This window comes from Triticum aestivum, chromosome 6D, assembly GCF_018294505.1.
Source record: "Triticum aestivum cultivar Chinese Spring chromosome 6D, IWGSC CS RefSeq v2.1, whole genome shotgun sequence".
NCBI lineage: Eukaryota > Viridiplantae > Streptophyta > Magnoliopsida > Poales > Poaceae > Triticum > Triticum aestivum.
The window spans coordinates 381,042,856-381,187,034 of NC_057811.1; positions in this window are offsets into that span (position 1 = coordinate 381,042,856).

Consider the following 144,179-nt stretch of genomic DNA (forward strand, 5'->3'; position numbering starts at 1 on the left):
ACGGCGGGGACGGCGTCGCGGGCGGAGGCGGCGGGGACAGGCGCCGGCGCGGGCGGCGGCGGACGCAGGTGCGGGCGGCGGCGCCGGCGGGAGAGGAGGAGGCGGCGGCGGTCGGCGGCGGAGACGAAGAGGCGGGCGGCGACGGGAGGCGACGAGGCGGCGGAGCGGGCCGGCGGTGGCGCGCGGTGGCTGGGGCCACGTGGCGCGTGGCGATAGGCTCGGGGCGGCGGCGGCGATTCGTCCGGCGCCGGGCGGATGTGTCCGGCGCGCGGAGGTAGGGGAAGACTAGGGTTTGGACCCGGATTTGGACGAGGAGGACATATTTATAGCTAGAGGGAGCTAGGAGACTCCAAATGGAGTGTGGTTTTCGCCCACACGATCGTGATCGAACGACCGAGAGCATGGAGGGGACTTAGATGGGTTATTGGGCTGTTTGGAGGGGTTTTTTGCTGCAACACGCAAAAGGCTTTTGCGGTTGCCCGGTTAACTGTTGGAGCGTCGAACGACCTCCAAATGGAACGAAACTTGACAGGTGGTCTACCGGTGGTATACCAAGGCCACTTGACAAACCTCGGTCCATTCCGAGAATGTTTAACACCCGCTCATGAAAGAGGCAAGAGAGGTGCGCCGGTGCATGTGGGAGTGTCGGAATGCAAAACGGACAACGGGGAAAATGCTCGGATGCATGAGACGAACACGTATGCAAATGAGATGCACATGATGACATGATATGAGATGCATGACATGAACAAAATCAAAACGAGAGACAAAACCCAACCACGGAGGGAATACCATAACACATAGCCAAAAATGGCAAGAGTTGGAGTTACAAATATGGAAAGTTACATCCGGGGTGTTACATGCCACATAGGGAGCCCTCTGAATTGGAGAGGCTGAACACCCCGCACTATGGAAGTTGCCATTACCTTGATTATTGATAATCCGGACTGGGTGAGTGTCCTTACCTTGCCCATTAATTGTTGGACTTCTGCACTATCCTCCTCCTCGAGGCTCCGAGGACGCCAACTGTGGCGTTTCCTCAATGGAGCGCTAGAAAATTCGGGTAGGCCCATTCGGAGTGGGTCGGGGAGAGCGACATCTTCGATATAAAACCACTCTGAGGGCCACTCTTCGGATGCCTTCTTCGGCGTGCCGGATAGGTATCCGGTACCTGCTATGCGCCATATCTCGGCACCACCCACCTTGAATACAGATCCCTTTTGGGTACAAGGGACGAGGCAGAAAAGTTTCCTCCATAGATCAAAGTGGGCCTCGCAGCCCAGGAATAGCTCACAAAGAGCGAAGAAACTCGCGATATACAGGATGGAGGCCGGAGTGAAGTTGTGCAGTTGGAGGCCGTAGTACTCGAGGAGGCCTTGGAGGAAAGGGTGGATTGGAAACCTGACACCTCTTATTAAGAAGGATATGAAGCACTCGCTCCCCCCGGGTCGGATTAGGGAAATTTTCCGCCAGGGCTTCGCCTGTAAAAAAGGTTAATCCTGCCCGGACGGGGACTAGATCCGCGGGGGGAAGGAATCCCTGCGTTTGAAGCTTACTCAGCTAGTCATGGGATACTGAACATTTCTCCCAATCGCCTTTTTCGGAGCCGTGGGGGCGGGAGGAAGAACTGGGAACGCTAGCCATGCTCGAATGGTTTCTCCTAGCAAGATCTAAGGATTTTCCGCCTGGTGTGAGATGGCATCTGAGATCCAATCCACTTAAATATACGCCTTTCTTACATGTCCAGGGTGTTATGTGCAAAAATACTCTGACGCTTTGTGTTCGCTCGACACGTGGAAGCCGAAGAAATGGAGGCGCAGAAGCCAATGGGGACGACATTAAATGGAAAGCTGAATATGACTCTTCGGATCAGACGCTTTGAAGTATTTGGAGGAAGAACCCGCCTTGCAATGCCGAAGACTATCAGCGCGCCAGACACATGGTTATTGAAGTCTGGTTCGGGGGCTACTGAGGGAGTCCTGGATTAAGGGGTCCTCGGGCGTCCGGCCTATGTGACGTGGGCCGGACTGATGGGCCGTGAAGATACAAGACAAAAGATGACATCCCGTGTCCGGATGGGACTCTCCTTTGCGTGGATGGCAAGCTTGGCGTTCGGATATGAAGATTCCTTCCTCTGTAAACCGACTCTTGTAAGTGCATCTAGTGCCACCCCTAGTTGGTTTTGGAGTATTGACGACAAACCTGGTTGAGGGACTAATGTGTTTGTGAGAATTGCAGGATAGCACAGGTAGTAGTCCCTCATTGATTCGTTTTACCTACCGGAGATGACCCCTAAAAATGTGTGAAGACATTGAAGACAATGGTGGTATGTGAAGATATTCACATTGAAGACTATGACATGAGAAGACATCGCATGAAGACTTTGGAGCGCGAAGACATAGTTGTTTCGTAGTTTCATTTTCTTCTTTGTTGAGTCATAGGAACCACCGTACTGTTAAGTGGGGTCCAAGTGAACAAAGTCAGTGACTGAAGTGATGCTCAACCAAATCCTATGTCTTCGAGCGAAGACAATGAGAGCAAATCTTATCTAGAGCTGGATGAGTCAGCTTTACTTGTAGCCCAAGTCAAGCTGCCGCATGTGTTTGAAATCTGACCGTTGGAACACGTGTCAGTTCCTTAGTGACCCAGGGTCATTTCGGACAAATCATGTCGGGTTGCCTAGTGGCTATAAATAGCCCACCCCTACACCATAAATTGGTGGCTGCTCAGAGTTTGTGCACGGCTTTTGTCGTTTGAGAGAAACCCACCTCCGAAGCTTTTGAGAGAGAGAAATCCTTGCGAGGACAAAGCCCAAAAACCCAAAGCCAAAGAGTGTTAGGCATCACTGAAGTCTTTCTGTCCGCGTGACCTGAAGACTTGTTACACTTGAGGACTGTGAATCCTCCAGCCGGTTAGGCATCGCATTCTGAGCATCCAAGAGTCATTGTGGATCGCCGGTGAACAAAGTCTGTGAAGGTTTGGAAGTCTACCTTGAAGACTTACCAGAGTGATTGGGCGAGGACTGGGTGTCCTTAGTTCAAGGGGAATAGGGTGAAGACACGGTCTTCTGAGTTAAATCTCAGCCTCCCTAACGAGACGTACAATTGTCATAGCAACTGGAAATGGTCCAACAAATCCTTGTCCTCATCAAGCGACTGGTTCTATCTTCTCCCTCTCTTTATTTACAGCTTGTCTTCGTGAAGTCATTGCTTGCTTGTGTTACCTGTTTGACTTCACTGTGTGACTTCTATTGTTGTTTGGCTTCACACTATCTTCCATCCTGATCATTACTACCTAGCTGCTATTAGTCTTCGTGCTTTCACTTCATTGAATACTTGACTATGGCCTGCCTAGTGTAGTCTACCTTCTGCTGCATGTTAATAGGTTCATTTCTATCGGTTGTCTTTGAAACTCCCATGTTTTGAAGACTTTTATAAAAATCGCCTATTCACCCCCCCTCTAGTCGATAACTAGCACTTTGAATTGGTATCAGAGCAAGGTACTCCCTTGTTCTGTGTGATTCGGTTTATCCACCTGGAGTTTTAGCTATGTCGACTGCAGGGATAATCAAAGTCTCCGCTGCGTGCCCTATCTTTGATGGAACTGAATATCCCTACTGGAAGAATAAGATGCGCATGCATCTTGAAGCCATTGATGTCGACCTCTGGTATGTCGTCAAGAATGGCATTCCCAAGACTGGTGAAGGTGTCACCCCTGTTGATGTCAAGAAGTTCATTCAACTGGATTCTACTGCCAAGAACATCAGTTGCGGTCATCTGACCAAAGGGCATTATGGCCGTGTGAGTGCTCTGGAAACGTCGAAGCTAGTCTGGGACTGGCTCTCCAAGGTCAACGAAGGCGTCTCAACCCAGAGAGATCAAAGGAACAGTGTTCTTCGCAACCTCTTCAACTGCTTCAAGAGAAACGACAATGAGAATGTCTAGCTCACGTTTGATCGCCTCACTGACATCACAAATGAGCTTCGTGCTCTCGGCGCCACTGAAATCACCAAGCATGAAATCGTCCAGACACTCCTGAGATCACTTGACAGCTCGTTCGACACCCTTGCCCTGATGATACAAGAACGCCCTGACTTCAAGACTCTCGATACGTCTGACATACTTGAGAGGCTCAACACACACAAGTTTCAGCTATCTGAGAAAAGAGATATCTATGGTCCCAACTATGGCCGAACTCGCGCCTTGAAGGCAAAGGCTGTTTCCTCATCTGAAGAAGAATCTGACTACAGTTCTGGTGATCCTGAAGATATTGGAAAGGAGCTTGCTATGCTTGTGAAGAAGTTCCAGAAGTTCACTAGGAAGAAAGGCTTCAGAAAGTCTTCATGATCCAGCTCAAGAAATGATGAAGCTTCCACACATGACCACAAGAAGAGAACATGTCACAAGTGCAAGAAACCTGGACAGTACATCTCTTAGTGTCCCCAGTGGGATAATGAGAAGAAGAAGAAGAGCAAGGAATATGATTCTGATGACAAGAAGAAGAAGAAATCCTCAAAGTCTTCTTCCAAGTCTTCATCCAAGTCTTCATCACATAAGAAGAGCTCATCTGGCAAGGCTCGTGCTTTTGTTGGCAAGGAAATGGATTCAGAGGAGGAGTCTACTTCTGAGGAGGCGGAGGTGGAGTCTGAGGAGGAGTCCGACTCCGGCGTTGCAAGTCTAGCTCTAGCTACAGCCTACGTTGCCAAGTCCATCTTCAACCCTGAAGACAATGGCTCCGTCACCAACGCTGATACTAATGACAAGGACGACTCCGCTCCCACCTACTGCTTCATGGCACGCGGTGCCAAGGTAAACTCACGCGATGCTTACTTTCAAACATCAAGTGAAGATGACTTTGATTGTGAATCCAAATCCAGCTACAAAACACTTGCTAAAATTGCAACTGAACAACAGAAAGCTATGGAACATATTCAAAAACTGCTAGACAAAAGCGATGACCTGTTGGACGCAGAAATGACCCGATCTCAGTCCTTAATTGAAGACATAAAAAATCTTCATGTTAAGTACGAGGAACTTGAAAGTCGTCATGAAACACTCTCAACAACTCATGAAAAGCTTTCCTACGATTATCTTCAAAGGAAGCAAGAACTTGAGAAATTGAGAGCGGCTCATGAAGATCTTGAAAAAGAGAATGAGTCACTTCGCGCTCAATAGATCAGTCCCGCTCAGGAAGGATTTGAACCACCATGTCTAAAATGCCTTGAGCGTGATAACGCTACTTCTGTTGCTGAATGTTCTACTGCTACTGTTGCAATATCTTCAACTGCTGATGTGGTAACTAACCCCTCTGCTAAGGATACCACCACTATTGCTGATGAAAATGCTAGGTTGAAGACATTGCTTGAAACAGGGATGTACAAAAGTCTCAAAGGGAATCAGACACTGTGCGATGTCCTCAAAAAGCAGATTCTGAACCGAACCCTAGGAAAGAGGGTGTTGGGTTCGAGAGGAAAATGAATGTTGATGGTTCTTACTGGAAACCTAAGCAGTACCCCAAAACCAAATGGGTTGCTGCAAAGGAACCTTCAGTGGATCCATCCACCTTATCTGGCTTCACTTGTGCTAACCCCGTTATCATTGATGAATCCTTTGATGCAAACTATAAACTGTTTAAGAATCAGAATGGTGAAGTGTTTGCCAGGTATATTGGTACTAACTGCAGGAATGGGCCACCTATGAAGAAGATCTGGGTACCCAAAAGCTGTCTTGAGAATCTTCCTGTGAATGTCATAATGACAACACAAGGGAAGAAGACAAACCCCAGACCTAAGGCTTCATATGGTCCAAAGGCTTCATACAGACACATGACTCACCTGAGTCACCCTAACGCCAATGTTTTGCAGGGAAATCATACTCAGATGTATGAATATGAGCGTGTTTCCTCAAACCACTATGTTCATAAGACCAAGAACTTTTCTGCTTATTCATATGAGTATTATTCTCCTCCTGCAAGGCTATTTGCTAGGGCTCCAAAGCCGAAGTTCTCAGATGCTGCACTTAGACTCATTGCTTCTAAGCCACCCCTAAAGATGTTGGTGGTTAAGAAGAATTAACTTTCTTTTGCAGGGAAAGGTCTCCAGCCGGAAATCATAGGCGTCCGATGCTATTGCTGGGGACCTAAAACATCTTGTAGGGCGCAAGATAAAATGCCGAAATGGTCTCACTATGTATTTTGTTCCTGAATCACTTGCCAAACATCCTATAAGTCCTAACCTTGATCTGAGCTTTGATAATCCTCTTGTCTGTCAAATGTTTATGCTTCACAATACTCTTGGTGAAGCCTACCCCCCTAACTGTACTGTAGGGTATGACACCAAAGTCTTCAGAATGGATTATGGACAGCGGATGCACTAATCATATGACTGGTGATCGAAGTCTTCTCATGGACTCAACCTTACGTCCATCTGACAAGAGTCACATCACATTTGCTGACACTGGTAAAAGCAAGGTATTGGGTCTAGGTAGAGTTGCAATCTCAAAGGATCAGCACATGGATAAAGTGATGCTTGTTGAATCCCTGGGTTTCAACTTAATGTCTGTCTCAATGCTTTGTGACTTGAACATGATTGTGGTATTTGGAAAATATCGTTGCCTTGTACTAATGGAATCTGACAAGTCTCTAGTCTTTGAATGATATCGGAAAGATGATCTGTATATGGTAGATTTCTCAGCAGGACCATAGATGGCTATATGTCTTCTAGCAAAAGCTTCAGAGTGCTGGCTTTGGCATCGAAGGCTAGGGCATGCTGGCATGAGGAACTTGCACACTCTTGCAAAGAAGAAACACGTCGTAGGCATCGAGGGCGTCAAGTTCAAGAAGGATCATCTATGTGGTGCCTGCGAAGCTGGGAAGATGACTAGGGCCAAGCATCCCTCGAAGACAATCATGACGACATCACAACCCTTCGAGCTGCTACACATGGACTTATTTGGCCCTACTCACTACTCTACTCTTACTACCACTGCTTGCCTCTATGGCTTCGTCATTGTTGATGATTATTCAAGATATACATGGGTGCATATAATTCTCTACAAGACTGAAGTGGAGGATGTCTTCAGACGCTTCGCCAACCGTGCCATGAATAACTATGGCGTCAAGATCAAGCATATCAGAAGTGACGATGGCACAGAGTTCAAGAACACCGGCCTCGACCTTTACTTGGATACATTGGGAATCACTCATGAGTTCTCAGCTCCGTACACACCTCAGCAAAATGGCATCGTAGAGCACAAGAACAGAACACTCATTGAGATGGCTCGGACAATGCTTGATGAATACAAGACTCCAAGAAAGTTCTGGCCTGAAGCCATTGATACTGCATGCCATGTCATCAACCGTGTTTATCTTCACAAGCTTCTGAAGAAGACATCCTATGAACTCCTAACTGGTAAGAAGCCAAATGTCAGTTACTTCAGAGTATTTGGTGCTAGGTGCTGGATCAAGGATCCACATCACTCTTCAAAATTTGCACCAAAAGCACATGAAGGTTTTATGCTTGGTTACGGAAAGGATTCGCACTCCTACAAAGTCTTCAACCTCTTTCACTATAAAGTGGTTGAAACTGTAGATGTGCGGTTTGATGAAACTAACGGCTCGCAAAGAGAGCACCTGCCAAATGTGATAGATGAAGTTCCACCTAGTGAATCCATCAAGCTTATGGGAACTGGAGAAATCATACCGTCTGAAGCTCAGGCTGAAGATGAACTTATCATTTCTGCACCTAATCAACCTGAAGACAATGCTCAGCCTGAAGACAATCCTCCTAATGATGACAATGATCAACAAGAGCAAAATCTTCGTCCAGTTCATCCTCGTGTTGCAAATGAAGTACAGATTGAGAAGATAATTGATAGCATAAATGCACCTGGTCCACTCACTCGTTCAAGAGCAACACAGCTAGCAATTTCTGTGGGCACTTTGCATTTGTCTCAATATCAGAACCCAAGAAAGTTGCAGAAGCCTTCATGGAACCTGAATGGATTCAAGCTATGCAAGAAGAGCTTCAACAGTTCAAGCTGAACAATGTGTGGGAACTAGTCAAGCGTCCCGACCCTCGCAAGCACAACATAATAGGCACCAAATGGATATATCGCAACAAGCAAGATGATCATGGTCAAGTTGTCAGAAACAAGGCTCGTCTCGTTGCCCAAGGATACACTCAAGTTGAAGGTATTGACTTTGATGAAACATTTGCTCCTGTGGCTAGGCTTGAAGCCATTCGCATACTGCTAGTGAAAGTGCGTTATATCGACTAGAGGGGGGGGGGGTGAATACGCGGTTTTTATGAATTCTTCACTGAGGAAATTGCATGTGAGGAAATTCCTTAGTGAAGAACTACTTGCAGCGGAATAAGTACTCAGAAGTAAGCATAACAGAACACAAGCATGGTCATCATAATGAAATGAAGACAAGCACAGAGTACAGAAAGCGTAAACACAGGATAACACAGGATGAAGACAAACAAACTGAAGAAATTGAACTGAGGAAATTGATAAATTCTTCAGTCAAAGTCTTCAAACACATATATGAACAAGTGCACAACACAGTTATGAGGAAATGAAAGGGTTGAGGAAATAGAACCAGTAAGCTTGGTGAAGACAATGATTTGGTAGACCAGTTCCAACTGCTGTCTCAGTTGTACGTCTGGTTGGAGCGGCTAGGTATTTAAACCTGAGGATACACAGTCTCGGACACACAGTCCTCACCGTATTCTCCTTGAGCTAAGATCACATAGACCTCGCCCAATCACTCGTGGTAAGTCTTCAGGTGACTTCCAAACCTTCACAGACTAGGTCACTCGGTGATCCACAATTCCTCTTGGATGCTCTAGACCATGACGCCTAACCGTCTGGAAGAAGCACAGTCTTCAAAGGTAACAAGCGTCGGATCCACGCAGGATCAATCTCTTCAGTGATGCTCAATCACTTTGGGTTTGTAGGTGTTTGGGTTTGGGTTTTCCTCACTCGATGATTTTCGCTCAAAGTCCTCGGAGGATGGGATGCTCTCAAATGACAAGTGTCAGTTTCTCTCGGAGCAGCCAACCAGCTAGTGGTTGTAGGGGGCGGCTATTTATAGCCCAGGGAGCAGCCCGACATGATAAGACATAAATGCCCTTCAATAATATGACCGTTAGGTGGGTAGATATTTTGGGACAGCTGGCGCGTAGCACAGCAACGGTCGGATATTTGAGGCTCAAATTCCTCAGGGCTATCATGTTCCTCACTGTGTAGGCAATCCGCACTGGCGAATTCCTAACTCCTCAGTCAGAACAAATTCCTCAGAGACCAGAAGAACTTCGTCTCTGTCACTGAAGAATATGACTGAACTGTATGAGATTTCCAATGGCTTCACTCGAAGGGATTGGTAGGTGTAGGATTTTGAGTTGAGCATCACATGGAAATTTTTCCTTAGTATTTCCTCGACCCCCTTTAACAGTACGGTGTTTCCTATGACTCAAGAAAGAGAAAATGAAACTACGAAAACAAAAGTCTTCACGCTTCATGTTCCTCGAATGAATACCAAGTCTTCAAGGTCACACCAATTTCTTCACTTTCAAAATCTTCAGAAATCCAAAGTCTTCAGTCGAAGAACTTCATTTTTAGGGGTCGACTTTCTCTGTAAATATCAAACTCCTCATAGACTTATAGACCTGTGTACACTCATAAACACATTAGTCCCTTAACCTATAAGTCTTCAATACACCAAAATCACTAAGGGGCACTAGATGCACTTACAATCTCCCCCTTTTTGGTGATTGATGACAATATAGGTTAAGTTTTCAACGGGGATAAACATATGAAGTGTAAATACTGATATTGAGGAATTTGATTGCAAGATATAGAAGAACTCCCCCTGAAGATGTGCATAGTGAGGAATTTGCTTTTGAAGCAATGCACACTTGAAGAGTAGAATCATGGAGATCTCCCCCTATATCTTGTAATTCATACACGCATTTGACATATAATATGAAGAATTTGAAGATGCATGATGAAATATGGTGACTGATGTAATTTAGCATGCATGCATTAACATTAATGAGGAATAAGCATGCAGAAGAACTCAACAAAAGTATCAGGCCACCATAGAGTTTAAGTTTACAACTCGATCCAGCAAAGTCATCAGAAGAACGAGAGTTGTAACTTAGCAAAAAAAACGCCCATAGAGGCAGACCCGCTTGAAGACTAACTCAAATTTCTCCCCCTTTGTCATCGAATGAGCAAAAGGATCGAAAATGAGGACTATCGCCCCTGAAGAATATCAAGTTGATGAAGGAGCGCCATCATTGTTGGGGTCGGTTGTCGATGTAGGGCCTGCCGCAGTGTCGTCCAAGTCTTCATGCTTGTCGGTTTCGCATGATGAAGAATATGAGCTGGCCACCAAGGAATGAACCTTGAACTTCTTGTATTTCTTCAGTGGAGGAGCAAACCAGTCAAAATCTTCCTTGAGACCCATTTTCTTCAGATCTTCTTCACCATATACATGTGACAGAATAGCCCAGGTGCGACCGAAGACTTCATGGAGGTAGTAATGGTTTTTCTTCACTGCATTATGTGTAGCAGTCATGTTGTGAAGAATAGAACCAAACTGACGCTTAACCCATTTATGGTTTCGATCCACCTTCTGGTCAAGACTAAGGAGCAGCTCACGGTCAGTCATCACACGTGGAGCCGTGGCTTGAGGAGTAGACTTGGGTGCATTGGCAGCAGAATCATGTGTGGCAGAGTCATCATTGGTGGAATATGATGCAGCTTTGCGAAACTGACCATCCAATGGACGAATGCCTTCATCAATAACAGTAGGTTCCTTGCCCTTTTCATCAGCTGAGGAATATGTCCGCTTGAGGACTTCGATTGGGGGCAAGTAGCTGAGGTGATTCTGAAAATCAGCCTTGTAGTTGAGTGAAGACCTTGTTCTGAGGAATCTCATGATCCAAGGAGCATAAGGCTTCAGCTCAAATGGAGAGAGAGCGACATTGGCCAGAGTCCTCATGAAGAAATCATGATAGTTGACAGGGATGCCATGCATGATGTTGAATAGCAGATTCTTCATGATGCCAATGACTTCTTCATCATTCAGGTCGTGGCCTTCGATTGGACTCATAGTCTTCGTGAGAATGCGATAGACTGTTCTTGGCACATAGAGCAATTCCCTCACGAGGAATTTTGTCCTTGGGGCTTGACCAAGTTTCAGAGGCTTCATAAGAACTTGCATATAATGGGAAGTCAGTTCAGGCTCTTGGTACAGGCAACGAGATCCTTCAGGTGGAGGACTGATGGGCAGGGCATGAAGTAATTCAGAGGCCGGTGCCTTATAGTGAGTGTTTTCGGTCATCCAGTCCAAAACCCGGGAGTTCACATCGTCAACATCTCCTGTGATGTGCAGTGTTGCGTAGAATTGAAGAATGAGCTCTTCATTCTAATCAACTATGTCTATGCAAAAGTTGAGGAGGCCTGCGTCATGAAGCACATTGAGGACAGGTGAGAAGCATGACAGTGATTCCATGTCCACACGAGGAATATGCTCATGGTCGAAGACTTTGTCCTTGTTGAAGAGCAGTGAAGAATAGAAGTTGGCCTGGCTGGCGGTCCAGAAGTGCTTCCTTCTAAGACGAGCAGAATCATAGGGATTATAGTCAGTGAAGAACACATGCTCGCCAAATAAGTCATCAGCCTTGAATTTCTGCTTCTTTGAGAATGGATCCTTTGGCTTGGGCTGAGGAGTGTCAGTCAATTGCATTATCACCTCAGGAATCGCAATCTCAGGTTCCACAGGCTGAGGAATTTCAGCTTCTTCTTCAGTGACAGCCTGGGTCTTCAATTCTTCATTGACATTTTCTTCAGCACTAGTGGCTGGAATCTCTTCATGGACAGACGGTGTGGCATGTGGTTCATCATATCCCATTTGTATTTCAGTAGCAACAGGGGACTGAGGAATTTGTTGGAGTGGTGTGAACAGAGGAGAGTTGGGGTGCTGACTTTCCCAAAAGTCATCATTCATCACTGGAGTAGTGCTTCCAATGTCCACATCTTCTTCTTCCATTTCTTCAACGCTAGCCTCTTCAGCAGTGAACTGAGGCATAGGCGAGGAGACAATTGGTGTTGAAGGGATTGCATCCGCTTCAATTTCTTCATCCATCTGCTCTGACAAAGCAGCAGAAGGATTCTCTTCATCAGATTCACTTGGAATCACATAATCTTCATTAAAAGGAACAAGGTCCTTTGATGGCATGGTTGAGATGGGAACAACATCAATTGGATTTGCAAAAGAGCTGGTCAATGGCTTCATCTTCTTCGGGGCTGAATAATCTGATGAAGTTGATGCCTTCCTTTTCTTCACTGCTGCACGCTCTACAGGCTTGGTCTTCTTCACATCTGATGCAGATGGAAGGATCAGAGTTGGGGTAGGCGCAGGAGGAGCAGAGGAATTTGGTTGATTTTCTTCAGGCATAACTAATGCAGTTGCCCTGACTTCTTCATTTTCTTCAGGCGCACCACTAGTGGATGCCCTGGCAATTTCTTCAGCGGCTGGAATGCAGTCATTAGCCCTGGTGCTTTGAGTTTCTTCAGCAGCCTGGATGTCATCAGCGGTGCTGGCATTTTCTTCAGTCGGCTGAGCAGATGCTTCAGCCTGAGGATTTGCTTGTTGCGTTGGAGCTGCAACATTGGACGTGAACTTCTCAGTCAACTTCACAAACCTGACTTTGGCTCCAAGCCAGTTAGCTCTGTATACGTCAATTTCATCACTGAGGTTTTTGATCTCAGATTGAATGTTGACAAGTTCTTCAGTTGTCATTGAGACAACATTTTTCTTCAGGAAGCGCTCCTTCTTGTACTGCGCTTTCTTGATCTGCCCGGCCTTTTCAAATTTCCATTTTTCTTCTTGGATGAAGGCAGTTAGCATATGACTTTGGCCAGGAGTCAGCTTGAAATCAGGCATAGGAGTGTCGGGGTCCTTGTGCCAGAGATCAATGTAATCGAGGATCAACTTGGGATCCAAAAGAAGAGGCACATTTGTGCCCTTGACTCTAGTGGCCCTGACCTGCCTATCTCTGATGGTTTCTGCAAGTTCATCATCATCAGCTTCATCTTCATCAGACGGCACTTGGAAAGCGACCTGCTTCTTGTGAGGACTTGGGCGAGAGCCACGTCCAGCAGTGGCCTTTGTCTTCAGCAGAGAGGGTCCCGTTGAAGAGTTTGGTGCAGCTGAGGAACTAGCAGAAGCTCCTGAGGCAATAGAGATGCCTGTCGTCCTTTGGCACATGGCAAGGTGCACAGGTGCAGAGGATTTGATCGGAGCAGCTGAGGACTTTGGCGGAGGAGCTGAGGACTTTGGAGAGGGAGCAGCATGAGGAGTTGGCCGTGAGGGCTTTGAAGATTCTGGCCGTGAGGGCATTGCTGAGGAACTTGGCCGTGAGGGCATTGAAGATGAATCACTTGGCTTATAAGCAGGCTTCTTTGCCATGGCCTTCTTTGGCTTGCTAGCAGAGGCCTCAGTAGTGGCAGCAGCAGCAGAGTCTTCGTTGAATTTCCTCACTGCTTCTCTTGCTTGTCTGTCCAACATGGCCTGGCGCTTGGCCCATTCATCAGGATAATCCTCACCGCGCTTGAGGCTAGTGGGATCTGCTTCTTGGCCAGGTGCCAATGGGGGTCTTGGGCATGGAGGATTGAGAGCGAATTTCTTCATGTATTTGGGAGTAACATACCTGTACTCCCTCCACTCTCTTGCCCATCTCCTCTCAATTCTTTGAATGCGCACCTTGCGCTGATTTTTGTCCTCCTTGCCAAACTTGGCCTCATCAGGAGTGCAGTAATCCTTGTATATGTCATCAGGGATTTCAAAAGCAGTGTTGACCTCAGGCCTCTTTCCTCCCTTCCGTGGCTTCTTTCCATCAGCCATTTTCTTCAGATGAGGAATTTGAACAATGGAATTCTCTGAAGATGTATGCAACTTTTCTTCGAGGAACGCTGCAAATGAGTTAAGTTGATGAGAACCTAGTGATTCAGCAGCTGACATGAGTACCTGTGAACAGAGTATAGTTGCGAAGAATTTGGAGAGGTCATATGCATTCTCAGAGGTTTCCCAAAAAGAACAAGTTTGAGGAATTTGACCAGATGAGTCTTGAAGAATTTCACTAAGAATTCTTTGTCTTAGGTTCCAGAGTTGTACAGATCAGAAATCCACACAATTGAGGAATCTTGAAGAAAAATATAGATTAGAGAAATGAATCAAGAACAGATGACATGTTAGGTGTTTAGTGTGTGAAGATTTGAAGAAAAAACACCTTTGAAGATTTTGTAGAAATTTGTCGAATCAAAGAGGGTAGTAAAAGTAACTTTTAATTACCCTGGACAAAGAACACGACGAACTGAGAGGTGTAGATGTGAAGTTTGTCAGTTCAGATCTTCCACGCCCTAAATCGGCTGAGGAAGACAACTACGGCGGCGGCGGAGTGAAGAAATCCGCAGCCGGTGCGAGTACGACGGCGACGAGGTCGAGGAAGTGAAGCTCTTCCTCACCGGCGACGATGAAGTAGTGGCGGCGCTAGGGTTTGAGAAGCTCGAGCTGGCGTGAGGTCGAGTGGAGTAAAAGAGAAGTGAGGAAGGGGAGGGGTATTTATAGCCACGGTGAAAAACTGTTCGCCCGAAGAAATTGGACGAACGTGCCCCTGACCCTTCTCATTCGCTTGACATGTGTCACCCACGTACTGAGAAGTGGAGATCGTGTGAGATCGTGGGTGAATAGATAAGTGTTTCATGGGAATGCGGAACGGTTTGAGCGGCAAAGCCGAAAATTTAGATAAGATAAGTTAAAAGTTCCGTTCGCAAATTCTTCAGCTGACAAGGACACAGTGAAGATTTTGAACGAGTTTCAAATAGAACGCACATGAAGAATTTGTGAATAGATTGGGTTGAGTTTAGCATAGAGGGGGAAGGGTCCGATCACATTCACTTAGCAGAAAAAACAACTTGAAGAAATAGCAATAAGTGAATGCTGTAGAGGACATAAACTCATATATATATATAACCAATGAAGAAAAACGACGGAAACAGTGAAGACAATGCAAAGTTGAAGAACATGAACAACTGAGGAATTTCAAAAACTGAGGAAAAACTCAAATTGAAGATTTTCAACTTTTGGTGGTGGCGTGACCCACCGTATAAGAATGATGATTTCAGACACCGCGTACAATTGTCGTAGGGCTCTGAGAATCAAATTCTTCGTTAATTTCTTCACACTTAGAGTGTTAGTCTTCATTGATTGAAGAAAAACTTTTCTTCATGTGTTGCACATCTAAGTCATCAATTTTGCATAAGTGTAAGGATGAGTGTCCTTTTCAAAGAACATTCGAAGATTCTAAGATATTTAGCTCACACCGCAACTTGCTAAATCTCTTCTCATCCAAGGGCTTTGTGAAGATATCGGCTAGCTGTTCTTCAGTCTTCACATGCTCAATAGAAATGTCGCCCTTCAACACATGATCACGAAGAAAATGATGACGAATCTGAATGTGCTTTGTCTTCGAGTGCTGAACTGGGTTGTGAGCAATCTTGATGGCACTCTCATTGTCACAGTAGAGAGGCACATTCTTCACGTTGACGCCGTAGTCCTTGAGAGTTTGCTTCATCCACAGCAATTGAGCACAGCAAGAACCAGCAGCAATGTACTCAGCTTCAGCAGTAGACAGTGATACGCAGTTCTGTTTCTTCGAGGACCAACAGACCAAAGATCGTCCGAGGAAATGACATGTGCCAGATGTTGACTTGCGGTCCACACGATCACCAGCATAGTCAGAGTCTGAATATCCAATGAGATCAAAAGCCGAGCCCTTGGGGTACCATAATCCAAGTGTTGGTGTGTGAGCTAGATATCGAAGAATATGCTTCACAGCCTTATGGTGTGATTCCTTCGGTGTAGCTTGAAATCGGGCACACATGCAAACACTAAGCATAATATCTGGCCTAGATGCACATAAGTACAATAAAGAACCAATCATGGAGCGGTATACCTTTTGATCGAAGTCAATACCATTTTCATCAGTGCATAGATGGCCATTTGTGGGCATTGGAATTTTGACCCCTTTGCAATCTTGCATGCCGAATTTCCTCAGTACATCCTTGAGGTATTTCTCCTGAGATATGAATATGCCATTGCGCTGTTGACGAATTTGAAGACCTAAGAAGAATTTCAATTCTCCCATCATAGACATTTGATATTCTTCACTCATCATATAGGCAAATTCATCACTGTAACGTTGGTCAGTACAGCCAAAGATAATATCATCAACATATATTTGGCACACAAACAATTCACCATCATAAGATTTAGTGAAAAGAGTAGGGTCAAGTGAACCGGGTTTGAAGCCTTTCTTCATGAGGAATTCCTTCAAAGTATCATACCACGCCCGAGGGGCCTGCTTGAGGCCATAGAGGGCCTTATTGAGTCTGAAGACTTTGTCAGGATGCTTTGGATCTTCAAAACCTGGGGGTTGAGCAACATATACTTCTTCCTCAAGCTTACCATTGAGGAATGCACTTTTCACATCCATTTGATATAAAGTGATATCATGATGGTTAGCATAAGCAAGTAATATGCGAATAGCCTCAAGTCTAGCAACAGGTGCAAAAGTTTCATCGAAATCAATTCCTTCAACCTGTGTGTAGCCTTGAGCTACAAGCCGTGCCTTATTCCTCACCACAAGGCCATTTTCATCTTGCTTGTTGCGGTAGATCCACTTTGTGCCAATGATATTGTGCTTGCGAGGATCTGGACGTTTGACCAGTTCCCAGACGTTGTTGAGCTCGAACTGATGTAATTCTTCTTGCATAGCTTGAATCCACTCAGGCTCCAGAAATGCTTCATCTACCTTAGTGGGCTCTGTGATAGAGACAAAAGCAAAGTTCCCACAAAAGTTAGATAAATGTGATGCTCTTGAGCATGTGAGAGGACCTGGTGCTTCAATGTCATCGATGATTTTCTCAATCTGCACTTCGTTTGCAACGCGAGGATGAGCTGGTTGTCGTCGAGGAATTTGATCAGCATTTTCTTCAGACCATTTCTCAGCACCATTTTCTTCAGGTGCATCAGCTCGACGTTCTTCACGTTCTGGAATGAATTCTTCAGCAGATTCTTCGGTAGGAATGACATCCTCAGTAGCCTTGAACTTGATAGTTTCCTCAGGTGCTGGTTCATCTATCACAGAAGGTAGGCGCTTTCTTTGCGAGCCATTAGTTTCATCGAACCGCACATCTACAGTTTCAACAACCTTGTGAAGAACGTTGTTGAAGACTCTGTAGGTGTGCGAGTCCTTTCCGTAACCAAGCATGAAACCTTCATGTGCTTTCGGTGCAACTTTAGAGTTGTGATGAGGATCTCTAATCCAACATTTAGCACCGAATACTTTGAAATAACTCACATTTCTTGTCAGTGAGGAGTTCATATGCAGTCTTCCTGAAGAATTTATGAAGATATACTCTGTTGATGATGTGGCATGCAGTGTCAATTTCCTCAATCCAGAAACAACGAGGCGTCTTGTATTCATCAAGCATAGTGCGAGCCATCTCAGCAAGAGTCCTGTTCTTGCGCTCCACGACGCCATTCTGCTGAGGAGTATAAGGAGCAGATAACTCATGAGTAATACCAAGTTCATCAAGATAGTCATCAAGACCAGAGTTCTTGAACTCAGTTCCATTGTCACTTCTGATGTGCTTGATCTTCACACCAAAGTTGGTTGAAGCCCTCGAGGAAAATCGTTTGAAGACTTCCTGCACTTCATGTTTGTAAGTAACAATGTGTACCCATGTGTAACGAGAGTAATCATCAACAATAACAAAGCCATATTGAGATGCATCATTTGAAACTGCAGAATAATGATTAGGACCAAAAAGATCCATGTGAAGCAATTCAAATGGTCGAGTGGTAGTCATGATAGTCTTCGCTGGATGCTTGGCCTTGGTCATCTTTCCAGCTTCACAGGCTCCGCATAAGTGATCCTTGAGGAATTTGACATTCTCAATGCCAATGACATGCTTCCTCTTCGCAAGCGTATGCAAATTCCTCATGCCTGCATGACCAAGTCGTCGATGCCATAGCTAGCCTTCTGAAGCTTTTGCATGTAGACATACGGCTGGTTGTGGTCCTGTAGAGAAATCAACAATATACAAGTCTCCTCTCCTAAAGCCTTCGAAGACTTTGGAATTGTCAGCTTCCATGATCACAACACAACGATACTTGCCAAAGACAACAACCATATCAAGATCACAAAGCATTGAGACAGACATGAGGTTGTATCCTAAGGACTCGACAAGCATGACTTTGTCCATGTGTCGATCCTTTGAGATCGCAACCTTACCTAGACCCAATACCTGACTTTTGCCTTTGTCAGCGAAGATGATATGCTTCAGATGCGATGGAGATAAGGGAGCATCCATCAATAGATTCTTGTCACCAGTCATGTGATTTGTACATCCACTATCGAGGACCCACTCATTGGCTTTGGGTTGATCATCCTGCAGATGAATTAGTGCAACTTACGAACTCATATACTTCATCAGTGAAGAATATGACATTAATTCATCAGATCAATTTCATCAAGTAATAGAACAGATAAAGCAGTATGAGGACGTGAGAAATGAAAGTTCATTTCTTCATGATTAGCCTGCGTCCTTTCAGGCACTTTCAGGTCTCCAGCAAATTCTTCAGACGTTTAGCACGTCTGGAGACCTGACCCTGCATAAGAGATTAGTTCTTTTTCTTCACCACCCACATCTGAAGGGGTGGCAAAGAGTTCATCACTCTGCGAGCTCCATATGAGAAAGGTGGCATAGAAGCCAATCCATTTCGTTTCACATAAGAGGAGTTAGGGTAAGCATATGAATAAGCAGAGAAATTCTTCGAGGACTTATGAACATAATGGTTAGAAGAGTAATGCTCATATTCATAGCCCTTAGCTCTTCCCTGCGAAACAGAGGTGTTAGCACGATGATAATCATATGAGGACTTTGATCCTTTTGAGGAATTTGATCCACGTGAGGAATTTGGTCCGTATGAGGACTTGGATCCATATGAAGAATTTGGTCCATATGAAGAATTTGATCTGGGGTTCCTATTCTTCACAGGTGGTGTCATGAGGACATTCACCTGAAGACTTTCAAGGCATCTTTTGGGAACCCAGATTTTCTTCATAGGGGAACCGTTCCTGCAGTTAGTGCCAACATATCTAGCAAATACTTCACCATTCTGATTTTTGAACAGTTTATAGTTGGAGTCAAATGACTCATCAGAAGAATGAGGAGATTCACATGTAAAGCCAGATAGATTAGATGGATCTACTGGAGGTCCCTTTGCAGCAACCCATGAGGTTTTGGGGTACTGCTCAGGCTTCCAATATGTACCATCAGCATTGAGTTTCCTCTCAAAGGCAATACCCTCTTTCCTAGGGTTCCTGTTGAGGATCTGCTTTTTAAGCACATCACAAAGAGTCTGATGCCCTTTGAGGCTTTTGTACATGCCTGTCATGTACAATTCCTTCAGCCCTGCATCATCAGTGATACTAGCAATGTCCTCAGATGAGGAATTAGTGATAGCAGAGACAGTTGAAGAATTTGTAGCATTAGAAGCATTTGAACATTCAGGTGAAGAATTAGCAGATTCACGTTCAATGCATTTCAAACATGGAGGAACAAATTCTTCCTGAGAAGCGCTGATTTGTTGAGCAAGTAATGAATCGCGCTCCTTCTGAAGATCTTCATAACTCACTCTTAGCTTTTCAAGATCTTGCTTTCTTTGAAGAAATTCATAAGAAAGCTTCTCATGATCAGATAAGAGAGTGTTATGATGACCTTGAAGGTTGTCAAACCTAGACTGAAGTCTCTGAAGATTTTCAGTCAAGGTTTTAGTGCGATCCATTTCTTCACCCAACATATCATCACTTTTGTCTAGCATGTTTTGAACCTTTTCAAAAGCCTTTTGTTGTTTCACAGCAATCTTAGCAAGTTTAGAGTAGCTGGGCTTGAGGTTTTCATCAGATTCATTCTCACTAGATTCAGAGGAGGTATATTTGAGTACCTTGGCACCCTTTGCCATGAAGCAATAGGTGGGAGCGTACTCATCATTGCCTTCATCAGCCTTGTTGGTGGAGCCATTTTCTTCAGAGTTGAAGATAGACTTGCTGACGAATGCAGTAGCGAGAGCTAGACTCGCCACGCCAGACTCGGACTCCTCAGATGCCTCCTCTTCCTCATGTTCCTCAGATTCAGCCTCAGAGTCCATTTCCTTGCCAATGAATGTCCGAGCCTTCTTGGAGCTACTCTTCTTATGAGATGAAGATTTTGAGGATTTTGAGGATGAAGACTTTGAAGATTTCTTCTTCTTCTTTGCATCATCAGAAATGTAATCCTTGTATTTCTTCTTCTTTGATTCCTTTTCCCACTGAGGAAAATCTTGAATGTAGTGACCAGGTTTCTTGCATTTGTGGCAAAGCCTCTTCTTGTAGTCACTGGATGAGGAATCATTGCTCCTTGAGGATTTTCCAAAGCGACCACGTCTTGAGAACTTCTGAATTTCTTCACGAGCAGTGCTAGCTCCTGGCTCAGTTCTTCAGGATCACCAAGGCTACTACCAGAATCTTCACCTTCAGATTCAGAGACTGCCTTGGCCTTCAGGGCACGTGATCTGCCATAGCTCGAACCATAGAGATCTCTCTTCTCAGCAAGCTGGAACTCATGAGTATTTAGCCTCTCGAGGATATCAGCGGGATCAAGTGACTTGTAATCAGCACGTTCTTGTATCATCAGTGCCAGAGTATCAAATGAGGAATCAAGCGATCTCAGCAATTTCTTCACCACCTCATGGTCGGTGATGTCAGTGGCACCAAGTGCTTGAAGCTCATTTGAGATGTCAGTGAGGCGATCGAAGGTTTGTTGAACATTTTCATTGTCGAGTCTTTTGAAGCGGTTGAAGAGATTGCGAAGAACGTCAACTCGAGAGTCACGCTGTGTTGAGACTCCTTCATTGACTTTGGACAGCCTATCCCAGATAAGCTTGGCAGTTTCCAAAGCACTCACTCTTCCATACTGCCCTTTGCTCAGATGGCCACATATGATGTTCTTCGCTTGAGAATCGAGTTGCTTGAATCTCTTCACATCAGTAGCATTCAGAGAAGGTGTGACTGAGGGAACACCATTTTCCACAACATACCAGAGATCGTTATCAATTGCCTCAAGATGCATTCGCATCTTATTCTTCCAGTAGGGGTAGTCCGTCCCATCGAAGGTAGGACACCCAGCAGAGACCTTGATCATACCTGCGGTCGACATAACTAAAACTCCAGGCGGTTAAACCAAAATCACACAGAACAAGGGAGTACCTTGCTCTGATACCAATTGAAAGTGCGTTATATCGACTAGAGGGGGGTGAATAGGCGATTTTTATGAATTCTTCACTGAGGAATTTGCGGGTGAGGAAATTCCTTAGCGAAGAACTACTTGCAGCGGAATAAGTACTCAGAAGTAAACATAACAGAACACAAGCATGGTCATCATGATGAAATGAAGACAAGCACAGAGTACAGAAAGCGTAAACACAGGATAACACAGGATGAAGACAAACAGACTGAAGAAATTGAACTGAGGAAATTGAGAAAGTCTTCAGTCAAAGTCTTCAAACACAGATATGAACAAGTGCACAACACAGTTATGAGGAAATGAAAGAGTTGAGGAAATAGAACCAGTAAGCTTGGTGAAGACAATGATTTGGTAGACCAGTTCCAACTGCTGTCTCAGTTGTACGTCTGGTTGGAGCGGCTAGGTATTTAAACCTGAGGACACACAGTCCCGGACACACAGTCCTCACCGTATTCTCCTTGAGCTAAGGTCACACAGACCTCGCCCAATCACTCGTGGTAAGTCTTCAGGTGACTTCCAAACCTTCACAGACTCGGTCACTCGGCGATCCACAATTCCTCTTGGATGCTCTAGACCATGACGCCTAACCGTCTGGAAGAAGCACAGTCTTCAAAGGTAACAAGCGTCGGATCCACGCAGGATCAATCTCTTCAGTGATGCTCAATCACTTTGGGTTTGTAGGTGTTTGGGTTTGGGTTTTCCTCACTTGATGATTTTCGCTCAAAGTCCTCGGAGGATGGGATGCTCTCAAATGACAAGTGTCAGTTTCTCTCGGAGCAGCCAACCAGCTAGTGGTTGTAGGGGGCGGCTATTTATAGCCTAGGGAGCAGCCCGACATGATAAGACATAAATGCCCTTCAATGATATGACCGTTAGGTGGGTAGATATTTTGGGACAGCTGGCGCGTAGCACAGCAACGGTCGGAAATTTGAGTATCAAATTCCTCAGGGCTATCATGTTCCTCACTGTGTAGGCAATCCGCACTGGCGAATTCCTAACTCCTCAGTCAGAACAAATTCCTCAGAGACCAGAAGAACTTCGTCTCTGTCACTGAAGAATATGACTGAACTGTATGAGATTTCCAATGGCTTCACTCGAAGGGATTGGTAGGTGTAGGATTTTGAGTTGAGCATCACATGGAAATTTTTCCTTAGTATTTCCTCGACCCCCTTTTACAGTACAGTGTTTCCTATGACTCAATAAAGAGAAAATGAAACTACTAAAACAAAAGTCTTCACGCTTCATGTTCCTCGAATGAATACCAAGTCTTCAAGGTCACACCAATTTCTTCAGTTTCAAAGTCTTCAGAAAGTCTTCAGAAATCCAAAGTCTTCAGTTGAAGAACTTCATTTTTAGGTGTCGACTTTCTCTGTAAATATCAAACTCCTCATAGACTTATAGACCTATGTACACTCATAAACACATTAGTCCCTTAACCTATAAGTCTTCAGTACACCAAAATCACTAAGGGGCACTAGATGCACTTACAGCTAGCCTATGCGAATCATCACAACATCCTTCTGTATCAAATGGATGTGAAGAGTGCGTTTCTCAATGGCAAGATTGAAGAAGAATTGTATGTTGCACAACCTCCTGGCTTTGAAGATCCAAAACATCCTGATATGGTATACAAGCTCAACAAGGCATTGTATGGCCTCAAACAAGCCCCTCGCGCTTGGTATGACACACTCAAAGACTTCCTGAAGAGCAAAGGCTTCAAACCTGGTTCCCTGGATCCCACACTCTTCACGAAGACATATGATGGTGAACTGTTTGTGTGCCAAATATATGTGGATGACGTTATCTTCGGCTGCACTAACCAAAAATACAGTGATGAGTTTGGACACATGATGCAAGAGCAATATCAAATGTCCATGATGGGTGAGCTGAAATTATTCCTTGGTCTTCAAATTCATTAACAAAGCAATGACATCTTCATATCTCAAGAAAAATACCTCAAAGACTGCCTGAAGAAGTTTGGAATGCAAGACTGCAAAGGTTACACGACGCCAATGCCAACTAAAAGTCATCTGGGTCCTGACGACAATGGTAAAGAGTTCGATCAAAAGGTATATCGCTCCATGATTGGTTCTTTACTTTATTTATGTGCATCTAGGCCAGATATAATGCTTAGTGTTTGCATGTGTGCCTGATTCCAAGCGGCAGCAAAGGAATCGCATCACTAAGCTGTGAAGCGAATTCTTCGATATTTGGCCTACACCCCAACACTAGGATTATGGTATCCCAAGGGCTCAGTGTTTATCTGGTTGGATTCTCGGATGCGGATTATGCTTGGTGACAAGGTGGATCGCAAGTCTACATTAGGCACATGTCACTTTCTAGGACGATCACTTGTATGTTGGTCTTCAAAGAAGCAGAACTGTGTATCTCTCTCCACTGCAGAATCTGAATACATTGATGCTGGATCTTGCTGCACTCAGCTTCTATGGATGAAGCAAACACTCAAGGACTATGGCATCCATCTAAAGCAAGTAGCACTCTTCCGCGACAATGAAAGCGCCATCAAGATTGCCAACAACCCAGTTCAGCACTTGAAGACAAAGCACATTGAAATTCGCCATCACTTTCTCAGAGATCATGTTATGAAGGAAGATATTGATATCATTCACGTTAACACAGAAGAGCAATTGCAGATATCTTCACAAAGCCCTTGGATGAGAAAAGGTTTTGCAAGTTGTGGTGTGAGCTAAATATCTTGGAATCCTCGAATGTCCTGTGATCAGGCACACATCCTAACACTTATGCATGTTGATGACTTAGATGTGCAACACACGAAGTAATGTATATCTTCAATCAATGAAGACATACACTCTGAGTGTGAATACATTAATGCGGAATTTGACTTCAGAGTGCCACGATAATTGTGCGCCGTGTCTAGGTCTAATACTTCCTATACGGTGGGTAACGCCACCACCAAAATCTTGTTTGAAGTGTTTCTCCTGGCGTTACATTTGCTAAGTCTTCGCATTTGTTTTATCTTCAACATTGATTTGTCTTCTGATGATTTTCACCGCGTTGATTTAGTCCTACGCATATATATTCATATACTTGTGTTCTGTCCGCTACAACATTCACTTATAGCTATGTCTTCTCGTTTGAACCTTTTGGACTAAGTGAATGTGATAGGACCCTAACCTCTCTATGCTTCTACCTCAAACTCTATCTATCCAAATCATATGCATTCTGTTGAAACTGTCGAATGTCTTCTCTGCGTCCTTGTCAGCAGAAGATACAGAGACAAACATTAAATCTATTTTAAATGCTCAGTCCTAATTGCCTGAAACCCGGAGAAGCCGGAACGACCACCCGACAGTCTAGGCGTGCGTGGGAACATGGAACAACTTCCAATGTGTTGCATGTTCTCCACGTGTCCCTCAGATGTGAACCGCCAGGGGCACCTTTGTAATTGCATTGTTCTGTCCCTCTCCCTATAAACGCACATCACATCGCGGTCAAAATCTTTCTTCCACCTCGACAAACCCTAGCGCCACCGCTAGCTCTCGACGACGCCGGCGACGAAGCGCTTAGCTGCCGCGACCTCACCGACGCCGTCCTCACGCTGGCCGCGGACCTCGTCTTCTCCGTCGCCGCCGTAGGTGTCCTCCGTCGCCAAGTTAGGGCACGGAAGATCGAACTGCTCGGCCTCCTCTTCTACTCCGTCTAGTAGTTCATCGTGTGGTAATTATAACTCTCATTTTACTGTCTTTTTGATCTGATGGATTCATCTTTCCTTACCAAAAGTGGTTTCTGCCTCTACATATCTGGATCTATCCTGTTCTGCATCTCATATTATGCCTAGTATATTCACTTATGCTTCACACGTAGTTAGATTCCTCACTTGTACCTATTCTTGGATTCGTACAAATCTAGAACCAACTCTCAACATATAAGTGAATGTCTTCGCGCTATGAGGTCAATGTCTTCTAAACTGATTTATCTTCAAAATCTTCTGAGAATGCATATGACCTCTTCCCCTTCCCTCGCATCTCTAATGCTGTCACAGGTACATGTCCGTGGGAGAATTCCTTGGTTCTCATAGTCTGCATTCATTTGCAGAATTCTTAGAGCATCACATTAATTCTCCCGAAGCTAGTTCTTGTCTGACCAGCAGACGGAAGACTCTGACAGCGTTGAAGCCATTCAGTCTGAACTATATGGCCACAGAAAAGTCAGCAAGGAAGGGATGCAGACAACGCCGTGGGAATACATCTAAGGATTTGCCTCCAGACCTCTATGAGCTGTACAAGACAGATCCAGAAGAGGATTACAATCAGCGCAAAACATGAATCCAATGGATACGAAGATATTGGGCTGAGCAATGGTTTAGATACAGGTTCGTGACCCAGGAGTATGCTGAGAAGAATGCCATCAAGCGACCCTGGGGAGATATCTTGTACAAAAATCTTCCACCCAGGTCCAGAACTGAAGCCATTGATCAAGGCTTCTATCGTTGCATGGTTCGCGGACCATGGCCAGAAAACGCTGACCCATCTTCTCTGCTATGGTGTCGTGACGACAATCTATTCAAGTGCAACTACAAGTTTGCCAAGGACTCTGCTGCGAAGAACAAGAAGTTGCTGGGATTAGACTCCAACCCCGGTCCCTCTGCTCCTCGTGCCGATGGCACACGCGATGCTGAACCCAATATCGTCGGGCCCTTCTACAACCTCGAAGGTCTCATAACTCACATTATGGTTCAAGGGGCAGAAGTGGAGCACTCTGCTGATGACGCTGACTCTGATGAAGCGCCTGCTCCGCCAAAACCACTGAAGCAGAAGAAACCCAAGGCTTCAAAGCCCTCCTCTGCACCAAGAGCTTCGTGTGCGAAGCCTCTGGCCACTGCTCCTCCTGCACCTAGTGTGCATTCTGAAGATCTCTCTCGTATCTCCAAGACAGAGAATAAGAAGAAGCCCATGCAAAATACTGGTCAAGCACTGATCCCGGCTGCCGTTCTGAGGAATGAGAACGAAGCCATTGATCTGTCTAGTGACGACAATCTTGGCGATGATGCTCTTGAGCTGCTGATAAAGAGCAAGCAAGAGGCGGAAATCTTCAACGATCTTCCCCTCTTCGATGTGGACATCCTGAACAAGTTCATTGATGAATGGTTTGATAGCCCAAACCTCAGCTTTGATGATCTTCAGCTTCCTGTTGGCCTCAGCATTTCATTCCATGGAGCCATTGCTCCTGAGCTGGCTCTAGCTCAAAGGATTGTTGAACTAAAGAACAAAATTGACTATGAAAAGGCTTAGTTCAAGAAGCATATGGCCAAGCTCAGTGTGACTGATGTACAAAACTTCAAGCAAATGATGCATGAGCTGAAGGAGGCGTTTCACAAGAAACGTGATGAAGCTAAAGGTTCACGCGAGCGCATGAAACTCCTTGCTGCCAAATGTGTTCAAGCCTACAATGAAGCTGAGAAGCGCAAGGCACTTGGGCGTCCTGGTATCGACCCCAAGATGGCTACCAAGAAGAAGAAGAAGCCTGCTGTGGACCAAGCTGAAGCATCCAGGCGGGAAGAACCTCGCATTGTCTTCCCCGCCAGTATGACAGGCGTGAAGCCAAAGGTCCCCACAGTGGCTTCAGATCTCAAGAAAACAAGGACATCCGAAGCTGAAGCCAGAAAGCGCAAGTCCAAGAACACCACTGATGAAGCTTCACCAACCAAAAAGAGAAAAACCAAGAAGAAAGATCAGGCTGCTCCCACAGAGCCCCTCGTCGTCGAGCCAATCTCAGTTGCTCGTCCTGCGTCTGCACACCAAGAGCGTCGGTTGATAGTTCATGAGACTGCAACCACAGAGGCTCCTGAAACTGAAGAGATTCCAGCTGTTAACCCCACCGCAGTTGAAGACATTGGTCACCAAGACAATGTAGAAGATGATGAATTCCTTCCTCAGATCGAGCACAACATGGTATCATCGCCTGTTCTCACGAACAACGAGCTCATCAGCATTGGTCGTCCTTTGACGCCAATTGCTCAGGATGATTCATGGGCTGATCACTCACAAGACTCCCCCCATGAAGAAGAAAGACCAACTACTCCCCAACTCAAGTCACCACTCCAGTACTTGAAGATGAAGACTTTGTGGCCCAGACAACTCCATCTCCACAAGCGTCACCAGCGTTTCGCAGGCTTCGTAAAGGACCAAGGCCATGATGTCTACTATGCAACCTTCTTCTTGTAGACGTTGTTGGGCCTCCAAGTGCAGAGGTTTGTAGGACAGTAGCAAATTTCCCTCAAGTGGATGACCTAAGGTTTATCAATCCGTGGGAGGTGTAGGATGAAGATGGTCTCTCTCAAGCAACCCTGCAACCAAATAACAAAGGGTCTCTTGTGTCCCCAACACACCCAATACAATGGTAAATTGTATAGGTGCACTAGTTCGGCGAAGAGATGGTGATACAAGTGCAATATGGATGGTAGATATAGGTTTTTGTAATCTGAAAATATGAAAACAGCAAGGTAACAAGTAATAAAAGTGAGCGTAAACGGTATTGCAATGCTAGGAAACAAGGCCTAGGGTTCATACTTTCACTAGTGCAAGTTCTCTCAACAATAATAACATAATTAGATCATATAACTATCCCTCAACACGCAACAAAGAGTCACTCCAAAGTCACTAATAGCGGAGAACAAACGAAGAGATTATGGTAGGGTAAGAAACCACCTCAAAGTTATTCTTTCCAATCAATCCATTGGGCTATTCCTATAAGTGTCACAAACAGCCCTAGAGTTCGTACTAGAATAACACCTTAAGTGTCGGAGTAAATGGCCACGAGTAGCCTAACCGACTGCCCCTGGCTCTTCCAAAAAATTATCAGGCCTTTGGGCCTTCAAGCGCTCCAAGCATCGGACCATCTTCCCTGGCCGGCTACCTCTGAAGCCGACTCACGGAAGGCGGCCCAGCCTCAGCAACCTCCCCCCGGGAGAACCACGGGGTGGCCGACTCCGGGAAGCCGGCCATAAAGGATACCGACTTCCCCGAAGCCGGCCCTGAAGAACGCCGATTCCAAGAAGCCGGCCAAGACCGCAACCACCAAAGCTACGCCACATAACGGTGACAAGACGGGGTGTGTCCGCAGTGCGGCCCACTACCCCCAAAACCCGAGGCAGGCATGGCCACAGGACGCCGTACGGGACGGCCATCTCTCATCCGGCTCGGCACTGTAGCCATGCTAGCCTCGATGTCACCCACGGCAGACGCCGGTACGTCCCACGGGCGGCGGGCCCCTTCAGCCAGAGAGAGGCGCGGAGGCGGCCCGGCCTCCCCCAGTCGGCCAAGGGCGTAGCCGGCCCCCAGAAGTCGGCTACCCCCTCCCTTGAAGCATGTGCCACATTAAGGAGACAAGACGAGGTAAGGCTACAGTGAGAGCCCTCGAGGCGGCCCCCTGTAGCCACGCTTACCTCAACGAAGCCCTCGTCATCAGGGGCGAGGCTACAGTAAGCAGCCGCCGACAAGATCCTAGGCGGTGGGGTCGGTCTGTCGACCAAGAGGCCGGCAGCCGGCGGGACCCACCAGTCGGTGGGCCCCAACAGCCGGCGGAGAAGCCGGCGAGCGTAGACACTGACGGCTGGGACCAGTGCCCAGCCGGATTACAATTGTACCCCCAGGGGGTAGGCCTATATAAACCCCCCTGGGCACCCATGCAAAGGGTTGGCTTCTGAGCATAGCACACACACCATAGAGAGAGAGAAGCAAGAGCTAGCCTTGTTCTTCTTCTCCCATGATCCTAACAGCTCTAGGAGCGACTGTAGCTACTTTTCCTGATCTAGTGATCATGCGGAGACCCCGCAGAGCAGGACTAGGGGTGTTATCTCCTCGGAGAGCCCCGAACCTGGGTAAGATCCGCCGGCGTGCATGTCTTCGCCTCATCCCGTTTCCAGGCACCAGCGACGTCTTATTGGCACCCACAATGATAAGCCACCCGTTGGCATATGTCGCACCTACCACCCGACATTAAGACACAAATCAACCAAAACCCTAATGTCACCTAGATACTCCAATGTCACCTCAAGTATCCGTGGGTATGATTATATGATATGCATCACACAGTCTCAGATTCATCTATTCAAACCAATACAAAGAACTTCAAAGAGTGCCCTAAAGTTTCTACCGGAGAGTCAAGACGAAAACGTGTGCCAACCCCTATGCATAGGTTCATGGGTGGAACCCGCAAGTTGATCACCAAAACATACATCAAGTGAATCACGTGATATCCCATTGTCACCATAGATACACACGGCAAGACATACATCAAGTATTCTCAAATCATTGAAGACTCAATCCGATAAGATTACTTCAAAGGGAAAACTCAATCCATTACAAGAGAGTAGAGGGGGAGAAACATCATAAGATCCAACTATAATAGCAAAGCTCGCGATAGATCAAGATCTTATCACCTCAAGAACACGAGAGAGAGAGAGATCAAACACATAGCTACTGGTACATACCCTCAGCCCCGAGGGTGAACTACTCCCTCCTCATCATGGAGAGCGCCGGGATGATGAAGATGGCCACCGGTGAGGGTTCCCCCTCCGGCAGGGTGCCGAAACAGGGTCCCGATTGGGTTTTGGTGGCTACAGAGGCTTGCGGCAGCGGAACTCCCGATCTATTCTGTTCCCCGATCGTTTTAGGGTATATGGGTATATATAGGAGGAAGAAATACGTCAGGGGAGCCACGAGGGACCCATGAGGGTGGAGGGCATACCCAGGGGGGTGGGCGCGCCCCCCTGCCTCGTGCCTTCCTCGTTGCTTTCTTGACGTGGACTCCAAGTCTCCCGGGTTGCTTTCCTTCCGAAAATAACTTCTCCAGAAGGTTTCATTCCGTTTCGACTCCGTTTGATATTCCTTTTCTTCAAAACACCGAAACAAGGGAAAAAACAGGAACTAGCACTGGGCTCTGGGTTAATAGGTTAGTCCCAAAAATAATATAAAAGTGCATAGTAAAGCCCAATAAACATCCAAGATGGATAATATAATAGCGTGAATACTTCATAAATTATAGATACGTTGGAGACATATCAGCATCCCCAAGCTTAATTCCTGCTCGTCCTCGAGTAGGTAAATGATAAAAGAAAGAATTTATGAAGTGTGAATGCTAGCAGGTGCACAAGTTTGATGAATGATAATTTCAATCACCTTTTCTAGCATCATTATATGTCATAACAGTAGCTCAACTCATAGAACTTTTCATGATCAAGTAACAAACTATTCACATGGTAAAGTATAGATCATAAACTTTCTTGAAAACTAACAAATAGTTCTCAGTCATCAAACAATTGCAATTCATCTTATTTTCAGGAAGAGTCTATGTCAGAGCTTCGATTCAGCAAACTTCACATACTCAACTATCATTTAGTCTTCCATGATTGCTACCACTCAAAGCATATTTTTAGAACAAATAGCATTCATCGAACACAGAGAAAGATAGGGGCTTAATGTTTCGCCTCCCAACCTTTTACCTCAAGGGTAATGTCAACAGTAATAATTCATGCTCAAATATATTTGAATGGCCATATATGCCTAGATCTTTCCATCACATGATGCTTGCGAACTAAAGAGTAGGTTGGAATAGAAGGAACACTACTGACTCTTGCATAAAAGTAAAAGATAGGCTCTTCACAGAGGGAAGCAGGGATTTGAAGAGGTGCCAGAGCTGGGAGAAAAAACAGAGATGAAAATAATTTTGAGAGGTATGCTTTCATTGTCAACATAACGACAAAGAGTTCCCAATATCTTCCATACTACATACATTATAGGCGGTTCCCAAACAGAAAGGTAAAGATTTTTACTCCCCCTCCACCAACAATCATCAATCCATGGCTTGCCCGAAACAACGGGTGCCTCCAACTAACATCAAACCTGGGGGAGTTTTGTTTGCAATTATTTTTGATTTGATTTCGATCTTTTGATCATTTGACTGGGCATCCCAGTTACCAGCCATTTTCTCGTGAATGATGAGCGGAGTCCACTCATCGTGAGAATAACCCACCTAGCATGGAAGATACTGCTAGCCCCTAGTCGCTACATGAGCGATTCGGTCATACAAAACTGATTATTATCTGAAGGTTTAGAGTTTGGCACATGCAAGTTTACTTGGAACGGCAGGTAAATACCGCATATAGGTAGATATGGTGGACACTCATGGAAGAAACTTGGTTCAAGGAGTTTGGATGCATAAGCAGTATTCCCTCTTAGTACAGATATTTTGGCTAGCAAAGGATTCTAAATAGCAAGCACCACATGTTAGAGGACCCAAAACAATATAACTTATACAAATATACCCAAGCATAACTCATTATGTTGTCTTCCTTGTCCAACTTCAACTAGTTTGCTCAGGTTTGAAAATAATTAATGGGGCTCACAATCATAGAATATGTCCAAGATAGTATATTTATATGTGAAATCTCTCTTCCATCAATATTATTTCATGAATTGTTCAAGTGACCAATACAATGTTTGCTAACCTTCAATAGATTTACCACCTCTACTTCTTATATGTGAAGGTATTACTCCCCATGGGATAAGCATACGAAACATATATAATTTCAGATTTATGACATTCAAATCATTCAACCATTTACTCATAGGATATAAGTGAAGCACACGAGTAAATGACAAACTACTTCCACAAAGATATAAGTGAAGATCAATGAGTAGCTAAATAATTATTTAGCTATTTGAAGACTCTCTCTCATTTAAGAATTTCAGATCTTGGTATTTTATTCAAACAACAAGCAAAACACATGTAACACCCCAAAAAATTAACCATATTTTGTTTATTAAAATTTTGCCAGGAAATTAAATTTTTATTTTCTGGATTTATCTTTTGATTTCAGAACCTCTCTTTTCTTTGATATTGTGAAGTTTTTACCCCAAGTGAAAACCTTCCAAAAATATTATTGGACTTGTATACCCTCTCAAGAAAACATTTCTTTTATCAGTGGGTTTATTTGCGTAATTGTTTTTCCTGAGCTTTATTCTTCTAAAAATGATGTTTCATAAGTTATGGAGCCTCTTTTGCACTGTAACCCTTTCAAATACTTCTTTAAAATTTCAACCAAAATTTGGGGATGTCATGTGATGTTTCCACATCACTTTTATGCAAAAATATCTTTTGGTCATTGGAGATTTTGAGCTCTACACCAAATTTTCAAATCTGGTCCAGTTGGTAATTTTGCAGTACAACCTATTTAAATATTTCTTTAAAAATTCTTCCAAGTGTTTGGAGATGTTAGTAGATGCATATACTTCAAATTTATGCAAAAACCCATGAGTGTTCTTTGAAAAATTTGAGCAAATCATCCTCTTTTGCTCTCTGGTCCAGTTTGGCATTTTCTACTGGAACTCTATTTTTGTTTGCTCTGTTGCCCATGATCCTTTTTCCTGCTTATAGTCCACCCTGGAAAACCCTTAAGTCCAGGAGAGTGGACCCATTGGAGTAATTTTGGTCCATGCAAAGATTGCCTTTAGTTTCTGTCCAGATTTGGTTTTCTCAAAAACTTGCACTAACAAGTTTTTGTTTTTAACAAACTAACCTTGCCACCCTCTTTATCATCCAAAGAGACTAGGACCTAGAGTTTTTGGCCACCCCAAGAATTGCCTAGATGCCCATAGCATTCTGTCGAACACCTTGAGTGCATGAACAGATTTGGCATAGTTTCATATTTGCATTGTGATCTTGATCCCCTGACCAAACCAACATGTCCAGTAAGTCCCTAGATTACTCTAACCTAGACCTGTTAAACCCTAGCTCCACCCAAGCCTCCTGGCATGCCTTGGCATTTTGCCGACGCCTGGTGTGCGTGCTCTGGGCGCGCCCGGAGCGCATGTTTTGCACGCGCGCGTGCAAACCGAGCCGCCGCGTTCGCTCACCCCGCCCCCTGGCCTTTGCTTGCCCGCAGAGCCACGCCCATCCTCATCCACTCGCTAGAACCATCCAAGTCCCCCTGGCACCCTACAGCGCCGCCGTCAGGTCGGCCATGGCAGCGAGTGGGCGGCCGCAGCAGCCTCTGCCATGGACGGCGCCGCCCAAGCCACGCGCGCGCGCCAGCTGCCCTTGGAACAGCTCGAGCTCATCCGCAAGCTCGTCTGCAAGCGCTCGTCGCCGCCACGTCGCCCTGCAACAACAGAACGGCGGTTCGCCATCGAGCTTATCCCCGGCCGCCGCGGAACCGACCTTGGCCGCCTATAAAAGGACCCCCGAGCTCCTCCGAACCCCCAGGCCACCTCAGGCCATCACTCTAGAGCCACCACCGCCAGCCATCGATGGGGGAAGGCCTTCTCCCTCGTCTCCGGCCAATTCGGCCGCCGCCACCCTCCGGCCCCGTTCGTCGCAAGCAGAGCCCCCCCGTCCATCCAGTGCCACCACCCTCTTCCCCTCGAACGTGCGGAGCCGCCCAGCCCCTCAGCCTCGACGGGGAGCCACCGTAGCCCAGGCCCCCAAATCCTCCCGAAGCCACCTCCGCCGCGGAGCTCGCCGCCGGCGACTCCCTTTGCCCCCGCCAGCCGTTCCACCACCGGGAGGACCGCCCTGGACCAGCGGATCCATCCCCGCCCTCGGAACCCCGCGGGAAGCTGCCGTTCGTCGACGGCGATCACCGGAGCCCCGCCTCCGCTCGGGCAGAGGAGAAAGGAGGCGGGCGACTGGTCAAACCTGACCAGTGGGCCCAAGGGACCCACTGTCAGTGACCCAGAGCCGGTCCACGCTGGCATAAGTGAAGGCGTAAAGCACTGAGTATGCTCCCCCCCGAACCGTTTTTTCTATTTCTTTTATTTATCTATTAAAAACAGATTTTGACTAAACTTTGACTGGCTATAACTTTTTAAATATAAGTCCAATTGACTTGATTCTTTTTCTGTTGTTTCTCAAATTCTGTCTAGTTTATTTTCATATTTATTTGAAAATTTTCCAAACAACTTTTTTGTACTGTTTTGAAACTATGTTTTAATTTGAATTTTCTCAAAATAGGATTTTTGAAGAAGGAGCAACTTTCAAAAAAATGCACCCCACTTGCATACTCTTGAAGGCATGCATTCTGAACCCTGGCATAATATTATGTGTGTTGTTTGATACGGTTACAACACCACCTTAACACAAAGTATTCATTATTTTATGTGATGATATGATCATACTCATGAGTGCATAATGAATGTTCCTTGTTGTTGGAATTTGATATGCTTGTGATAGTAATAACCCTTGTATGCCTTTCATGCCTACCGGAAGGAATCCGGGAAAGTCTCTGTCTTGGGTAGACACGAGCTTGTCTCTAGTCTTCGTCGAGACGGTTGTGTCTGGTACGGCATAGTGAGGTATGATGAGTGGTGATTTTGTTTGTTGGTTGAAACATATTTGTTATGCTAACCATGCAGGGAATACTTAAACCTCCTGAGTCGACCATAGATCGAGTCTTGTTCCAGTAACCCCCATACTTGTTTCGTACTACCACTTGTCCCTGCCACAGGTAGGGTACGGTTCAGTAAGTTGTCAACCCCTTCCTAGCACACACCGTACAGAGAGGCCATGGTGGAAGATATCGGAGGCCCCCGGTAGGCATGCCACCTGGTCCGGGGGCATGGGTGTTTTCGGTTGGAGCCGAAGGGGTAGCTCCCCTAGTTTGCGCGCGGTATAAATTTTGTGATCCCATGCTAATCGAGGTTGTAGCCTCCCCACTTAGAGTTTCGCTTAACGGGTGTCGTGGGTGATTCCAGACACCGGTAAGTTAGGCTAGTGTGTGCGGTTAGGTGTGTTTTCAATTAAAAGACCGTAGACGGAATTAGTCCCGATGGACTAAAGAAATCCGTTACTCGTGGGTAAAGAGTACACCCTCTGCAGAGATTATATCTATTCGAATAGCCGTGTCCATGGTTAAGGACTACAGTCTGGGATGGGTCAAGTGTCGGTCTTAGTGTCGGTCTTCGGAGGAAAAACTGGTAAACCAGAACATTGATTATGACCTGTGACATATGAGGATTATGATTATTATTATTGTGGACTAACCATTTACATTATTTGAATTATTGAGTATCGCTGGGACGGTTCTACCTCCTGGATACTCACTGCGATTATTCTCTTATAAGCCCTTTATGTGGTGTCGCTCAGATGCCCGACTGTGGCATGCTTGTTATTTAAATTACTTATATGCCCTTTATGTGGTGTCGCTCAGACGCCCGACTGTGGCATGCTTGTTATTTAAATTACTTATAAGCCCTTTATGTGGTGTCGGTCAGACGCCCGACTGTGGCATGCTTGTTATTTAAATTACTTATAAGCCCTTTATGCGGTGTCGCTCAGACACCCGACTGTGGCACCCTTGTTATTTTAAATTATTTATAAGCCCTTTATGTGGTGTCGCTCAGACGCCCGACTGAGGCATGCTTTATATTATTATCCTTTCGAGGCGTCGCTTCAGACACCCGATCGGTGCATTCTATTTCTGCTCCCTTATTGCATATTCATATGAACAACCTGCTTGCGTGCATCATCGATTTTTATTTCGTGGCTGACGTTGTGATCATAGAATATTTCAGAGCATGATCATCATTTGTTATATTATACCTGTGTTCATAATGTTTGCGAGTACATTCAAAGTACTCACTGGCTTGTCCCTGGCTATTGTCTTGGAGCAGATTTCTTGCGTGGAGAGGAGCGTTGCGACGACAGCCCCGGAACCTACGCAATGATGATAGCAGCCTCGCGAAGATAGGAGTTATCCTGGTCAGCTGTTCCTGTGGGAAATGGAGTCCCATGGCCACTGATGAACCACAAACCGCTTCCGCCAACAACCACTAGAAACCATTTGTTGTGCTCATAGGCCAGAATGGTCTTGTACCACATATTTTGTATTTTGCTAGGAATTTCTGTATCAAGTTGGTGCCTCATCAGCTAACAGTAATCCTGGGGCTGGTGAGCACAAGGACCATTTTTGGGAAATTGATACCCCGAAAATCCGGTCCTGACAACACATATCATGCGGTGAATAAAAATATAGCTCCAAGTAAAGTTACCGATGAACGAAGACGAAAGAGGGGATGCCTTCCGGGGCATCCCCAAGCTTAGGATCTTGGTTATCCTTGAATGTTACCTTGGCGTGCCTTGGGAATCCCCAATCTTAGGCTCTTGCCACTCCTTATTCCGCAGTCCATCGAATCTTTACCCAAAACTTGAAAACTTCACAACACAAAACTTAACAGAAAACTCGTAAGCTCCGTTAGCGAAAGAAAACAAAACACCACTTCAAGGTACTGCAATGAACTCATTCTTTATTTATATTGGTGTTAAACCTACTGTATTCTAACTTTTCTATGGTTTATAAACTACTTTACTAGCCATAGATTCATCAAAATAGGCAAGCAACACAATGAAAACAGAATCTGTCAAAAACAGAACAGTCTGTAGTAATCTGTATCAAACGTATACTTATGGAACTCCAAAAATTCTAAAATAAATTGTTGGACCTGAGGAATTTGTCTAGTAATCATCTGCAAAAAGAATCAACTAAATAGCGCTCTCCAGTAAAACGTTGAAGCTAATCTCGTGAGCGCTAAAGTTTCTGTTTTTTTACAGCATGATCATAAAGACTTCACCCGAGTCTTCCCAAAGGTTCTACTTGGAACAAACACTAATTAAAACATGAAAAAACATCTAACCAGAAGCTAGATGGATTATTTATTACTAAACAGAACCAAAAATCAAGAAACTAAAATAAAATTGGGTTGCCTGCCAACAAGCGCTAACGTTTAACGCCCCTAGCTAGGCATGATGATTTCAATGATGCTCACATAAAAGATAAGAATTGAAACATAAAGAGAGCATCATGAAGAATATGACTAGCACATTTAAGTCTAACCCACTTCCTATGCATAGGGATTTTGTGAGCAAACACAAGAATCAACTTCCATAGGAAGGTAAAACAAACACAACTTCAAAACTTTAAGCACGTAGAGAGGAAACTTGATATTATTGCAATCCCTACAAGCATATGTTCCTCCCTCATAATAATTTTCAGTAGTATCATGAATGAATTCAACAATATAACCAGAACCTAAAGCATTCTTTTCATGATCTACAAGCATAAAAAATTTATTACTCTCCACATAAGCAAAATTCTTCTCTTTCAGAATAGTGGGAGTATCATATGAGACTTGAATACTATAAATTGTCTCCACATTAAAAGAGTAATGTTCAGAAAAAGGATAATCATAATCATGACAAGTTTTATAAATATAATCATCACTACTTTTTATAGCATAAGTTTCATCAGAATAATCATCATAAGTAGCAACTTTGTTCTCATCATAATCAATTGAAACCTCTTCCGAAATAGTGGATACATCACTAAATAAAGTTATGACCTGTCCAAATCCACTTTCATAAATATTATAATCATCATAGGTAGAAGGCATGCTATCATCATAACAACTTTGCATATCTAAACTTGGGAGGCTAAAAATATCATCTTCATTAAACGTAGCATCCCCAAGCTTGGGACAAACATTAATTGCAGCAAATATATTCTCAAAAACATCATCTTCATCAAACATAGCATCCCCAAGCTTGGGCCTTTTCATATCATAAGCATAATCACTCTCGTCATTAATAGTATGGATAGCACCAATAGTATAGCAATTGTCATATTCCAAGCAAGTGCCAAAAAGATTTTCAAGATCATAAGAAGTATCATTATCTTCCCAATCATAATCATCACAACAAGCAATAGGCATAACGAGATCATCATCAAGTGCATTATCTTCCACAATCATTTTTGATTCATTTTCACGAGGCACAACAATAATAGGAGCAACATTATTTGGGAGAGATATCTTTTTAGCTCTCTTCCTTTTTCTTTTCTTCTTCTTCACCTCACGTGTGGGTTCAATCCTCTTTCTGGAGCTCCTTATTAATGAGATTGGTTGAATAGAAGACTCCTCCTCGTTACCCGATTCATCATAAGAAATAATAGGAGAATATTGGGAAGTCTCTTCCCTTTCATTAGTATTCTCTTCATCTTCTATTTGTTTTCTTTTCTTTATGTAATTTGCAATATAAGGATTTTCAATGCAATTCACCGCACAATACATATAAATTTCTTCTAGATCAAAACCAAGAAGTTTATAACGGGCAAATTCTGGAAGATGCCTAGTTATATGTTTCATTTCTTCGCAACCCATAAGCAAGCTAAGTTCATTATAATGTGCAAGGGAAATCAACTCATCACAATTTTTGGACACGATTAGATCATGAAACAATTTGCATCGGATAGCTAAATAACCACTTTCATTGCAAAGTTCACAAGTACGGCCAAGAAAATTTAAATTTTTCAGCACAAACATCTAGCCTTTCTTGCAACAATTTAGTTTCTAAATGCTTATGCCTCTTGCAATATCTATCTTCCCTATTTTGTGTGTACTTGCAAACCCAATGCACTCCACAAAAATTGACATGTTTATAGGAGGCATTTTCATCAGAACTAGTGCAATCATCATTAGTACTATGGATATTCAAGGGGTTCATACTAACAACATTGCAACCATGCTCATCATTCAAAGATTTAGTGCCAAACATTTTAATACATTCTTCTTCTAATACTTTGGCACAATTTTCCTTCCCATCATACTCACGAAAGATATTAAAAAGATGAAGCATAAGAGACAAACTCAATTCCATTTTTTGTAGTTTTCTTTTATAAACTAAACTAGTGCTAAAACAAGAAACAAAAAGATTCGATTGCAAGATCTAAAGATATACCTTCAAGCACTCACCTCCCCGGCAACGGCGCCAGAAACTGCTTAGTTGACGGGTTGTGAGTGCCGGTTACCTAGCCTCCCCGGCAACGGCGCCAGAAAAGAGCTTGATGTCTACTATGCAACATTCTTCTTGTAGACGTTGTTGGGCCTCCAAGTGCAGAGGTTTGTAGGATAGTAGCAAATTTCCCTCAAGTGGATGACCTAAGGTTTATCAATCCGTGGGAGGCGTAGGATGAAGATGGTCTCTCTCAAGCAACCCTGCAACCAAATAACAAAGAGTCTCTTGTGTCCCCAACACACCCAATACAATGGTAAATTGTATAGGTGCACTTGTTCGGCGAAGAGATGGTGATACAAGTGCAATATGGATGGTAGATATAGGTTTTTGTAATCTGAAAATATAAAAAAAGCAAGGTAACAAGTAATAAAAGTGAGCGTAAACGGTATTGGAATGCTAGGAAACAAGGCCCAGGGTTCATACTTTCACTAGTGCAAGTTCTCTCAATTAGATCATATAACTATCCCTTAACATGCAACAAAGAGTCACTCCAAAGTCACTAATAGCGGAGAACAAACGAAGATATTATGGCAGGGTAAGAAACCACCTCAAAGTTATTCTTTCCAATCAATCCATTGGGCTATTCCTATAAGTGTCACAAACAGCCCTAGAGTTCGTACTAGAATAACACCTTAAGACACAAATCAACGAAAACCCTAATGTCACCTAGATACTCCAATGTCACCTCAAGTATCCGGCGGTATGATTATATGATATGCATCACACAATCTCAGATTCATCTATTCAAACCAATACAAAGAACTTCAAAGAGTGCCCCAAAGTTTCTACCGGAGAGTCAAGACGAAAACGTGTGCCAACCCCTATGCATAGGTTCATGGGCGGAACCCGCAAGTTGATCACCAAAACATACATCAAGTGAATCACGTGATATCCCATTGTCACCATAGATACGCACGGCAAGACATACATCAAGTATTCTCAAATCATTGAAGACTCAATCCGATAAGATTACTTCAAAGGGAAAACTCAATCCATTACAAGAGAGTAGAGGGGGAGAAACATCATAAGATCCAACTATAATAGCAAAGCTCGCGATACATCAAGATCTTATCACCTCAAGAACACGAGAGAGAGAGAGATCAAACACATAGCTACTGGTACATACCCTCAGCCCCGAGGGTGAACTACTCCCTCCTCATCATGGAGAGCGCCGGGATGATGAAGATGGCCACCGGTGAGGGTTCCCCCTCCGGCAGGGTGCCGAAACAGGGTCCCGATTGGGTTTTGGTGGCTACAGAGGCTTGCGGCAGCGGAACTCCCGATCTATTCTGTTCCCCGATCGTTTTAGGGTATATGGGTATATATAGGAGGAAGAAATACGTCAGGGGAGCCATGAGGGACCCACGAGGGTGGAGGGCGCGCCCAGGGGGGTGGGCGCGCCCCTGCCTCGTGACTTCCTCGTTGCTTTCTTGATGTGGACTCCAAGTCTCCCGGGTTGCTTTCCTTCCAAAAATAACTTCTCCAGAAGGTTTCATTCCGTTTCGACTCCGTTTGATATTCCTTTTCTTCGAAACAATGAAACAAGGGAAAAAATAGGAACAGGCACTGGGCTCTGGGTTAATAGGTTAGTCCCAAAAATGATATAAAAGTGCATAGTAATGCCCAATAAACATCCAAGATTGATAATATAATAGCATGAATACTTCATAAATTATAGATACGTTGGAGACATATCAGGCCACAAGTCACTCTTTCGATTGTTCCAGAAGGAGAAGAGCACCAATAAGTATCTCGCCAAGTATTTCTTGAAGGCTCTCCAAATGTGAACATATCCGTGTCTGAAGCCAAAGCTGCTGAAGACATTCCGGCTGCATCAGCCGATGAACAAGAAGAACCAAGACAAGAAGAAGAAGAACGTGTTGCTACACCCCTGTCCAACCCTGATGTTGTTCTCGAGGAGAACATGTCCGACCCTCCAGCTACTCAAGTGGAGGTTAACAATACTGCGGCGGCCACAAACAACACTGCTGAAGCCAATGACGTTGTCATGGCTAAAGCTGATGTGGTGCCAGAAGTTAATGTGGTGCCAGAAGTAGTTGCACCTGAAGCCAATGCTGCACCTAAAGCAAATCTGCAGCCTGACAATAATGCCAATGCCACTGCTCCTGTACCGCCTCCAAGGCCACACACCATTGAGCAAGCATTCGATCGAGGTCAGCTGGTTACTGTCAGATGGCCCATTCTGGTTCCTCCACCTGCTGCTGGTCCGCAATTTGACTATCATGTAGAGCACATGCCTCAGGTCCAGAAGCCTAAGCCAAGGTTGCCAAGGTTTCCAGGTACTGCAACTTCACCAGGATCTTTCAATGCAAATGGCTTCATTGCACACAATACCGTCTTTGATAGTGCCAAGAACCCCTACTCCAAGCCAAGAATTTCATCTGATCGGTTCTGGAGCTATCAGCAGCGCAGTTACTATTCATGTGTTCTCTATGATCAAGGGCGCATCTTTCCACATATGCGTCTAGACTGTGAAGCTATTGCTGGACTTCCCTGCTTAGAAGAAGCCCTTGACTGCTTCCGTGATGCTGGTCTTCTGAACTTTGTGACTGATAAAGAGCATTGGAATGAAGGGCTTCTACTACAATTCTATGCTACCCTCCACATTCGCGGCTTCAACAGGGATCCGAAGACATGGATCCTTGAGTGTATGACAGGCAATGTCCATCACGAAGCCAAAGCTCTTGATATCATTGAGCTAACTGGCCTGCCCACTCCAGGTGAACTCTTCGAGCCTGGTTGTCAGCTTCACCGCAATGCTTTGGAGAGCATCTTTCAGAAGCCAGAGCCCAACATGAGCCAAATGCTGAGCATGATGAAGCCACTGCCACGCGATGCTGAATACCCAAGAGAATTCTTTGTTGAAGACCTAGAGTATCTGCCCTGCACTATTTATCATATCATCAGGCGAACTCTATGGCCTGTCAAAGGACATTCTTCTGCAGCGAAGCTTGAAGGAGCAATGAAGACATTGGTCTTTTATATCTTCAACGGCATCAGCTTCAATGCTCAAGACTTCTTCATCAGGCAATTGGCTGCATCTGGCTCTGACCTCTTTGGTCTGAAGTTCTATGCTCCATGGGTTATGCGCCTTATCAACCTTCATTCAGCTATCAACTATCAGCCCTCTGCACGCAACCATATGATATTCTTGCCAGAGGTTGATATGTTTATTGAAGCCATCTACACAGAGCCTGCCAAAGAGCCTGTTTATCTTCACAATGCTGATCACCAAAGCTTCACACAGCCCATTGAAGGAGTTCAGGCCGTCACTCGTGTTTATCCTTTGGCTGGCAATACACGTGCACCTCACTGTGCCCATACTGAAGCCACTGAAAGCACTACTGCTCAAAGGCCTCGGAAGCGATCTCGTGTTCTCAATGACCGAGAGCTTCTCGCCGCCTTGCATCAAAAACAGGATAAGCATCATTACTGGCTGAAGCGTTAGATGCAAAGCCTCTTGGTTGATGTCAACCGCATTCGCAATCTTGCCACCAAGAATGCATTAGTCACACATGAGACCTGTAGGAGGTCATGGAAGAGTCTGACATTACTCAGTGCTGAAGCAGATCTCCAAGACGATGGCTTCACTGAAAGATTCAAGTTTGATTCCACTCCTCCTAGGAATGCTGTCTTGCGTCGGACTCCCTCACTTGAAGACTCTGACTATTCCTCCTCAGCGGCAATTGTTAATGCCAGAGTCACTGATGACCAAGATGATGCTACTTCACCACCTCCAACTTCGGCGCGTATCGACACTGCACCAAGTTCTTCTGCACCACCAAACCTCAACGACGACCCTGCTGCTTCACCCACTCCTCATGGGAACGAGTAGAGGCTCTATGTCTTCAAACCTTTTTGGTCCTTACTAACAAAAGGGGGAGAAGCATATGAGTTGATAGTCTTCAAGCGGGTCCATATGGGTGGTTGCTTTATATTTTGCCAAGTGTTTACAACTCTCGCTTTTGATACTTTTGGTTCTTTGAGTTGTAACACTTAAACTTGATGGTCGTCTGCTACTTTTTCTGCTATTCTGTGATGCGATGATAAATTCCGCATATGCGATGATAAATCCCGCACGAAGTCATATTGCAGACGTCCATTTTTCATTATGCATGTCATTATCTTCGTTATATCTTTTCATGCATGATGAATTGCCTTCATAAGTTGAAAAGGATCTCCACAAGTACAACCTGCCATGTGCATTTGCATTCCAAAAGAAAAATACTTATATGCACATCTTCAGGGGGAGCCTTTTACTACTTATGAAGACAATACCTTAATCCATTACAAATTTCACATACTTTTATCCCCGTTGAAAACTTCAACTAGTTTGTCATCAATCACCAAAAAGGGGGAGATTGTAAGTGCATCTAGTGCCACCCCTAGTTGGTTTTGGAGTATTGACGACAAACCTGGTTGGGGGACTAATGTGTTTGTGAGAATTGCAGGATAACACAGGTAGTAGTCCCTCATTGATTCGGTTTACCTACCGGAGATGACCCCTAAAAATGTGTGAAGACATTGAAGACAATGGTGGTATGTGAAGATATTCACATTGAAGACTATGACATGAGAAGACATCGCATGAAGACTTTGGAGCACGAAGACATAGTTGTTTCGTAGTTTCATTTTCTTCTTTGTTGAGTCATAGGAACCACCGTACTGTTAAGTGGGGTCCAAGTGAACAAAGTCAGAGTGACTGAAGTGATGCTCAACCAAATTCTATGTCTTCGAGCGAAGACAATGAGAGCAAATCTTATCCAGAGCTGGATGAGTCAGCTTTACTTGTAGCCCAAGTCAAGCTGCCGCGCGTGTTTTAAATCTAACCGTTGGAACACGTGTCAGTTCCTTAGTGACCCAGGGTCATTTCAGACAAATCAGGTTGGGTTGCCTAGTGGCTATAAATAGCCGACCCCCTACACCATAAATTGGTGGCCGCTTACAGTTTGTGCACGACTTTTGTCGTTTGAGAGCAACCCACCTCCGAAGATTTTGAGAGTGAGAAACCTTGCGAGGACAAAGCCCAAACACCCAGAGCCAAAGAGTGTTAGGCATCACTGAAGTCTTTCTGTCCGTGTGACCTGAAGACTTGTTACACTTGAGGACTGTGAATCCTCCAGCCGGTTAGGCGTCGCGTTCTGAGCATCCAAGAGTCATTGTGGATCGCCGGTGAACGAAGTCTGTGAAGGTTTGGAAGTCTACCTTGAAGACTTACCAGAGTGATTGGGCGAGGACTGGGTGTCCTTAGCTCAAGGGGAATAAGGTGAAGACACGGTCTTCTGAGTTAAATCTCAGCCTCCCTAACCAGACGCACAGTTGTCACAGCAACTGGAACTGGTCCAACAAATACTTGTCCTCATCAAGCGACTGGTTCTATCTTCTCCCTCTCTTTATTTATAGCTTGTCTTCATGAAATCATTGCCTGCTTGTGTTACCTGTTTGACTTCACTTTGTGACTTCTATTGTTGTTTGGCTTCACACTATCTTCCATCCTGATCATTACTACCTAGCTGCTATTAGTCTTCGTGCTTTCACTTCATCGAATACTTGACTAGGGCCTGCCTAGTGTAGTCTACCTTCCGCTCATGTTAATAGGTTCATTTCTATCGTTTGTCTTCGAAACTCCCATGTTTTGAAGACTTTCATAAAAATCGCCTATTCACCCCCCTCTAGTCGACAACTAGCACTTTCAACTCTGTATAACCCTAGGCCCCTCCGGTATCTATATAAAACGGAGGGTTTAGTCCGTAGAGGCAATCACAATCATACAGGCTAAACATCTAGGGTTTAGCCATTACGATCTCGTGGTAGATCAACTCTTGTAATCCTCATATTCATCAAGATCAATCAAGCAGGAAGTAGGGTATTACCTCCATCAAGAGGGCCCGAAGCTGGGTAAACATCGTGTCCCCCGTCTCCTGTTACCATCGACCTTAGACGCACAGTTCGGGACCCCCTACCCGAGATCCGCAGGTTTTGACACCGACACCACCTGCGACGTGGCGTTGAAGGGCGCGAACGCCGCCGAAGAGCGATGCCGTGTGGCGGAGGCCGAGCTGAGGACCCTCCTCGATAAGCAGGCCGCTCAGGCCCACCAGCTCGAGGTGCAGGAGGATGACCTGAAGGCCCGAGAGGCTGCGGTCGCCGACCGTGACGCCGAGTTGGAGCAGGTAGCCCGGGAACAGGTGAAAGCACAAGTGCTCCCTGGGTGATTTTGGTAATTAATGTCAACATATCTCTTGTTGGACTAATGCTTCTACCTAGTATGTTTCAGATAAGTTCAACAATGGAGTGGCTTGGACAAGAGGATGTGGAACCCCTTCAAGATGCTAAGGATAAAGGATTGGCTCAAGCTCAAAGCTCAGGACTCTACATTTTCTATTTTAAGTGATCCAAGATCACATTGAGTCTATAGGAAAAGCCAATACTATTAAGAAGGGATGAGGTGTTGCTTAATGGCTTGCTTGTTCAAAGTGCTTAGTGATATGCTCCAAAGCCCTCAACCACTTTCTCACTTCCACATATGTCCTAATCCAAAAAGTCCAACTCGGCCCCACCGATTCTTTCCATCCGGTGCCACCGAGTTCAGTTGACATAGCCACTGCCAGAAACCCTAATCAGTTCGGTCTCACCGATGGGATCTCGGTCTCACCGAGATGGGCTTGCAAACTCTCTGTTGTCTGTTGCAATAGTTTCGGTCCCACCGAGATTTGCATCCGGCCCCACCGAGTTTGCTTGGCCAACATTCTGTTTCACTTATTACCCAAATCGGTCCCACCGAGTTTGAGTAATCGGTCAAACCGAGTTTTGGATTTACCCTAACCCTAGCACATCGGTCCCACCGAGTTGATCAAGTCGGTCCCACCGAAATGCCTAATGGTCACATTATGAACCAAATCGGTCCGACCGAGTTCTCTGAATCGGTCCCACCGAGTTTGGTGATTTGTGTGTAACGATTAGATTTTGTGTGGAGGCTATATATACCCCTCCACCCACTCTTCATTCGTGGAGAGAGCCATCAGAACATGCCTACACTTCCAATACATATTTTCTGAGAGAGAACCACCTACACTTGTGTTGAGGTCAAGATATTCCATTCCAACCACATAAATCTTGATCTCTAGCCTTCCCAAGTTGCTTTCCACTCAAATCTTCTTTCTACCAAATCCAATCCTATGAGAGAGAGTTGAGTGTTGGGGAGACTATCATTTGAAGCACAAGAGCAAGGAGTTCATCATCAACACACCATTTGTTACTTCTTGGAGAGTGGTGTCTCCTAGATTGGCTAGGTGTCACTTGGGAGCCTCCGACAAGGTTGTGGAGTTGAACCAAGGAGTTTGTAAGGGCAAGGAAATCGCCTACTTCGTGAAGATCTACCCTAGTGAGGCAAGTCCTTCGTGGGCGACGGCCAGGGTGGGATAGACAAGGTTTCTTCTTCATGGACCCTTTGTGGGTGGAGCCCTTCGTGGACTCGCGCAACCGTTACCCTTCGTGGGTTGAAGTCTCCATCAACGTGGATGTACGATAACACCACCTATCGGAACCACGGATAAAAAATCTCCGTGTCTCCAAATTGCATTTGCACACTCCAATCCCATCTCTTTACATTCTTGCAACATGCATGCTTTGCTTTCCGCTGCTCATATACCCTTTGTATGCTTGCATGTTTGCTTGATATGTATTGTGAATGTTTAAACTTGTGTTCAAACTCCACATCAACTAAAGGAAATTAAAAACTGCAACTTTTCTTGATTAGAGTCTATTCACCCCCCTCTAGGCACCTCTTCTCGATCCTTTCAACAGGCCATGGAGCGCGGTCGCCTGGATAAGCTGAAGGAGGAGGTGGAGGCGGCCCAGGCGGCCCACGCCAAGCTTGTCTCTGAGGACGAAGCTCGACTGGAAGACGACCGCCATGGGGCGCGCCACTTTCGACTCCCTCGAGTTGAGGTCCCGTAAGGCACTACAGGATCTCTACGGGAGTGGGTACAAGGACCCGTTGGTGACGCCGGAGGAAGGCCCCACCGAGCTGCTCCACAAGCTCGTCGCAGCGCTCGAGGGCATCATCGTCGGAGTGGGCCCCATGGTGGAGGGGGAGGCCCGCTGTCGGGGGTGTCGTGCGACATATGCCAAAGGATGGCTTATCATGGAGGGGGCTAATAATATGTCGCCGGTGCCAGGAAACGGGATAAGGCGCAAACATGCACGCCGGTGAATCTTACCCAGGTTCGAAGCTCTCCTAGGAGATAACACCCCTAGTCTTGCTCTGCGGGGTCTCCGCATGATCACTCAAGCAACAATGGTAGCTACAAGCTTGCTCCTTGAGCTGTTTATCTAGAGGGGGAAGAAGAGCAAGGCTAGCCCTAGCTTCCTCTCTCTACATGTGTGTGTGAATGAACTAAGGTCTGAACCCTTTGCATGGGTGCCCTGGGGGGTTTATATAGGCCTACCCCCCAGGGGTACAAAGGTAATCTGGCCGGGTGTAGGACCCGGGTGTCAGTGTCTACGGTCGCCGGCTTCTCCGCTGGCTGATGGGGCCCGCCGCCTGGTGGGCCCCGCCGGCTGTCTCGTACTTGGCCGACAAGCCGTGCCGGCCGCTTGCGGGTCTGATCGGCTGCTCAGCACTGTAGCGATGCTGGTAATGATGCGTGCTTTGTCGGGGGAGGCGTGGCTACAGTACCGCCGCCTGGCGGGCGATCCCTGTAGCCATTCCCCGTCTCTTCTGATTAATGGCGCATGGACTTTGAGGGAGGGGGAGGGCTGCCTGGTAGGAGTCGGCCTCCCCTCATGCCGACTGGTCCGTGCTCACCGCCCTCTAGCTTCTCACTGATAGGTAAGGCCCACCGCCTATGGACCGTACCGATAGCCCGTAGTGGAGGCATGGCCTTCTCTGCCATGGGTGATGTCATGGGGGAGTGGTAACAGTGCCGCGCCAGACGGGAGATCTTCGTCTGGTACGGTGCACTATGGCCATGCTTGGCTCTGGATTTGAGGGTGGCAGGGCGCGCTGTAGCCACGCCCCGTCTCATTGTATTTATGTGGGTGCAGACTCTGAGGACGCTTGGGGCCGCCTGCTAGGAGCCGGCCTCTCTGGAGACCGCCTGCTAGGAGCCGGCCCACCTCGTGTTCGCCTCCTGGGCCTTGCCGTCTTCTGGCAGCCGGCCGCTTGGACCAGCTGGCTGCGAGAAGGCGGCACTTTGGTCTTTGATTCTTGAGGGGTGCAGCCGGCCCCGATGTCTTGAAGCGCCATGGGGGGCCGATGAGGCTACCCGTGGACAATTACTCCGACAGTAGTCCCCGATGCTGATGAGGCTCCGTGGCTGGTGAAAGGAAGGAGCCTCAGCAGCTTCCTACTCCGAGTGCTTCATTTGATCTGGCTCCGTCCGTCTTCCGGCGCGCCGACTGCGAGGAGCCGGACACGACGAGAAGGGCCGCCTGGTGGTTTTTGAAACATCGCGGCGGGAACTAGGTGGCGCGCCAGCCAGGTGCCAGGCTTGCTGCCAGCTATCTGCGCGCCATGTGGCGCCAGCCGGCCAGGCTGCTTGCCAGCATGCGCGCGCGATGGGACAACGCCGCAGGCCTGGGCCCACCACTACCGGGCCTTGGCACGCGCGCGGATCCGCTATGGCCGAGGCAAACGGTTGGGATTCCGTGGCGTGATTATTACCCCACGCCGTTACTGCGCGGTTAATGCGGGGTCGTGGGCATAGTTAATCCCATGATCCTCACGCCCCGTCCCATTGGCTTCGCAGCCGAGGGCTATAAGTAGGGGGAGGATGGGGGCGGCACTAGCTCACGCGCCCTGCTCTCCCTTTGCCTTGCTCTTCCTCTTCTCTTTCCTACCGCCGCCGCACTTCCGTGTCGAGCCGAAGCATTGCCGCGGTCCGTTGTTGCCGAGCTTTCTCCCCCGCGGCGCTGTTGCTCCACCGCGCGTTCGCTCCTCCTCCGCTGTGCCGTGCCTCCATCGAGCTCCAAGCACTTATGGCGCGCGACAAGGCGAACTCCGGCGCCTGGGACGGCTCCAACGTCCACAAGGACCAGCTCGACTTCCTGCGCGACACGAGGCGGCTACTCGGCACGGGTTATGTCGAGACGCGCGCCCGCCGGAGAAAGAGATCACGCCGGTGCCGAAGGACGGTGAGCTTGTCGTCTTTCAGTCACACTTCCTCCGCAGCTTTGGCCGGCCGGTCAGTGGTTTTCTCCGCTCCTTCGTCCAATTCTATCACCTCCAGCCACATCACCTTACACCGAACACGGTGGTGCCGCTGTCGGCCTTTGTCACGCTGTGCGAGGGCTACCTCGGCATTCTCCCCACTCTCGAGCTATGGGGAGAGTTCTTCTACACCAAGCTCGGCGTCTCCGCCAAGGACGAGGCGGCTCAGTGCGGTGCCTTCGTCGCGGTACGACACCCAGGAGCCGGCAACCGCTTCCCATCCATCACCTTGACCCAGTCCGTCAAGCTGTGGCAGAAGTCGTACTTCTATATGAAGAACGTCAACCCGACGCTGGACTTCATCAACCTGCCGGCCTACGAAGCCGGCCCACCAGCCGAGCCACACACCAATTGGACCTTGAAGCCGAAGCATCTGTTGCCCGCCTCCACCGCCGCCGTCGCCAGGCTTAAGGAGATGACGGACTTGGAGGGCCTCCAGGCGTCCGACTTGTTGACTGCTTTGTGGTGCGCCAGGTTCTCCCTCTCCAGGGCTGGCCTCACATGATCTCTCAGATGAGTGGGCACCGAGACCCGTGCCGGCTGTCCACCCGGGAGATGCCGGCCGCGGAGGTGGCCCGCATGGTGAACGAGATCACGAACCTCAAGCTCTCGGAGTCGGACTGGCAGTTCGGCAAGCGGCCGTACTCCCGTGCGCATCCGCCTCCTGCCGTAAGATCCTGACTCTCCTTTCTTTCTTGGTCTTTTCTTTCTGCCAGCACGCGCGCGCGATGGGACAACGCCGCAGGCCTGGGCCCACCACTACCGGGCCTTGGCACGCGCGCGGATCCGCTATGGCCGAGGCAAACGGTTGGGATTCCGTGGCGTGATTATTACCCCACGCCGTTACTGCGCGGTTAATGCGGGGTCGTGGGCATAGTTAATCCCATGATCCTCACGCCCCATCCCATTGGCTTCGCAGCCGAGGGCTATAAGTAGGGGGAGGATGGGGGCGGCACTAGCTCACGCGCCCTGCTCTCCCTTTGCCTTGCTCTTCCTCTTCTCTTTCCTACCGCCGCCGCACTTCCGTGTCGAGCCGAAGCATTGCCGCGGTCCGTTGTTGCCGAGCTTTCTCCCCCGCGGCGCTGTTGCTCCACCGCGCGTTCGCTCCTCCTCCGCTGTGCCGTGCCTCCATCGAGCTCCAAGCACTTATGGCGCGCGACAAGGCGAACTCCGGCGCCTGGGACGGCTCCAACGTCCACAAGGACCAGCTCGACTTCCTGCGCGACACGAGGCGGCTACTCGACGCGGGTTATGTCGAGACGCGCGCCCGCCGGTGCCGAAGGACGGCGAGCTTGTCGTCTTTCAGTCACACTTCCTCCGCAGCTTTGGCCGGCCGGTCAGTGGTTTTCTCCGCTCCTTCGTCCAATTCTATCACCTCCAGCCACATCACCTTACACCGAACACGGTGGTGCCGCTGTCGGCCTTTGTCACGCTGTGCGAGGGCTACCTCGGCATTCTCCCCACTCTCGAGCTATGGGGAGAGTTCTTCTACACCAAGCTCGGCGTCTCCGCCAAGGACGAGGCGGCTCAGTGCGGTGCCTTCGTCGCGGTACGACACCCAGGAGCCGGCAACCGCTTCCCATCCATCACCTTGACCCAGTCCGTCAAGCTGTGGCAGAAGTCGTACTTCTATATGAAGAACGTCAACCCGACGCTGGACTTCATCAACCTGCCGGCCTACGAAGCCGGCCCACCAGCCGAGCCACACACCAATTGGACCTTGAAGCCGAAGCATCTGTTGCCCGCCTCCACCGCCGCCGTCGCCAGGCTTAAGGAGATGACGGACTTGGAGGGCCTCCAGGCGTCCGACTTGTTGACTGCTTTTGTGGTGCGCCAGGTTCTCCCTCTCCAGGGCTGGCCTCACATGATCTCTCAGATGAGTGGGCACCGAGACCCGTGCCGGCTGTCCACCCGGGAGATGCCGGCCGCGGAGGTGGCCCGCATGGTGAACGAGATCACGAACCTCAAGCTCTCGGAGTCGGACTGGCAGTTCGGCAAGCGGCCGTACTCCCGTGCGCATCCGCCTCCTGCCGTAAGATCCTGACTCTCCTTTCTTTCTTGGTCTTTTCTTTCTGCCAGCACGCGCGCGCGATGGGACAACGCCGCAGGCCTGGGCCCACCACTACCGGGCCTTGGCACGCGCGCGGATCCGCTATGGCCGAGGCAAACGGTTGGGATTCCGTGGCGTGATTATTACCCCACGCCGTTACTGCGCGGTTAATGCGGGGTCGTGGCATAGTTAATCCCATGATCCTCACGCCCCGTCCCATTGGCTTCGCAGCCGAGGGCTATAAGTAGGGGGAGGATGGGGGCGGCACTAGCTCACGCGCCCTGCTCTCCCTTTGCCTTGCTCTTCCTCTTCTCTTTCCTACCGCCGCCGCACTTCCGTGTCGAGCCGAAGCATTGCCGCGGTCCGTTGTTGCCGAGCTTTCTCCCCCGCGGCGCTGTTGCTCCACCGCGCGTTCGCTCCTCCTCCGCTGTGCCGTGCCTCCATCGAGCTCCAAGCACTTATGGCGCGCGACAAGGCGAACTCCGGCGCCTGGGACGGCTCCAACGTCCACAAGGACCAGCTCGACTTCCTGCGCGACACGAGGCGGCTACTCGGCGCGGGTTATGTCGAGACGCGCGCCCGCCGGAGAAAGAGATCACGCCGGTGCCGAAGGACGGCGAGCTTGTCGTCTTTCAGTCACACTTCCTCCGCAGCTTTGGCCGGCCGGTCAGTGGTTTTCTCCGCTCCTTCGTCCAATTCTATCACCTCCAGCCACATCACCTTACACCGAACATGGTGGTGCCGCTGTCGGCCTTTGTCACGCTGTGCGAGGGCTACCTCGGCATTCTCCACACTCTCGAGCTATGGGGAGAGTTCTTCTACACCAAGCTCGGCGTCTCCGCCAAGGACGAGGCGGCTCAGTGCGGTGCCTTCGTCGCGGTACGACACCCAGGAGCCGGCAACCGCTTCCCATCCATCACCTTGACCCAGTCCGTCAAGCTATGGCAGAAGTCGTACTTCTATATGAAGAACGTCAACCCGACGCTGGACTTCATCAACCTGCCGGCCTACGAAGCCGGCCCACCAGCCGAGCCACACACCAATTGGACCTTGAAGCCGAAGCATCTGTTGCCCGCCTCCACCGCCGCCGTCGCCAGGCTTAAGGAGATGACGGACTTGGAGGGCCCTCCAGGCGTCCGACTTGTTGACTGCTTTTGTGGTGCGCCAGGTTCTCCCTCTCCAGGGCTGGCCTCACATGATCTCTCAGATGAGTGGGCACCGAGACCCGTGCCGGCTGTCCACCCGGGAGATGCCGGCCGCGGAGGTGGCCCGCATGGTGAACGAGATCACGAACCTCAAGCTCTCGGAGTCGGACTGGCAGTTCGGCAAGCGGCCGTACTCCCGTGCGCATCCGCCTCCTGCCGTAAGATCCTGACTCTCCTTTCTTTCTTGGTCTTTTCTTTCTGCCAGCACGCGCGCGCGATGGGACAACGCCGCAGGCCTGGGCCCACCACTACCGGGCCTTGGCACGCGCGCGGATCCGCTATGGCCGAGGCAAACGGTTGGGATTCCGTGGCGTGATTATTACCCCACGCCGTTACTGCGCGGTTAATGCGGGGTCGTGGGCATAGTTAATCCCATGATCCTCACGCCCCGTCCCATTGGCTTCGCAGCCGAGGGCTATAAGTAGGGGGAGGATGGGGGCGGCACTAGCTCACGCGCCCTGCTCTCCCTTTGCCTTGCTCTTCCTCTTCTCTTTCCTACCGCCGCCGCACTTCCGTGTCGAGCCGAAGCATTGCCGCGGTCCGTTGTTGCCGAGCTTTCTCCCCCGCGGCGCTGTTGCTCCACCGCGCGTTCGCTCCTCCTCCGCTGTGCCGTGCCTCCATCGAGCTCCAAGCACTTATGGCGCGCGACAAGGCGAACTCCGGCGCCTGGGACGGCTCCAACGTCCACAAGGACCAGCTCGACTTCCTGCGCGACACGAGGCGGCTACTCGGCGCGGGTTATGTCGAGACGCGCGCCCGCCGGAGAAAGAGATCACGCCGGTGCCGAAGGACGGCGAGCTTGTCGTCTTTCAGTCACACTTCCTCCGCAGCTTTGGCCGGCCGGTCAGTGGTTTTCTCCGCTCCTTCGTCCAATTCTATCACCTCCAGCCACATCACCTTACACCGAACACGGTGGTGCCGCTGTCGGCCTTTGTCACGCTGTGCGAGGGCTACCTCGGCATTCTCCCCACTCTCGAGCTATGGGGAGAGTTCTTCTACACCAAGCTCGGCGTCTCCGCCAAGGACGAGGCGGCTCAGTGCGGTGCCTTCGTCGCGGTACGACACCCAGGAGCCGGCAACCGCTTCCCATCCATCACCTTGACCCAGTCCGTCAAGCTGTGGCAGAAGTCGTACTTCTATATGAAGAACGTCAACCCGACGCTGGACTTCATCAACCTGCCGGCCTACGAAGCCGGCCCACCAGCCGAGCCACACACCAATTGGACCTTGAAGCCGAAGCATCTGTTGCCCGCCTCCACCGCCGCCGTCGCCAGGCTTAAGGAGATGACGGACTTGGAGGGCCTCCAGGCGTCCGACTTGTTGACTGCTTTTGTGGTGCGCCAGGTTCTCCCTCTCCAGGGCTGGCCTCACATGATCTCTCAGATGAGTGGGCACCGAGACCCGTGCCGGCTGTCCACCCGGGAGATGCCGGCCGCGGAGGTGGCCCGCATGGTGAATGAGATCACGAACCTCAAGCTCTCGGAGTCGGACTGGCAGTTCGGCAAGCGGCCGTACTCCCGTGCGCATCCGCCTCCTGCCGTAAGATCCTGACTCTCCTTTCTTTCTTGGTCTTTTCTTTCTGCCGAGTTCTGCTTTGCCGACGGATCAGTCGGACATGTCGCAGTTCCTCACGACCGAGCAGGCAGCCGACGCCCTGGCGCAAGGCCAGGAGTACCTACCGGACAGAGCGGTGAGCGACGCGGACGACCCCGACTTGGGGGCGGCCGCCTGGGAAGACGATGCCACAGGCGGTGGCGACGGGGCAGGCAGCTCTGGTGGAGGAGGCGGCATTGAGACGTGGCTGGATGACGACGAGGAGGAGGCCGAGCCGCGCCGCCAGCTGACCGCCAATAGGGCGCAGGCGAGCTCCTCAGCGGCGCCACCCGCACCAGGCGACGCACCGAAGCGCCGAGCCGGCACGCAGCTGCAAGGCGGCCGACCGAAGAAACCCAAGGGCTCGGGCGCGGCGACCAGGTGGGAGGAGGCCGCCGCGAAGGCAGCCCGGTACCAGAGGGCCCCGAAGCAGCCGCCGACGGTGTCCGCGTAAGAGCATATCTTTCTTTGTGTTTCCTTTGTCCTTTCTGTGTCTTTTTCGCAAATTTCTTTATGAATTCTTCTGGTTTTGTGTGAACAGAGCCCTGCTCTCTCTTGAGCGGTCGGCCTCCACCTCCATCATCGGGGGGATGGAGGGCTCCGCCAACACCCGCCGCATAGACCCGCTCGCCGTCCTCCGAGAGGCGACGGAGAAGGACGCGCGGGAGGCGCGCGAGGAGAAGGAGAGGGCGGAGCAGGCAAAGGCGGAAGCGGCCAAGGCGGCGCAAGAGGAGGCGGACATGGCGGACAAGGCCCAGGCCGATGCCGCGGCCAAGGCCCAGGAGGAGGAGGCGACCAAGGCCCAGGCGGACGCGGCCACCAAGGCACAAGCAGGAAGAGCCGTGGGTGGCGAGGCTCCACAGCTGGTCATCCCGCTGCGCTCCATGCCGCCAGCGCCAGAGATCTTGGCACCGACTGGAGCGGCCAGCAACGACCAGCCGGTCATGGAGAGGGAGGGCGGCGAGGCTGTCGTCCCCAGGACGGAGGTGCCCCAGCAGACGCCGGCTGCCGAGACCAAGGGCAGTCGGCCTAACGCGCCGCCGGTGCCTCAAGTCGGTGGCGGGCTAGTGGTGTGGGCGACCCTTGTGGCCCGCACTCTGGTGCATCGGCGTGCGGCCAAGGCGACTTCGGCCCCGTGTCCTCAGGAGATCAGAGCCTCGAGCTCGTCGGCCCCGGAAGCGGAGGCCACTAGTGCCGTCCTGCGGGAGTGGACGTCTGGGGGCGGGACGAGCGTCCTGAACAAGGCTGCGCACAAGGTCCACTCCCTGCTTCAGGCCCAAGGCGACACCGTCATGGACTACATGCAGAAGTTCCTAGCGTCGTGAGCCACCGTCCGGGTATGCTCCTTGTGCTTCACTTTCAATTTTTTGCAATCTTCTGTGGGGGCGCGCCAGTGCACCCACTGGGTGTAGCCCCCGAGTTCCGGGCCAGCTACTGAGCAGGCGGCTCGGAACTTAAAGGCAAGTTCCTAGTGCTGACCCTTTCTTCTCTTCTGTTGATTCTCTTGCAGGACTACCACAACATTCGTGCGGCCGCCTACAACTCCCACATCCAGGAGCTGGCCAAGCGGACCGCCGAGCTGACCGACAGCCGGAGTAAGCACTCCGCTCTTTTATGCTCGCGAGGGCGTGCCAGCGCACCCGCGGGGTGTAGCCCCCGAGATTCGGGCCGACTGATAAGCAGTCGGGTCGGATCTTCCGGCAACTACTTCTTCTTATTTCTTTTGTTGAATTGTTCAATCCTTAGTCTCACGGGGGCGCGCCAGCGCTCCCGCGGGGTGTAGCCCCCGTGATTTGGGCCGACTGCTCAGCAGTCGGGTCGGATCTTCCGGCAACTACTTCTTTCCTTGTTGATTCGTTGACCTCTTCTCACACTTGTCTTCTGCAGGAGCCAATGCCACCTTGCGGCAGCAAATGGGCGAAGCTCAAACCGTGCTGCACGCCAAGGAGGAGGAGCGCCTCAAGATGGAGCAGGAGTGAGACCGTCTGGCCAAGCAGCTGGCTGACCAGGCGGAGCTGCAGAAGCTCAAGGACACGGAGGAGGCCCTTCAGGCCGAGTTCGAGACTCAGCGCTCGAACTGGGTCGAGAAGGAGAAGGCCCTGTCGGCTGGCTACGGCGAGGTCGAGGACATGCTCGATGGTAAGCTGCTCTTTTCCTTCTTCTTCCTGCCGGTTGGTCCTGCAGGCCGGCCTTCGACTTCTCACTTTGTTTTCCTTTCTTTGAGCAGAGTATTTCCCTGGCACTCTGTTGCCGCCAGCCAAGCCATCGAGGCTCAGCGCGATGAGCGGAGGCTGGCTGGCGCAACTATCGCGCCCAACGCCCCTTGGACCCTTGCCGAGCAGATGCTCGCCATCCAGGCTCGTCTCCAGCCGGTGCATTGGGTTCTCCGCCGTCTTCAGCGCGCTGGAGCCCAGGTGGTATCTGCCCTCTGGCCGGGCACTCCCATTATTCGCACCGCCAGCCGGACCTCCGACTGGTTGGAGCTGGCCATTGGCCGCTTCGAGGTGTGGAAAGGCTCCCCCGCCCAGGCAGGTGCACGGCGAGCCCTGGAATTCATCAAGGGGTGGTACCCTGGGCTGAACTTGGACCAGCTGGCCACTCTTCGTGCTGAAGCCGGCGAGGAGTTGGAGGCGGTGGCGTCCGAGCTCTATCACCGCGCCGCGGCGATCGCCGAGTACACGGACACCAGCGTCTTCTTCCGCGAGCTGGACAAAGCGGGCGCCGAGTTGCCGCCCAACTGGTTCGGGCTGAACCCAGAATGCGGTGAGGACTTGGTGGAGGAGATCGCCTCTAGTGATGAAGGCGAGGATGGCAAAGACGATGCGCCAGATGGTGGAGACAGCGGTCGGCCTCATCTTGACCAGGTTTCGACCAACGGACGGCACGCCGGTGAGCCGACTGCTGCCAATGCCGACCAAGATGAGACCAACCAGACGGCCGGTCCACCACCCGGAGCCTCGACCTCCGCCGACCCTTCTGATCCGGCTGCTGCTCCTCTGGCCTAGGCGGCCAAGTTATCTTTCCTTTTCCTATTTTGTAGCCGCTTGAACAAAAATTGTTAAGTCCGCGCAGTTCCACCCGCTAGGGGTGTATTCAAACTCTGTTGAATGCCGGCCAAGGGCCTTTTGCTGTGTAAAAAATTGTCTTTTGCCGATTTCTGACTTGTCTTGCTTTTCTACTCCTTTACCTTTTTCCTTTGCCTCCTTCCCTTGGCTGCCGTCTTGCTAGCCGGACAGCCGCTCTGCGGTCTGTGGCTGGGTCAAGTACTTGGCCGCTTTGGGAAGGCAAGTACTTTAGCCATTGGTAGAGTGTAGCAAATTAAGCTAGAAACCGGCCGGCCGGCTGCTCAGCACTCGGTCGGCGAGGCGAGGAGCCGGCTCGGCCTATGAAAATGCTTTAGTCCTTAGCCATTTTTTGTGTGGGCACAGTTTCCTGCCTTTAGCTCTTGCCGGCCGGACAGTCGCTCTGCGAGCTGCGGCTTGTGGCAAGAGAGGACTTAGGTGCCGGCATACTACTTGTCCGACTGCAGGTAGCATTCACATAGTACAAGGCGGCAAGCCCCCCGGGCCGACTGGTTGAACCCGGTGCCTGGCAGAATGATGAAATAACATATTCATAGGCATAGAACCTATCATATAGATAAAAGGGGTAGCCCTCGAGCGCTCCTTGAGTGCCCCGATGTCTTGTAGTTAATACAAAAGGTAGCATGGTACATACTGAATCAACTGTAAAATCTTCAGAGGAGATTTGCGTTCCATGGGCGCTCCGACTCCTTGCCTGAATCGTCTCTCTTGCGTGCTCTGGGCTTCTACGCGTCGATGAGGTAGTAGGAGTCGTTGCCCAATGCCTTGCTGATGATGAAGGGGCCTTCCCAAGGGGCTGAGAGCTTGTGCTGGCCGGCTGTTCGCTGGATCAGCCGGAGCACAAGGTCTGCCTCTTGGAAGGATCTTGGCTTGACCTTCCGACTGTGGTAGCGGCGCAGACTCTTCTAGTAGATGGCGGACCGGTTGAGTGCCAATAGCCGGCCCTCTTCTAGCAGATCGACGCCGTCTTCTCGCGCCTCTTTTGCCTCCCCCTCCATGTACATGGTGACGCGAGGTGAGGCAAACTCAATGTTAGTTGGGATGACGGCCTTGACACCGTACACGAGGAAGAATGGAGTGAAGCCGGTTGATTTGTTCGGAGTGGTGCGGAGGCTCCAAAGGACGGCCAGTAGCTCGTCGATCCAGCAGCCGGCCGACCGCTCCAGTGGCTCGACCAGTCGCGGCTTGATGCCGGAGAATATGAGGCCGTTTGCTCGCTCGACTTGGCCGTTTGACTGCGGATGGGCAACAGACGCTAGGTCCAGTCGGATGCCCTACGTTGCGCAGAAACGGGCCAAGGCTCCTTTGGCAAAATTTGTGCCATTGTCAGTGATGATGATGTTTGGTACTCCGTACCGGGTGGTGATGTCTGCAATGAAGGTCACAACAGCCGGACCATTCAACTTCTTGATTGGCTTTGCTTCAATCCACTTGGTGAACTTGTCCACGGCAACGAGCAGATGGGTCATGCCACCGCGTGCTGTCTTGAATGGTCCCACCATATCCAACCCCCAGACGGCAAAAGGCCAAGCTAGGGGGATGGTCTTGAGTGTAGAGGCTGGTAGATGCTGCTGGGAGCTGAACTTTTGACACCCTTTGCATTGCTTGACCAACTCCTTGGCATCCTCCAAAGCAGTCGGCCAGAAGAAACCATGGCAGAAAGCTTTGGCGACAAGAGATCTGGAAGCCGCGTGGTGGCCGCACTCGCCTTGGTGGATATCTTTGAGGATTGCTTGGCCCTTCTCTGGTTCTACGCAGCGCTGGAAGATCCAGTCACACTGCGTCTGACAAGCTCTCGGTTTACTATCGGGGCTCGTGCTCGGCGCTGTACTTGCCGGGCCGAGATCTCATCGGTTGACAGCTCTCTGTTCACCAGAAACTTGAGAATGGGCTCTGCCCATGATGGTGCTTGAATTTCTTCTACTGCCACTATAGCCACTTGTACAAGGGCGGTTGGGTTGGGAGGCGGCGGGTTGGAATCAATTGCCGCTTGCTGTGTTGCTGAAGTCCCCGGACCGACTGCTGCAGCCCCAGGCCGGGTTGTGGAGTCCCCGGGCTGGGTGCGACTGCTGTAGTCCCCGAGCCACTTGGTGAAGTCCTTGGGCCGACTGCTGCAGCCCCCAGGCCGGATTGTGAAGTCCCCGGGCTGGGTGCGACTGCAGCAGTTCCCGCGCCGCCTGCTAAAGTCCCCGGGCCGGCTGCTGCAGTGCCCGGGCCGCCTGCTAAAGTTCCTATTGCTTCGGGAGGAGCCGACACGAAGATAGACTCAGATTCTGGAGAAGGCTTGATCGACGGCTTGCGGAGGCAGTGAAGGGAAACGCCGACTGGTATTGCTTGACGGGTGGAGCCGATCCGTGCCAAGGCGTCTGCCTGCTCGTTGTCGTTTCGTGGCACATGGAGGAACTCACACCCTTAAAAGTATCCGCTGAGTTGCTGGACGAGGAAGCGGTAGCTCGCCATGTTTGCATCCTTGGTGTCCCATTCACCAGACGACTGTTGGACCACTAAGTCAGAGTCGCCGTAGCCCAGGATCCAGCGGATGCCGATCTCTTTGGCCAACCGAAGGCCGTGTATTAGTGCTTCATATTCGGCTACATTGTTGGAGGCGGCAAAGTGGATTTGCAATGTGTATCTGAGCTTGTCGCCTTTGGGAGAGGTGAGAACAACGCCGGCTCCCAAACTGGTGCGCATCTTCGAGCCATCAAAGTGCATTTGCCAATGAGTGGAGTCCGGAGCTGGCGGCAGGTACTGGGTCTCGGCCCAGTCGACAAGCAAGTCGGCCAGTGCTTGCGACTTGATGGCGGTGCGCGGCTGGTAGAAGATGGTGTAGGGGGTCAACTCGATGGCCCATTTGGCCACTCGGCCAGATGCATCTCTGTTGCCAATGATCTCGGCAAGTGGGGCAGTGTAGACAACCGTGATTGGGTGCTCTTGAAAGTATGGTTTCAGCTTCTTGGCGGCAAAGTGCACGCCGTAGCACATCTTCTGGTAGTGAGGGTAGTTCTGCTTCGAGGTGGACAACACCTCGCTCAAATAGTACACAGGCCTCTGGACTGGCTATGCTCTGCCGTCTTCTGGGTGTTCTACCACCATGACTGTGCTGACCACTCGGCTGGGGGCGGCGATGTAGAGGTACACGGGCTCTTTTGCAGTCGGAGCCGCCAGGACAGGCGGCGTGGTCAACATCTTCTTTAACTGGAGAAAAGCTTCATCCGCCTTGTCATTCCACTCGAAATGAGTGGTCTTCTTCATGAGCTAGTACAAGGGAAGAGCCTTCTCGCCCAACCGACTGATGAAACAGCTGATGGATGCCAAATAGCCGGTAGACTTGTGGACGTCTCTCAGTCGGGTGGGTTTCTCCATCCTCTCAATGGCCTTGATCCTCACAGGGTTGCACTCTATGCCGCGCTCTGAGACCAGGAAGCCAAGGAGCTGGCCGGCTGGTACTCCAAAGACGCATTTCTCTGGGTTGAGCTTGATCTGAAACCGGCGCAGATTTTCAAAAGTTTCCTTGAGATCATCCAAGAGGGTACCGCGTTTCTTTGTGTTCACCACAATATCGTCTACATGGACATGGGCATTTCTGCCGAGTTTCTTGAGGAGGCACTTCTGCATGCAACGCTGAAACGTGGCACCGGCATTCCTCAGGCCGAATGTCATGGTCAGGTAGCAGAAGGCTCCGAATGGTGTGATCAAGGCGGTCTTCAGGCGGTCTGCCGGGTTCAACTTGATCTGGTGGTAACTTGAGTAGGCATCCAAGAAGCTCAACAACTCGCATCCGGCTGTGGAGTCTATCACTTGGTCAATCCGGGACAATGCAAACGGATCCTTGGGGCAGGCTTTGTTGAGACTAGTGTAATCAATGCACATGCGCCACTTGTTCTTCTTCTTCAGTACAACGACTGGGTTGGCAAGCCATTCTGGGAAGAAAACTTCCATGATAAAGCCGGCTGCCAACAGGCGGGCGATCTCTTCACCAACAATTCTTCTCTTCTCCTCCAACAGTCGGCGGAGGGGCTGTCTGACTGGTTTGGCGTCTGCTCTAACATGTAGTTTGTGCTCGGCGAAATCCATCGGAACACCTGGCATGTCTGTGGGAGGCCATGCAAAGATGTCCTGATTCTCACAAAGGAAATCGACGAGCTCGCTTTCTATTTTCTATCAAGGTCTGTACCTATGACAGCATGCCTCTCCGGGTGCTTAGGGTCCAAGGGAATCTTCTTCCTTTCTTTGGCCGGCTTGAAGGAGCCCTGGGTCTCTGACTCTTTGGGTTCTGGGGACATGTCCGGCTGCTTGCCGGCCATGGCCACCACCCGTTCCAGGAGCTTCTTCTCAACAGCAATCACAAGGGACTCGGCCAGCCAGCTGCTGGCTGCAGCACAGGCGGACGACTTCTCATAGTCTCCACTGATCATGATAATGCCCTTGGTTCGTGGCATCTTCATCTTGAGGTAGGCATAATGAGGCACTGCCATAAATTTGGCTAGAGCAGGCCGGCCTAGGAGCACATGGTAAGGACTCTCCAGGTCAACCACCTCAAACCAAATGGCTTCACGGCGGAAGTGATCCTTGTCTCCGTAGAGGACGTCTATCTTGATCTTGCCGATTGGTGAGCAGGACAAGCCGGGCACAATGCCATGAAACACAGTCCGAGTGGGCAGCAACTGCTTCTCTTTGATCTTCAACTTCTCCATGGTGTCGCGGTAGAGGATGTTGATGCTGCTACCGCCATCTATCAGAATCCGGGAGAACCGAGCAGCTTGCCTCTCCGTTGCAAGGGTAGCATCCAACACCAGGGCATAGGAACCTGGAGAAGGCATCACTTCCGGGTGGTCAGCACGGCTCCAGCTGATGGGCTTCTCAGACCAATGCATGAACTCTGGAGCAGTTGAGGCAACTGCATTCACTTCACGGTGCTGCTGACGCCGGTTGTGCCTATCGCCGGCCAAACTAGTGAAGACAACGTAGGCACCATGTTCTTCAGGGTAATCGTCTTGGATCACACCGACTGCTGGACAGGCGGCCGGCTGCTAAGGAGGCGGAGCCGGTGGGCCAGCAGGCGGAGGTGGCAGTCCTTCTCCCTTGGTGATGCGGTCAAGCCAGTGGCACTTCCGAGTTGTATGGTTGGACGGCTTCGCACCGCTGTGGAACTTGCAGGGGGCATCGAGGGTCTGCTCAAAGGAGAAAGCAGGCAACTAGGCCGGCTTGCCGCCTTTCTGACGCTTGGGGGGTGGCTGCCCTTCAGGTTGTTGATCTTCAACTGTCGCCACCTGCTGGCTGGTGGAAGCCGGCTGGGGGGCTTTGCGCTTGTTGTCGTTCGGCTGCTGGCGCCGACTGTTGTCTACAGGCGGCGTTCGAGGAGCCGGAGGGAGAACCTTCCCAGAAGCGTCCACTCAAAGTTCCGACTTCATGGAGGAGTCGGCAGTGGCGTACTTGTCTGCTATGATCAGCAGTTCGTCGTGTGTGGCCGGCTCATCGCAGAGGAGTCGGTGCTTGAGTAAGGTGCCCTCTCGGCACCCGGCAGTGAAGTACTCAATTTCTTGGACCTCGTGCACCCCTTCAGAGTAGTTGCGCAGTTTAGCCCACCGCGTCAGGTAGTCGCGGGTGGACTCATTGGGGCCTTGGACGCACAGCGAGAGCTGGCGAGGCTTGGGAGGCCGCTTGTAGGTGCTGGTCAAGTTGCGGACGAAGACTTCAGTGAAATCTACCCAGCTGTTGATGCTGCGGGGCTTCAGGCTGTTCAGCCATGTCCGTGCCGTGCCTTGGAGCATGAGCGGAACGTACTTTACGGCAACGCACTTGTTGTCGTTCACTATGCTGACGGCCGTGGAGTAGTCGACCAGCCAGTCTTCCGGCTTCACACAACCGTTGTACTTGGGCGTATCTCGTGGAAGCGTGAACCCTCTGGGAAAGGGCTCGTCGTGGATGCGGGGGCCGAAACAAGGCGGTCCCAACGCGTCTTCTTCTTCTAGCGCCAGGGATCGATTGAGACGGTCGATCCGATGGCGGGCATCATTCTCTCCGATTCCCACTCGGCGTCCCAGCTGGTCGCCGAGAGTTGGGTGGTCAATAGGCGGCGGGGAAGCACGCCTCTTCCTCCGAGAAGGAGGAGGAGGCGGACAATCGTCCCGTTGTTCCACTGCTCATGGGCGGCCATCTTGGTCGCGCTCGATGGTGAGGCGTGGGCGGCTGCGACTAGCAGCCGGCTCTTTGTCTCGTCTGTCACGGACGCCACCAGTCGGTGTCCTGGAGGTCATGCCTTGCTCTCGGCGAGGGGGCGGGTTCTCAACCCACTGTTCGGGTTCTTCGGCGCGACAGCCGTGTAAATGAGTTGCTGGACGCGCTCGGTCATGCAGCGACGCTCGTCGCCCTCGAGGTGGTCCAGCTCGTCTGCTGCTGCCTGGGCAGCTCGTATGTTCCCCTTGGGCATGGCATAGACAGGGCGGTCTGCCCCGAACATGCTGGCGATGGCAGCGCCGCGCTGCTGGATTGTGCCAATGTGGCTGGGCCTGCCGGCAGCTGGCGTGCCGCCAACGGCACGGTTGATCTCGCACTGGTAGGCCTCTGAGAGGCGTCTCATGGTGGCCAACTTCTTGGCACTTTTGACGAGCGAGACGCGGTGGGCTTCCGGCGTCTCGGTGTCGGCGTCCTCTGGGATGGGCACAGACAGGTCTCGCAGGGCCGCCTGCAGCGGGTCTTGAGCGCCACCAGAGGCTCTGTCGTGGCTGATGAGGAGCACCTCTGTGATGGTGCTGCCGCTGCTGTCGGCGCGAGGGAGAGGGTCGTTGATGACCACCACGTTGGTTGGGAAGGCGTCAAGCGATGCCGTGTCGGAGTCGACAAGCATCGGGTCAGTGGAGCCGATCGACTCTAGGTCAGAGGCGGGCTCGTTGGAGATGTCGATCCTGCCAAGGAGGTCGAGGAGGCAGCTCTCTAAGCTGGCTGCTCCTGCGTCGGGCGCGGGGTCGTCGGAGAGGCGGACCTCGCTGATGAGTTCAGCGAGGCAGATCGCCGCGCAGGCGAGCTCAACGCCTTGCAGCGCGTCGGCGTAAACGCCGTCGTGCGTGCCAGGCTGGCTACGCTCGCTGGGGAGGAAGAGGGTTCCTGTCCAGAACAGATCTCCGGACGACGGTGCAACTAGCCACATGGTGGGTGCCAAATGTCGGGGGTGTCGTGCGACATATGCCAAAGGATGGCTTATCATGGAGGGGGCTAATAGTACGTCGCCGGTGCCAGGAAACGGGATAAGGCGCAAACATGCACGCCGGTGAATCTTACCCAGGTTCGGGGCTCTCCTAGGAGATAACACCCCTAGTCCTGCTCTGCGGGGTCTCCGCATGATCACTCAAGCAACAATGGTGGCTACAAGCTTGCTCCTTGAGCTGTTTCTCTAGAGGGGGAAGAAGAGCAAGGCTAGCCCTAGCTTCCTCTCTCTATATGTGTGTGTGAATGAACTAAGGTCTGAACCCTTTGCATGGGTGCCCTGGGGGGTTTATATAGGCCTACCCCGTAGGGGTACAAAGGTAATCTGGCCGAGTGTAGGACCCGACTGTTAGTGTCTACGGTGGCCGGCTTCTCCGTTGGCTGATGGGGCCCGCCGCCTAGTGGGCCCCGCCGACTGTCTCATACTTAGCCGACAGGCCGCGCCCGCCGCTTGCGCGTCTGGCCGGCTGGTCAGTATTGTAGCGATGCTGGTAATGATGCGTGCTTTGTCGGGGGAGGCGTGGCTACAGTACCGCCGCCTGGCGGGCGATCACTGTAGCCATTCCCCGTCTCTTCTGATTAATGGCGCACAGACTTTGAGGGAGGGGAGGGCCGCCTGGTAGGAGTCGGCCTCCCCTCATGCCGACTGGTCCGTGCTCGCCGCCCTCTAGCTTCTCACTGACAGGTAAGGCCCACCGCCTGTGGACCGTACCGACAGCCCGTAGTGGAGGCATGGCCTTCTCTATCATGGGTGATGTCATGGGGGAGTGGCAACAGTGCCGCGCCGGACGGGAGATCTTCGTCTGGTACGGTGCACTGTGGCCACGCTTGGCCCTGGATTTGAGGGTGGCAGGGCGCGCTGTAGCCACGCCCCGTCTCATCGTATTTATGTGGGTGCAGGCTCTGAGGACGCTTGGGGCCGCCTGCTAGGAGGCCGGCCTCTCTGGAGGCCGCCTGCTTGGAGCCGACCCACCTCGTGGCCGCCTGCTGGGCTTGCCGTCTTCTGGCAGCCGGATGCTTGGACCAGCCGGCTGCGATAAGGCGGCGCTTTGGTCTTTGATTCTTGAGGGGCGCAGCCGGCCCCGATGTCTTGAAGCGCCATGGGGGGCCGATGAGGCTACCCGTGGCCAATTACTCCGATACCCGCGCGCTTTCCACCTCGGTCGTGACACGTGTATTCAGCCACCTCTATCTCCGGGACACCGGTTTCGACCTCGGTTCCTTGCTTGAGCCCGTGGACCCTGAGTCCTATGCCGCCGCTGCCGAGGCTGTGAAGGATCAGGTGGAGGCCCTGTTGCGGAAGTTCCTCGCCGTCGACCCCGCGACGATGGCTGACGGCAAGGACGGCGGTGACATCGTCGATGACGGGGCTCCCCAGGCGGGCAATGGCGGCATCCAAGACTGAAGAAGAGGCTCGATGGCGGTGCTCCCCTCTGTTCAAGTCCTGCAACATGTATCATGCCTCGTGGAAGCGTAAGAACTTATGCTTGGTACTTTTAAGAGACAACATGTTTTGTAATGATTTGCTAGGGTTCTGCGATTTCCTTTCTTTTGCTTTAGTGTTCTACGTCGGCAGGGCCCGGCCCCGAACATACCTGAACCGCTGTTGGATCGTCCGGATCGGATCACCAGGACGGGACCAAGGGGTGAGGTGCTACGTGACCAGTTAGGCTCCTGATACGTCTCCGTCGTATCTATAATTTTTGATTGTTTCATGCCAATATTATATCACTTTCACATATTTTTGGAAACTTTATATATGATTTATTGGACTAACCTATTGATCAAGTGCCCAGTGCCAGTTCCTGTTTTCTGCATGTTTTTTGTATCGCGGAGTATCCATATCAAACGAATTCCAAATGCAATACAATTTCATGGAGAATTATTTTGGAATATATGTGATTTTTGGGAGTTGGAATCACCGCAAACGGAGGCCTATGGTGGGCACAACCCATCTGGGCGCGCCAGAGGAGCCAGGCGTGCCGTGGTGGGTTGTGCTCACCTCGTACGTCGGTTGGATCTCTACTTCGGGCGCAAGGAAGCTTATATCCGGAAAAATCGTGTTAAAATCTCAGCGCAATCGGAGTTACAGATCTCCGGGAATATAAGAAGTTTTTGGCCAGATCTAGGGAACGCGAAACAGAAGAGAACAGAGAGGGAGATCCAATCTCGGAGGGGCTCCCGCCCCTCCGGCGCCATGGAGACCAAGCACCAGAGGGGGAACTCTCCTCCCATCTAGGGGGAGGCCAAGGAAGAAGAAGAAGGAGGGGGACTCTCTCCCCCTCGCTTCCGGTGGCGCCGGAGTGCCACTGGGGGCAACGACCGGGATAGTGATCTACATCAACAATCTTGCTACCGTCAACACCAAATTTCTCCCCCTCTATGCAGCGGTGTAACACCTCTTCTCCCCACTATAATCTCTTACTTAAACATGGTGCGCAACTCCATATATTATTTCCCAATGATCTATGGTTATCCTATGATGTTTGAGTAGATTCGTTTTGTCCTGTGGGTTAATCGTGATCTTGGTTGGTATGATTGTATATTTTATTTATGGTGCTGTCCTACGGTGCCCTCTGTCTCGCCCAAACGTGAGGAGCCCTCGCTGTAGGGTGTTGCAATATGTTCATGGTTCGCCTATGGTGGGTTGCGAGAGTGACAGAAACTTAAACCCGAGTAACTGGGGTATGACGTATGGGAGTAAAGAGGACTTGATACTTAATGCTATGGTTGGGTTTCACGACCTTAATGATCTTTGGTAGTTGCGGATGCTTGCTAGAGTTCCAATCATAAGTGCATATGATCCAAGTAGAGAAAGTATGTTAGCTCATGCCTCTCCCTCATATAAAATTACAAGAATGATTATCGGTACTTGAAAGTGCTAGTTATTGACTAGAGGGGGGGTGAATAGGCGATTTTTATGAAAGTCTTCAAAACACGAGGGCTTTGAAGACAAACGATAGAAATGAACCTATTGATATGTAGCAGAAGGTAGACTACACTAGACAAGCCATAGTCAAGTAAGTAATGAAGTGAAAGTATGAAGACTATTAGGAGCTAGGTAGTATAGAACAGGATGGAAGATAGTATGAAGCCAAACAACAATAGTCATCACACAGTGAAGTTAATCAGATAAAGCAAGCAGGCAATGACCTCATGAAGACAAACCGTAAGTAAAGAGAGGGAGAAGATAGAACCAGTAGCTTGGAGAGGACAAGGATTTGTTGGACCAGTTCTAGTTGCTGTGACAACTGCACGTCTGGTTAGGGAGGCTGAGATTCAACTCAGAAGACCACGTCTTCACCTTATTCCCCTTGAGCGAAGGACACTTCGTCCTCGCCCAATCACTCTGGTAAGTCTTCAAGGTAGACTTCCAAACCTTCACAGACTTCGTTCACTGGCAATCCACAATGACTCTTGGATGCTCAGAACGCGACGCCTAACCGGCTGGAGGATTCACAGTCCTCAAGTGTAACAAGTCGTCAGGTCACGCGGATAGAAAGACTTCAGTGATGCCTAACACGCTTTGGCTCTGGGTGTTTTGGGCTTTGTCCTCGCAAGGATCTTTCTCTCAAATGCTTCGGAGGTGGGTTGCTCTCAAACGACAAAAGCCGTGCACTAACTCTAAGCAGCCACCGATTTATGGTGTAGGGGGTGGGCTATTTAAAACCAGGAGGCAACCTGACCTGATTTGTCCGAAATGACCCTGGGTCACTAAGGAACTGACACGTGTCCAACGGTCAGATTTCAAACACACACGACAACTTGACTTGGGCTACAAGTAAAGCTGACTTATCCAGCTTTGGATAAGATTTTCTCTCATTGTCTTCGCTCGAAGACATAGGATTTGGTTGAGCATCACTTCAGTCACTCTGACTATGTTCACTTGGACCTCACATAACAGTACGGTGGTTCCTATGACTCAACAAAGAAGAAAAGGAAACGACGAAACAACTATGTCTTCGCATTCCATAGTCTTCACGTGAATGTCTTCTCGAGTCATAATCTTCGTTGTGAATATCTTCACATACCACCATTGTCTTCAATGTCTACACACATTTTTAGGGGTTATCTATGGTAGGTAAACCGAATCAAAGAGGGACTACTACCTGTGTTATCCTGCAATTCTCACAAACACATTTGTCCCTCAACCAAGTTTGTCGTCAATACTCCAAAACCAACTAGGGTTGGCACTAGATGCACTTACAATCTCCCCCCTTTTTGGTGATTGATGACAAACTGGTTGAAGTTTTCAACGGGGATAAAAGTATGTGAAATTGTAAGGGTTAAGGTATTGTCTTCATAAGTAGCAGAAGGCTCCCCCTGAAGATGTGCATATAAGTAGTTTGCTCTTGAATGCAAATGCACATGGCAGGTTTTACTTGTGGAGATCCTTTTCAACTTATGAAGACACTTCATTAAGCAAATAAAGATGTGATGAAGATAATGACATGCATAATGAAAAATGGACGTCTGCAGAATGACTTCATGCGGAATTTATCATCGCATCACAGAATAGCAACCGAAGTAGCAGACGACCATCAAGTTTAAGTGTTACAACCCAAAGAACCAAATGTATCAAAATGAGAGTTGTAACCACTTGGCAAAATATAAAGCAACCACCCATATGGACCCGCTTGAAGACTATCAACTCATATGCTTCTCCCCCTTTTGTCAGTAAGGCCCAAAAAGGTTTGAAGACATAGAACATCTACTCGTTCCCATCGGGAGAAGATGAAGGTACAGGGTCGACGTTGGAGTCCGGTGGTGCAGAGGGGCCTGGTGCAGTGTCGAGACGCGACGAAGTAGTGGTTGGAGAAGTGGCATCATCTTCGTCATCAAAGACTCGAGCATTAACCATTGCAGCCAAGGATGAGTACTCTGAGTCTTCTAAGGAAGGAGTACGGCGCAAGACGACACTGCGGGGAGGCGTGGAATCAAACTTGTAGCGCTCAGTGAAGCCATCTTCGCGAAGATCATCTTCGGAGCTTAGCAAAGTCAGACTCTTCCATGACCTTTGACAGGCTTCATGTGATACGAAGGCATTCTTGGTGGCAAGATTGCGAATGCGATTAACATCCACCAAGAGGCTCTGCATCTGACGCTTCAGCCAGTCATGGTGCTTATCCTGTTTCTGATGCAAGGCCACGAGAAGCTCTCGGTCATTGAGTACGCGAGATCGCTTCCGAGGCCTTTGAACAATGGTGCTTTCAGTGGCTTCAGTAGTTGCACGATGAGGTGCACGTGTGTTACCAGCCAGAGGATAAACACGAGTTGCAGCAAGAACTCCTTCAATGGGTTGCGTGAAGCTTTGGCGATCGACATTGTGAAGGTATATTGGCTCCTTGGCAGGTTCAGGGTAGATGGCTTCGACAAACACATCAACCTCTGGCAAGAAGATAAGATGGTTGCATGCAGAGGGCTGATAGTTGACAGAAGAGTGAAGCTGGATTAAGCACATCACCTATGGAGCATAAAACTTCAGGCCTGTCGACGTTTTGGGAACGGGGGTCCCCAGACTTTCCTGCCTGCGGCCCACAGCGTGGCTAAGCCAGCAGGCCGTACGACCCATCTTCATCAACAAGGCATCCAAGACCCTCGCGAGGCGGACGACGCAAGACCTCCTCTGGAGTGGCCTAGCCAGGCAGGCTCACGAGGAGATATCAAGGTGGGGCAAACCTCACGAGGCCCTCGTGACATGAGGCATGACGCACGGCGCCAGGCGGGCGCCAGCGCGCACAACGTCCTTATTTCCTCTTTGGTGCTAAGGAGGCCAGCGCAGGCGAAGAGTACCGGGGCATCAGGCAAAGGTTGCTATATTGGTGCAACGAGACCGAGACCAGGAGGACGGCGAGACGGAGGTCGTGGAGCCCAAGACGGCGTCACCACCAGAGCTTTTTGTAGGCGAAGACCGCTTTTGTCAGGATAACTTGTACTAGCTGTACCCCTTCAAATTTGCCCGTCGTTGTTGGCTCCCTTCCCGCTCGATATTTGGGAAGAGGACCAGGGCCTATATAAGTAGAGCTAGCCACCATAGTAGAGGCATCTGATCTGATCTGATCTGATCTCATCTTAGCTTGATCCAACCCGATCGAGAGCCTACTCCCAAGAACACCTCAACCTCAGGAGGCTGTTCTTCCTTTGTACTGTTCATCATCAGCCCAAGAGGCAATCCACCACCACCACACTGGAGTAGGGTATTACACCACAACGGTGGCCCAAACCAGTATAAACCTTGTGTCTTTCTGTGTTGCGAGTTCGTCGAGTTTGTCCACGAGATCTTAGCGAGCTAGGGTGTAGATCGGTTGGAGGGAAAGACTTCACGCGCACCCCACAGTTCGAACCTTAAGGGTTTGCCGGAACCCCACATCCGACATTTGGCGCGCCAGGTAGGGGTGCGCCGTAGATTCCCTTCCATCAGTTCGTCGCTCCATCGCTCCGTCGTCTCCATGGCGGACGCTCGCCGTGCTCGAGCTGAGCATCAGGCTACCCTCACCGCCCCGCGTCGCTCAGACGGCTCCCGTTGGCGGGCCACCTCATCGTTCTGCGTCTCCTGCCGCCAACGCTGCCACCGGCCCGGCGGGGAACGAGCAGCAGGCATCCTCGCTGCATCCTTTGGTGCGGCAAGACGGCCGCACCGCTACTCCAGCACTGACCCCTGCCGGTTCTTTGTCTCACGCGCACCGCGCACCCATGGAGGCACGGGCCGCGCTCATCACGGCGAACGAGCTCCTGCGCTACCGCCCTGTAACGCCCACGATGCGGCTATATCTCCCACGTGTCGAGGCACGACTTAGAGGCATAACCGCATTGTGGTTTTGTCGCAAGAAGGGTCATCTTCACACAATCCCATGTAATGAACAAGAATGGGATAATGAGAGTTGGCTTACAATCGCCACTTCACACAATACATAAATTAATTCAAACATCATCCAAAATCCACACATAGACCGACCACGGTCAAAGTCCAAATGAAAATAAGATAACCCCAAATGCTAGATCCCCGATCGTCCCAACTGGGCTCCACTACTGATCATCAGAAAAAGAAACATAGTAACGACCACGTTCCTCGTCGAACTCCCACTTGAGCTCGGTTGCGTCATCTGCACTGGCATCGTCGGCACCTGCAACTGTTTTGGTAGAATCTGTGAGTCACGAGGACTCAGCAATCTCACACCCGCGAGATCAAGACTATTTAAGCTTATAGGAAAGGATGGTGTAATGAGGTGGAGCTGCAGCAGGCACTAAGCATATATGGTGGCTAACATACGCAAATGAGAGCGAGAAGAGAAGCAACGCAATGTTCGCGAAGCTAGAAGTGATCCTGAAACTACTTACGTTCATGCATAACTCAAACCGTGTTCACTTCCCGGACTCCGCCGAGAAGAGACCATCACGGCTACACACATGGTTGATGTATTTTAATTAAGTCAAGTGACAAGTTCTCTACAACCGGACATTAACAAATTCCCATCTGCCTCATAACCACGGGCACGGCTTTCGAAACATAATACCCTGCAGGGGTGTCCCAACTTAGCCCATTATAAGCTCTCACGGTCAACGAAGGATAAACCTTCTCCCGGGAAGACCCGATCAGTCTCGGAATCCCGGTTTACAAGACATTTCGACAATGGTAAAACAAGACCAGCAAAGCCGCCCGAATGTGCCGACAAATCCCGATAGGAGCTGCACATATCTCGTTCTCAGGGCACACCAGATTGTCCAAGCTTCCGATAGGCGATCCCAGAGTTGCCCCTGGTGGCCACCAGCGACTGACAGGTTGGACCAATACTCAGAGGAGCACTGGCCCGGGGGTTTAAATAAAGATGACCCTCGGGCTCGCGAAAACCCAAGGGAAAAAGGCTTAGGTGGCAAATGGTAAAACCAAGGTTGGGCCTTGCTGGAGGAGTTTTATTCAAGGCGAACTGTCAAGGGGGTCCCATAAATCACCCAACCGCGTAAGGAACGCATACTCAAGGAACATAATACCGGTATGACGGAAACTAGGGCGGCAAGAGTGGAACAGAATACCAGGCATAAGGCCGAGCCTTCCACCCTTTACCAAATATATAGATGCATTAATTAAATAAGAGATATTGTGATATTCCAAAATATCTATGTCCCAACATGGAACCAACTTCAACTTCACCTGCAACTAGCAACGCTATAAGAAGGGCTGAGCAAAAGCGATAACTTAGTCAAACAATGGTTTGCTAGGAAAGGATGGTTAGAGGCTTGACATGGCAATATGGGAGGCATGATATAGCAAGTGGTAGGTAGCGCAGCATGGCAATAGAGCGAACAACTAGCAAAGCAAAGATAGAAGTGATTTCGAGGGTATGGTCATCTTGCCTGCAAGGTTCTCAGAGTTGTCGAAAGCTTGAACCTCGTAAGCGTACTCGACAGGTTCCTCGTTCACAAACTCGTCTCCCAGCTCTACCCACAGCAAGAACACAAGCAATGGAACCACAATCAATCACGGGAAATGCACAAGCAACATGATGCAATACATGCATGATATGCGAGATATGATATGCGATGCATAAGCGTGCTCCGGAAGAAAAATGATGAACAAGGCAGTAACTTGGCAAACCAAGTATGCCACTAGAAAGATGAGATGATTTCGGTCGAAATCGATATAAAGATCACCGGAAACGGATGCACGGTTTGCAAATGGCAAGCAAAACAAGAATGACACGATTCTGCGATTTACAGCATGATAGCACTTATAATGCAACAAGTAACAATGCTACAGCACTCTAACATAGCAACAAAGTATATGGCAGTAATCTACAGGATATGCTTGACAAAAGATGAACACTGAGCTATGGCTAGATCACACCACAGCAGGTTCAAACAAGCATGGCAAAAAAGTGCAAAAGATAACAGGTTCACAGACTTGGTGAAACTACTGGACATGGCAGAAACAGCATCAGGTAGCAATGTTCAGAGCACGAAATCAACATGCTACAGGAGCTTAACATAGCAAAACAAGGCATGGCATGAATCTACTAAATGCATATGACAAAAGTCCCTTACTGACCATAAGCCAAAAAGGACTAGAAGATATGATGGCAACCATGTAAACATAGCAAGTTTCATTAACAGGTTTCAGACTAAGCAGAAAACAGAGCATGGCAGAAACAGACTTTATGAGGGCATCTTTGTGAGCTTGATGCACTCATCACAAAGCAATAAATGACAAAACAAGCATACCTACAGCAAGATGGCATGTTTATGAAGCTATCCATGGCAAGAGCAAGTACATAGCATGTATGAAACAACTACAACAAACTTGGAAAAATTGAATATCATGTGTATACACATGGATACATGGATCTCTCTGTAGACACATGGATACATGGCAACAAAATAACAGCAGAAACAGACTTGGCAAAATCCTAAGTCTCTGAAAACAGAAACATTACGAAGCCTAGTTTGCATGCTTGTGCTAGTCACCACATAGATCACAAAAAATACATGACATACACCTCTGTAAAGATGGCATGGCATAGATCAAAACACCTGTAGAGCTCATGCTCATAAGATGCACACATCAATTGCAACAAAAATAACAAATCACTAAGTTCTGATAAATAACAGCAGTAAACATCATATAGCACTCTTGCACCAGAGATTTGGGCATCAAGATGGACTCAAACGAGCATGGCACAATGGAACAAAATGAAGAGAATCTCGAGACGAACGTTTCGACATATTACGGGCATGAAACAGAGCAGTATCCACGGAGATATGATGCGATGAACAGGAGCATTTAATGTAAAATATACGGGACTTGGAGAAATTCGGAGGGAGGGAGAAGTCAACCTAAACCCGATCTAGGGTTCGTCGGGCTCGCCGGAGACGGAGCTGGCCGGCCGGAGTTTGGAGAGGAGGGAGACGGCGGCGGAGAGCTCGGGGGAGGTCGGGGCACTCGGCACGGCGGGGCGGCGGAGGAGATGGGCCGCGGGGCCGAGGCGACGGGCGCTGGAGGAGCTCGCCGGCGTTGGGCGCATGGAGCGGGGCTCGGGCGCCCGCGGGGCGGCGGCGGCGGCGTCTCGGGCCGCGGGGGCCGGGAACGGGCTTCGGCGGGCCGCGCGGTGGAGGAGAGAGAGGGTGGCCGGCGGCGGTGACGTGGCACTTTCTGGTTGGCCGGGAGCGGCGGCGGGATTCGTCCGGCGCCGGGCGGACGTGTCCGGCGCGCGGAGGGAGTGGTGGCTAGGGTTTGGACCCGGAATTTCGGAGGGGGAGGTGTATTTATAGCTAGAGGGAGCTAGGAGACTCCAAATGGAGTGCGGTTTTCGTCCACATGATCGTGATCGAACGACCGAGAGCATGGAGGTGACTTAGAGGGGTTATTGGGCTGTTAGGAGGGGGTTTTTGCTGCAACACACAAAAGGACTTTGCGGTTACCCGGTTAACCGTTGGAGCATCAAACGACCTCCAAATGGAACGAAACTTGACAGGTGGTCTACCGGTGGTATACCAAGGCCACTTTGCAAACCTCGGTCCATTCCGAGAACGTTCAACACCCGCTCACGAAAAGAAACAAGAGGGGTGCGCCGGTGCATGTGGGAGTGCCGGATTGCAAAACGGACAACGGGGAAAATGCTTGGATGCATGAGACGAACACGTATGCTAATGAGATGCACATGATATGAGATGCATGACATGAACAAAATGCAAAACGGAAGACAAAACCCGACCACGAAGGGAATATCATAACACATAGCCGAAAATGGCAAGAGTTGGAGTTACAAATATGGAAAGTTACATCCGGGGTGTTACACGCCCCGTCGACGACCTCTACGAGGAGTGGCTCGACCGCGTCGCCGAGCTCGTCCGCGCCGCAGGGGGCTCTCCGGCGCCGTCCCACTCTCTGCCTCCCCCTGAACCAGCCGCGGGCGACGGGGCTCATGGCGTGCCTCCACCACCTCAGCCCCAAGACGGCGCCTTGGCACCAAGGCGCGCGGCTCCGTGGCGTGATCCGCCGCGCCCGGCGCCCGCGTGCGATGAGAGAAGCTGCCAAGAAATCCCGCGGCCGCGAGAAGCTGCACCTGCGCTCCCCGCGCCACCTCGTCAAGACCGCGCGCTGCCCGCAGCGGCGCAGCGCGGACCTCGTCAAGACCAAGCTCCACCTCCAAAGTGAGCGCCGGCAACCACGGCCAGCTGCCGGGCCTTCACCCCCGAGCTGCGTAGCGTCGCCTGGCCAGGCAAGTTCAAGCCCGATCTGCCACCTCGCTACGACGGCACCGCCGACCCCGCGGAGTTCCTTCAGCTCTATGAGCTAAGCATCAAAGCGGCCAACAGTGATGAAAAAGTCATGGCGAACTGGTTTCCCACGGCTCTCAAGGATGGGGCTCGCTCCTGGCTCCTGAACCTGCAGCACAGCTCAATCTCCTCTTGGGACGAGATGCGCGACCGCTTCGTCGCCAACTTCCAGGGCACTCGTGACCGCCCACTAGCCGCGGGTGATCTGTGCCGCATCAAGCAACAACCAGGAGAGACCCTCCAGAAGTACATCCAGCGCTTCAACAACACCCGCCTCAAGATCCCCAAGGTCACGGACGAGGCCATCATCTCCGCGTTTTCCGATGGCGTCCGTGACGTCAAGATGAAGGAAGAGCTCACCATCCACGAGGAGCTCTGCACCTCTCAGGAGTTGTTCAACCTGGCGACCAAGTGCGCAAGAGCTGAGGAGGGGCACCTTTCTCTCCTCGAGCTGCCAGCTGCAGGAGCGGAGGAGAAGAAGGCCAAGGCCAAGGACGTGAAGTGCAAGGAGGCAGTTGTGCTCGCAGCGGAGCCCGACACCAAGCGGGGCAGAGATCAACCCGACTCATCCAAGAACGGCCGACCGTTCTACGCCTTCCACAACCTGAACACCCACAACACCAGCGACTGTCAAGAGCTCAGAGCCATACGGGAAGGACGCTTCGGTCGACGCCCCGAGAGCAACGACAGGGGCTACGGCCGTGGAGGAGGACGAGGAGGCGGACGCTGGGACGACCGTGGCCCACACCAGGAGTGGCGCCACCGGCCTCGTGAGGACCGCTGGCAGGACCAACCTCGCGAGGGCGCCTGGAAGGACGTGAGGATCGCCCCCAAGGCAACACCGGTCTTCCCCCGCTGTCGCCACGGAGAAGGAACGACGGCCACCACTAGGACGAGGGGGCTGGGGGCTTCCAGGAGCCGCATGCGATCGCCTGCATCTTGGGCGGCGCCCAGGCCCCAGCCTCTCAGCGCATCTTCAAACAGTTCGCTCGCGAGGTGAACGCGGTGCTCCCCAAGCTCGAGGCCACGCGCCCGCTCAGGTGGTCCCAATGCGCCATCACTTTCAACTCGGCGGATCAGCTCAAGTGCGCGGCCACTGCTGGCGCCCTCCCTATGTTGTGCTCCCCAGTCATCAGCAATGTGCAGGTTACCAAGACCCTCATCGACGGCGGCGCTGGGCTCAACGTCTTGTCCGTCGACACGTTCGACAACCTCCAAGTGCCATATGAACAGCTCCTGCCCACCAAGCCTTTCTCAGGAGTGACCGACGGTTCCACCACACCGATAGGGCAGGTCCGCCTGCCTGTCACCTTTGGGGAGCGCAAGAACTACCGCACCGAGCTCGTCGACTTCGATGTCGCGCACATCCGCCTGCCATACAATGCCATGCTTGGGTATCCAGCCCTGGCCAAGTTCATGGCAGTCACTCATCACGGCTACAACGTTCTCAAGATGCCAGGAAGCGGAGGAATCATCACGGTCCTATGTGAAGAGAGGGATGCGGTGTGCTCCCTCGAGCGCGCCTTTTAGGCCGCAGCAATCGACGACCCCGACAGCAGAAGTGAAGGCCCTCCGGAGACCATCCCCATGAAGAAGTAACTGCGCCGTGCAGGACCTCAGAAGGATGGCGTCGCGACAGGAGCCTCATCAGGATCAGCGCCCGCTCCAGGGGCGCCTCCCTCCATTGCATAGGAAGGCACGCCCGGCGCCCTCCTCGGGCAGGGCTCGGGGGCTCTCTTCTGGAGGGCCTCAGACCTTGCCACCCTCATGAGGGAGGTGCTTGGGAACCACTTGGAGGCGTGCTTAGCGGCATGTGTCCCTCAGGAGAGCACAGGGCAAGGAGTGCCCGCCACTCAGGAGTTCATCACTAAGACCACTCAGGAACTGCAAGAAGCAAGAGCCATGCACGGCGACAGCCGCTCACGAGGCGCAGCTCCCCATCCAGGCGAGGATGCTGGGCTGCGTGTCTGCATCGACATCTCGAGGCTCAACAGGGCCACATCTCAGGAGCGCTTCTGGCCATCGTGTGTGGGCCGCTGCGAGGGCCCACCGCACAGCTACGTTCGTATGCCCTTTGGCTTGCCGAGCGTGGCGTCGGTCCATCAGCGCAACATGTGGCGTGTCCTAGCGGCTCAGTAGGCCAGGTACCACACCGTCCTGGAGGAGATGGAGATGGTCTTCAGGGAACCTCCCGAGCCCCCAGAGCCTCCCGAGGCCCAGGGTCCCGGTGGCTCATGAGGAGTAATTTCTTCAACACACGCCTTCAGCTGCACCAACTCTACTTCGTCTACAGAACCAGGTGATATCTTCCAAGCTCGTTTAAGCTGGGAGCGCCCCTCGGGCTGCATTATTCCCAGGCCACGTGGGTCCGTCCCTGTGGCATGTACCCCTTTTGCTTATGTCTTTAGCTTACCTTGCTGGGGCGCCCCTAGGGCTGCATCATCCCCATGCCGCTCGGGCCGGACCCAGTGGCATGTATCTTCCTGCATTTATCCAAGTTGATCTGCTCTCCATGCTGAACCTGCCAATGGCTACCACCTGCCTAATCATCGCCTCCCCCGGGGTCTCCACACAGGCACGACGCTGGTGCATGGGTCCATCCCTGTCATGCCGACAAATCTGAGTGGTCGAGCTCTGGCTCGCGGCACTTCCCGCACACGTCACCTCACCAGGCCCTCAGTGCCTTCACCTCATCCAGAGCATCCAGCGGCAGGCTGACAGCTGTAACGGCAAACCGTGTTTTTCTTGTGCCCGTTCACAGGGATCCCATGGGAAGGATAGCAGGCGGCACCGCGGGTCTCCTTTTCTCTCCTGCAATCCGCTCGCGCGTTAAAAGGGGGGCTCCTGAGCATCGCGACTCAGGAGCTCTTACTCGCTCTCCAGCTCTCACCCCATGGCCTTGTCCACGACATCGTGACTTGGCATACCAGCGACGGCTGAGCTCGCTCGAGGGCCGGGACCTGAGGACGCAGAGCACTAAGGAGAGCATGAGGGGAGGGAAACTCGTATGGGCCGACCTAGCTATGCCGCACGAGTAGGCACGCAGCCCTGGCGCAACGTGAGGAGTCGCCACGAAATCAACAAGATAAGTCCCGCACTCGGATCGGCTAAATGTTTGGGCCTAATGGTCACTCACGCCTTGCCGCAACCCCGTTGCGGCCACGTCGACTCCCTTTCTCGCCTTACCATGGCTGCTTGAGCGCTAAGGGGGACCTCCTGAGCATCGCGCCTCAGGGGCTCTTACTGGACCTCAGGCCGCACACCTCGTGGCCTTGACCATGGCATGCGACCTGACATACCAGCGATGGCTGTAGCCCGCCTAGGGACCGGGACCTGTCAGCGTAGAGCAACAAGCTATCGCGAGGAAAGAAAGAGGGGACCGAGCCTTAACGGGACATGCGTTCGCCAAATTTGCATAACAAGGAACATAAGTACAAAAGACATTGTAGACCCTTACATGCCCCCACGGGGTGATTCATGGTTCTTCGCAGGAAACAAAAGCCGATACTAAGGGGAATCCTATCTACATCCTTCCGTGGCGGACGCCATCATCAACAGTGGGCCACGAGAGACCGGCGCCAACCCCATCCATATCAGCGGCGGCGACGGCCGGACAACGTAGCTCTGCTCCGGGCGCGGCGAGAGCTCGGGGGCACGTAGCTGTCGTCGCTCGTCTCCGGAGTCTCGTAAAGCTCAGGAGAGCTGCTGGACTCCCAAGGGCTACTGCTGCTGGAGTAGCCACGGGCGGAGCGCGCGTCGGTTTGGTGCTCCTCTCCGGGGCAGCAGTCTAGGCGGCGGCCCTCGGCGTCAAAGACCTTAAAGAGGAGTGTGGAAGCGCCGCCGTACTCGAAGTGGATCGCGAGGGCGCCCCTCACACGGCAGACCCGTGCAATCTCCCCCCAGCCGCGGGTCATGAAGATCTTGCCGGTGGGAACCGCTTCGATCTCCGCTCCGGTCGCCGGAGCGCTGCAGTCGGCATGCTGCAACCAGAGATCGAGAGGCCCCCTCGGCAGCATCACGTCGGAGAAGAACCGCGGGAAGCGGATCCAGGTGCTTGGAGGCATCGGCGCCCACAGCACCAACTCGCGCGAGGAGTCGTACGCGTGGATCCCGGGGGCGACGACACGCGTCGCCGTGGCGCGGCGACCACGGACGCGGCGCGGGCGGCGCTGCTCTTCACCCCGTCCTCCCGAGCCCTCAGCTCGGGCATACAAGGGTAGCGGGTACCCCGGAGGAGGTAGCTCGCACCAGGGCCTCGTCACCACCTGCATCGCCGCTTCATCACGGCGATGGATCGACCTCTTCTTCGGTGGAAGCGGCCCCGGATCATCACGGGGAGCCTTTCCTTTCCCTTCGGTAGAAAACCTTCTGATAGGCCCCATTGTTGTCAGCGACAGAGCAAGGAGGAAGGAGCAAGCAAGCAAGGAAGAGATGGGCAACGGGGGCTCCGCCCCCTCCCCATTTATAGCAAGAGAAGGCCAATCGACGTCTCCAATGATCGCAGGTAATGATGGTTTTCCTTGCATGTCGCAAGGACTTGTTAAGTCGTGCAGTTGCCGAGGCAGCGTGGGGAAGCGGAGACGCCCACGTCCAATCAACCGCCACACGTCAACCGAGGCCGCAGGCTTTTGGGGCCCGCGGTGCTCCGAACTTGACCCTTGGCTTCGCCGCGAAGCCAAGCCCGAGCGCACCTTGGGCCCGGGGGCTACTGTCGGTGTTCTGGGAACGGGGGTCCCCAGACTTGCCTGCCTGCGACCCACAGCGTGGCTAAGCCAGCAGGCCGTACGGCCCATCTTCATCAACAAGGCATCCAAGACCCTCGCGAGGGTCCAAGCCTCGCGAGGCGGACGACGCAAGACCTCCTCTGGAGTGGCCTAGCCAGGCAGGCTCACGAGGAGCGGAGATATCAAGGCGGGGCAAACCTCACAAGGCCCTCGTGACGTGAGCCATGACGCACGGCGCCAGGCAGGCGCCAGCGCGCGCAGCGTCCTTATTTCCTCTTTGGTGCTAAGGAGGCCAGCGCAGGCGAAGAGTACCGGGGCATCAAGCAAAGGTTGCTATATTGCTGCAACGAGACCAAGACTAGGAGGACGGCAAGACAGAGGTCATCGTGGAGCCCAAGACGGCGTCACCACTAGATCTTTTCGCAGGCGAAGACCGCTTTTGTCAGGATAACTTGTACTAGCTGTCCCCCTTCAAATTTGCCTGCCGTTGTTGGCTCCCTTCCCGCTCGATATTTGGGAAGAGGACCAGGGCCTATATAAGTAGAGCTAGCCACCATAGTAGAAGCATCTGATCTGATCTGATCTCATCTTAGCTTGATCCAACCCGATCGAGAGCCTACTCCCAAGAACACCTCAACCTCAGGAGGCTGTTCTTCCTTTGTACTGTTCATCATCAGGCCAAGAGGGAATCCACCACCACCACACGAGAGTAGGGTATTACACCACAACGGTGGCCCGAACCAGTATAAACCTCGTGTCTTTCTGTGTTGCGAGTTCGTCGAGTTCGTCCGCGAGATCTTAGCGAGCTAGGGCGTAGATCGGTAGGAGGGAAAGACTTCGCGCGCACCCCAGAGTTGGAACCTTAAGGGTTTGCCAGAACCCCACATCCGACAAGGCCAAATAGATGAATTCCTGATGCAGCAAGTTGCCTGATGAAGAAATCTTGAGCATTGAAGCTGATGCCATTGAGGATATAGAAAACCAATGTCTTCATGGAGCCTTCAAGCTTGGCTGTAGGAGAATGTCCCTTGACAGGCCATAGAGTTCGCCTTATAATATGATAAATGGTGCAGGGCAGATACTCTAAGTCTTCGACAAAGAATTCCTTTGGATATTCAGCATCTCGTGGCAGTGGCTCCATCATGCTGAGCATTTGACTCATGTTTGGCTCAGGCTTCTGAAATATGCTCTCCAATGCACTGCGGTGAAGCTGACAACCAGGTTCATAGAGTTCACCTAGAGTGGGCAGGGAAGTAAGCTCAATTATATCTTGGGCTTTGGCTTCATGGTGTACATCACCTGTCATCCACTCAAGGACCCAAGTCTTTGGATCCATGTTGTAGCCGCGAATGTGATGAGTGGCATAGAATTGTAGCAGAAGCTCCTCATTCCAATGCTCTTTGTCAGTGACAAACTGCAAAAGTCCAGCATCTCTGAAGCAGTCTAGAGCTTCTTCCAAGCAGGGCAGACCAGCAATGGCTTCACAATCCAGACGCATGTGAGGAAAGATTCACCCTTGATTGTATAGGATGCATGAGCAATAGCTGCGTTGCTGATAGCTCCAGAAGTGATTAGATGAGATTCTTGGCCTTGAGTAAGGGTTCTTTGCACTGTCAAAGAAGGTATTGTGAGCCCTGAAGCTATTGACATTGAATGATCCTAGCGAAGTTGTGGCTCCAGGAAATCTTGGCAGTCGGGGCTTTGGCTTCTGGACCTGAGGCCTGTGCTCCACATAGTAGTCAAACTGTGGTCCAGGAGCAGGCGGAGGAACCATAATTGGCCATTGGACAGTGACAAGTTGACCGCGATCAAATGCTTGCTCAATGGTGTGAGGCCTTGGAGGCGGTACAAGAGCATTGGCATTGACATGGGCTTCAAATTGCACATTGGCTTCAGGCGGAACATTAGCTTCGGGCACCATATTCACTTCAGGCGCCACATTAGCTTCAGCCATGACAACGTCATTGACTTCAGTAGTGTTGTTGGTGGCCGCCTCAATGTTTTCAACCTCCACCTGAGTAGCTGGAGGGTCGGGCACAGACTCGTTCTCCTCGATAACATTTTTCTTGAGTGATGGGGGGTGTGGCAACTCTCTCTTCTTCATGACGCAGTTCTTGGTTGTCATCGGCTGATGCAGCCGGAATGTCTTCAGCAGCTTTTGCTTCAGGCTCAGAGACGTTCGCAGTTGGAGTGGCGTTAGGAAACACTTGACGTGCTACTGAGTTGTGTTGCACTTCTCCTTCGGGAACGCTCGGCATGGCGACTTGTGGCGTAGGGCCTTTGCGAAGCCTGCGGAATGCGGGCGACACTTTTGGAGATGGGGTGGTCCGCACCATGTAATTGTCATCGTCAAGCACCGGAGTGGTGACTTGAGGAGGGGGAGTACTAGGTGTGTGTTGGCTTGGTGTGTCTTGTTAGGGGTGATCAGCCCACGATGCATCCTGAGCAGTTGGCGTCAGGGGACGACCAATGCTGATGAGTTTGCTGTTCGTGAGAACAGGCGATGATACCGGTTGGTGCTCGATCTGAGGAAGGACTTCATCATCATCTACATTGTCGTGATGACCAATGTCTTCAGCTGTGATGGGGTTGACAACTGGAATGTCTTCAGCTTTAGGAACCTCTGTGGAAGCAGGCTCATGAAGTACTAGCTGACGCTCTTGGTTTGCGGATGCAGGAAGAGCAACTGAGATGGGCTCGACAACAAGTGGCTCTGTGGTAGCAGCACAATTTTTCCGCGAAGACTTTGTCTTCGACTTCTTGGTCGGTGGAGCATCATTAGTGGCATTCTTGTGCTTGCGCTTTCTGGCTTCGGCCTCAGCTACCCTTGTCTTCTTCAGTTCTGAAGCTGCTGTGGGGACCTTAGGCTTCGAGCCTGTCATGCTGGCAGGGAAGACAATGCGAGGTGCTTCCCGCCCTGATGCTTCAGCTTGGGCCACAGCAGGCTTCTTCTGTTTGGCAGCCATCTTGGGGTCGATGCTAGGACGCCCAAGTGCCTTGCGCTTGAACAGATTATCCTCGCGACACCATAGCAGGGAGGATGGGTCGACATTCTCGGGCTGTGGTCCTCGGACCATGCAAGGATAGAAGCCTTGAGCAATGGCTTCGGACTTGGACTTGGGTTGAAGATTTTTGTAGAAAATATCTCCCCACGGTCACTTGATGGCATTCTTCTCCGCATACTCAGTAGTGACGAATCTGTACTTGAACCATTCCTCTGCCCAATATCTTCGAATCCATTGGATTCGAGTCTTGCGTTCACCATAGGTTTCTTCAGGATCTGTCTTGTACATTTCATACAGATCATGTGGCAAATCTTTGGATGTATTCCCACGGTGCTGTCTGCCGCCCTCTCTAGCTGACTTTTCAGTGGCCATGAAGTTCAAACTGAATGGCTTCAGAACTGTCAAAGGCTTCCATCTGCTGGTTAGACAGGAACTGGCTTCAGGAGAATTGATGTGATGCTGTAAGAATTCTGCAAATGAATGCAGACTATGAGAACCAAGGGATTCTCCCACGGACATGTACCTGTGACAGCATTAGAGGTGCGAGGGAAGGGAAGAGGTCATATGCATTCTCAGAAGATTTTGAAGATAAATCAGTTTGAAGACATTGACCTCATAGTGCGAAGACATTCACTTATATGGTGAGAGTTGGTTCCAGATTTGTACGTATCCAAGAATAAGTACAAGTGAGGAATCTAACTAGTTGTGAAGCATAAGTGAATATACTAGGCATGATATGGGATTCAGAACAAGATAGATCCAGATATGGAAGTTAAGAAACCACTTTTGGTGAAGTAGATGGATCTGATAGATCAAAAAGGCAGTGAAAGTAAGATATAATTACCACACGAAGAACTGCTAGACGAAGATGAGAGGGAGGCCGAGCAGTTCAATCTCCCGCGCCCTAACTTGGCGACGGAAGATACCTACAGCGGCGGCGGAGAGGACGAAGTCCATGGCCGGTGTGAGGACGGTGTCGAAGAGGTCGCGGCATCTAAGCGCTTCTTCTGCGGCGTCGACACGAGCTAGCAGAGGCGCTAGGGTTTGTTCGAGGTGGCGAGGTGGAAGAGGAGATTGTGACCGCGGTGAGTTGTGTATTTATAAGGAAAGGGACAGCACAACGCAATTACGCAGGTGCCCCTGGCGGTTCACATCTGATGGACACGTGGCAAGCATGCAACACATTGGAAGTTGTTCCATGTTCCCACGCACGCCTGGACTATCGGGTGGTTGTTCCGGCTTCTCCGGGTTTCAGGCAATAAGGATATAGCATTTAAAACAGATTCAACTTTTGTCTCTGTATCTTCTGCTGACAAGGACGCGGAGAAGACATTTGACAGTTTCAATAGAATGCATATGATTTGGATAGATACAATTTGAGGTAGAAGCATAGAAGAGGTTAGGGTCCGATCACATTCACTTAGATCAAAAGATTCAAGCATGAAGACATAGCTATAAGTGAATGCTGTAGAGGACAGAACATAAACATATGTATATATTTGAATAAGACCAAATCAACATTGAGAAGATAAACATGAAGATAAATCAATGTTGAAGACAAACCAAATGTGAAGACTTTGCAAATGTGACGCCAAACGAAACATTTCAAACAAAAGTTTGGTGGTGGCACTACCCACTGTCGGTGTCAAAACCGGCGGATCTCGGGTAGGGGGTCCCGAACTGCGCGTCTAAGGCGGATGGTAACAGGAGGCGGGGGACACAATGTTTACCCAGGTTCGGGCCCTCTTGATGGAGGTAATACCCTACTTCCTGCTTGATTGATCTTGATGATTTGAGTATTACAAGAGTTGATCTACCACGAGATCGTAGAGGCTAAACCCTAGAAGCTAGCCTACGATTATGATTGTTGTTGTCCTACGGACTAAACCCTCTGGTTTATATAGACACCGGAGGGGGCTAGGGTTACATAGAGTTGGTTACAAGGGAGGAGATCTACATATCCGAATTGCCAAGCTTGCCTTCCACGCAAAGGAGAGTCCCACCCGGACACGGGACGACGTCTTCAATCTTGTATCTTCATAGTCCAACAGTCCGGCCAGAGTATATATTCCGGCTGTCCGAGGTCCCCCTAATCCAGGACTCCCTCAGTAGCCCTGAACTAGGCTTCAATGATGATAAGTCCGGCGCGCAGATTGTCTTCGGCATTTCAAGGCGGGTTCCTCCTCCGAATACTTCATAGAAGATTTTGAACACAACGATCGTGTCCAGCTCTGCAAAACAAATTCCACATACCACCATAGAGAGTATGATATTCCACAAATCTAATCTGCTGACAACTTTTCATAACGTGACATCCTGCCATGGTCCGGTCATTACGAACCGTTTTTCCCAGCCTGCTACTGCACGCGTTGCGAGGCGGTTTTCTTGGCACGTCTTGTCGAAGTAGAGATCGTGTCCCCTTATCACGGGATTCTCATCAATACGGGTGTGGGTAACCCAATCGTGCTTGCTAGTATGACTCCTCAATTTTAGGCAAGTTCCAAACGGCCACGCGGAGGACGCTTGATATTCACCCTCCTTATAAAGGGGCCAAGGCCTGTCCTTTTCTTCTCGCGCTCGATCCTTTCCTTCCCCCACCTTGAATTCCAACCTTTGGACCTTCAATCATGTCCGGATCCAACCTTCAAGGCCGGTGGATGGCCTCCTCTGTCACAGAGGAGGATATCAAGAAGCTAAGAGAAGCCAGGTATCTGACCGCCGAAATCTCGCATAGGCTACCTGCTCAAGGGCAGGTCATCCCCACTCCCGAACCCAACGAGAGTGTCGTATTTGTTTCCCACTTCCTCCAAGGGCTAGGCTTTAGTCTTGATCCCTTTGTTAGAGTGCTTATGTTCTATTACGGGCTCGATTTCCATGATCTAGCTCCAGATTCCATCCTTCACATCTCGTCGTTTATCGTCGTGTGTGAGGCCTTCCTCCGCATCACCCCACACTTTGGCTTATGGCTTAAGATCTTCAATGTGAAGCCGAAGATGATCGATGGGCGACACGCAGAATGCGGAGGTGCCATAATAAGAAAAGGCGTCGATGCTCCAGGGCCAAAGGGTTCCTTCCCGGAGATGTCCAACTTATGGCAGTAGGAGTGGTTTTACATCACAGCTCCCCGAAGTACTAAGTGGGTAGCTGCCCCCGCCTTCCGTTCGGGCCCCCGCCACAACTGGCGTCATGGGTCAACAAGGGGCTGGACTGGGGGCCAGTTAATGACGTGCCAACATTGCAAAGTCGCATCCGAGATCTCCTCAAGAGAGATGTCAGCCTTGTCAAGGTAATGCAAGTCATGCTAGTTCGTCGGGTCCTGCCATGCCAACGTCGACCTCTTCGTATGTGGGAGTTCAACCCGGAAGGACCGTGAACTATTTAGCAATTCTTCGGCGTGATGCTCAAAGAGATGTATGGATTGTTCTTCGGATCATGAATAAAGTGTCCGGACACCACCGAGGATGCGGGTCTAAAACTGCAATCGTCCAGATACCCACGTAAGTAAATTCTGCGGCCAAACACGCTGTCTTTCATTTGTCACAACATCATTCTGAAAAATCGCTCTTGGCCAGGACTGGATAAGAAAGGCGAAGATGATCAGGTGTTCGGCCCCCCTTCCCGAAGGCTCACCATATCCTGTACTTGCGAGGATGCTTGAGCACGCACCTTATCAAGTGCCATCAGGGGAAGATAAAGGGAGGAATAAAGAAGCCGAAAGCGGGCCTCCACGCATTACTCATCCAAACCGGGGGAATTAGTGTCTCCGCGAAGGAGGATAATCGGGAGAGAATCTAAAATTCCCTTCCCCAAGGAAGGAAAAGGACCGCTCTGAAGACTTGGAAAACAAGGGTTTCCAACGAGGGACGAAACCTTCGTCAGGGGGCCCTGCCCCGGAGGGATCCTTACCCGCACTGTGCCCGCAAGGGGGTCAGCCCTCCACCGAGCTGTAAGTGAACAAGAGTACTTTTGGTAGATATATCCTGCTTGTATCTCCGAGGACAATAACCGAGACGTATGTCTTGCAGTCCGGATCGTAGCCCTTCTCAACAGAGTTCGTCTTCGGGGGATCTTCTTCCGGAGATGATGGAGAGCGAAACGCCTCCCCCTGTCTCCCGCCTCATGGGGTGGACGATCCTGGGTGTCGTCACGGAGGATTTCTCCTGATCCGCCAAGGCCAGAAGGTAACCCTTCGGCCACCGAAGTCCGGAGTATTCGGCTCCTAAGGAGAGGCAACAGAAAGAGTCTGGGACTGTCCAGTGCACAACCGGACGCACTGAGGGTCTTCTGGAGCAAGCGGCTATCTCAGCGGCGCATCGTACTTTAATGGGTACGGTGGTTGAGAGGATTTCATCCGCCAAAAGTGGGTTGCATGAAGCTTTTACGAGTCTGCTAAGAGGCTTTGAGGTACGCAAGGTAATATTTTTTTTTGACGGTACCGCACATGCTAGGTGTGCCCTATTACAGATAGTACCCTGAGACTCTGGTTTGCTGTCCAGAGGCGGCAAACAGAGGATCATAGTCCCAGGTAATGATCATGCTGCTTTCGTGTGCAGGCGCTGAGGGTCCGGTGGCTGGCCGGACTGCTGAGTTTGCCGAACTGAGGCGGCAGCTTGACGCGGCAGACGCCGACATCACGCTTGTGAAAAAGCGGCTTGACGAGGCACAGGGTATGTATTTTTGGGTGGTCAACGGATATTAAGAGGGGCATGATGCTAGTATCTATAATATGCTGTGACTGCAGAGGGAGCTGCCGCTGTGGAGACCCTTCGGGCGGAGCTTGCCCATGCCAAGGAACAAGCCAGGAGAATTGATGCGGCCGCCCTAAAGGCGGCCGAAGAGTTAAGAGCCGAACAGGCTGCTCATCACCAGAGCGAAGATAAAATGGCCAGATGGCTGTTGAGCTGAAAGATGCCGCCAGCCGCGTATAAGCTTCTTGAAAGGAAAGCAAGCGAAAGCGGCGGCCTGAAGAAAGCCATGGAAGCAGCCAAGGAACCCGCCTCTAAAATCAGAGCGGCGAAGGAGGAGGCTCCGTCAAGCCGGAGATATCGTGGCTGGGAAGCCCTTTTTGTTGCACACGAAGTTTGGAGATCCGAAGTATGCCCCTCTGGATCAATTATGGAGTGCCGCAGACGCGTACTTGGACTTGGCAACGAGTGCTACTGATGCGATTGAGTTTTTCAAAGATCAGAAAGATCACGAAGTGGAAAAGTTGTTCTGGTCACAGTTCAGTGCTCCAACGCATCCACTGCTGTTAAATGAACAAATGGCCGAGTGGGCGGAGCTCCATAGGTTGTCCGGACTTGCCATGAGGTCTGTCGTGGATCATCTTTGGCCGGAAGGACCAAGGCCTAATAGTTTTTTTGGTTTAGTGCAACGATTCCTTGGTGTTGTGCCGCATATCGACGCTGTAAAGAGGTCGGCGTGCATAGAGGGTGCACGGATGGCTCTTGCCCGTGTTAAGACATACTGGGCAGAGATGGAGGCCACCGCTATTGCAACCCGGGGTCCGGCCGTAGGCCAGGTCTCGGCCGAGCACTGTTTTGAAGAAGTCCTAGAAGGCGCTCATTTAATAGAGGCTCAGTGCTCGAAGAGTATCATGTTCGAGTGACATGTATCCCAATTGTAAAAACGATGCTATTTGGATTATAAAGGCTGTGTTTATACTTTTGCCTGAAAGTATTATGATGCCTCCTGTGCGGCCGTTTATGTATGTATATAACCTGAAAGTTTGCGGTCGTCAGCTTCAGCCCCCACGCATATAATGCGGGGGTGTTCGGAAAAAGCGCGTATTCACACTTGATCCAACGTCTTGGTCCATTAAGGAGGTGATAGCGCGGCGAACAAGGCAATCGGACTATATTGCTTTAACACTTTCACTTAGCCATAGGAGTTTGACGGTGGGGCTACTATATAGCCCCTGGTACTTCCGCGTTCATCCGAATACGGTGCGCGTACATACATGACCGGGAAACCGGTCCTTCGTTAATGCGGAGGAATTGCGAAGATTCCGCTGAGTCCTTGAGTGGTTGACCAGTCTCGCGCTTTATCATGACAGTCAGTTTTCGGCTTTCTCTACTAAGGTGCTCATCCAGATGAACTAGGGCACAATTGCAGCAGTTCCCCCGGTGCCACCTTAGCCGATAGAGCGGAACATAAGGTAGCAAAACTCGGGAGCCGGGCAAACCCAACTATTGACCAAATACATGATTCAGAGCTGATGCATATAAGGCCAAACTCGCGACGCCGAACACTCCCTAAGGTATTCGGACTTTACAACATATACTGGGCTGAGTAATGCCCTCGATAGTGAGGCCTGAATTTCCAGGTACGTGCATTAGTCTGACGTGACAAAATGCCAATAACGCCAGCATCCCTCTCGGTTGTTTTGAGTATCCGGAGGGTGTGAAGCAACAAGAGACAGTAAGAAAGGTTTACACAGGGTCTTAATCTAAAAAGAAACCTTTGAGCGGGGCCCTGCTGCACGTCTGCGCCTGTGTCTCCGTTGTGCCGTATCCTGGAAGGGTGTAGCACGATTATCATCTGTAAAAGAGAAAAACCCAGGTGAAAGTCTTCGTGCGAAAAATTGGTTATTCTTAATAAACCATTAAAATGCAATCTAAATAGGGTCAAGACGAACTGTAGTCCTTTTTACATGCGGGAAGCCCCTAGTACCACCTATGGGGGTATATCCATTGACCCAATCTCAGGTTTATCTAAGCTGTTACAGCTAGTTGTGCGTCGGACTTGTCTAGCCGTGTCCGCGGTCTTGACGACCGATCATTTATTCTGGTTGGAGAGGCCGTTCAGTGTTCGGCTGCTAGAGCCGCCACACATTCTTCTGCACGTAAGGAACGCTCTGTGTTTCCGCTAACTATGATGATGCCATGTGGACCGGGCATCTTAAGCTTAAGATAAGCGTAATGCAGTACTGCATTAAAACGAGCGAAGGCCGTTCTTCCGAGTAGTGCATGATAGCCGCTTCAGAATGGAGCGATGTCGAAGGTTAATTCTTCGCTTCGGAAGTTGTCGGGAGAACCGAATACAACCTCTAGAACTAGAGAGCCCGTGCAACGGGCCTCTGGGCCTGGTATTACTCCTTTAAAGGTAGTATTGTTTGGCTGATTCTTGTCGGGCCTAACCCCATTTTGCGGACTGTGTCCTGATATATCAGAGTAAGACTACTACCGCCGTCCATAAGGACTCGGGTGAGATGGTATCCGTCAATTGTTGGGTCTAGCACCAAGGCAGCCGATCCTTCGTGCCGGATACTAGTCGGGTGATCCCTGCGATCAAAAGTGATCGGGCAGGCCGACCAAGGGTTGAACTTGGGGGTGACGGGCTCCACGGCGCATACGTCTCGGAGTGCGCGTTTGCTCCTCCTCTTCGTTATGTGAATGATGTTCACTGTTTTGACCTCTGGTGGGAATTTTTTCTGTCCCCCAGTGTTTGGCTGGCGAGGCTCATCCTCGTCTTCACTTGGTGTCTCCCTCCCCTTGCGTTCGGTGTTTAGCTTGCCGGCCTGCTTGAAGACCCAGCATTCTCAGTTGGTGTGATTTGCAGGTTTGTCGGAGGTGCCATGAATCTGACATAATCTGTCTAGAATCTTGTTTAGGCTGGACAGTCCATCTCTGCTACCTTTAAATGCCTTTTCCTTTGACCGGGTTGAGAGCCCCTGAATCCGGCGTTTACCGCCGTGTTGTCTGGGCTGTCTTCATTGTTTCGACGCTTGCTTTTATTGCATTGCGGTATTCCATTGCCATCCCTGACTTCGGATGTGCCTGGGTCGCTGGTGCCGCTACGGGCCAGCCAACTATCCTCGCCCGCGCAAAAGCAGGTCAGAAGGCTTGTTAGGGCTGCCATTATCCTTGGTTTTTCCTGGCCGAGGTGTCTGGCGAGCCATTCGTCCCGGACACTGTGTTTGAAAGCCGCTAAGGCTTCGGCATCCGGGCAGTCGACGATTTGATTCTTCTTAGTGAGGAATCTGTTCCAAAGCTTTCGGGCTGACTCTCTGGGCTGTTGAATTATATGACTTAAATCGTCTGCATCCAGAGGTCGGACATAAGTCCCTTGAAAATTAGCCCTAAAAGCATCCTCAATCTCTTCCCAACTTCCAATTGAGTTTTCAGGGAGGCTTTTAAGCCAGTGCTGTCGTGGAATTGTCACGGCAGATGTCCTCATGCAAGGACTTAGTCGTGGAGCCATCGTAGCTAGGAAGCTTAAAGGGGTTAAACGGGACAAAGGACATGAAGGTTATACTGGTTCGGCCCCTTACGGTGAAGGTAAAAGCCTACTCCAGTTGAGGTAGAATTACTTGGGGTTTCAATGACCAGGGAGCTAAACCGCTATGCCTGGCTATCGATCTGATGTTACTTGTCCTGAACCGCCGCCGGGTCGTCCCTTTATATAGAAAGGTTAACGCCCAGCGGCTCTCAGAGTCTCGGCCGGCTCATAAACTGTGTCCGGCTTGTATACTTAACTATTCTTGCCTTACACTACAAGTCATGCCACAACGGCGGTTTACCACTTCGGGCCTTAAATCGCCTCCGGGCCTTAGACCTATTACTAAACCGCCATCCTTAACCTGTCCTTGGCTTCTGAATGAAGAGCTGTCGCAACGTAACCCGGCCCATCTCGGGCGGGTTACACCAGTAGCTATATCCTCAACATTAGGCCCCAGATTGATTTGAACCGGTTCATGTCAATCTTGAATACCTTAAGAGAAAAATCTTCCGGCTTCTGTTTGCGCGAAGGTTATAACCCGCCATGATGTCATCCTCTGGATTCTTGGTAACCCGCCGTGATGTCATCTGGCATTAATGCACGTTCTGCCCAACGTATCTCAACGGATCCTTATCTTTAATAATTATCCCGAAAATTGAGGCGCCTTAGCAGCTGGATAATCATGTCTTCAGCCTCCTCATTTCTCGCGCCCACTTAACAGCCGTTCCTTATAAATAGGCCCGACCGGGTCCTCTCTCACTCTTCCCTTTCCATCGTCTTCCACCTCTCAACGCCTCAGAGCCCGAGCTCCGCCGCCGCCGCCGCGCCTCTCGTCTTCCTCAGCCTCGGCCGCTGCATCAACCTGAGCTAGTCCAGAGAACGGCGGCAACTCTCCGCAGTGAACCTGCAACTGGAAGTCCTCTTCATCTCAAACGTCAGATCCGCATTAGGGTTCCGCGTTCCTCCCTGTTCTTCGTAGTTCATCTCAGTTCTTTTATAGTTCTTCCACCGCGACTTCTTTTGATTCGAAAAACAGTGCAGAACTCCTGCGGTAGTGGTTTCGCACCCATTTCCAATACTAGCAGATCCCTTTTGCTTGCAAAAAGACCTCATTAGAACTTATGAACTTCTCTGTGCCAGTTTTAAGGTCTAGAAAATTTTCCTTTCTAGACGACCGTTTGATCCAAAATAATTACTGCAACCTGTGAAACTTGTTTGTGCAACACTTAGGCAAAAATTGCATCTGTTAGCTATGGCGGCTCATATCACCGGCTTAAAAAAGGCGATGCCTCATGAATATTCCGGGTCATCCATAATAGAGTCAAATAACTTAATTGCTCACGATATCCATAGCGGCTTAAATAACCTGACACAATTGGCCATATATCATTAGGCCCCTTCATAAGCCGCCACCTTAAATACTGAACCGAAATTTTCCTCCGGCTTAAATTTGAACCGGAAATTTTATTTTTTCATAGGCTTCCATCCTTCACAATGCCGCCCAAGGCTCCCAAGGCACCCATTACATGCAACTGGGTTAGATCCAACGTTACTGATAGCACCTTAGCTGACTTCGTGAAAACGGGTTACCTGCCCAAGAAAGAGGTCATGTCCTATCGTGCTCCTGACCCGTCCGAAGAGAGACCTCAACCCAAGGACGGAGAGGTTGTCATATTTGCTGATCACATGAGCCGGGGCTTTGCTCCTCCCGGCTCAAAATTCTTCAGAGATGTTCTGCACTTTTTTGACCTGCGACCTCAAGACATTGGACCCAATTCCGTGTCAAACATTTGTAACTTCCAAGTGTTCTGTGAGGTGTACCTTGGAGAAGAGCCCAGCTTACTACTCTTTAGAGAGTTATTCTATCTGAACCGCCAAAATGACTGTGCCAATGGGCCCAGCCTGGAGCTCGGTGGAATCTCAATCCAATGACGGAGAGATTGTCTCTTTCCTTATGCTGAGCCGCCAAGCCACCCAAAGGACTGGAACCAGACATGGTTCTACTGCCAAGACACTTCTCCGGCTGATGAGAATCCACTGCCCGGCTTTCGCACCCTGCATCTGGAATCAAATCACCCCTTGCCAGGTAAACTATCTCAAGCTGAACGTCAGCCACTTATTCCCACCATTAACAAGATCAGAGCTCTTCTGGGGAACGTCAGCCACTTATTCCCACCATTAACAAGATCAGAGCTCTTCTGGGGAACGTCAGCCACTTATTCCCACCATTAACAAGATCAGAGCTCTTCTGGGGTCTGGATTGCCTGGCGGGTGATCCCTTTAAGCCGCCGCCCCGGCTTAATGTGCGATTATACGGGCCGGAAGGATGATCCTCTTCGGCACAGTCCCAACGACTTACCTGAGGACGTCATTGATGACATGACCAAGTCTCTTCTGAACGAGAGCCTGGCAGATTGCAGGAGAACAGGCTTAAGTCCTTTTTACAAGGCTAACCCGGCCCCAGCGGTAAATTATTGACCTGAACACCTCTCCTTCCATTTTAACGATTTCGTCTTAACTTCAAGAACCTTTGTTGTATTTTACAGGCTAATGATAAATTCTGGAAGGTCAAGTATGACCATGAAGCTGCCAAGAAAGCCAGAAAGGTTAAGAAAGCCGCCAGGAGAGCCGCTCCCCGTAAGAAGGGGAGTAAACCTAGCGCCTCGGACCTGCTTCACCTGGAAGACACCTTCGAGTCAGAGGTAGCCCTTGACTCTTTAGGCTCCTTTCTTAACCATCTTATTGACATGGATTATCAGCAGGAGGACACCGGAGTGAGTCATGAAGCGATTGAATAGGTAACTATAATTTCCTCTGACTCCGAGCCTTTGCCAAGACAGAAAGTCCGAAGAGTAACCCGGAAAGTAAGATTTTCACACCCTTTAGCTTATCAAGATCATCAATTTCTTTTGAAGCGACAGATTTATGAGAGTCGGAGGCAGACCCGGACCAGCAAGGATGCAGACCTCTCCTCCGGCTTACCCGAAGCATCAAGGAAGCGCCGGACTGAGGTTATGTCTGACTTATATCCTTTTCATCCTTTGGCGGGCGTCACTTGTCAACCACTCAATTCTTCTGATTCAAACTACTAGGGAACTTCACCTTCCTCCGGTGACTCAATGCAGTCTAGCTTGCCGGCTTTCAAAACCGCACCCGGGTAATGATGATCAGCTTATTTTGTGCCTATCTTACTCATGTTTTTGCACTAACCCTTTGACTTTTAGTGTACAAGTAAAGCCCATCAAGAGGGCGAAGAAAAATAAGCCGGCCGAAGAGCCGGTCCTGACTGAACCTGATGCTTCTGCTCATGAGCCGCCGTCTGCACCAGCTCCTGAAACCGCCACTGCTCCATCTGATGAACAAGTTATGGAAGGTTCTGATAACTCGGAGATCCCCAGCCCGGCTCATCCAGATGATCCGGACGTTGTAATCACCCGGACCGAGTTTGTCGAACCGGGAAGACCCACCGTGTTAGCTAGATGCTCTCCCAAGGAAGAACCTCTGGAACACTGCAGGGCCAGGCTGGACATCACTGATTATGCTAATCTGAGCATTGGAGATATTGTCTCTGGCTATATTAATCAAGTGCACAACAGCCGGGACCTGGAAATTGATATGGTGAAGCAAATATAGCAAAAGTCTGAGGTATGACTCTCTTGCTTACTCCATAGTTATCCTTACCATGCCAGCCCCCAAGTCTATTACTTATGATGAAATATGTTGTAGACTTAATACCGGCTTAATAATCACTGCAAGAAAACCGGCTTACCTGGTAACACTCAAGGGCCGGTTTAAACAACATAGTTGAACCGGTCCTTACCTTATTTTAATCATGTAGTTGAGCAACTTTATGCATTAGCCCCCAAGTGCCAAGTACCTTTGCCTGCAAAGTGCTTGGGACTTATTTTCATGAACCGACACTGTAAATAGAGCTTTTCAGCATACATTAGCCCCCAAGTGCCATGTGTCTTTGCTTGCAAAGTGCTTGGGACTTAATGTTGCATTATAATCACCCTAACTGTAACCCGGAATTTGTACAGGCTGCCTGTAAGAAATTTGAATCGGAAATCTCTGATATAAAGAACTGGCTGAAGACTCAGGAAAGTGAAACCCAAAAGGCTAACTCCAAATTTGAAGTCAGCATATCTGCACAAGAGAAACTGAAGAAGAAGTTTGAAGCAGAAAGAAAAGCCTGGGCGGATGAAAAAACTGCTTTGCTCAGCCGGGCCGAACAAGCGGAGGCCACTCTTACTGAAAGAACCGCCGAGCTATTCGGCTTAAAACGCCATGTATCTCAGATGGTCTCTGCAATCTTTGGTAAGTTACTCTGTAAGTTTATAACTAGTTTACATCGTTCATTTGCCATAAGTATCTCAATTGCCATCAGCTCACCTGACTTTGTAATGCAGGTCCCAGGAGTTCCAATCTCAACCAGAACGTGCTGACCAAGCTGAAGGCGGTTTATACCTTGGTAGAACAACTTTACACCGGGTCACAACGTGCCTTAGCCGTTGTGGCTCTGTCAAACGAAGTTCCCACTCATCTGGCGGATGTACTCAGGTGGCTTGCCGTGCTTCCTCAACGCTTCCAAGAGTTAAGACGAGCTTCTGCAAGAGCCGGAGCCATAGCCGCTCTAAGCCGGGCCAAGGCGTTTCTACCGGAGCTAGACCCGGCTGACATCGCCCTTGGGTATCCTAGCTTGAAGGAAGATGGCACTCCCTTTGACCAGAAAGACTTCGCCGCTTGTGTGAAGAGCGTACGCCCGGTGGCCACTTTGATTGGTAATGACACAGACCTTACCAAATATCAACCGGGCTATGACACAGAGAATCAGAGGATCCCAACACCTCGTTATGAAGCAGTCAGCCTGATTCCTCCGACTCGTAAGCATACCTTCGCCCCTGAAGTTGACCCGGCCGAGTTAATTGATGATGAAGCTCAATTTGAAGCCTTGAGTGGCATTGACTGGAAATCATCAACCTTCCAGGACATGGAAACAGCCGGAGGAGCGGAGAGGGATGAGCCGGAAGCTTCAACCCAACAAGCACCTTTGATTTCTTAGGCGGCTCATGGTTATGTCTCAAAAACAATGCCTCACCTTTTGGACTCGGGGAGTCCTGTAATAGAGTAGGACAAACACTTAATTTTGTCGTGCCATCGTGCACGTGCGTAGCGCTTAACTCTATTTAAACTGCCCTTTTATATTCTTCCGGGTTACGTTTGATCCTCTGCTTTCCTTAAGTTTAAAGAGCTGTCTTTAATTGTCCTGCATAGAAAACAAATCACAAGTCTCTAGGCGGCTTACCGCATGGAGAGTCATATATTTTACATATAACCCGGAATATGAATCAAAGTCATAATAAACCGGCTCTCAATTATATCTTCGAGATAACCATAACAGCATACCTGCGAGCCTTCAAGTACACTTCCGGTTTATGTAACCCGAATAATGAGGTTGAGAACTCAACTCCGGCTCACCAGCACATACAATGCTTATTATGTGCTATCAACATTATTAATCAAGGTTAAGCCGGTGGAATAAGAACCACCCTTGAATACTTTTGATATCATCAAAAGAACTGGTTTGCAAACCAAGAGATCTCAAAAATTTAGGGGCTTATGATTCGAATACGACCAGAGAACCGTTCCAAAGGGGTTAAGCTAAGATTCTAATGCGATCATATAGCCCCCAGTGGCTTTGGCGTTGCTGATCAAGAGGGTACCGACAGCTATGTTCTCTTTGGTTCGAATACGACCTATGTTTGAACAGGAAGCCCCCAAATGACCTTGAGAGTTGTTTAACGATGCTGATTCGAATACGATCCACGTCGGTTCCCAAAGGGGGTTGAGCTATGATTCAAATATGATCAAGAAAAACTCCCCAATGAGCTCGGCAATATGCCAATCAAGTGGGTATCGACAGCTATGTTCTCTTTGGTTCGAATACGACCTATGTTTGAACAGGAAGCCCCCAAGTGATCATGTTTTTAACGGCTAGATTCGAATACGATCATAGGCCGGATCAACCTCCAAGTGACCATGTAATATTACAATGAAAGTAACAATGATACATTTACCTTTGGAGGAAAAAAAGGACAGAGGTCCTGCTTTATTATTTATCACAATATATACATGGCTATAGAAATATGTACATTATGAGAGCCGGTGGCTCAAGTGTAATAAGGCCGAAGCTGAGCTATGTTCCACGGCCGGCGGGTCTCCTCCTCCGACTTATGTGAATCTTTGTGCTCCCGAACATCGATAAGGTAGTATGACCCGTGGTGCAAGTTCTTGCTGACCACAAAGGGCCCTTCCCAAGGTGGGGATAGCTTGTGTGCATCTGTTTGATCCTGGATGAGCCGGAGCACCAAATCACCTTCCTGAAAGACCCTGGACTTAACCCGGCGGCTGTGATAGTGGCACAGGTCTTGTTGGTAAATCGCCGAGGAAGCTGCTGCTATGTCACGCTGTTCGTCCATCAAGTCAAGAGCATCTTGACACGCTTGCTCATTATCTGCCTCGACATAAGCCGCCACTCGAGGCGAATCATGACGGATGTCGCTAGGGAGGACCGCCTCAACTCCGTAAACCATGAAGAAAGGCGTGTAACCCGTAGACCTGTTAGGAGTAGTATTGATGCTCCATAATACGGAGGGTAACTCCTCCACCCAACAACCCGGCGTCCGTTGCAAAGGGACCAAAAGCCGGGGCTTGATGCCCTTCAAGATTTCCTGATTGGCTCTCTCAGCTTGACCATTGGATTAAGGGTGAGCCACTGACGAAACATCAACCCGAATATGCTCTCGTTGACAAAATTCCTCCATGGCGCCTTTAGACAGATTGGTACCATTGTCAGTTATAATGCTGTGTGGAAAACCAAAGCGAAATATCACCTTTTTCATGAACTGGACCGCCGTGGCTGCGTCACACTTACTAACTGGCTCTGCCTCTACCCACTTTGTGAACTTGTCAACTGCCACCAAGAGGTGGGTCATCTTATCCTTGGACCTTTTGAAAGGCCCAACCATATCAAGCCCCCAGACTGCAAACAGCCAAGTGATTGGAATCATCCTCAACTCTTGAGCCGGCAGGTGAGCCGTCATGAGAACTTTTGACAACCGTCACACTTACTGACCAAGTCTTCTGCATCAGCATGAGCCGTCAGCCAATAAAAACCATGGCGAAAAGCTTTGGCCACAAGGGATTTTGAGCCGGCATGATGGCCACAATCCCCCTCGTGAATCTCACGTAGAATTTCTTGACCTTCCCCAGAGGAAACACAACGCTGAAAAGCTCCCGTGACACTGCGATGATGCAGCTCGCCATTGACAATTACCATTGACTTAGACCGCCGGGTTATTTGTCTGGCCAAAGTTTCATCCTCAGGCAATTCTCCCCGGGTCATATAAGCCAAGTATGGCACTGTCCAATCTGGGATAACGTGGAGAGCCGCCACCAACTGTGCTTTTGGGTCAGGAACAGCCAAGTCTTCCTCTGTAGGCAACTTGACAGAAGGGTTATGCAGAGTATCCAAGAAAGTATTAGGCGGCACCGGCTTTCGCTGAGAGCCTAGCCGGCTTAATGCATCAGCTGCCTCGTTCTTTATGCGATCAATCTGCTCTACTTGGTAACCCTGAAAATGTCCAGCAATGGCATCAACTTCGCGGCGATAAGCCGCCATGAGGGGGTCCTTGGAATCCCACTTGCCTGATACTTGTTGGGCCACCAAATCTGAGTCACCAAAGCATCTTACCCGGCTTAAGCTCATCTCCTTGGCCATCCGAAGACCATGGAGCAAGGCCTCGTACTCAGCTGCATTGTTAGTACAGGGAAACACCAACCGTAGGACGTAACAAAATTTGTCACCTCGAGGGGAAGCTAACACGACTCCAGCCCCCGAGCCCTCCAATTGCCTGGACCCATCGAAGTGAATAGTCCAGTATGTATTATCCGGTTTCTCTTCAGGCACCTGCAGCTCTGTCCAATCATTGATGAAATCCACCAATGCTTGAGATTTGATAGCAGTACGTGGCACGTACTTTAGACCATGAGGCCCGAGTTCTATGGCCCACTTAGCAACTCTTCCTGTGGCTTCTCTGTTTTGGATGATATCTCCTAGGGGAGCAGAACTAACCACAGTGATAGGGTGGCCCTGGAAATAATGCTTAAGCTTCCAGCTTGCCATGAACACCCCATAAACAAGCTTCTGCCAATGTGGATACCGTTGCTTAGACTCAATAAGTACTTCACTGACGTAGTAAACCGGCCGCTGAACTGGATGTTCCTTACCCGCCTCCTTACGCTCCACCACCACAGCCACACTGACGGCTCGTGTGTTAGCGGCTACATACAACAACAAGGGCTCCTTATCGATAGGAGCAGCAAGGACTGGCGGCTCAGCTAGCTGTCTTTCAAATCCTCAAAAGCAGCATTAGCAGCGTCATTCCAGACAAAATCATCTGTTTTCTTCATCATCTGATATAGTGGCATGGCTTTTTCGCCCAACCGGCTTATAAACCGACTCAAAGCAGCCATGCGACCCGCTAGACGCTGGACGTCATTTATGCACGCTGGCTTAGCCAGAGAGGTGATTGCCTTGATCTTCTCCGCGTTAGCTTCGATGCCTGTGTGAGAAACCAGAAAACCCAAGAGCTTGCCTGCAGGAACACCAAAACACACTTGGCCGGATTAAGCATCATCTTGTAGACCCGGAGATTATCAAAGGTCTCTTTCAGATCATCTACCAAGGTTTCCTTCTCTCTGGATTTTACCACAATATCATCCACATAAGCATGAACGTTGCGCCCAATCTGATTATGGAGACAATTCTGGTAAGTCGCCTATGCACTCTTGAGCCCAAAAGGCATAGACACATAACAGAGGGCTCCAAAGGGAGTGATGAACGCCGTCTTCTCTTGGTCCTTAACTGCCATTTTGATCTGATGGTATCCAGAGTAAGCATCCAAAAAACTTAAACGCTCACAACCTGCCGTAGCATCAATAATTTGATCAATACGGGGGAGAGCAAAAGGATCAGCCGGACAAGCCTTGTTTAAATCCGTATAGTCCACACACATACGCCAGGTGCCGTTCTTCTTGAGCACGAGCACTGGGTTAGCTAACCATTCTGGATGAAAGACTTCAACGATAAACCCGGCCGCCAAGAGCCGGGCTACTTCCTCACCAATGGCTTTCCGCCTCTCCTCATTAAACCGCCGGAGGAATTGCCTGACTGGCTTAAATTTCGGATCAATATTGAGAGTGTGCTCAGCGAGTTCTCTTGGTACACCCGGCATGTCAGAAGGTTTCCATGCAAAGATGTCCCTGTTCTCACGGATGAACTCGATGATCGCGCCTTCCTATTTCAGATCCAGATTGGCACTGATGCTGAACTGCTTAGATGAGTCACCTGGAACAAAGTCAACAAGTTTAGTCTCATCGGCCGACTTAAATTTCATTACCGGCTCATGCTCCGTGGTTGGCTTTTTCAAAGACGTCATATCTGCCGGGTCAACATTATCCTTGTAAAACTTCAACTCTTCTGTTGCACAAACAGATTCAGCGTAAGCAGCATCACCTTACTCGCACTCCAAAGCTATCTTTTGGCTGCTGTGAACCGTAATGGTCCCATTGTGACCCGGCATCTTGAGCTGCAAGTATACGTAACACGGTCGTGCCATGAACTTGGCGTAAGCCGGCCGCCCAAATAGATCATGGTACGGGCTTCTTATTTTAACCACCTCGAAAGTCAGTTTTTCCGCCCTGTAGTTGTACTCATCTCCAAAGGCTACTTCCAGTTCGATCTTACCAACTAGATACGCCGACTTACCGGGCACCACACCATGGAAAACCGTGTTGGACTGGTTGAGGTTTTTATCAGTCAACCCCATACGACGGAAGGTCTCATAATAGAGGATGTTGATGCTACTGCCTCCGTCCATGAGCACCTTAGTGAATTTATACCCCCAACCTGAGGAGCCACCACCAAGGCCAGGTGACCCGGATTATCAACCCGGGGAGGGTGATCTTCCCTACTCCATACAATAGGCTGCTCAGACCATCTCAAATAATGTGGAACCGCCGGCTCAACAGCATTCACAGCCCTCTTATGAAGCTTCTGGTCTCGCTTGCACAGACTGGTAGTAAACACATGATACTGTCCACTATTGAGCTGCTTTGGATTGGTCTGGTATCCCCCCTGCTGCTGCTGCTGATTACCCTGGCCAGATTGCTGATTAAAACCTCCTTGATTAACTTGAAAATTCTGAGGATTGGAATTTGAGCTGCCGCCCGGGCCATGAAAGCCGCCGCCGCCTGAGCCGCCGCCCTGCCCATTGTTGCCATTAAAAGCGTTGGAATTTTTGAAGGCTTTCATGATTGCGCAGTCCTTCCATAGATGAGTGGCCGGCTTCTCCCTAGAGCCATGCCTTGGGCAGGGCTCATTCAACAATTGCTCAAGCGTCGGGCCTGACCCGCCGGATCGGGGAGGTGGTCTCTCCTTACGTCGGTGGTTGTTACCCTGCGCATTGGTGTTGGCCACAAACTCCACACTGCCATCAGCCTTACGTTTGTTACCTCCCTGGTTCGCCGGGTTATGCTAAGGGCCCTTGCCGTTGCCATTCTTCTTTCCCTTCCCCGTCCTTTCATCATCGGACTCGGGATCCTTGGTACTATCAGAATCGGCGTACTTGACCAGAGCCGCCATCAGCGTACCCATATCATTGCAATCACGCTTGAGCCGCCCGAGCTTCATCTTCAGGGGCGCAAAACGACAATTCTGCTCCAACATTAAGACTGCAGAGTCGGCATCCATCTTATCAGACGAATGTATTATCTCTTTGACCCGGCGTACCCAATGGGTTGTAGACTCGCCCTCTTGCTGCTTGCAGTTAGTCAAATCCACAATTGACATAGATTGCCTGCATGTATCTTTGAAGTTTTGGATGAACCGGGCTTTTAGCTCTGCCCATGACCCGATAGAATTAGGTGGCAGTCCTTTCAACCAAGTGCGGGCAGTCCCATCCAACATCATGGTGAAGTATTTGGCCATTGCCGCTTCGCTGACCTCCAGCAACTCCATAGCCATCTCGTAGCTCTCAATCCATGCTCCGGGCTGTAAATCTGCCGTGTAATTAGGTACCTTCCTAGGTCCTTTGAAATCCTTGGGCAGACGTTCGTTACGGAGAGCCAGTACTAGACAGGGGACACCTCCGGTCCTCGTAGCTATGCCTGCCTCGATAGAGGCCGTTGGATAAACCGGGAGGGGCTGGTAAGCCGTCAGCTGAGCCGCCTGCTCCGCCTCTTGACGTGCTCTGTCTCGGTCTACTGCGTTAAAGGCTCCATTATGCGCCGGGCCATGGCCAGCTGGCACGTCATGGCGCCGGACGTTCCTTGAGCCGGTCGCTGAAACCATGTGTCTGCTATAACTTGGGCTCCGGCTTGGGAGAGGGGTCGAATGAATACTGTGCCGGCTATATGAATATGCCTCCTATTGCGCCAGAGCCGTCTGAAGAAGTTCTCTGACCCGGCGGGTTTCGACCGCCGTCGGAGAGTCGCCCTCAACTGGGAGAGCCGCCAGTCGAGCCGCCGCAGCGATCATGTTCTCCAACGGATTGGAATAGTGACCCGGTGGTATTGGTACATACTGAGGTGGGGCAGTATTCACACGGGGAGGCCCCATCACTTGCGGCTGAACCGGTGTTCCAGCCCCGGGTGCCGTGATTTCTGGCGGGTTATTGGGCCCTGCACCAGGCGTGTTGAAGAGGTTTCGAGGATCGTAAACCGGAGGGAGTCGAGATTGAGCCTTCTGATGCCTCCTTCTCATGATCTCATTGGATGCGTTCTGATCCATCGTGAGCCGGAAAGACTGCGCCTGAATTAGTTGAGTCTGGGCGTCTAGAGCCGCCCGTTCTGCAGCCATCCTGATCCCTTCCGCTGCTAGATCCTCCTTGGCTCGTGCTATATCCAGCTTTAACTGTGCCACTTCTGCATCATGTTGAGCTTGATCCGCCGGGACGACCGTGGCAGTTAACAGGGCCGTCATCTTATCTGTGAGATCCATTAGCACCTGAACAGCCCCAGCGGCGGGGTTTTGAATAGGTTGTGTGCCAGCCATGAAGATTCCAACCCGGCTGGGCGGCTCAAAGGGGTCCGGAATACTGTCGCCATCGGAACAACCCCTGAGCCTGCCATCTTGAAGTTGATATAACGAGTTGGTCTCATCTATGGACGACTCGCCATCAGAGCGAGTGGCCGTCTCATCGCCAGATCCAGATCCTTCAGAAAGTCCTCCATGGACGCATCCCACGAAAGCACGTTTCAAAGCGGGCAGAGCCCGGGCGGGTCTCGCACGCTGAGCCGTCTCGATGAGGTTGGTGCCGATGTCCGGCTCAGGGCCCGGCTCACCGATCTTGCCAATGAACACATGGATTCCGCCGAAGGGGACCGGGTACCCGTACTCAATTGAGCCGGCGTCGGGGCCCCTGTCTGTGTCGTTGATGTAGAGCTTGCCACGACGACTCTTGGTCATCCGGCCCACAGCGTATCCCTTGAGCCCTTCGAAGCTGCCCTTCAAGAACTCAAATCCACCGTGCGCTAGCCCCACGGTGGGCGCCAACTGTCGTGGAATTACCACGGCAGATGTCCTCATGCAAGGACTTAGTCATGGAGCCATCGCAGCTAGGAAGCTTAAAGGGGTTAAACGGGACAAAGGACACGAAGGTTATACTGGTTCGGCCCCTTACGGTAATGGTAAAAGCCTACTCCAGTTTAGGTAGAATTACTTGGGGTTTCAATGACCAGGGAGATAAACCGCTCTGCCTGGCTATCGATCTAATGTTACTTGTCCTGAACCGCCGCCGGGTCGTCCCTTTATATAGAAAGGTTAACGCCCAGCGGCTCTCAGAGTCCCGGCCGGCTCATAAACTGTGTCCGGCTTGGACTCTTAACTATTCTTTCCTTACACTACAAGTCATGCCACAACGGCGGTTTACCACTTCGGGCCTTAAATCGCCTCTGGGCCTTAGACCTATTACTAAACCGCCATCCTTAACCTGTCCTTGGGCTTCTGAATGAAGAGCTGTCGCAACGTAACCTGGCCCATCTCGGGCGGGTTACACCAGTAGCAATATCCTCAACAAGTGCCGAGTTGTTCCTTTCAACATGAGGGGCAAGTATTTGATGGCGTGGAGATCATCTCCGCGAGCCATGTGGATATGAAGGATAAAGTCCTCAATCCAGACCCCAGGGTCTGTCGTTCCGTCGTATGCCTCTATGTTCACGGGTTTGAATCCCTCTGGAAATTCGTGATCCAGCACCTCATCGGTGAAGCATAGGGGGTGCGCAACACCCCTGTATTTGGATGTGCCATGGAATTCTGACGGTTGTAGTGTTCGGTTTTGATTCTGAGCTGTTATTCGGTCAGTATAGTCATTTGTTTGGCCATGATTCTGTGCCGGAGCGCGCTTCCTAGATCCATAGATGGACCTGGTCATACCGGATTTTTGGTGCAAGTCCTCACGTAAGTCGTGTGCTGACTTATGTGCGACATCGTTATCTGCCCTATCGCGGCCACGGGGTGGTCGATCCGGCTGATCGGCCGTTTTATTTTTCGGCTGTATGGGCTCTAAAGCCTCGTCACTGAATTCAGGCAGCAGCTTGCGCTTTGGATAGCTCTTTGTGTGGCGACTGCCACCGTACTTTTCTTCAGTGTCTAGCACTTTGTTCCATCTACTGTTGAGTGTATTTTGCGCGGCCTTAAGCCTTTGCTTCTGCTTCTTCAGACTCCTCGCGGTGGCAATAAGCCTTCTATGGAGGTTCACTTGCTCCAAATGCCTTTCCGGGATGATGTGTGCATCGTCGTCCGGACTGTTCTCCTCTCCGGAGACAGGTTGATGAGCTTTACCCTCGGTGTCGCCATGATCGGACAGCGGCTCCGTACTATGTTCGCCATTCGCTGGCTCATCCTGCTCTGTCGCTGGGTCCATGTGGTCGTCTTTTCCTTTGGAGTCGACCGGGGTATTATTCTTTCTAGCGCTGTTATCGCTGTTTTTGCCGAGGCGGGATTTGGAGCGGCGCCTACGTCGTCGCTTTGGTTGCTTCTCGAGGGGATTATCCTTCGCTGCATCCTTCCATTCCTTGTCATTGTTTTCTTTGGGTGTATCCACCATGTATATATCGTGTGATGAAGTGGCTGTCCAGCGCCCTGTGGGCAGTGGTTCCTGTTCCTCTCCTGCATCATCGTCCATACCGTCGATGTCTTCAGAGTCGAAATCAAGCATGTCGGTTAAATCGTCGACAGTGGCTATTAAGTGGGTGGTGGGTGGGGAACGAATTTCTTCGTCGTCCGCTTCCCACTCGAGCCGGACATAGTTCGGCCAAGGGTCTCCCGACAAGGAGAGAGACCTTAATGAATCTAGCACGTCGCCCAAGGGTGAGTGCTGGAAAATATCCGCGGAGGTAAACTCCACGATCGGTGCGCAATCAGATTCGATAGGCACGGACACAAGCAATCCGGAGCCCGTGGCCGGGGACGAATCCAAGGGTTCGGCAACACAGGTCTCATAAGAGGTGAAGTCAGTATACGGCTCTAACGCCGTTGAGTGTGCGACCTCCGTGGCGGGGTCCATCCACCCGTCCTCGGATGGCACGATCTGCTCCGGATTGAGGACCGGAGTAGGCATAGGTGTGATCTCCCGAACACCGTCTGACAGCAAAGCCAAGTCATGCTCGTCGTGACTGTGCGGCGCACCTGACATGGGCTCGATCCGTCGAAGATCAAGTCTCCGCGGATGTCGGCAGTATAGTTTAAGCTTCCAAACCTGACCTGACGGCCAGGGGCGTAGCTCTCGATCTGCTCCAGATGGCCAAGCGAGTTGGCCCACAGTGCGAAGCCGCCGAATACGAAGATCTGTCTGGGGAGAAAAACCTCACCCTGGATCGCATCGTTGCCGATGATCGAAGGAGCCATCAAGCCTTATGGTGACGGCACAGTGGAACTCTCAATGAAAGCACCAATGTCGGTGTCAAAACCGGCGGATCTCGGGTAGGGGGTCCCAAACTGCACGTCTAAGGCGGATGGTAACAGGAGGCGGGGGACACAATGTTTACCCAGGTTCGGGCCCTCTCGATGGAGGTAATACCCTACTTCCTTCTTGATTGATCTTGATGATATGAGTATTAGAAGAGTTGATCTACCACGAGATCGTAGAGGCTAAACCCTAGAAGCTAGCCTATGATTATGATTGTTGTTGTCCTATGGACTAAACCCTCCGGTTTATATAGACACCGGAGGGGGCTAGGGTTACACAGAGTCGGTTACAAGGGAGGAGATCTACATATCCGAATTGCCAAGCTTGCCTTCCACTCAAAGGAGAGTCCCACTCGGACACGGGACAAAGTCTTCAATCTTGTATCTTCATAGTCCAACAGTCCGGCCAGAGTATATAGTCCGGCTGTCCGAGGACCCCCTAATCCAGGACTCCCTCACCCACCATATATGAAGTATTAGACCCAGACACGGCACACAATTATCGTGGCGCTCCGAAGTCAAATTGCGCGTTAATGTATTCACCCTTAGAGTGTATGTCTTCATTGATTGAAGATATACGTTACTTCGTGTGTTGCACATCTAAGTCATCAACATGCATAAGTGTTAGGATGTGTGTCCAATTACAGGACATTTGAGGATTCTAAGATATTTAGCTAATACCGCAACTTGCAAAACCTTTTCTCATCCAAGGGCTTCGTGAAGATATCTGCGAATTGCTCTTCAGTGTTGACGTGAATGATATCAATATCTTCCTTCATGACATGATCTCTGAGAAAGTGATGACGAATTTCAATGTGCTTTGTCTTCGAGTGCTGAACTGTGTTGTTGGCAATCTTGATAGCGCTTTCATTGTCGCAGTAGAGAGGCACTTGCTTCAGATGGATGCCGTACTCCTTGAGAGTTTGCTTCATCCATAGAAGCTGAGTGCAGCAAGATCCAGCAGCAATGTATTCAGATTCAGCAGTAGAGAGAGATACACAGTTCTGCTTCTTTGAAGACCAACATACAAGTGATCGTCCCAGAAAGTGACATGTGCCTGATGTAGACTTGCGATCAACCTTGTCACCAGCATAATCAGCATATGAGAATCCAACTAGATCAAACTCTGAGCCCTTTGCATACCATAATCCTAGCGTTGGGGTGTAAGCCAAATATCGAAGAATTCGCTTCACAGCTAAGTGATGCGATTCCTTTGGTGCCGCTTGGAATCGGGCACACATGCAAACACTAAGCATTATATCTGGCCTAGATGCACATAAGTAGGGTAAAGAACCAATCATGGAGCGGTATACCTTTTGATCGAACTCTTTACCATTGGCATCAGGACTCAGATGACTTTTGGTTGGCATTGGCGTCGTGTATCCTTTGCAATCTTGCATTCCAAACTTCTTCAGGCAATCTTTGAGATATTTCTCTTGAGATATGAAGATGTCGTTGCTCTGCTGACGGATTTGAAGACCAAGGAAGAACTTCAGCTCACCCATCATGGACATCTGATATTGCTCTTGCATCATGTGTCCAAACTCATCGCTGTATCTCTTGTCAGTGCAGCTAAAGATAATGTCATCCACATAGATTTGGCACACAAACAGTTCTCCATCATATGTCTTTGTGAAGAGTGTAGGATCTAGAGAGCCAGGTTTGAAGCCTTTGCTCTTCAGGAGGTCTTTGAGTGTGTCATACCAAGCACGAGGGGCTTGTTTGAGGCCATACAGTGCCTTGTTGAGCTTGTATACCATATCAGGATGTTTTGGATCTTCAAAGCCAGGTGGTTGTGCAACATACACTTATTCTTGAATCTTGCCATTGAGAAAGGCACTCTTCACATCCATTTGATACAGAAGGATGTTGTGATGGTTGGCATAGGCTAGCAGTATGCGAATGGTTTCAAGCCGTGCCATCGGAGCAAATGTTTCATCGAAGTCAATCCCTTCAACTTGAGTGTATCCTTGAGCAACGAGACGAGCCTTGTTTCTGACAACTTGACCATGCTCATCTTGTTTGTAGTGATAGATCCATTTGGTGCCTATGATATTGTGCTTGCGAGGGTCAGGACGCTTGACCAGTTCCCACACACTGTTCAGCTCGAACTATTGAAGATCTTCTTGCATAGCTTGAATCCATTCAGATTCCATGAAGGCTTCAGCAACTTTATTGGGTTCAGATATTGAGACAAATGCAAAGTGCCCACAGAGATTTGCTAGCTGTGTTGCTCTTGAATGAGTGAGTGGACCAGGTGCATTGATGCTATCAATTATCTTCTCAATCTGTACTTCATTTGCAACACGAGGATGAATTGGACGAAGATTTTGCTCTTGCTGATCATTGTCTTCATTTTGAGTATTGGCTTCAGGCTGAGCATTGTCTTCAGGTTGACTAGACGTAGAAATAATGAGTTCTTCTTCAGCCTGAGCTTCTGAAGGTATGATTTCTCCAGTTCCCATTAGCTTAATCGATTCACTAGGAGGGACTTCACCTAGCACATTTGGCAGGTGCTCTCTTTGTGAGCCGTTAGTCTCATCGAACCGCACATCTACAGTTTTAACCACTTTATAGTGAAAGAGTTTGAAGACTCTGTAGGAGTGCGAGTCCTTTCCGTAACCAAGCATAAAACCTTCATGTGCTTTCGGTGCAAATTTTGAAGTGTGATGTGGATCCTTGATCCAGCACCTAGCACCAAATACTCTGAAGTAACTGACGTTTGGCTTCTTACCAGTTAGGAGCTCATAGGATGTCTTATTTAGAAGCTTGTGAAGATAAACACGGTTGATGACGTGACACGCTGTATCAATGGCTTCAGGCCAGAACTTCCTTGGAGTCTTATATTCATCAAGCATCGTCCGAGCCATCTCAATGAGTGTCCTGTTCTTGCGCTTCACGATGCCATTCTGCTGAGGTGTATATGGAGCAGAGAACTCATGAGTGATGCCCAATGTATCAAGATAAGTGTTGAGGCTTGTGTTCTTGAACTCTGTGCCGTTGTCACTTCTGATATGCTTGATCTTGATGCCATAGTTCGTCATGGCACGATTGGCGAAGCGTCTGAAGACATCCTGCACTTCATTCTTGTAGAGGATTATATGCACCCATGTATATCTTGAATAACCATCAACAATGACGAAGCCATAGAGGCAAGTAGTGGTAGTAAGAGTAGAGTAGTGAGTAGGGCCAAATAAGTCCATGTGAAGCAGCTCGAAGGGTTGTGATGTCGTTATGATTGTCTTCGAGGGATGCTTGGCCCTAGTCATCTTTCCAGCTTCGCAGGCACCACATAGATGATCTTCTTGAACTTGACGCCCTCGATGCCTACGACATGTTTCTTCTTCGCGAGAGTGTACAAGTTCCTCGTGCCAGCATGCCCTAGCCTCCGATGCCAGAGCCAGCACTCTGAAGCTTTTGCTAGAAGACATATGGCCAACTATGGTCCTGCTGAGAAATCTACCATATACAGATCATCTTTCCGATACCCTTCAAAGAATAGAGACTTGTCAGATTCCATTAGAACAAGGCAACGATATTTTCCAAATATCACAATCATGTTCAAATCACAAAGCATTGAGACAGACATTAAGTTGAAACCAAGGGATTCAACAAGCATCACTTTATCCATGTGCTGATCCTTTGAGATTGCAACTCTACCTAGACCTAATACATTGCTTTTACCAGTGTCAGCAAATGTGATGTGACTCTTGTCGGATGGACGCAAGGTTGAGTCCATGAGAAGACTTCGATCACCAGTCATGTGATTAGTTCATCCACTGTTCATAATCCATTCTGAAGCATGTGGTGTCATACCCTACAGTGCAGTTAGGAGGATAGGCTTCACCAAGGGTATTGTGAAGCATAAACACTTGACGGACAAGCGGATTATGAAAGCTCCGATCAAGGTTGGGACTGATAGGATGATTGGCAAGTGATTCAGGAACAAAATACATAGTAAGACCATTTGGACATTTTATCTTGCGCCCCACAAGATGTTTTAGGTCCCCAGCATAAGCATCAGACACCTTTGATTTCCGGCTGGAGACCTTTTCCTGCAAAAGAGAGTTAAGTTTTCTTAACCACCCACATTTTCAGGGGTGGCTTCGAAGCAATGAGTCTAAGTGCAGCATTTGAGAACTTCGGCTTTGGAGCCCTAGCAAATAGCCTTGCAGGAGGTGAATAATACTCATATGAATAAGCAGAATAGTTCTTACTCTTATGAACATAGCGGTTTGATGAAACACGCTCATATTCATTAGTCTCAGTATGATTTCCCTGCAAAACATTGGCGTTAGGGTGACTCTGGTGAGTCCTCTGTCTGTATGAAGCCTTTGGACCATACGAAGCTTTTGGTCTGGGTTTGTCTTCTTCCCAGGTGGTGTCATGATGACATTCACAGGAAGATTCTGAAGGCAACTTTTGGGTACCCATATCTTTTTCATAGGTGGCCCATTCCTGCAGTTAGTACCAATATACCTGGCAAACACTTCACCATTCTGATTCTAAAACAGTTTATAGTTTGCATCAAAGGATTCATCAATGATAATCAGGTTAGCACAAGTGAAGCCAGATAAGGTGGATGCATCCACTGAAGGTCCCTTTGCAGCAACCCATGTGGTTTTGGGGTACTGCTCAGGCTTCCAGTAAGAACCATCAACATTCATTTTCCTCTCGAACCCAACACTCTCTTTCCTAGGGTTTTAGTTCAGAATCTGCTTTTTGAGGACATCACATAGTGTCTGATGCCCTTTGAGACTTTTGTAATTCCCTGTCTCAAGCAATGTCTTCAGCCTGGCATTTTCATCAGCAATAGTAGTGGTATCCTCAGCAGAGGGGTTAGTTACCACATCAACAGTTGAAGATATTGTAACAGTAGCAGTAGTGGAATCAGCAACAGAATTAGCATTATCACACTCAAAGCATTTTAGACATGGTGTTCAAATCCTTCCCAAGCGGGACTGATCTGTTGAGCGCAAAGTGACTCATTCTCTTTTTGAAGATCTTCATGAGCCGCTCTCAATTTCTCAAGTTCTTGCTTCCTTTGAAGATAATCGTAGGAAAGCTTTTCATGAGTTGTTGAGAGCGTTTCATGACGACTTTCAAGTTCCTCGTACTTAACATGAAGATTTTTGATGTCTTGAGTTAAGGACTGAGATCGGGTCATTTCCGCGTCCAACAGGTCATCGCTTTTGTCTAACAATTTTTGAATATGTTCCATAGCTTTCTGTTGTTTAGTTGCAATTTTAGCAAGTGTTTTGTAGCTAGGTTTAGATTCACAATCAGAGTCATCTTCACTTGATGTTTGAAAGTAAGCATTACGTGAGTTTACCTTGGCACCACGTTCCATGAACCAGTAGGTGGGAGCAGAGTCGTCTTTCTCATTAGCATCAGCGTTGGTGATGGAGCCATTGTCTTCAGTGTTGAAGATGGACTTGGCAACATAGGTCGTAGCTAGAGCCTGACTTGCAATGCCAGAGTCAGACTCCTCCTCAGACTCCTCCTCTGCCTCCTCAGAACCAGACTCCTCTGAATCCATCTCCTTGCCAACAAATGCACGAGCCTTGCCAGATGAACTCTTCTTGTGTGATGAAGACTTGGACGAAGGCTTGGAAGAATACTTTGAGGACTTCTTCTTATTCTTGTCATCAGAATCATATTCCTTGCTCTTCTTCTTCTTGTTGTTCTCATTGTCCCACTGAGGACACTCAGAGATGTAGTGACCAGGTTTCTTGCACTTGTGGCATGTTCTCTTCTTGTGGTCACGAGTAGAAGCTTCATCATTTCTCGAGCTGGATCTTGAAGAATTTCTGAAGCCTTTCTTCTTAGTGAATTTCTGGAACTTCTTCACAAGCATAGCAAGCTCCTTTCCAATGTCTTCAGGATCCCAAGAACTGCAGTCAGATTCTTCTTCAGATGAGGAAACAGCCTTTGCCTTCAAAGCGCGAGTACGTCCATAGCTAGGACCATAGATATCTCTTTTCTCAGATAACTGGAACTCATGTGTGTTGAGCCTCTCAAGTATGTCAGACGGATCGAGAGTCTTGAAGTCAGGGCGTTCTTGAATCATCAGGGCTAGGGTGTTAAATGAGCTGTCAAGTGATCTCAGGAGTGTCTTGACGATTTCATGCTTGGTGATCTCTGTGGCGCCGAGTGCATGAAGCTCATTTGTGATATCAGTGAGTCGATCAAATGTGAGCTGGACATTCTCATTGTTGTTTCTCTTGAAGCGGTTGAAGAGGTTGCGAAGAACACTGATCCTTGAGTCTCTCTGGGTTGAGACGCCTTCATTGACCTTGGAGAGCTAGTCCCAGACTAGCTTCGAAGTTTCCAGAGCACTCACACGGCCATACTGTCCTTTGGTCAGATGACCACAGATGATGTTCTTGGCAGTAGAATCCAGTTGAATGAACTTCTTGATGTCAGCAGGGGTGACACCTTCACCGGCCTTGGGAACGCCATTCTTGACGACATACCAGAGGTCGACATCAATGGCTTCAAGATGCATGCACATCTTATTCTTCCAGTAGGGGTAATCAGTGCCATCGAAGACAGGGCACGTAGCGGAGACTTTGATTATCCCTGCAGTCGACATAGCTAAAACTCCAGGTGGTTAAACCGAATCACACAGAATAAGGGAGTACCTTGCTCCGATACCAATTGAAAGTGCTAGTTATTGACTAGAGGGGGGTGAATAGGCGATTTTTATGAAAGTCTTCAAAACACGGGGCCTTTGAAGACAAACGATAGAAATGAACCTATTGACATGCAGCGGAAGGTAGACTACACTAGACAAGCCATAGTCAAGTAAGTAATGAAGTGAAAGTACGAAGACTATTAGCAGCTAGGTAGTATAGATCAGGATGGAAGATAGTATGAAGCCAAACAACAATAGTCATCACACAGTGAAGTCAATCAGATAAAGCAAGCAGGCAATGACCTCACGAAGACAAACTGTAAGTAAAGAGAGGGAGAAGATAGAACCAGTAGCTTGGAGAGGACAAGGATTTGTTGGACCAGTTCCAGTTGCTGTGACAACTGTACGTCTGGTTAGGGAGGCTGAGATTCAACTCAAAAGACCGCGTCTTCACCTTATTCCCTTTGAGCTAAGGACACTTAGTCCTTGCCCGATCACTCTGGTAAGTCTTCAAGGTAGACTTCCAAACCTTCACAGACTTCGTTCACCGGCAATCCACAATGACTCTTGGATGCTCAAAACGCGACGCCTAACCGGCTGGAGGATTCATAGTCCTCAAGTGTAACAAGTCTTTAGGTCACGTGGACAGAAAGACTTCAGTGATGCCTAACACTCTTTGGATCTGGGTGTTTTGGGCTTTGTCCTCGCAAGGATCTTTCTCTCAAATGCTTCGGAGGTGGGTTGCTCTCAAACGACAAAAGCCGTGCACTAACTCTGAGCAGCCACCGATTTATGGTGTTGGTGTGGGCTATTTATAGCCAGGAGGCAACCCGACCTGATTTGTCTCCCTGGGTCACTAAGGAACTGACATGTGTCCAACGGTCAGATTTCATACACACGCGGCAGCTTGACTTGGGCTACAAGTAAAGCTGACTTATCCAGCTCTGGATAAGATTTGCTCACATTGTCTTCGCTCGAAGACATAGGATTTGGTTGAGCATCACTTCAGTCACTCTGACTTTGTTCACTTGGACCCCACTTAATAGTACGGTGGTTCCTATGACTAAACAAAGAAGAAAAGGAAACGACGAAACAGCTATGTCTTTGAATTCCATAGTCTTCACGTGAATGTCTTCTCGAGTCATAATCTTCATTGTGAATATCTTCACATACCACCATTGTCTTCAATGTCTTCACACATTTTTAGGGGTCATCTATGGTAGGTAAAGCGAATCGAAGAGGGACTACTACCTGTGTTATCCTGCAATTCTCACAAACACATTAGTCCCTCAACCAAGTTTGTCGTCAATACTCACAAACCAACTAGGGGTGGCACTAGATGCACTTACAGTACTTGTTATCGATTGCCTAGGGACAAATAACTTTCTTGTTGACAAAAGCTATCCACTTTTGTTACCTTGCAATTTATTCGTAGTTTTATTCCCGCAAAGTATTCGTAGATTTATTCTTGCCAAATAGTTTCATACTTGTTTCCGGTAAAGCAAACGTCCAGCGTGCGTAGAGTTGTATCAGTGGTCGATAGAACTTGAGGGAATATTTGTTCTACCTTTAGCTCCTCGTTGGGTTCGACACTCTTACTTATCGAAAGAGGCTAAAATTGATACCCTATACTTGTGGGTTATCAAGACCTTTTTCTAGCGCCGTTGCCAGGGAGCAATAGCGTGGGGTGAATATTCTCGTGTGTGCTTGTTTGCTTTATCACTAAGTAGTTTTTATTTTCTGTTCTAAGTTGTTCTCTATCTTTAGTTATGGATATGGAACACGAAACACCAAAAAAAAAATAGTGGTACTTGCTACTCATGGAGATGTGGGGAACCTCCTAAAACCGTCGATGCTCGTTATGTGAAAGATGTTATGCACTACTTTGATAATCCTGAGAAAACCCCATTCAACTTGATAATGGTAGTAACATTTGATCAACGTGAATACTGTAGGGATTATCGCTTGACTGAAAAGGGAAAACTTTTATGGGATCAAATTTAAATGTTGCAATGGTATGCTTTGGATTTATGTCAGAGATATGATTTTACTTGTTGCTCTAGGATGAATGCTCCATGTCTTCCCTTTTCATGTGAATTTAATGATAATGAAACCTTAGCTTCTTATGCTAATGGTAGATATGATTACTATGTTGTGGAACGAATAGAAGAATTTGTTGCTTTTAAGGGTGCTTATGGAATTGAATCTTTGTTTAAAAAATATGAAGCTTTTGATGATGATGTTTATAGACCTGAAAATTTTGCCATCCTTAAATATTGCTATGATAATTATAAATACAATTCCGATATTGATGAATTTATTGAGAAAGTCTCCGCTGTCCAAGAAGAGACTAATATTTTGCAGGAGTCTATGGAAGAAGGAATTGATGAAACTATGAGCTCATTGGATGAAAAACATGATGAGGAGAACGAAGAACAAAAGCAGGAAGATCAGATTAGCTACCCGTGCCCACCTTCTAATGAGACAAACTCTTCAACTCATACATTATTTAATTTCCCTTCGTGCTTACCGAAGGATGAATGCTATGTTAATTGCTATGATCCCATTGATTCGTTTGAAATATCCCTTTTTGATGAACTTGATGCCTGTTATGCTTATGGACAAGATGCCAATATGAATGATGCTTATGGAGATGAACTTGCTATAGTTCCATATGTTAAGAATGAAATTTTTGCTATTGCACCCACACATGATAGTCCTATTACCTTTTTGAATTCTCCAAACTACACTATATCGGAGAAGTTTGCTCTTATTAAGGATTATGTTGATGGGTTGCCTTTTACCGTTGCACATGATGATTTTGACGAATCTAATATGCATGTGCTTGCTGATCCTACTTGCAATTATTATGAGAGAGGAACTATATCTCCGCCTCTTTATGTTTCCAACACGAAAAAATTGCAAGAAACTGCTTATGCTATGTATTGGACCTTACTTGATGTGCATGAATTGTTCTTGTATGACATGCCGATGCATAGGAAGAGAGTTAGACTTCGTCATTGCTTGATATATGTTGCTTTGTGCTCACTACTAAACGATAAATCATTGTTGATTCAAATTGGCTTTGATATACGTTGGGATCCGGGTGGATCCATTACTTGAGCACTTTATGCCTAGCTTAATGGCTTTAACGAAAGCGCTGCCAGGGAGACAACCTGGAAGTTTTAAAGAGTCATTTATTTCTGTTGAGTGCTTTTATAAAGTTTAAAAACAAAAAAAATATTGAGGGGAGCTTAAAACTTCACAAAAGAAAAGTGAAAGTGAGATAGACGAGCACCGTGGAAGCAGGAGCTAGCCTTGAACTTTGTTCATGCCCATGGAAACTTTGTGAATCTTAATTATAGAAACTTTTCAACAAAAATAATTATCCCCTTGTACAATTCCATTGTATTATAAAAATAATGTGACAAGATTTGCCTTTAGGATGTTTACATTGCTTGTTGGTTTGTGCGGTGCAAAATAGAAACTTTGGCTGTAGTGCGCGATTTTACATTTTTTACTGGAACGTCAAACGGTTCTGAAACTTTTTGCACTGTCTTTCTTTACAAATTTTTTATTTTTCCTATTTTTTCAGAATTTTTGGAGTACAAGAAGTATGGTGAATGTTCAGATTACTACAGACAGTCCTGTTTAAGTCAGATTCTGTTTTTGATGCATTGTTTTGCTTGTTTTTTAGCATCAATACATACACAAGTGCTCATATACACGCATACACTCACCCCTATGAACGCACACACGCACACCCTACCCCTATGAGCACCTCCGAGAGACTGAGCCGGCATATCATCTTGAGATTTACGAAGTCACCGTAGGCGCCTCGTCGTCGACGGGAACGTCTCCTCCCACTGAAAGCGCATTGCCGGAAATCCTGAAATAAATCCAGGAATAATGCAAGCACCAGGATTTGAACCCTGGTGGGTTGGGGATACCACTGTCCACCTAACCATCTCAACCACAGGTTGGTTCGCTTGTTTTGCTTGTTTTGATGAAACTATCGATTCTATCAGTGGATTAAGCCATGAAAAAGTTATATTACAGTAGCTACAATGCAAAAACAAAATATGAATTTGTTTTCAACAGTACTTAGAGTAGTGATTTGCTTTATTATACTAACGGATCTCACCGAACTTTCTGTTGAGTTTTGTGTGGATGAAGTGATCAAAGATCGAGGAGGTCCCGATATGAGGAGAAGGAGGAGAGGCAAGAGCTCAATCTTGGGGATGCCCAAGGCACCCCAAGTAAATATTCAAGGAGACTCAAGCGTCTAAGCTTGGGGATGCCCCGGAAGGCATCCCATCTTTCTTCAACAAGTATCAGTATGTTTTCGGTTTCGTTTCGTTCATGTGATATGTGTGAATCTTGGAGCGTCTTTTGCTTTTAGTTTTCATTTTTATTTCATGCACCATGCTGGTATGAGATAGTCCATGGTTGATTTATAGAATGCTCATTGCACTTCACTTATATCTTCTGAGTATGGCCTTTATAGAATGCTTCATGTGCTTCACTTATATCATTTGAAGTTTGGATTGCCTGTTTCTCTTCACACAGGAAACTGTTGTTTGAAGAATTCTCTTTTGCTTCACTTATATTTATTAGAGAATGGTCTTTTGTAGAAAGAATTAAAACTCTCATGCTTCACTTAGATCTATTTAGAGAGTCAAAAGGAATTGGTCAATTGCATGGTTAGTCATAAAATCCTACATAAAACTTATGGATCACTGAATATGATATGTTTGATTCCATGCAATAGTTTTGCGATATAGAGATGGAATATGTGGGAGGTACTAGTAAATGGTTGTGGTTAGTAAGAATATTGGTGTTAAGATTTGGGATTCCCGAAGCATGCACGTATAGTCTCTCGTTATGCTATGAAGTTGGATCATGATTTATTATTGATTGTCCTCCTTATGAGTGGCGGTCGGGACGAGGATGGTCTTTTCCTACCAATCTATCCCCCTAGGGCATGCGTAGTAGTACTTTGCTTCGAGGGCTAATAAACTTTTGCAGTAAGTATATGAGTTCTTTATGACTAATGTGAGTCCATGGATTATACACACTCTTCCTTTCCGCAATTTGCTAGCCTCTATGGTACCGTGCATTGCCCTTTCTCACATCGAGACGTGGTGCAAACTTCGCAGGTGCATCCAAACCCCGTGATATGATACGCTCTATCACACATAAGCCTTATTATATCTTCCTCAAAACAGTCACCATACCTACCTATTATGGCTTTTCCATGGCCATTCCGAGATATATTGCCATGCAACTTCCACCGCTTCCGTTTGATGACTTGAGCATTCATTGTCATATTGCTTTGCATGATCATATAGCTGACATAGTAGTTGTGGCTCAGCCACCGTTCATCATTTCTCATACATGTTACGCTAGATCATTGCACATCCTGGTACATTGCCAGAGGCATTCATATAGAGTCATATTTTGTCATAGGTATCGAGTTGTAATTTTTATTTCTTTTGAGTTATAAGTAAATATAAGTGTGATGATCATCATTATTCATTTTTAGAGCAGTGCCCCAGTGAGGAAAGGATGATGGAGACTATGATTCCCCCACAAGTCGGGAAGAAACTCCGGACAATGAGAGAAAAAATATAAAAAGAAAAAAAGAAAAATAAAAAAATAAAAAAATAAAAAATAAAAAAAAGGAAAAATAAAAAAAATAAACAAAGAGAGAAGGGGCATTGTTAGTATCCTTTACCACACGTGTGCTTCAAAGTAGCGCTATGTTTTTCGTATGGAGTCTCCTATGTTGTCACTTTTATATACTAGTGAGAATTTTTCATTATAGGATTAGATGCACACCCACTTAGTTTTCATATTGAGCTTTTCATACACTTATAGCTCTTAGTGCATTTGTTGCATGGGAATCCCTACTCCTCATGTTGATATCAATTGATGGGCATCTCCATAACCCGTTGGTTAGCCGCGTCGATGTGAGACTTTCTTACTTTTTTGTCTTCTCTATATTTACACCCCTATCATTATACTCTATTCCACCCGTAGTGCTATATCCATGGCTTGCGCTCATGTATTGCGTGAGGGTTGAAAAAGCTGAAGCGCGTTAAAAAGTATGAACCAATTGCTCGGCTTGTCATCGGGGTTGTGCATGATAAATACTTTGTGTTAAGAAGACAGAGCCTGACAAGACTATATGATTTTGTAGGGATAGCTTTCTTTACCGTTGATATCTTGAAAGACATGATTGTTTGTTGGGATGCCTGAGTATTGATGTCTTTATGTCAAATTATAGACTATTGCTTTGAATCACTTCTGTCTTAATATTCATGCCATGACTAGACATATGACCAAGTTTATGCTAGGTAGCATTCCACATCAAAAAATATCTTTTTAATCATTTACCTGCTCGAGGACGAGCATGAATTAAGCTTGGGGATGCTGATACGTCTCTGTCATATCTATAATTTTTGATTGTTTCATGCCAATATTATATCACTTTCACATACTTTTGGCAACTTTTTATATGATTTATTGGACTATTGATCCAGTGCCCGGTGCCAGTTCCTGTTTTCTGCATGTTTTTTGTATCGCAGAGTATCCATATCAAACGAAGTCCAAATGCAATAATATTTCATGGAGAATTATTTTGTAATATATGTGATTTTTGGGAGTTGGAATCACCGCAAACGGAGGCCCGTGGTGGGCACAACCCGCCAGGGCGCGCCAGAGGAGCCAGGCGTGCCGTGGTGTGTTGTGCTCACCTCGGACGTCGGTTGTACCTCTACTTCGGGCGCAAGGAAGCTTATATACGGAAAAAATCATGTTAAAATCTCAGCGCAATCGGAGTTATGGATCTCCGGGAATATAAGAAGTTTTCAGCCAGATCTGGGGAATGCGAAACAGAAGAGAACAGAGAGGGAGATCCAATCTCGTAGGGGCTCCCGCCCCTCCGGCGCCATGGAGACCAAGGACCAGAGGGGGAACTCTCCTCCCATCTAGGGGGAGGCCAAGGAAGAAGAAGAAGGAGGGGGGCTCTCTCCCCCTCACTTCCGGTGGCGCCGGAGTGCCACTGGGGGCAACGATCGGGATGGCGATCTACATCAACAATCTTGCTACCGTCAACACCAACTTTCTCCCCCTCTATGCAGCGGTGTAACACCTCTTCTACCCGCTGTAGTCTCTACTTAAACATGGTGCTCAACTCCATATATTATTTCCCAATGATCTATGGTTATCCTATGATGTTTGAGTAGATTCGTTTTGTCCTGTGGGTTAATCGTGATCTTGGTTGGTATAATTGTATATTTTATTTATGGTGCTGTCCTACGGTTCCCTCCGTCTCGCGCAAACGTGAGGGGCCCTCACTGTAGGGTGTCGCAATATGTTCATGGTTTGCTTACGATGGGTTGCGAGAGTGACAGAAACTTAAACCCAAGTAACTGGGGTATGACGTATGGGAGTAAACAGGACTTGATACTTAATGCTATGGTTGGGTTTCAAGATCTTAATGATCTTTAGTAGTTGCGGATGCTTGCTAGAGTTCCAATCATAAGTGCATATGATCCATGTAGAGAAAGTATGTTAGCTCATGCCTCTCCCTCATATAAAATTACAAGAATGATTACCGGTACTTATTATCGATTGCCTATGGACAAATAACTTTCTTGTTGACAAAAGCTATCCACTTTTATTACCTTGCAATTTATTCATAGTTTTATTCCCGCAAAGTACTCATAGATTTATTCTTGCCAAATAGTTTCATACTTGCTTCCGGTAAAGCAAACGTCAAGCATCCGTAGAGTTGTATCGGTGGTTGATAGAACTTGAGGGGATATTTGTTCTACCTTTAGCTCCTCGTTGGGTTCGACACTCTTACTTATCAAAAGAGGCTACAATTGATCCCCTATACTTGTGGGTTATCAGCTCCTGAGTCGCGATGCTCGGGAGCCCCCCTTGACGTACAAACAGCCCTCGGGGAGGAGATGCGAGAGTAGGTCTTAGCGTTCTGCGTCGGCAGGGCCCGGCCCCGTGCATACCTCAGCCGTCGTTGGATCGTCTGGATCACTAGGACTAGACCAAGGGGTGAGTGGCTACGTGACCAGTTAGGCTCCTGAGTCGCGATGCTCAGGAGTCCCCCTTGACGTACGAACAAACCTCCATACCTTTCCTCGCCGGGCTCTCGCTCAGGAGGGGTGCGCGAAGACCAGGTCTGAGGGACCTGGCGAGGTGGTGTACACCAGGCATGACCTGAGCATAGCCCCCGTGCCAAGTCCCCCTTGCGCAACTCTCTCGAGGGGAAAGCGGCGCAGTGAGGCTGAGCACCGAGCCTGGTGGCTCGCCTGAGGTTAATGCAGCCGTGAGGCCACCCTCAGTTGTTTATCACCAGCGTGGAGCATGGCGCTTCTACTCTTGCATGGGCATAGCCACTCCTCGACCATGTCGATTGCTAGCACGAAGCATGGTGCTTCCACTGGTACGTGGGTGGGAGCTCCCTCTGAGGGGAGACTCCGGGGCGTGTATAGCCCCGCCCTAACACGTGGCTTGCACCACAGGGCTAGAGAAGGTGTGTATGGGCACTCATGAGCCAGCACGGGACTCGCGAGGCCCTACCTCAAGGCGGGCTGTGCCTTAATTTGGCTTGGAACACTTGTGATAATCCTGCGAGATGGTCAGGTAACCTGCGTCGAGTGAATCTCCTGAGGTTATCGCATGAGAATGCCAAACACCAACGACCCCAGGAGGTGACGTGAACGATACCGGTGAGGAAAGACAGCCGGCGCTGCAGGGACGGACCCAAGCATAGACTCCGTGCCGAGTCTTCTCATGCGAAGGTCCTGAAGAAAGACAACCGGCACGCGGCTCCCATGGTAACGAGGCACCGGGTTGCGCGCCCTTACTCATCCGTCCGCAATTAGCTCAAGCGAGAACAAGGCACCAAGGACCATGGGAGGTGACGTGCACGGGAGCTGGCCCGCAAGCCAGAGCTCAACCACTAGGGTTTAGCGACGCTGCAGGAACGAACCCGAGCACATACGCCGTGCCAGTCCTTAATCATGAGGCGGTCCTGGGTGGGCTTGCAAGGGCGTACGACGTTCATGGCGACAAAGCACCAGACAGACAAATAATAATCATAAAGCAACTCCATGATCGAAGGTAAAGCTAGTTCTGATAGATGCAAGAAGGATACATGCCGCAGGGACGGACCCACACGGCTTGGGGATAAAGTAGCCCGAGGGGCGCCCCCAACTGGACAAACCAAAATATGTCACCTGGCACCGTTGCTGAAAAGATGTTGGAGTAGCTGAAGACGCGTGTTGCAGAAGTCGCCCCTCATGAGCCGCCCAGGTCCTCAACCTCGGGAGGCTCAGGAGGCCTGGGGTGCTCGCGAGGATCCATCACCTTGTCAGTCAGGATCTCCTGGTGCCTAGCCTCATGAGCTGCCAGGACGCCCTGCATGTGGCGCTGATGCACGACAGGCCTGTTCAACAAGCCAAAAGGCATGCAGACATAGCTGTGAGGTGGGCCCTCGCACCGGCCAACGCGGGACGGCCAGAAGAGCTCCTAAGACGGGGCCCAGTTGAGCCCAGGGATGTTGATGCAGGCGCGCAACTCGCTGCCCTCGCCGGGGCAGGGAGCTGCGACGGGTGGCGGGCGACGGTCGCCTCGCATAGCTCTTGCCTCCTGAAGCTCCTCCGTTGCCTTGGTCATGAACTCCGGAGCGCCTGGCTCCTCGCGCCCTGCCCTTTCCTCACCGAAGCGCGCGTTGAAGCATGCCTCCGCATGGTGCCCAAACGCCTGCCTCGTGACGTTGGTCAGGTCGGAGGCCCTCCAGAGGAGAGTCCCCGAGCCTAGCCTGAGAGGGGCGCCGGGCGCACCTTCCCATGCGAGAGAGGAAGGCGCCCCATCGGTGGGGACAGAGCATAAGGCAGCACCGTCGGGCGCCCCGCCCTCCCGAGGTCCTTGGTGGAGCAGCTGCTTCTTCTTCTTGGGGACAGCCTCAGGAGGGTAGACAGCGCCCTCGTTGTACAGGTCCTCGACCGCTGCAGCCTGGTAGGCGTGCTCAAGAGAGCACACCGCATCCTTCTCCTTGCAGGCGACCGTGATGACGCCGCAGCTTCCTGGCATCTTGAGGACATTGTAGCCATGGTGGGTCATTGCCATGAACTTGGCCAGGGCCAGATACCCGAGGATGGCGTTGTACGGGAGGCGAATGTGGGCGATGTCAAAGTTGATGACCTTAGTGCGGTAGTTGTCGCGGGTGCCGAAGGTGACAAGGAGGCCGATCTACCCTATCGGGGTGGTGGAGCCGTCGGTCACTCCTGAGAAAGGCTTGGTGGGCTGCAGCTTGTCATAGGGCACTTGGAGGCGGTTGAACGTCTTGATGGAAAGGACATTGAGCCCCTCACTGCCATCGATGAGTGTCTTGGTGACGAGCACATTGCTGATGGTAGGCGAGCAGAGCATTCGAAGGGCATCGACAGTTGCCGCACACTTAGAGCTGGTCGGAAGAGCTGAAGGTGATGGTGTACTTGGACCACTTGAGTGGACGTGTTGCTTCGAGCTTGGGGAGAGCCGCGTTCACCTCACGCGCGAACTTCTTGAAGATGTGATGGGAGGCTGGGGCCTGAGCGCCGCCTAGGATGCAAGCGACAACACGAGGCTCCTGGAAGCCCCCAGGCCCCTCGTCCTGGTGATGGTCTTCGTTCCTTCTCGATGGTGGTGGCAGCGGGGGAAGGCCAGCGTTGCCCTGAGGACGGTCCTCGCGAGGCTGATCTCTCCAGGCACCTGACGAGGCTGGCCCTGCCAACGATCCTCACGATGCTGGTCGCGCCATTCCTGGCGGGGGTCGTGACTATCCCAGCGTCCTCCGCTTCGGCCTCCTCCACGGCTGTAGCCTCGATCGTTGCGCTCTGGGCGACGACCGAAGCGCCCATCGTGGATGGCCCTAAGCTCTTGACAGTCGTTGGTGTTGTGGTTGTGCATGTTGTGGAAGTGTCAGGACCCCGATTCCAAGTCACACCGATCTAGCCTGTAACACCTCATATCACTTTGCGGCCTCACGCACGGTACTCCCACGGGTGTCGCCTTACCATGGCCCGGGACCGTTTGCGCCTTTTGGCTCACGTATATGACAATGTCGCTAGCATCCATATGACATAGAACCCGGGCCGACATGGCTAGTCGTGAACCCAAAGCGGCACTAACGTATGGGGACAGGCATACATGAATCAACATCGAACGTGTCGGTCAGCAGCGTGCGAATCCGGGCTGTAGCACTGGGCTAACAGGACTCCGGGAACCCGGGCTGTAGCAGGCTAGGCAGGACTCCGGATGTCACCGCGTGACATTTCCCCGAAGGGACAGACACAGGAACGATATGAAACACATGCCGGCCAGTCAAGTGTCCAGAGCAGTAGTGCTGGGCTAGCAGGACTCCGGTGAACCGGGCTGTAGCGGACTACTATGGCTCAAGGAGGCACTAGACTACATTTCCCCATAAGAGAGGCTGCTAAGGATAGACAACTAGATTGTCGGATCCCACACATACCAAGCATTTCAATCATACACACAATATGCTTGATATGTGCAAATACAACATGGCATCACAACAAGACTCTACGACTCAGAGTATTTATTCATTAGGCTCCGAATAGCCAGATATTACAAACATGGGTCTCATGACCCAACATTCAGAGCATACAAGTCAAAGCACATGCGGAAGCTTAACATGTCTGAGTACAGACATCTACAAATGAAAAAGGCTGAGAAGCCTGACTATCTACCAGATCCTGCCGAGGGCACAAGATCGTAGCTGAGGTAACAAGCTAAACGTCGAAGTCCTCACGGAACTACTAGCGAGACTGACGTCTCTCTGCAAAACATAAAATAAGCAACCGTGAGTACAAATGTACCCAGCAAGACTTACATCAGAACTATCTACATATGCATCGGTATCAACAAAGGGGGTGGTGGAGTTTAACTGCAGCAAGCCAGCTTTGACTCGGTGGCTATCCTGAACTACGACTGCAAGTAACTCTTTTGAGGTGGCGCACACGAGTCCACATATTCACCATATCAATACACCACTATGGATCCGCTCCCGTCTCCCTACGAGAACGCCATCCATAGCACTCACGCTTATCTTGCGCATTTTAGAGTATCCACTTTCACTTGTCTATGAACTGTACAGGCAACCCAGAAGTCCTTTACCGTGGACACGGCTATTCGAATAGATCATATTAACCCTGCAGGGGTGTACTTCGTCACACACGCTCTCGCCACTTACCACCATGTACACCTCGTGTACCTCGGCAACCTTCAAGCGGAAGCCTGGCGAGGGAGTCGGCCACGACCTGACTAACCACACAAGTCTCTAGTCCAGGTTTATCGCCTATTCGGGTTCCATCCGCAAGGAGATCCGGCCGGGGTGTCGCTCACGGCCCCAAACGATGTGAACAGGGTTCCCAAGCCCACCTCGACGGATGGATCTACGCTTGGTACACCGTGCCACGGTGCCTAGTCTGTCCCAAGCCCACCTGTACCGGGTACCACTTGGTAGACTACTAACACTACCTACAAACACCAGAAACTAGTTGCAACTCCTGGACAGAGATCAAGGTTGATTAATAAGTCGAGAGGGGCACTTAAGCATTCCAATGTGTGGTAGTAACTGTTCATGGATCACAAACACAGAACTCAGTTCCTGAGGACGGTTTCAATGAGACAACCCACCATGTACTCCTACATGGCCTCTCACCGCTACCTTTACCAAATCGTGTTCACACACTTAGCTCTCAACAGTAGGACATGTTCACCACATTCCAATTCATTCCCGATGAATCAGACCTGACACAACTCTAAGCAATAGCAGGCATGACAAACAAGCATGAATGAGTAGGCACATCAGGGCTCAAACAACTCCTACTCATGCTAGTGGGTTTCATCTATTTACTGTGGCAATGACAGGTCATGCAGAGGATAAAGGGGTTCAGCTACCGCAGCAAGTAACAGATAGATCGTTGTTGTCCTAATGCAGTAAAAGAGAGCAGGAGCGAGAGAGTGGGATTGTATCGGAATGAACAAGGGGGTTTTGCTTGCCTGGCACTTCTGAAGATAGCATTGAGTCTTCAGTAGTGTCAACGATCACAACGCCGGAACATCGTCTACCGAGAGGGGACAAATACCGGCAACAGAGAGGAAAACCAATCAATGCAATGCAACAATATGATGCATGAATGTGACATGGCAATATGCTGTGAATTGAGCTAATGCAGCTAGCAACAAGTGCAAGGGAGTCCATTTGACCCAAAGGTTCAAATGCAAACCCATTTTATAGAGTTATATATGTGCATTATCTTGTTTCATCTAAACAGCATGGTTAGGTTGCTCTAACATGCATGAAACCAGTACAGATGGATAGATTGGATTTTTCTGATCATTTTTCATATATAACTTGTTTGGTTTGGAGCTACGGTTGAATTTCTATGAATTTTAGAAGTTTGCACTATTTTCTGGAATTTCTCGTATAAGAATAATTCCAGTAATTAGATTACTGCGTCAGCACTACGTCAGGATGACGTCAGCTGGTCAGCGGGGTCGTCCAGGTCAAACCTGACGTGTGGGGACCACACGTCAGTGACACGGGGACTAATCCCGGTCAAAACCAGCGCTGATTGGGTTTGACCCTGTGGTGGGGCCCACTGTCAGTGGCTGTGAGGTGGCTAGTTAAGGGATTAGCCTCTAATGACGGAGCCACGTCATCATCGCCGGACTCTGGTCGGCGGTGAGCATTCCGCACGGCGGAGCTGCAGCTGGGCGGCGCTAGGGCTGCGGTTAGGTGCGGTGCGACCACCAGGAGGGAGCCCATGCTCGTCCGCATCCAACGGAGTAGGCAGCAGCGACTGGGGTGCGCTGTACTCGCCGGAGACGAGCTCGCGGCGGCGGCCAGAGTTCAGGAACATGCGGGGTAAGCGCTGCGGCATGCAAACGAGCTGGCTATCGCGCTAGTGTTGCTCCACGGGGCGTTGCGAGTGCAACGGACGCACGCGCGGGGCCATTTGGTCTCCGGGGCTTCGCCGGCGACGAGCCCGTGCGGCGATGGCTATGGTAAGCAAGGGGGCGACGGCTACGGCGACTGAAAGGGGGCATGGTTAGGGGGAAAATGACCGGGGGCTCACCGCGATCACGAAGAGCTTCTCGCCGAGCTCGGGAAGGCACGGACGGCGACGAATTTGACGGCGGCGATGCACGACCGTGCACGGAGACGACGGGTCGATGGCGAGGCGACAGGGCGTCCGGCGATGCTCGCGTTGAGGGGGAGCTTCAAGGTGTCGAGGCGGAGCTCGTGGACTCATCGGCAGGGCGAGGGGTGGCCGGTGGCCATGGCTACGGCGAGCGGCGGCTGCGGCTGCGCTCGGGTGAGTGCGCGCGAGAGGGAGCAGAGGAGGGGGAGGGGGTCCAGGGAGAGAGCGAGGGGGTCGAGCGGGCGACGTGGGCGTCGTCCGGATCCTCCAGAGGCGCGGGCGGCAAGCAGGTGACGCCGTGGCGCGCGCGGCGGCGTCGCGGTGTCCCTCCTCTGCCTACTGGCAGAGGTAGGCGATGACTGGCACCAGGCCAGTGGGCTGGGCCGTGCTGGGCCAGGCCAGGTAAGCGCCAGGTAAGACTCCTTTCTCTCTCTTTTCTTTAATTGTTTCTGTTTTCTATTTTTGCTATTATGTTTTGATTTAGTAGAAATACTAAATCACTTCCAAAACTCCTGAAAATATTTATGGGCACCTTTTGAATTATTTCCAACAGCCCTCAAATGCTTTCAAGATTATTTGGACAGTTTAAATATTTTATAGAATTTAAATGTCCAAATTCAAATACTTATGATTTAATTCAAAAATCCAGAATGTCCTAGAAAAAGTGTGCACCATTTTTGCTATGGGTTTTAGCCCAATCCAGAAATGATGAACATTTTATGAAGGCATTTTGGGATCATTGAAAATATTTGATTGTGACCCTAGTTGGATTTCATTTGGTGCTAGGGTTTGAACATCCCCATTTCAAGTTTAGGCAAAATTTAAACATGATGCACCAACCAAGCTAGTCCAAGTGCATAGCAAGGTTAGGGATGTGACAACTTACCCCCACTAAACAAAAATCTCGTCCCGAGATTCAAGCGTAGGGTAAGATGAAAGGGGAACACAAACTAACATAATCTTCACGATCCAATTGTTCTTCTCGAAGATGTTAATTCATTGTATCATCTTGATCTTGACACCTTTTCTTTCGGGAGCTTCATCCAACTATGATGACGGAAGAGAGGGAAACTCTACAGGATTGATCTTCTCGAAGATCGAGCTATACAAGATCAACTCGCGGAATGAGATGCTGAAACATCTCGAGTTGAGACACAAAACACAACGAGAGGGATGCAAGAACAAACGATGAGGTTTGATTTGGTGGGCAACAATCCCACGCTTAGATAATATGGTGCATGGGTTCCAAAGCAGCGAGGAGTTAATTGCCATGACTCCATAACGGGGCACCTTAGGAAAGGTGACTCGTAGAATTCTTCCCTTAAGTGGCAAAAAGAATTACTTTTGATTCAGAGATCATTGAAACTCTTTATACCAGCCCAAGGAAAAACGCAACAATCGTTTGGCGGAGTACGAAGGATGGCACAATGGCGGTGCAAGCTGGGAACATAATGCAAATGATGGGAATGATTCTAGTAACTGGGGAGAAACCCAACAGTAGAGAGTGATTCCACTATTGGAAAGGTTATAACATAACCGAGGAGATTGGGGCCAATCCCAGTTAGTGCTGACGATGACACCTAATGCTTGCGCGTGCTCTCAAGAACTTGAGCATTTCCATATTCATCAAGTTTTACCAATATCCGTGCCGAGGATCCTGGCATCCTTACTTCCATGATGAATAGTGATGGACAATGCGGATACAAAGGAAGATACACCTTCTCAGACTTCCCCTTAGCGAGGCTAAGGAAACAGAATCTGGAGGATCGACCGAGAGACATTTAGCACTCCGCTTCTAATGTTCTCCTCGATGTGCTAGTGCAACCCATTTGTTAAAATGGTTTGGTACGTAGAACATCAAGTAAAAGGTCGGACTTCGGGAGCACAAGAGTCCATAAGGAATATCTACGGAAGTAGAATCTTATGAAATCCTTATGGAGAGGTGGCCAACTTCCTCAATCAAGATACTATAATAATAGGTCTTCCGGTTGGGTGTGTTGGCCACGACATCCACTCTACCGGTTACCGAGAGACCAATATTATAGCTCTTGGGAAACGTTCCAACCATCACATCTGCCCGAGATTCAGATCTGGTTGGTGGTAGGATATTCCAGACTCATCGAGTCTAGGAAGAAAAATGAAGGTTTGCAACACCAACTGACGAGATGACGTTGCGAGATTCTCAGGGGATGAACTACGATAGCAAGCTCCAAAACATGAGCTGGTTCTGCTACAACATGTGAACACGCTGTCCCAGACAAGCATGACCACATAGTAGTCTTACAAGAAAACACTACCGAGCTCTGGTTGGGAACCATCATTAAGATAACGAAGTCTTGTGCATGTCCGTCCGGGCCCTTCAGGAGTAGCGCATGAACTTCTTTTCTTTGAACAAATCAATCAGTGGCTTGGTGTGCTAGGAAATACCGATGGGATGGAGGTAGCTAATCTCTCAAGCCATGGTATACTTCGCATGTGCATGACTGACTTGGGATGATTCCAGAGGAAGCAAAACTAACTTTCTCGAACTCACGACGGCAACTTGCACCTAATGCACGTGAACTTGGAGAAAGCCACTTCTTGCACCAAACATATACCTCATGAACAACATGAAGGCAATGGTTACAAAGTTTTCAACACTAGGTTGATGTTCAACATGAATTAAGGAGGGGACAAGATGTTGTTGATGGGCTCAATAGCCACTCATCGGAGTTTCCATATCACTGGACTTCCACCATCATGTGAACACGGTGATAGCATTGGTCAGACCAAAGATGTAATGGTGTATGCTCGAGGAATCAACCACGAGTAAGACAACATTACGAACATCGTTGGTTCTGGTTTGATTTGGTAATAGCCCATACTCAAATCAAAGTTTGGCTAAGAGGATAGGTCCATTAATTGATCACGAGGACCAATCGTTGAAGAAATCATCTTTCTACAACAAACACACACAAGAGATATCCTTTGGAAAGAACTAAGTCAGGCAAGCTTTTATCTTCCAACTCTCCAAGTTGTTGTTTAGCTTAACCAACTAGCTCAAGGTATCCAACACAGATTCTTGGAGAAAGAGTGGTTTATAGGAAAACCATTTGATGACGAGCTCAACATAGCGGTCAGGTGTCAACCTGGTAACACTTCCGAGAAGATATTCGAGAAATCGCGAACCACCGATATGTTACTAAGCTCGAGAACAAACTTGCTTTTCAGGGCAAAACGATGTGAACAAAAAGAGCGAGGAATTGATACAATCCTAACTCGTTGACCAAAGAGTGCACCAGGAAAAATGGACTAGGTAACACGATCAATCTCAGGATGATGATTGAATAACCGGCACGCTAAGGATGAGAGTATTGTCATTAACTACCAAGCAACGAGTTGCTCAGAGTATTGATTTCACACATCACGGTTCACTTGTCGGTATTCCGGTTGTGACAACACGGAACCGAGGAATGAATAATGATGGCGAGAAGTATCACTTAATCAAGAATTCATAAGAGGTGGTGCAATTCTCATGACACTCTTGACATAAAGATGGTGACGCTCCAAGGTAGAGCAGAGCAAATCTGGATTGGCATTTTGGCCTGCGGAATACACTTGCTTTGACCCAATCCTAGATATGGACGAGGTTTTGGAGTTTGTTTCTCCTAGTCATTCTGAAATAGAACGGCTTGACGGGCCACAAGGATAGTACGCATCGATGAACACGATCGGACACATACCCTTGACTATCAATTGATAGATGAAGGTCGGAATACAGCTAAAGAGGGACAACCCCAAAGAACATATGATTATCTGAGTTGTGGATGCATAAATTTAGTATGTCAAACAAGTTCAACATATTTCTTCCAGATAATCCATGCAGAAAGGTAGGACTGGCAGATTCACAATGCAGAATGGAGAACTCCTCAAGAGCGCCCTGGTTGTGATCTTTTGGTTAAAAGAACTTCTGCCATAATGGTTCATGGTATTGGAAGAATGAGATACCACGGACCTCGAAGACTATCACAAAGGTTACTAATATCCTAAAGGAACTAGCAACACTATCAACATGAAGTAAGTAGGGTGAATCTCGAGTTTAGAAACCCGGGAATAGAATGCCTACTAACTAAGCGGCATCACGGGATGCTTTCGAGAGTAATGGCCAGAATCATCACACTGGGGATGCAAGCATTGCTAGATTGCTAAGTGGTCCTCTAAGACACCTAGGGTCATAATAATAACTCCAACATATATGTCAAGGCAACAGAGTACCTCAACTCAACGATTAGTGTGGTTAATCTGGCCCAAAGGAACATCGGGAACGGACGGAAAGGATTTGCAAATGCATTAGACTATTTAGAAACTTGGGGTGACTCGGACAACATAACGGCTGTGAATGCTCAAAAGATTTGAGACATCCTGCAAATTGGTGGCATAACCACTTAACATCACATTATCAGTGTTCGGAGATCAACTAAGAACACATGGAAGTAGTAGAAACTGAACTGAGGCTTCAGACCAACAATCCTACGAGTCTACGGATTAGTAACACGTGATCCTGATAGAAAGATGAGAAGCCTAGTTCTTAATCCCCGTAGAAGAGAAGAGGGTGACTCAGATCAGAAGGGCATAAGGTATAAGAAGTAAAAAGAGCCTAACGTTCCCTTCCACAATCAATTCCCTTATATAACTAAAGCATTTCTAGACTCAACTTCGACCAGTTTGGCTTGGTAATCCTACAGGCAGTCAGGCTCTGATACCAAAGCTGTCGGGACCCCGATTCCAAGTCACACCGATCTAGCCTGTAACACCTCATATCACTTTGCGGCCTCACGCACGGTACTCCCACGGGTGTCGCCTTACCATGGCCCGGGACCGTTTGCGCCTTTTGGCTCACGTATATGACAATGTCGCTAGCATCCATATGCAATAGAACCCGGGCCGACATGGCTAGTCGTGAACCCAAAGCGGCACTAACGTATGGGGACAGGCATACATGAATCAACATCGAACGTGTCGGTCAGCAGCGTGCGAATCCGGGCTGTAGCACTGGGCTAACAGGACTCCGGGAACCCGGGCTGTAGCAGGCTAGGCAGGACTCCGGATGTCACCGCGTGACATTTCCCCGAAGGGACAGACACAGGAACGATATGAAACACATGCCGGCCAGTCAAGTGTCCAGAGCAGTAGTGCTGGGCTAGCAGGACTCCGGTGAACCGGGCTGTAGCGGACTACTATGGCTCAAGGAGGCACTAGACTACATTTCCCCATAAGAGAGGCTGCTAAGGATAGACAACTAGATTGTCGGATCCCACACATACCAAGCATTTCAATCATACACACAATATGCTCGATATGTGCAAATACAACATGGCATCACAACAAGACTCTACGACTCAGAGTATTTATTCATTAGGCTCCGAAGAGCCAGATATTACAAACATGGGTCTCATGACCCAACATTCAGAGCATACAAGTCAAAGCACATGCGGAAGCTTAACATGTCTGAGTACAGACATCTACAAATGAAAAAGGCTGAGAAGCCTGACTATCTACCAGATCCTGCCGAGGGCACAAGATCGTAGCTGAGGTAACAAGCTAAACGTCGAAGTCCACACGGAACTACTAGCGAGACTGACGTCTCTCTGCAAAACATAAAATAAGCAAACGTGAGTACAAATGTACCCAGCAAGACTTACATCAGGACTATCTATATATGCATCGGTATCAACAAAGGGGGTGGTGGAGTTTAACTGCAGCAAGCCAGCTTTGACTCGGTGGCTATCCTGAACTATGACTGCAAGTAACTCTTTTGAGGTGGCGCACACGAGTCCACATATTCACCATATCAATACACCACTATGGATCCGCTCCCGTCTCCCTACGAGAACGCCATCCATAGCACTCACGCTTATCTTGCGCATTTTAGAGTATCCACTTTCACTTGTCTATGAACTGTACAGGCGACCCAGAAGTCCTTTACCGTGGACACGGCTATTCGAATAGATCATATTAACCCTGCAGGGGTGTACTTCGTCACACACGCTCTCGCCACTTACCACCATGTACACCTCGTGTACCTCGGCAACCTTCAAGCGGAAGCCTGGCGAGGGAGTCGGCCACGACCTGACTAACCACACAAGTCTCTCGTCCAGGTTTATCGCCTATTCGGGTTCCATCCGCAAGGAGATCCGGCCGGGGTGTCGCTCACGGCCCCAAACGATGTGAACAGGGTTCCCAAGCCCACCTCGACGGATGGATCTACGCTTGGTACACCGTGCCACGGTGCCTAGTCTGTCCCAAGCCCACCTGTACCGGGTACCACTTGGTAGACTACTAACACTACCTACAAACACCAGAAACTAGTTGCAACTCCTGGACAGAGATCAAGTTGATTAATAAGTCGAGAGGGGCACTTAAGCATTCCAATGTGTGGTTGTAACTGTTCATGGATCACAAACACAGAACTCAGTTCCTGAGGACGGTTTCAATGAGACAACCCACCATGTACTCCTACATGGCCTCTCACCGCTACCTTTACCAAATCGTGTTCACACACTTAGCTCTCAACAGTAGGACATGTTCACCACATTCCAATTCATTCCCGATGAATCAGACCTGACACAACTCTAAGCAATAGCAGGCATGACAAACAAGCATGAATGAGTAGGCACATCAGGGCTCAAACAACTCCTACTCATGCTAGTGGGTTTCATCTATTTACTGTGGCAATGACAGGTCATGCAGAGGATAAAGGGGTTCAGCTACCGCAGCAAGTAACAGATAGATCGTTGTTGTCCTAATGCAGTAAAAGAGAGCAGGAGCGAGAGAGTGGGATTGTATCGGAATGAACAAGGGGGTTTTGCTTGCCTGGCACTTCTGAAGATAGCATTGAGTCTTCAGTAGTGTCAACGATCACAACGCCGGAACATCGTCTACCGAGAGGGGACAAATACCGGCAACAGAGAGGAAAACCAATCAATGCAATGCAACAATATGATGCATGAATGTGACATGGCAATATGCTGTGAATTGAGCTAATGCAGCTAGCAACAAGTGCAAGGGAGTCCATTTGACCCAAAGGTTCAAATGCAAACCCATTTTATAGAGTTATATATGTGCATTATCTTGTTTCATCTAAACAGCATGGTTAGGTTGCTCTAACATGCATGAAACCAGTACAGATGGATAGATTGGATTTTTCTGATCATTTTTCATATATAACTTGTTTGGTTTGGAGCTACGGTTGAATTTCTATGAATTTTAGAAGTTTGCACTATTTTCTGGAATTTCCTGTATAAGAATAATTCCAGTAATTAGATTACTGCGTCAGCACTACGTCAGGATGACGTCAGCTGGTCAGCGGGGTCGTCCAGGTCAAACCTGACGTGTGGGGACCACACGTCAGTGACACGGGGACTAATCCCGGTCAAAACCAGCGCTGATTGGGTTTGACCCTGTGGTGGGGCCCACTGTCAGTGGCTGTGAGGTGGCTAGTTAAGGGATTAGCCTCTAATGACGGAGCCACGTCATCATCGCCGGACTCTGGCCGGCGGCGACCATTCCGCACGGCGGAGCTGCAGCTGGGCGGCGCTAGGGCTGCGGTTAGGTGCGGTGCGACCACCAGGAGGGAGCCCATGCTCGTCCGCATCCAACGGAGTAGGCAGCAGCGACTGGGGTGCGCTGTACTCGCCGGAGACGAGCTCGCGGCGGCGGCCGGAGTTCAGGAACATGCGGGGTAAGCGCTGCGGCATGCAAACGAGCTGGCTGTCGCGCTAGTGTTGCTCCACGGGGCGTTGCGAGTGCAACGGACGCACGCGCGGGGCCATTTGGTCTCCGGGGCTTCGCCGGCGACGAGCCCGTGCGGCGATGGCTATGGTAAGCAAGGGGGCGACGGCTACGGCGACCGAACGGGGGCATGGTTAGGGGGAAAATGACCGGGGGCTCACCGCGATCACGAAGAGCTTCTCGCCGAGCTCGGGAAGGCACGGACGGCGACGAATTTGACGGCGGCGATGCACGACCGTGCGCGGAGACGACGGGTCGATGGCGAGGCGACAGGGCGTCCGGCGATGCTCGCGTTGAGGGGGAGCTTCAAGGTGTCGAGGCGGAGCTCGTGGACTCATCGGCAGGGCGAGGGGTGGCCGGTGGCCATGGCTACGGCGAGCGGCGGCTGCGGCTGCGCTCGGGTGAGTGCGCGCGAGAGGGAGCAGAGGAGGGGGAGGGGGTCCAGGGAGAGAGCGAGGGGGTCGAGCGGGCGACGTGGGCGTCGTCCGGATCCTCCAGAGGCGCGGGCGGCAAGCAGGTGACGCCGTGGCGCGCGCGGCGGCGTCGCGGTGTCCCTCCTCTGCCTACTGGCAGAGGTAGGCGATGACTGGCACCAGGCCAGTGGGCTGGGCCGTGCTGGGCCAGGCCAGGTAAGCGCCAGGTAAGACTCCTTTCTCTCTCTTTTCTTTAATTGTTTCTGTTTTCTATTTTTGCTATTATGTTTTGATTTAGTAGAAATACTAAATCACTTCCAAAACTCCTGAAAATATTTATGGGCACCTTTTGAATTATTTCCAACAGCCCTCAAATGCTTTCAAGATTATTTGGACAGTTTAAATATTTTATAGAATTTAAATGTCCAAATTCAAATACTTATGATTTAATTCAAAAATCCAGAATGTCCTAGAAAAAGTGTGCACCATTTTTGCTAGGGGTTTTAGCCCAATCCAGAAATGATGAACATTTTATGAAGGCATTTTGGGATCATTGAAAATATTTCATTGTGACCCTAGTTGGATTTCATTTGGTGCTAGGGTTTGAACATCCCCATATCAAGTTTAGGCAAAATTTAAACATGATGCACCAACCAAGCTAGTCCAAGTGCATAGCAAGGTTAGGGATGTGACAGGAAGACACAGAATGGGCGGCTGCCCTTGGATGACTCTGGGTGGTCGCAGCCTCGCTTCATTTCTGGTTCGGCCGCGAGTACGGCCAGCCCCTTGCACTTCACGTCCTTGGCCTTGGTCTTCTTGTGTTCTGTGTCAGCCTCAGGGAGATCGAGGAGGGAGAGGCGTCCCTCCTCAGCTCTAGCACACTTGGCCAAAGAAAGCTCATCCCTACAAAATCATATAGTTTGGCGATGCTTCATTTTCGTCACACAAAATGCTCCCATTATGCATAACCTCGATGACAAGCCGAGCAATTGGTTCATACTTTTTAACGCGCTTCAGCCTTTTCAACCCTTACACAATACATGAGCGCAAGCCATGGATATAACACTATAGGTGGAATAGCATATGACGATGGGGGTTATGTGAGAAGACAAAAATGGAGAAAGTCTCACATTGATGCGGCTAATCAACGGGCTATGGAGATGCCCATCTATCGATGTCAATGCGAGGAGTAGGGATTGCCATGCAACAGATGCACTAGAGCTATAAGTGTATGAAAGCTCAAACTGAAAACTAAGTGGGTGTGCATCCAACTTGCTTGCTCATGAAGACCTTGGGCATTTGAGGAAGCCCATCATTGGGATATACAAGCCAAGTTCTGTAATGAAAGATTCCCACTAGTATATGAAAGTGACAAAATAAGAAACTCTCTATCATGAAGATCATGGTGCTATTCTGAGGAACAAATGTGGAAAAATGATAGTAACATCGTCCCTTCTCTCTTTTTCTCTCTTTTTTTGTTTGGGCTTCTTTGGCCTCTTTTTTTATTTGGGTTTCTTTGGCCTCTTTTTTTCATAGTCTTTCCTCACATGGGACAATGCTCTAATAATGATGATCATCACACTTTTATTTACTCATAACTCAATGTTACAACTTGATACTAGAACAAAAATATGACTCTATGTGAATGCCTTTGGCGGTGTACCGGGATATGCGATGAATCAAGAGCGACATGTATGAAAGAATTATGAAAGTGGCTTTGCCACAAATATGATGTCAACTACATGATCATGCAAGGCAATATGACAATGATGGAGCATGTCATAATAAACGGAACGGTGGAAAGTTGCATGGCAATATATCTCGGAATGGCTATGGAAATGCCATAATAGGTAGGTATGGTGGCTGTTTTGAGGAAGATATAAGGAGGCTTATGTGTGATAGAGCGTATCGTATCACGAGGTTTGGATGCACCGGCGAAGTTTGCACCAACTCTCAAGGTGAGAAAAGGCAATGCACGGTACCGTAGAGGCTAGCAAATTGTGGAAAGGTAAGAGTGCGTATGATCCATGGACTCACATTAGTCATAAAGAACTCATATACTTATTGCAAAAGTTTATTAGCCCTCAAAGCAAAGTACTACTACACATGCCCCTAGAGGGATAGATTGGTAGGAAAAGACCATCGCTTGTCCCCGACCGCCACTCATAAGGAAAGCACTCAAAGAACACCCCATGCTTCAAATTTGTCACACAACATTTACCATACATGCATGCTACGGGACTTGCCAACTTTAACACAACACTAGTAGAAAAAGGGCCATTTGTCCTGGTTCGTAGGGCCCATTTGTCCCGGTTGGGGAACCAGGACTAAAGGGTCGGTACTAAAGCCCTATACCTTTAGTCCCGGTTCTTACACCAACCGGGACAGATGGGCCTCCATGTGGCCGCTGCGGCGAGCCCAGGCAGGGGGCCCTTTTGTCCCGGTTGGTAGCACCAACCGGGACCAATAAGCCTCCACGCGTCAGCATTTCAGGGGCTGGGTTTTTTGTTTTTTTGAAGGGGGGGGGGTTTGGGGGGTTTTGGAGGTTTTGTAGGGTTAATTTTGGGGTTTCATATACTGTGTAAGCTAGCTAATAGACAGAAGTGTCCTCTCTTATCTCCGTGCTTGGTCGAGGCTATGTACTATACGTATAGAGAGGACTCGACACGCTAGCTAGTAAGCAAATGAAGGGAACCATTAAGTACAGAAGATCGTCATGAACATATATATGGAGAGAGAAGTGATCGACCTCTCCTTCTCCGAGAGATTGGTCGAACAACAAGTTTTTGTATATCTATCCAATGGTACTGGCTACATATATACAATATTAAGATCTCTTACAATATAATCCCCTAATTATATATGAACTCAGCTTCCACATGGTATTCTCCGGCTTTATTGATGACGTGGTCGAGAAAGAATCCCGCCAATTCCTCTTGAATTGATTTGATGCGATCTTGTGGTAGGAGTTCATTCCGCATCTGCCACGTCTAATTTGAAGAAGGGGGTTAATACATATATATGAATGAAACTAAACAGAAATGATGGTGTAATAAAATGAAATTGTGAATATTATTGCTTACGCACATCATATTGTCTTTTAGAGTAGCCCCGCTTATTTTTGCAAGTTGCGTTGTAGATGAACTCGCACACGTAGTATCCACAGTAATCATTCCCTTGTTCCTGCCACAAGCACTTTACGAGAAATACAGGTCAATCAAACTGATAATGGAGTATTATAAATGGCATTGATGAAAGTAGCTAGAATCAACGGGATCGAGATGCGCGGAACTAGCTAGCTAGTAGTACTTACTTTCGGGTATGTAGATCGCAACTCCCCGGCACTCCCGGAGCTTGTGCGGTGAATACTTTCCAAACCCTGCGAGACAAAGAAAACAATTACTTGATATCAGGAAATGAACAAAAAGTTGCCGATATGGTGCGATAATGATCGATTGAACTTACTTCTGAGCATTTTAGTCATGTCCGCATAGTCCTCGGGATCTTTTCGTCTCGAGTCTAAGACGGTTACTAGTCCCTGCTCAAGCTTAATCTCTAGGAGAATATAGTGGAACCTGCGCACGCATGCATAACTCATCAATTACATTACTATAACCTCGAGTAATAAGGGAAACCGAATATGCACAAGACAGTAACACTCACTTGAAGTTGTAAGGAAAGAGTATTTTATCTTTGTTTTGATTTATTACCAATGATTTGAGCAAGTTGGCCTCGGCTTCTTTGGCTTGAAATTAACCGTAAATTCATCTATGAGATTTGTGTTAATGAACCCAATATCATACATTTCTGCTTTTCTGCATTCGACGATCTTCAATCTGCATAATATAGTGAGGATAATTATAATACATGCAATGAAAGAGCTGAGCTATATATAGAGACTTAATGACAGAAGTAGTACTTACAGACAGTAGCAAGTGACCGTTAATTTATCGAGGGCCTTTTGATTGAAAAACTGGAAGAACTCCACAAATGGAATAGACAACAGATCTATTCCAACGAGGTCATGCTCCTCTTTAACTCTCAGCGTCAAAGTATTCGTCCCCCAGACTCTCTGCAGGTTTCCATGTACCAATCATGGAATCTTCACATCATCGTTGTTAGAGATCTTTCATCTTTGGCGAGAGGCTTCCCGTAATGGTATTTGTGTTCGTCCACCTCCAAGAAATCATAATGTACATCGTCGGGCAGGTAATCTCCAAGATTGGTATTGGGCAAAATCTCCGGATGATTAGCGACGATATCGCTAGACACCTTGAGCGGGGGGGCACGATTGGTTCGCTTGTTCGCCGACCTAGGAAATTTTTTCCCAGCTCATCGTTCTGCTAACCTTCGATCACTGATAGTACTTCCCGACCACTCCTCTTTGATATATGCCTTTTCAGTAATGCGCTCATAGTTGTTTTTCGGCGGAGACTTTGGTGGTTTCTTCAGGGCATCGATAGTGCGCTTTGCTTTCACCGGATCTATCTTCTCCTCTGGAGGTGGATGTTTCTTTGCTTTCACCCCTTCAAAGAAGTCCCTCACTTCAGTTTCCACGATCTTCGCGTTTTCCCCCATGGTCATCTTGTATGGAAACTTCTCTAGAGGCTTGAGAGATGGACCGAATCTGTATTGCCTCCTGCCTCTGGCTGTACTGCTAGACGCCGGAGCAGACGGAGCGGCTGCGGCTGTCTTCTTTCCTTGCTTACAAGGCAGAGGAGAAGGACTACGACGCGCTGGAGCAGCCGGAGCGGCGGCGGGTCTCTTCCGCCCTTGCTGACGAGGCGGAGAAGGAGGAGGCTGGCTGCTCGGCGCGCCGGCGCAGGCGGAGAAGGAGGCGGAGTGCCGCCACGCGCCGGAGAAGGAGGCTGAGTGCCCTGATCACTCGCCGGAGGAGGGAGGAGGAGGCGGAGTGCCCTGACTCGCCGGAGGAGGAGGAGGCGGAGGCGTCCAGTTCGGAAGGTTGATGAGCTCCTTCCGCCATAGGCATGGAGTCTTCAAAGCAGAACCCAGCCGAGTCTCCCCTTCACCGGTAGGGTGGTCAAGCTCGAGGTCCTCAAATCCCTCCGTTATTTCGTCCACCGTCACCCTAGCATATCCTTCTGAAATTGGACGGCAGTGAAAAGTTGCATCGGGTTCAGGTGGTCGAACAGAGCCTACAACCGCCTTGACTTTGAAGTTCTGCCATTGCGTCATAAGGTGGCAATGTTGAGACTCGTGGTGGGCATCCACGGGTAGCTAGCAAGAGCTGTGAAGACGGGCTCCGGCTGAAGCAGCTCGGTGGAAGCCATGCTGCTTCTCCGCTGAGATGGCGGGGTAGCTTCGGCAGGTTGCTTGCTGCGAACTGCTTCTCGTTCCTCTATCGCTTGTACCCTTGCGTGCAGCGCGTGCAGTTGGGTCTGCTCCACTTTCTTCCTCCTCTCCTGGCATTTGTAACCGTCTACGTCCGGAAACCCAGCCTTCCACATAATGGAGCCTGGCTTGCCTCGTGTCCGTCCAGGGTGCTCAGGATTCCCGAGGGCCATTGTGAGCTCGTCGTTCTCTTTGTCTGGAACGAACGTCCCTTGCTGCGCTGCGGCGATATAGTCCTGAAGCTTCGTGACGGGTATTCGCATTTGCTTGTTCGTCCAAACGCACTTCCCTGATACAGGGTCCAAGGTTCCGCCAACCCCGAAGAACCAAGTCCGGCAATGGTCTGGCCAGTTCAATGTCTCTAGTTTGACCCCTTTATCAAGCAGGTCATTCTCAGCCTTGGCCCACAACGGCCGGGCTTTGAGGTAGCCACCTGACCCCATGCGATGGTGATGCTCCTTCTTTGCAACATTTTTCTTGTTTCTCACTGACATCTTTTTACTCTTGTCCGATGTCTTGTGGGCCACAAATGCGGGCCAGTGATCTCTGTTCTGCTCATACCGGCCGGTGAATTCTGGTGTCTTTTCGTTGTCGACAAATGTTGTTTTCAGCTCATTCTTCCACCTCCTGAATAGATCTGCCATCTTCTTAATAGCATGAGACTTGATCAATTGCTCTTTAACTGGCTTCTCCGGATCCTCCTCTGGCGGTAGGGTGAAATTTGCCTTCAGCGCGGTCCAAAGATCATCTTTCTGCATATCGTTGACATAAGACACCTCAGAGTCTTCCTTCTTAGGCTTTAACCATTGGTGGATGCTGATCGGGATCTTGTCCCTAACAAGAACCCTGCACTGAGCAGAGAATGCTTCCTTGGTCCATATGGGTTCAATCGGTTGGCCATCGCGCGTGATTGCTGTGATCTCAAACCTTTCATCCAAGCGCAACTTTTTCTTCGGGCCTCGTTTCTTTACCGAAGTTGTGCTCGATCCGGAGGGCTAGAAAAAAGAAGAAAGACGAGAGTTAATACGTTACATACCAAAACAATGAATGCATCAATTAGCTAGTCAACACAGGATTAATTAATATATATACCCTGTCGGACTCTGTTCGGTCACCGGAGCCGTCATCACGGTCTCCTTCTTCCACCGGCATTCGGTCACTGGAGCCATCATAATCATGTCTTTCCTCCTCCATTGTTCGATCACCGTAGCCTGCTTCTTCACCCTGTCCTTCCAGACCATCATTGTCGTTAAGATACGACAAGACATCACCTCCAGCTAAGATTATGTCCCCCAACACCTCTTCTGCTGCCTCGTCTCGTTCGTGCTTCATTGTTTCTGCAAATATTACAACATGGCAATTATTATACAAACATGACAGCAGGTGGATATATTAGTGGCAAACATAGACCTAGCCACCTAATCACAACAAGGAATCATATTACTAGCCTCGACGCTTCTCTAGGGTTTGGGGTGGCCTCGGCAACGCTTCAAGGGTTCGGGGTGGCCTCGACGACAACGCTCTTTTAACTTGGTAAATTTGGGTGGCCTCGGCAACTCTTCAAGGGTTCATATGCAAAAGCCATGGATTCCTTAAATACTTTGACACTAGCTAGGCAACCTCTCGACCCCTCGGCCCCTCGACGACCCTCGACCCCTCGACCCTCGAACCCTCGATCCTCGACCCTCGGCCCCTCGACGACCCTCGAACCCTCGACCCTTGAACCCTCGGCGACCCTCAACCCTCTACTCTAGCTAGTTCCCGACCCTCGCCCCCTCGAACCCTCGTCGACCCCCTCCCCCCTCATGTCGAAGTTATCAGGGAGGGGGTATATCGACCCCTCCTTATTTTTTCTTCTTCTCCTCTATTCCTTTCTTCTTCTCCTCTTCTTTTTCTTCTTTTTTCCTCTTCTTATTTATTTCTCCTCTTCTTCTCCTTTCTTCCTCTTCTTATTTTCCTTTTTTCTCTCCTTCTTTTTCTTCTTCTTCCTTCTTAATATCACTTAGCAAGTTTTGCAACGATAGGGGGTGCTCCCGTGGTCTAAAATTGGTCTATGCACGATAGAAAATTCTGAAAAAATACATCTATGATCCCTCATACATACATACATACATACATACAAAAAATACATCTAAAAATACATATATGATCCCTCATACATACATACATACATACATACAAAAAACATCTAAAAACAACATATAAGAACATCTAAAAAAATACATATCTGATCCCTCACACATACATACCTACATCTAAATTTCTTTTATGAACAACTAAACACATCTGAAAACAGCATATAAGAACACCTAAAAACATCTAAACAAATAGCATATATATGTATAACAAAAAATAAAGGAAAGCTAGGGGTCGGGCAGAGGGGCATGGCGGTGGCGGCGCCGGCAGGGCAGGGTGCGGGAGCGAGGTAGGGCAGGGGCGCGAGGCAGGTGCTCACAGGGGGTGGCGGGGCATGGCGGGCGGCGTCGGGGCAGATGGCGTCGAGGGCGTCGGCGGCGGCGAAGTTGAGCAGCCTGACGGCGTCGGCGGCGGCAGCGCAGGGGCACGGGGAGCGGTGCCGGCGTCGGGGCAGATGGCGTCGAGGGCATCGGCGGCGGCGAAGTTGAGCAGCCTAATGGCGTCGGCGAGGTGGACCAGCCTGACGGCGTCGGGGCAGGGCTCGGTGGCGACGGCGACGAGGAGCAGGGGGCGTCGGGCGGAGAACAAAGTGATAGATTTTGGAGAAACTGCTAAGTGTTGGTTATATACCCAGAGCATTGGCCCCGGTTCGTGGCACCAACCGGGACTAATGCCTACCTTTAGTCCAGGTTCATGCCACCAACCGGGACCAAAGGTCTCTTTTTAGCAGCCCAAAGGGCGGGAAACAGGGACCTTTGGTCCCGGTT